The sequence below is a fragment of the Eucyclogobius newberryi genome, unplaced genomic scaffold (genome assembly GCF_026437365.1).
Source record: "Eucyclogobius newberryi isolate DKJ021-1_F unplaced genomic scaffold, fEucNew1.0.hap1 SCAF_13, whole genome shotgun sequence".
NCBI lineage: Eukaryota > Metazoa > Chordata > Actinopteri > Gobiiformes > Gobiidae > Eucyclogobius > Eucyclogobius newberryi.
Genome location: NW_027315757.1, coordinates 29,815,788 through 29,954,885, shown reverse-complemented (window position 1 = coordinate 29,954,885; position 139,098 = coordinate 29,815,788). Strand labels below are relative to the sequence as shown.

Here is a 139,098-nt window from a genome sequence, read left to right as displayed (position 1 = left end):
GAAGTTCTGTAATGAATCCGAGTTCCTGATGGTTGTGGGAGTGAGCAGATCTGACAGTGCGGATGGAGCAGGTCGGTGAGATCAGGAGAGGCCACGTTATGGACCTGTAGGTGATGAGGAGAACCTTGTATTGGGTGCGGTATTGAATGGGGAGCCAGTGGAGATATTTGAGGACGGGGGGTGGATGTATTCTCTGGAGTGGAAGAGTTCTGAATGTATTGCAGATTCTGGAGGTGGTTGGATGGGAGACCAGATAAGAGGCTATTGCAGTAGTCGAGTCTGCAGGTGATAAATGTGTGGATAAGGATTCCTGCTGTAGGTTGTGAGAGAGAGGGCGGAGACGGGCGATGTCGCGGCGGTGGAAAAATGATGTTTCGGTGATATGGTTTGTGTAGGATTTAAATGAGAGGGTGGGGTCCATGAAGATACAGAGATTGCGTACGGAGGGGGGAGGGGGTGACATCGTGGCCGTCCATGATGAGGGAGAAGTCCTGAGCTGAAGGGAGGAAAGAGTTGGGTTCCGGTGATGAGAAGTTCTGTTTTTTTTGCTGTTGAGTTTGAAAACATTGCGGTACATCCGTGTTTTTATGTCAGTTAGGCAGTTTGTGATGGTGGAGACGATGATGGGGTGATGGGTTTTGTAGTTGTAAACCTGTGTGTCGTCGGCATAATAGTGCAAGTGGAGTCCATGGTGACGGACGATGTGGCCAAGAGAATAAACAGTAATGATGATAATAGTATAGAATAAATAAAACTGTAGCAAGGAACCAATGCAGTAAGATTTCCAAATGTAGTAGATCAGAAAATACAGATACCAGATGTAATGAAGTAAAACTGTAAAATATCTGATACAGTACCTTTTCCTTTTTACTTTCCACCACTGATTTTGGTAAATGTATGATATACAAAGTGATTGGGTAAGGAAATACAGATATACAAATACAAACATGAATAAAGGAGCATTGAATTGTGGGAAGGAATCTACATTGACACTATATATATTCAAAAAGTATTCTGATTATTTATTGGTTGATGAAAAAAGGCTATGCAATGAACAATAGGATTTTTTAATCAAACACGCTGTGCTTTATCTTGCTTGCAGCGTCTTGTAATCTTTTCTTGCACTGGAATCACAATGCCAAATCTCACTCTGCTATTTACACATGAATTCAAGTAGCAGTAAAATGACATGTTACAAAGTACAAAGCCCCAGATCACAAAGAGAAAGAGCAGAGTGCATTTAGAAGAGAGCGTGGCCATATTAAAACCACAAGCATCAGGATGTGCATCTCACCTCAGCACAACCACATCACATGTACTCTGTGTCAGCACGCCGACAAACAAAGGCTTTAGACGCACACAAACACACAGCAGTCCATTAAAACTGCTCCAACACCAGGGTTTTGTGTGCCATAGTTGTGCTGGTACTGCCATGGTTGGGCCTGTTGTGACAGTGTGAGTGGTGTTAACACTTAAGAGACTGGAAAGGGCTGCGATCACACATAATCTGGTGTAACTGTGCCGTAGTGAGAGACGGGGTTTGTTCTTTTTATATGCTTGCTTTTTTTTTTTTATAATGGCAGCAAGGCAGAGTTGTTTATTACTATGAGTGTTTTTTGTACATTGTATATTTTTGAGTAGATATTTATACCTGTACTTGTAATTTAGTATTAATTTGCCATATAATTGTAATTTGTTACTTTTGAAATCATAGGAGTTACTCACAACCACACACAGGCACTCAATGATGGCCAGAACTCTCATTTATCAAGTCTAATTTATCACGGTTTGTACAAAAGATTGATCGAACATTATACGGTACTAAATCTGTATTACAAAGTAGGGTAACGTGTAACATGGAATAGTGCTTTCTTTCCATGCGCACTTTGAGTACATTGAGTAATTGAGTACAAATATTCAATGTAATGCATGTAATGCATAAAAATTGGAAACTCTAAATTGGCCCTATGGACAGGTGTTGAAAATTAGCATATTCTGCTATAACACTTCAAACATTGCATCTGGTTCGTCCAATGTAAATTAAATAATTAAATAAATAAATACATATTTTAGAAGAAACATCTACAACTGTTGAACTAGATTATTCTAATTACATGTATTGATATGAATTTATGTTATAAACCTCAACAATAATAAAAGTACTAAGCAGAACCCCCCATCACACAATCACATTTCACACACAGAGTAACAGAATGCGTTGCTACTTGCCGACCCTATATATATATTTCACCCCCACCGCTGTCAGTTTTCTTCACAGTGTTTGATTCCAACTGAGTAGACCTTAAAAAATGTAGGCAGAAGACACCGACAGGACAAACTGTCGCTCTCCTGTGCGTAAACAAAAACAAGCTCCAAATCTACATTACAAAAGACACGTCCAGTGGTCACCTGGTCTTACAAAACAACACATCATCTTTTCTCTTATACCTTTGCCCGAATGCCATGTTGTTCAAACTCTGGGGCTGCTTAGTGTCTGCACCCCTATGAAAATGTCTATTGTCCCAGCCTTGTTGAATAATTTATGTTTGGAAGTTGTACTTTTATAGTATGGAATAATAGCGCACATAATTACATCCGCATCCTTTGGGCGCTCCAGCTCATTTAATAAAACTGCTTTTGTGGCTGGGAGATGGAGCATAGGAAGAATAGCCTTGTTTATGCATCTGGGCAGAGGGAAAGTGCAGTGACAATGGAAAAACACATTGCTGGTGTATATGCAGAATTTGTTATATGAAAGAAAAGCTGCATTGTGGTATGTAAATGAGATATGTTTGTGTTCATCTTGCATGTAAATTGTTTTTTGATTAAGCAAAAAATTATACAAAAACAACATTTACTATGGCAATGACAAGGAAAGATGTGCATAACAATTATTTATGTACATATTTGTATTGCATAGAAAACAGTAATGAATACATGTTTCAATGAGATGAAATTAGAGGCCTACTTGCTACTTTAAATATATAATGTGCTCAAACATTCCCCACAAATACTTTATAGATAAATTCTCAAATAATTTCAGCTACAATTGTCCCACATTTATCCATAATCTACGGGACTAAACAAAAGTGTCATTATCCCTATTCCATAAAATCAACAAAGTGCCGATGTATCTTCCTTGGCCTTGAAAATTACCATTATAAAAATGTCATTAAAGTCAAATTGTACTTTGGATTCAAAAGATTATTGCATTGGGAATTAAAAGATAGAATATACAGCACAGTGTTAGATGTGTTTAAATCACAAATAATGAAACAAATGTGGTTTCATAAAAAGTATAATTCCATATTTTTTTTACAAAAATTGACTAAAACAAAAGATTGTTTTTTGATTTTTATTATTATTATTTTTGATTTTTTAGATTTTTTCTTTCTTTCTTTGTTTCTTTAGCAATAAAATTCCACAGAATGACATGAAACTTATATACACCGGTATCTCCATGGAGAATGTTCTGGAGTATGGTTTTAACTTTCTACATCCATGGAATTATGCAGGCAACTTTCCACCTACAGAAAGTTACATCCTGTGCTTTTAAGCGCCATAATAAAGATATAAGGTTGTAATAAAGTTGACCAGCCCTGATATGAAACTAACATTACCATTGTCTAAAAGTGTCCCTTTTACTGGCCGCACATGTCTCACAGCAGAAGTCTGACCTCTGGTACTAAACTTGAACCCGAACAAAGCCACAGCTAATGTTGGTGAACAAGCATTGCAGTCCCTTTATACAGACTATTGAATGGCCTCAACAGACGGCTGGTAAACCCCACATAGTAAAACAAACAGATGCTATAAAACAAATGGGGAGGCCCTGTATGTCACATGACCCGTCCTGAATGTATAGATTGAACCGGCTGTGTGAATGATTGCTCGAGTTGTCTTATTGGCAGCAACGTGGAGGAACTGGGTGTAATTAAAGAGTCCCACGGGTGCTCTCAGGTCGCCCTTATGACCGTCACCGATAAACATGAGCAAAACGATCAATGCGCCAGCTCCCATTTCACAATAATAACATGAGATGATTTCAGGGTCGTTCATCGGAAGGATTATTTTTGATTTAACACATTTTGCCCACTGACAAAAATGTCCAAATTAGTTTCCTGTGAGCCTTTGCGCCGGAGAAGTAGTCCATCAGATTGACTTTGATTCCAGTGTTAGCCGCACGTCTCATCCATCTCGCGCTGTCGCCCATTGATGAGGCCTGCGTTTAAGTGACAGTGATACATACACGACATTACACTGACAAAAGGTTGACATAACCTCAGTTTGTCGGCTAAATACTTTATACTTTATATCTCTTTAATGACATCTAGTGGCTGAAGTGAATATCATTGAACCTGTCTCGCAATTGCTTGTTTGCTTGACCTTTTGTTGGAACATACACATTGACTTGTTCCAGTCCTAAGCCTGGACGAATGGAAGGTTTCGCACACTTTACTTGCCAGATCAAAGTTGTAAGTAAAAAGTAAAAAATCATATTTATTTATTCAAAATCTTCTTAGACCAAGTTTATCGGAATACGTTACAAAATACCTTTTAATGCAGATATTCAATATTCTGTAACTTAATACATTTTCAAAGTATTCTTTCCATCGCTGGTAATAGCAGATAAATAGATAAATACTTTTGAAACCCACTTAGAGGAAATACAGGTGTCAAGTACAACACAATCATGCCAAGACTCTTACACACATACACATGATAATACTTGATAATAACAATAATACATTATTTTAACGATGCACTTTACATTTCGAGGGAAAGCTGTGTTCAAAATATTACATATAATCTGTGGAAAATTCCTTCCAGGCTAAGCGTTTCCACCCTCCAGAAAGGTTACACAGTGCACTTTTAAACCTCACAAACTTGTCGATGTAACGCAGGTGGGGAAAAATACAGGTCGCTCAAACAGACAATGAAATCTAGGGCAAATAACACAGTTGAAAAGGTTTTTGTTTTTGTTGACCAAGTGCAATGTCACCTGCTTCCTCCCTCCTCTTCACCCTCCTCTTCCTCATGAAGCCTACAGCTCATCCAAAAACTTGTGCTGGGAGGTGTGTGTCTATAAGGATCCCATTAAAATGCACTACACAAAATGAGATTTGGGGAGAGCCCTGTGAAAAACCATGCGTGTAATCACAGCACTTCCCCTCTCTCAGTTTATCTGCCCAGGATAACTCCTATTAATATTCATAGAACAGATTCATGCAGTCTGGTGCAGCCTGTAGCGCACACTTAAACACTACAGTCTCTTGGCTTATTAAGAATCTAAAATATGGATTGTAGGTTTTATGTTGGGAAAGGCGAGACTCGAATCGGGCAAGTGTAGTTCTTAATCTTTTTATTCTTTCAAGCTCAGTTAATGCTTAATTTGCTATTCTTGATGTTTGGAGGCACTAAAGGAAAGGAGGAAGGACGAAGCTGGGACTATGATAGTTAGCGCAGCAAGGGGGCTTATGTTTAGGTTTAATACAAGTCCTTGGAGTTAGCATTTTGTCAATGAATCCTCAGACTGTTTTCTACAACAATAGATCTCTTTTGTAATACTTCAAACTTCAGTGAGACGTTTTAGTTGGAATAAAGGTTAAATCGAATCATTGAAGATGTTGAGGTCGTCTTTTGGCCCGACGAAGCGTGGGTGGTTTGGAAAAGCCGGATTGGTATGGAGAAAAAAGATAGACAGATGTTGAGGTGCAGAGAAGAAGATCAAAAATGATGTTTTGAAAAGGGCATGAAATAAAAGTGATGAAAACTGAAGCAGATGATTTGAAGGATGTATCAGAAAGAAAGATAGTGGCATCCATTTGATGCATCTGAGTAATTTCCCTAAAGTACACCCAATTCAATCAACCGATCGATCCCATTTGACTGTATGTTCCACTGACTTCACTGTGAGAGGACATGTTGTGGTGAAAAAGCATCGTCGGGTCCAGCCGCCGCAGCCGCCTCGCGATACAGTGAGTCAGTGATTGCAGCATGACGAACGCTGCGCTGCGATGACTCACGGCTTAATGACACTCTTAAAGACGTTACATCTACCTGCATGTCCCCGAAGAACAAGCCGCCGCCGACGCAGGGCGCAGTGCAGTTGTTGTGGAGAATGATTGCAGTTCCAACAAAACAGAGTCATTTCCTCCTCTGTGTGTCGTGTGTTTGTGTGTGTGTGACGAGAACAACATGTGGCCAGATGTTCACATGACAACTTCCAGCTGTGTTTACATCCAGTCACTAATCAGACGTTGTACATTCTTTATTTTGCTCTTTTTTTTTAAGAGATTGCCATTTTGTAGAAGTACTTTATTATGGAAAAGGTATATTGTATTGTATTGTGTTATTGTTATTCGAAGCAGTTGTTTATATACCATCAAATGTTAACCTTTAGCGGAAAAATACTTACAGGTAGTTATCATTTATAATTAATTAAACTAGTCACTTTGCGTCATGTTTGATGGGAAAGAAGAAAAGCAATTTAGCGCAAAATGTAATTAATTGTTAGTCATGATTAATATTTGTTTAGTTTGTATTTATCATATTGTATTTGTTTATTTATGTATGTATTTATTATTTATTGTGTATTATTTATTATTTATTTATTCATGTATATATTTATTGTTTATTATTTATTTATTTAATGTATTAATTTAAGGCTTACTATTTTACATGTATTTCTGTTACATGCTGTTTTTCTACCCCAGTGTTTTCCTTCATTTGATACTCTAGCTATTCAGCGTCTCCCTCTGTGCCAGGAGCGGTGGTCAGCTGTGGCTGCTCCGTCCGGGCTCGTGGGCCCCTGGTGGAGGGTTTGCTTCCCTCTGCCTCATCCCTCCCCTGGGCCCTGTGTTCTGTGTCCTGTGACCGCAAGCGACTCTCTGCTCCTCTGATGACATTTCCTCAACTGGTACGTTTGTGAGTGTGCATGTGAGGCTGCGCTGGTGGAAGAATCGGGGTGGTTTGGGGTGTGTTTTTATACATAAAGTTAGATTTTAAAGGGCTTTGATGTTGAAACCGTGAGTCAGAACCAGGCTTTAGTTGATCTGTTAACCCTGTCTGTACAGAAACAGCTGTCTGGTACACTCTCATGCAGTTGTTTCCACACGGTTATCATCAATCGCCACTCATTGTCGCTTAATAATGCACCGTGACAAAGACTCAACTATCTGAAGCTGTGTCAGGCAGTTGTTTTCCCATGATTCTGATTGGAGGAAAACTGATGTTGTGGCAGTTACGTCTCTATTATCTATTACTCAGCAGCAAAATGCATAGTTCATGCCTTTCAGTCATTTTATTCCCTCACTCATCTGTGTTTACAATACACTGCATAATACAAAGGGCCTCTATCTTAACATAAAAAATAAGTACAGGCTCTTTCACTACACCGTTTTTTTGTTTTTTTATACAGCTGAATGAAACAATAGTTGAGCAAATGAGCAAAATGTAATTAAAAGCACAGCTGTAGTGTAACAATTTGCATGTATTGGTTTGATATGTTAAGTCTCGCTTGCTTTGTCCAAGGTGAAAGAAGTAATGCAGCCACTATTATTTATTATTTGGACATAATTATGCAACGCTCGGCCAAAACCTTCCTCCCCTTTGCAGTAGAGATATAAAACGTAGCCTCCCTAGTCAGCGGTCTGTGCAGGTCCCCGTAGTGGCCCTGTTCTCCAGAGCAAACTCTCCGGCGAGCTCAGAACGTCCAGCGACCGTTCCCGTCTCCTCCGCTTCCTCCCCTCGCGCTCCTCTTTCACATGTAAATCAGCCTTTAATCTCCGCCGCTCTAATAGACCGCCATGGCAACGGAGGCAGGCCTAATGAGGCAGAGGCGCAGGTTCAAATCCCCAGCATTCGCACAATCAACAGTTTAAATGCATACGCCCACCGGCTCATGCATGCATACATGAATCTTCATAAACTCACGGGAGAGGGAGACGAGACGGTGGTTTATGAATAACAGGAGCGGTGACCTGACATGAAAATGCACTGAATTAATTATTAAGGTGACAAGAAACAGCAATGCATAGAGTTCAGTGTGGCAAATGGGACAGATTATTAGAGAGTAAACATTACAAAAAATTACCCATTAATAATTCAGGTTTATTCGGTTTATTCGTCGTGTAATACAGGCCTGGTCAATTGTAGGATTGAATCGTTTACTTTCAAACGTGCGCTGAGGATGACACAGGAAACCAACGTGCGTTATGGTGGAGGAGTTCAGTTACAGTAGATGGGCTGGAGGAAGTGTCTGGGGTGGAGGAAGTCTGGGAGTCACTGCTCGGACGTGTGCTCCCACAAGCAAGCTCCAGATGAGGGTGATAATGTGAATGGATGAGAAGTCGACCTAATGTGGACTTCAGAGAGAGTCCAGTTACAGGGCTGACGTAAACATGACGTGTGGTAACGTAGAAAAACACACGTACGTCCAAAAGGCAAGTTTATTTGTAGAGCACATTTCATACACAAGGCAATTCAAAGTGCTTCACACAGCAGGGAAAATGCATTCAAATCACAATAAAATGAACTAATTAAAAACAATTTAAGTCATAAAAGAGAAGAGCGCAAAGAAAAATCCTTTCAGTCAAAACTGTTTTTAGCTTAGATTTGAACATTGTCAGAGTAGAACTGTCTCACATCTTCAGGAAGACAGATTTTAGCTGCATAAAACTGAAACGCAGATTCCCCATGTTTAGTCCTGACTCTGGCACCAGCAAGAGGCCGGTCCATGTTCAGTCCTGACTCTGGCACCAGCAAGAGGCCGGTCCATGTTTAGTCCTGACTCTGGCACCAGCAGGAGGCCGGTCCCTGAGGACACAAAACACTTCTTTAACCTGAATGTTGGGTTCTGAGCATGAACCAGGAACAGGAAAATAAGGAAACGTACAAAGGTTAAAGCTCCCAATTTTGTAATAACACATTTCGAGCCACAAGCCCTTTTACAGACATGAAGAAGGTAAAGCACAATGTACAGTATTTACAATAATAATTCACACTAAACCTTGTAAATATTGTAAAACGCTATGGGTTTTATACATTTCTCAAGTAAACACCTGTAAAACGCCGGCAACTTTGTCTATTTGATCACCGAAAGTATTGAACATTTGCATTTATTTGCTCATCTATTATTAGTTCGAACATCATTTTGTTTATTCGTCGCATGATCCGTCCGACCATCTGGTGTATGTAAATAAAATTGCTTGACATTCAGCTCTTCTGTAGACGTTGGGAAATAGGTCAGTCGCGCAGCCAATAGACAAACGCCTTGACAAATAATCATTCAGCCCTCCTCACGAAGGACAGGACGGGAGGAGAGTCGGTGTCAGCTGGTCCCAGTCAGAAGCCCTCAAAATAACCGCCAATGAATCTGGTCATGTTATGGCGATGAACTAAAGAACAAACAGAATGTGGTCCGATAAATTTGGATTTGTTTTTTTTATTTTCATTCTTTATTTAGTTAATTTGATTGTATTTCTGTTTCTGTCATTTCTTTGTGATTTGAATGCATTTTTCCTGCTGTGTGAAGCACTTTGAATTGCCTTGTGTATGAAATGTGCTCTACAAATAAACTTGCCTTACTTAGAGTCACTGGTCACTGGACTCAGTTATTGCTTTTAAGGGTCAGTTTAAAACCTTTTTATTTAGTCGAGCCTTTTAATTGCTTTTGTTTCACGGACTGATTTGACTGTATATTGTTGTATATGTATTGCTCACTGTAAGATTTTTGTGTTTTTATTGTTTTATTCTGTGTTTTGTGAAGCACTTTGTGACTTCTGTCTGTGAAAGGTGCTATACAAATAAAATTCACTTACTTAGAGGGCTTATTAGCTTTTTATACATATCTTTTTTGTCGAATTTCTATTTAAATATCGCTCCAGTCTTTAATTGTCGGTTCAGTTTCTGTCATTCTTCTTTTTTTGTGTGTGTGATGGTGTTATTTGCATATTCCAAAGGTATCCATTTTGTGTCTTTAAAACGTAGGCGCACGACGATGAAGGCTTTACACTGCAAATCTGAAGTGTCAAACGCTCCTTATTATAGCGTCTACTTGGAGGAGACCTGCTGAAAGATGCACCAAAATGTACACACACACACGCACACACACGTCCAAATGGAGCCTTGAAGAGCACTTTAAATAGCTCTGGAGTGCAGCTCATTTCCATGTGAGTGCCACCGACGTTCACAGTGTCGATAGTCATTTACGGCCATATTAAATCCATTAGTCTAACATCTGTTTTTGAACAGTTCGAAGCTTAAAAAAGAACAACCGTCACACACTCACAACACCATCGAGGCCTCAGACAAACGCAATAGACATTCTGCGAGTCATTTAATTACAATATAAGCATTTTAAAATAATATAGTTTCACAGCTTATTTACTTCTTCAGACGGTGGAGCCGCCCACGCCCAGGCAGTGTGTTTACAGTAGCTGCCTTTGGAATGTAAAATACTCGCTACGCAGTGAACTGAGGCAGTCTGACACAGACATGTGAGACTAAGAGCGGCGGACATTTTTATTACCTGTCAGTGTTTTTGAACCACAGTCAAAAGGCGCGTTGACGTGACGAGGCCGGTGCGATGTGGACGCGGCGGTGGCACAGGGAGGCGGGGATGCTTCACGTACTGTCGAGGCCGCGCACTTGTTGTTGCACAGTCTGGTGGAAAAAGAATGCAAGGATACAATGTCATGCACAAGGGGAACATTGAAAAGAGATGAACGTCGGGTTACGATAGTGTGAGATGTCAAAAAGCAGGTGTTTACAGGCAAATTGCACAACTTTTCTGGCCAATTTGAGATGCATTAGTCACAGTGATGTTAACAAGTACATAAAAGCTGCTGGTTCATGGTTCATGGTGGATATCTCTGGATTTCTGGGCCTAAAAACTGGGATTATAAATCAACAAGAGTAAAGGATTCGCAATTCACAGACGGCTTCAGAGAGCGGAGCCATCATTCAACCCAAACCCTGTAATGAACTCTTCAGGGAGAAGAAGCTTGTTATATTTGTTAGATGTAAGTTATATTTGTTGCATTTTATTCTATTTTAATGGCTTCGTGAGCGTATTGTAGGCATGTGAAAAGAACATGCACAATAAGATAAACTTTAGCCCACATTTTCCATCTTGTATTTGATTCATCTAAGTCATTATTTCATTGATCGAAATAAAACGAACTAAACTCAAAATATGTGGTTGCTGTCAGTTGAAAGGACTTTAAGACGTAAGATTAATATGACTTTAAGTTTAAGGAGCCAATCAAGATAAGAGTCCAAATTTGTGACTCATATTTTTGATGTTTCTTCCAAAAAATCGTCAATCTCTGATAGAGTTATACTGAAATTATGACATCTCCATCTGAAATTATGACATCTCCAAATTCTGGAACTGGAACACAACCGATTTCTTATCTTAATTTACAAGAAGACAGAGATGAATGAGGTCAAATTGGCACACCAGTACATTATTTTAAACATTATAACTGATGATTACAGAAATAGAGATGTGTTCAAAATGAAATGTGTTTTAACTGGGACAAGGAGCGTTTTAGAAAATATAATGTGTTGACTAAATGGTGAGATTGTTTAATCCATATACATTGATAAACTGACTTAAAATGTGCACGGTGTTGTTACGCTGCATTAACAATGTTCAAAGCGTTTACTGGATGAACAACTAGGACAAATAAAGAATATATACTTCTGAATTTCAAAAAAAGTCACATTCTATGATGTTTTAATTCCAAAAAACATCTAGATTTTGAACAATTCTTTGCTTACACAGGACATGCCGCTCTCCAGTCGATCACATGACTCCTCCAGCGAGCCGCCCTCTTCAGAATCTCTTTTTTCCTTGCCTCGTCTCCGGCAGCAGATGTTGACGTGCTCCTACACAACACCTCTGCTTGTAATTATTGCTTGTACAGCCACACAGAGCTAGCACCTCTCGCTGGGCTGTGTATCTGCTGCAGCCTAATTAACAATTAACGGTCATATCCTGGTGAAAACACGACCAGCCGGAGCTCGCGGGAGAATAGACGCTTTAAATAAGTAAAGGACGAATACATTTCCTCCCCGTTTGAAGTCGGGCGTGCGTCAGTGTGTGGTGAAGTGTGGAGACGGTCTGAACATGCACCTTTTGGACTCCTCTGTCATGTTAAGTTTGCCCCTGTTGGCCCTGCACAATTAACACTTCTCTGTTTTATTAGACTCGATGCATAAACCAATGGGTATTTGCAAGAAAACTGGCATTAGCTCATATATTTTGTTCACACTTACACATTGGAGAGATGATGCATGGCTTTTATTTTATTAGAATATGTAATGCAGATCTGCGGCAAAAGGAAGGCATCACGTTCAGACTCGTTGTTCGTGTTTTTCAGCCTCTTAGATGGCATTTTGTTCTGAATTGTCGTTGCCATGGCATCGTTGCTAATTTTTCATCACATGGACAGCGATCATTGTTTCGAATGATGATGAGACCTTTTAAATCATTTTTTATTTTTATTTTGTCTGACTTTTCTGACTTTCTAAAAAGATGAATACATTTTTAACCAAATTAACATTGAAACATGGTGACTGAAGGCTTCTAGTTGGACAATAATTATAAATAAAGTGTATTAATAAATGATGAAAAGCAGAACATTTGTATTCTTTTTAGACATTTTGATTTAATAAGGCCACAGACTTTACGGGCGGCAGTAGCTCAGTGGTAAAGTGCTCGTTGAACTGCCAAACTTCTGATCTGAAGGTTGGCAGTTCGACACCCGCTCAGGTGGAGTGGTCAGATCCACTGGCCCGCAGGTTGGTGGTGCGATTGCAGCTGCCTCATGACTCGCCCCTGGTATCCCTGGTGTGTGAATGTGAGTGTGAGTGACTGGTTCCTTGATGTAAAGCGCCTTGACGGTAGAAAAGCATCAAGGCGTGACCATTTACTTAAAAAAAGCTCTTTTCATGTATGTGTTTTTAGGGAGATGGTGTTTTTCTAGTCACGATTTGTTGATTAATCTCGTTGATTAATCACTGCAGCCTTATAAGTCGACAAGAAGGATAGTATTTCTCCAAATAAACTTTTTGGGATGTTCTTTCTTAATTTTGGCCTAAAAGGGGAAAGATTCAGCAACATTTCTCATCTTACAACAGTTTTCCCTTCTCATTGGTTCACTCAGAGTTGTATCTTATTCCGGCATTTTTGAGTATTCCTGTTTTGTTCTGCATCTGGTACTTTTTTTTTACAGAAAGTCAATGGTTGTATTTCTGTTACTAAGCTGTTTTAGATTAATATTGTAGTTATCAATGAATAAAATATGAAAAATCGACATATGTTTTTGTTCATTACTAAGTACCAGACAAAATGCACACAGCACGTCTCTTTTAAACCCGAATAACTCCCACTCATCACACGTATTTCATGGTACAATTTTGCGATAAAACCAAAATCCAAGTTCAATGCCATACTGTGGAACATAAGCGAGGCCATAACATCACCATGGAGACAAGCGGCACCAAAAAACAAGTGCACCATTATTAAGTATTGCATTTAGTTTCAATTTAAACTCTTCTTCAAATTCATCGTTGTTGTTTAACTGGTCGTTTGAGCCTCGAGGTTCAACATAATTAACAGACTCGGATGAAAAAGCTCGTCTTCAGACACATAAACAGCCACAATTTGTTTATCCTTTTAAAATTAGCATTCCCTGCATCATTTATATTCATTAGTTAGAACATGTCTCAATTATACTTAATTCATAGATGCATTTCATGTATTCCTCCCTTGTAATTATGCACAATGCAATTTGAGTTCATGTCGAGATAAATTTCCAATGAAGCCATTTGATTTGGCTCAGATGAAAAACTGCAGCTGTTAAGTAGCACAAATGTCTCCTGATGGATCACTCCCAGGCAAATCGATGGTGTTTGGACATTTCGGAACGCGTGTGTAAATCAATGGAACTGGCCTCAACAAGAAACAATAAAGCCTTCTGCAGAGGTAATAAAAGAGCAAGGAGCGCAGCATTAATTTATGACCCCCCTGTGTGTGTGTGTGTGGATGAAATATGAGTGAATAATCGCTGCGCTGGAATTCTTCCGGCACAGTCCGGTCGCCAGGTCAGAATGTGAGCGGAGGAATGCGGAACCTGATTGTGTTCTAGGGCGTATAGGGCTTGGTAGGACAAAGTGAGGGAACATACATTAATACAATAGAGTTTCTGTGTGATTTAAAGGTTTCAGACGTGATCAATGATGTAAATAAACATGTCACTGGTTCAATATTCTGAATGATCGAAAGTGAAGAAATCCATAGAAAGGCATGAAAGGAACTGTATACCAGGTTATTTTCATGTAATTTAATCCAATTTGCTTTGTCCCAGTGCGGATATGTTGCCAAAGCAGCTCTGAGGGTCCAAATGAGACCGCTGTGGGTTGTCTGCATCTATTTATAAAGCATTTTCATCAACGCGAACCAGGGAAGTAAAACTGGGTACTTCCTGCTTTGCGGAAAGTAAAACAATTTATAATTAGATGTAAAGAGCACACAATGGACTCATTTTCACACAAATAGATGCTTTTACTGAATATCTGTACTGTAGCATTACAAATTGTACTTTATTTAATGAAAACAGCCTCTTTAATGCAACATTTCAGGCAAAACAATATTATAAGCATGCCAAACACAAGCACGTGACTGACCCTCAACTAGAACAGTTACAAAACGTTAAAATAATGCGTAAGTTGAACTGAGCGGACAATAACAAACAATTATGACGGCTAAAAAAGGAATTTACATGACGTTCAGCGGGTAAGTTAATGACAGTTAATGATTGGTTGTCAAATGTCATTATAGTTTGTGGAATTCTCATGCTTGTAAAATGTCCCTAAATGCTTTGACGTTGTGTCTTTGGGCGGGTGCAGGAAGTGTCAAAAATGTGCAGAAAAGTGGAGGAGGACAGGGAGTCAGTCAACCTCTCCACGGCTTTCACAGATATTTGACCAAAACATTCAAATGTCGACCGGAGCCAAGAATCCGCTCTGTAAGACGCCTTTTCAGGAACGCTGTGTTTAGGCGTGTTGTTTATTAAATGCCTCCAAAATCCACCTCATAAAAAGCGGGTTTACCACAACAATCGCACACATTCTCCACCTTCATGCTATAAACAACCCATCCATCCTCCCCGTAGATTAGCCGCAAATCTGTATAAATAAAGAAACCATTTTGGAATTCTTAAAAAACGGAGGTGTGAAAAGATGCGTCACACAATACGATTTGGAGGTGTGGAAATCTTCCCTCCTTAATCCAGAAATCAGTGCGCTGGAAAGAGGGATTTGGGGCTGTCATTGCTAGGCTCCTTGTTCCCTGGTGTATTATTGGAGCTGCAGAAGAAGAAAAAAGTGGGGGTGAAATGGAGGCAGGAGAGGATGCATCTGTTGGTCGCATCGTAAACAGGTACAGGCTTGTAAAGAAGCAGCATGTGAATTTTGCATGAGGGAGGATGGTGCCATGACTTTATCACATCTCCATCTGTGCGTGGATCTGGATGGTGCGACGGTTGTGAACATAGTGTTAGAAAGGTTGCTTTAGCGGAAGAAAAGCACCTCTTGCTTTTAATCAACCACACATTCAAAACTAGAATCTGTCTGAAAGTCTTTGCCTTCTTACATGCGGTGGATATTATGCCCAATGTACCATCCCTTGCACAGATAAATAATAATAATACTGTGTTTGGATAGAGGTATTTTTATGACGGTAATCCAGAAACTACAAAATATGAAACTACAATGTATGAAGATCCTTTTAGTCTTATTCTTCACCAAATACAGCAGTATATATGCATTTATTCAACCGAAAGGCCAGAGAAAAACTAAATAAGAAAGGATGTTGTGCTGCCCAAAGAACAAACCAGAATACAAAAGGTCAGTCAGGTATTTGTCTCCTTTTGTGTTGGTCCCAATATCCGGTGAATTTGTCCCGAAAGTTCAAAATTAAAGTCTATTTTTTGCCACTTTGTAAATGTATAAAGTCATTTCAGTTCTGTCCCTGATGGTCGGCCCTGTCATCTGCTTTTTAGTTAATGCCTTCTTCTATCCATCAAATGTTTCCATTTTTGGAGTTTTACAACTGAGATACATGTTTTTTAAGTCAATGTACAATAGTTTGTGTTGAAGACAGTTGGCAGTGCCTCATTAATCTCAGTCTAGTGTTTATGAATAATAGTGTAGTCTAGAATACATATGATCGTGATGAGCCATGAGACAAGTGTTTCCCTGTGAATAATGTGACATCATCACATTTTGTCCTTCTCCTACCTCTGAATAAGAACACCTTCATACGCTAATATATTTTTATTACAATTTATATTTTCTTGTGAGATCTGTAGCCATTTAAATCCGTTTTTTGGCAGTTTACTTTATGCAAACACAAAACTGTGAGACAGAATTGTGTATTCCTCAAAATTTGACATTGTTAACATACTTCTTAAAAGATTTTGCTCCATGATTTTGGTGGTCCGTTTTGGCTGTGGAATAAAGCGCTGGAGGGATTCTGGCATGCAGACGCTATGCATAAGACATGAGCTATGTTGGGGAGGTGAGTGGGTCGCAGTGCTATTCATAGACTCTGCTGATAGCAGGTTGACTTGTCAGGGATCGAGAGTGTGCGTGCATATGTGTGTGTGTGTGTGTGTGTGTGTGTGTGTGTGTGTGTGTGTGGTAGGGGATGACAGACAAGAAACAAAGAGAAAAGAGGGGAGGAGGGGGGTCTCACCTGTGGAAGAAGCAGCACATGTAGTGAGCAGTGTTTAAGGGTTAGGGATAAAACATGCGCTGTAATGAGGCAAAGACAGGAGCCTCCTTTCTCCCACACCTGCACCGTCAAACTGACAGCCACTAGTGTGATTTAAGATGACGGCGGTGACAAGGAGCCAGATGAACCAGAAAAAGGAGTTACAAGACTGAAATAATAAGCAAAGACCATTATAAACAAACCTCAAGTAGATAATTCTATTTTTGTGACACGCTTGTGAGGTGAAGTGGCAAGTTTGTTAGTCTCATTCGACTGAGGAGCTGTCATGTTTGCTTAGTATGACTGACTCCAGCTTCTGTTCCGACACTGTATGTGGAAATGTCATGCAGCGGTTTGGGTTTTTTTGTTTGTCATTGAGATTAAGAAGGCTTTTGCAAGAAAAACAAATTATCTTACAGCAATTAAACATGTTGCAATTACAATCAGCATTTTGAAACTAATAGGCAAATTAGTAACAGTAATGTTGTATTAGTTAGACTATAGTTGGTTTAGCTTTAATCAGTTCTGGAAAGAAATAGCTTAGATTAGGTCTAGTCATCAAGTCGTCGTCACTAATGTTTGGTCATTGCATCAAGTTTTGCTTTGAAAATGTACCTTTATAGTCCCTCTATCAGTTTGTCTTTGTCTCCAAGTTAAACCTCCAGCGTTATACTATCTTTCAATATCTTTCAATATTCGAGCGGCTACAAATGCCTTTCAAACGCATCAGTCAGTGAACCATAATGAGAAAGAAGAGCCAGGATACAGCATGAATTGGCCTCTGTACTGCACCCGTCTTTGATCCATTGCTTTATCACAATTTCCGCACTCTGCTCCAAACAGCTTTGTGCCAGCAAAGCCATGCATCCGTGCCAGCGGAAATGGCCACCTGAATTAAGTGAACCGGCTGCATTCCTGCCCTAAAACAAAGCACTTGCTGTTCACAATAATAAAGCCATTTGATCTACTGTGCACTCCGGTGAATACATCAGAGCGAGTGTCTGTCTAGCCCTGGTCACTGGATGTAATTCACCTTATATATACTCACATTTCTTTAATAATAAAAGATTGTGATGTTAGACGTGGGAGAAATATGGTCTCTGGCAGAGTTTTATTTTTTTAGTCCTGGCACACTTTTTTGGTTGAAAAGATACACACAGCACATCACTGAATCCAAAATCAGACCTTCAATTTTGTAAAAAAAAGGTCTATAATTTGGCTATGGTGATTGTTCTACTTTCTTGTTTGTTACAGAATTAGGTTCAGGTCACTTCAAAGTATTTCAATCTGGAAAAATTGGACTGGCACACCTAATGCTCAAGGCACTGGCTGAAAATCAAGGGTCAAAGGGATAAAACCAAAAATTCAGTTTTGAGAATTCATAAATTTAGAATAGTGTGTATACATATTGCAGAGATATCAAATAGCTACAACAAGATGTGTTAAACAGATACGAGTACAAATATGAGTACAATGTGGTATTTCTGCATCTACCGGTACATTTCCAGACTTCTCAGCTGGATTACTGATCTGATCTGATTATCGCCTTCAGGAAATTCAAACTTTAAGATAAGAGAACCTTTATTTGTCCCATGATGGGGAAACTCCAGTGTTACAACGCACGGTTCAAGAACAGCAAGAGACATGCAATCAGCAAAGCCCTTACTGTTGTATTCATGTGCAATTACTGTCATACTCATGCGCAATAATGTCATATTCATATACGCAATAATGTCATATTCATGTGCAATACTCATACGCAATAATGTCATATTCATGTGCAATATTCATACGCAATAATGTCATATTCATGTGCAATACTCATACGCAATAATGTCATATTCATGTGTAATACTCATACGCAATAATGTCATATTCATGTGCAATACTCATACGCAATAATGTCATATTCATGTGCAATATTCATACGCAATAATGTCATATTCATGTGCAATACTCATACGCAATAATGTCATATTCATGTGCATATAACTGCTATAAATAAGAGTGTTTACTTTGCCACTATTATTATTATCATTTTGTCTTACGTTTAATTTAATTTAGTTTAATCAATTTTTTTCTCTCTATTCCTTATTAAGAATATGAGAGGTTCTTTCTATAGGAGTTTTGTTTATAAGAGTTTTTTCTATTAAGAGTGTTTTTTAAAGCTTCCTATAAGTTATCTGTTCTCTTCTTCTGTATCTACTTGCATTGCAACACCGAAATTTCCCCATTGTGTGGACAAATAAAGGCTTATCATATATCAAAAATGAAGGTAAAAAGTATTAAAAAATAGTCTTAAATCCATCCCAGACAGGTAGAGCAAAATGACTGATGTATTATAATACAACAACAAACAAATCAATAAACACACTCACACTGTTCATGTTCGTCTACATATTGACCATCATTATATTTATTTGCTTAACACATGCAATTCCAGCATTTCAACACAGCATTTCCTTATTTTCCTAAACGTTCCAATACGTGACCTCCTCTACAGAAACGTGCCGCCTTCATAACCTGCATGTACACAACCTTTTTGTAGCGTTGTCACATCCGACACACAAAGTCCACACAAAGCTGTTTACCATTGACTAAAGGAGAGAAGTGCTGACGTGACCTCCACTTTGCTCACCCTCTGTAATTGTATAACACCGTCAGCGCCTCGGGGCGGATCCCCTTCTTCCTTTTATGCTTAGCCTATATTTGCCAGTTTCACTTCCTCGCCCCCCTTTCATTTACCCCTCTCTCTCTCTCTCTTTTACACCACGCCTGCCCTGACCCAGACGCTCTGTTCCCCGTCTAATGCTGTTGCCAGATTCCTACGAGGAGGAGGAATGTGCTGGAGAAGGGCCTCCGCTCCACAATTAACATTTCGCCCGCCTGCGCCGCACTCACACATATGCAATCCCTAACGACGGCATACTCACCAAATATACTGCAGGCATTGAAAAAAGAAAAAGAAAAAGAAGCTGTCTCCCGGCGACCGTCAAAATGGGGGTAATTGAATGGAGAGCAAGAGATGTGGGGGAAAAATGCAGGTTAGGTAAATGCAGGTCAGGTTGGTTAAAGCAGAGGATTGGAAGAGAGATGATGGTGGTGACGGGAGAATACGAGCGCAGCGGGGGGGCAGAGGTGCACGCTGGGAGGGACGCTGGGAAGGAAATCCTATAGCGTTAAGGCAAAAATACCTGGCAGTAGAGGTAAAGCAGTGACTAATGTCTATGTGGAATGATAAAATTGGGATGATGTTATTGCAATCCTTCAGAAATGCTATATAATATGCCCGTACATGTCTTTTTTTGGGTTGAAGTATTGCATTAAACGTGGAAAACGGTAAAACAAACCCAAAAAAGTGCCGAAATATTGCATTATTCAATTTATTTGAACCCCTTTTTTTCTTGAACTGTTTATTTTGAATCCTTTCAGTACAATATGCGCAATATTCTTATTTTGCATATCTCCAAAACAGCAATTGTGATACTAGCAATTTGTCTATACATCTCCCACCTCTACGTGTGAGTATTCTCAGTTTAACGCTGATTGAAATTACACTCACAGCAAGATTTCTTCTGCACTTCTAGTTTACCTGTGAGAAACTTCAGATTTACTGGCTAATTAACTTGGCAGGTGTAATGTGACAAAAATAAAGTGTTATATTCTGTCTCACCTGACACCACATCCCCTACTCAATCTATCCATCTATCCATCTATCTATCCATCCATCCATCTATATCTATCTATCTATCCATCTATCAATCTATCTATCTATCTATCCATCTATCAATCTATCAATCTATCTATCTATCCATCTATCCATCTATCCATCTATCCATCTATCTATCCATCTCATCTAAAAAGCAGCAGTAGACAATCTCCTGCATCTACTCCATCTTCATGTAGTAGTAGTAGTAGTAGTAGTAGTAGTAGTAGTAGTAGTAGTAGTAGTAGTAGTCGTGGTAGAAGTAGTTTACCTGTGAGAAACTTCAGATTTACTGGCTAATTAACTTGGCAGGTGTAATGTGACAAAAATAAAGTGTTATATTCTGTCTCACCACATCCCCTACTCAATCTATCCATCTATCCATCTATCAATCAATCTATCTATCTATCTATCCATCTATCAATCTATCTATCTATCTATCTATCTATCCATCTATCAATCTATCTATCTATCTATCCATCTATCAATCTATCAATCTATCTATCTATCTATCTATCCATCTATCAATCTATCTATCTATCTATCTATCCATCTATCAATCTATCTATCTATCTATCCATCTATCAATCTATCTATCTATCTATCTATCCATCTATCAATCTATCCATCTATCCATCTATCTATCTATCTATCTATCCATCTATCCATCTATCCATCTATCAATCTATCTATCTATCTATCCATCTATCAATCTATCTATCTATCTATCTATCCATCTATCCATCTATCAATCTATCCATCTATCCATCTATCTATCTATCTATCTATCCATCTATCCATCTATCCATCTATCCATCTATCTATCTATCTATCTCATCTAAAAAGCAGCAGTAGACAATCTCCTGCATCTACTCCATCTTCATGTAGTAGTAGTAGTAGTAGTAGTAGTAGTAGTAGTAGTAGTAGTAGTAGTAGTAGTAGTAGTAGTAGTAGTAGTAGTAGTAGTAGTCGTGGTAGAAGTAGTTTATTGTGATTCTTTCGTTTCTTCAAATGTCACTGTTTGACAAATCTATCAACTAAATATAATTATATCTTGGCTTTATACCAGCAAAGTCAAATCTGTGAAGGCTTTGAACATATGTCCGATTGTAATGAGGAATATTTATTGTATTATAGGTCAATATTTTATTAATTAGACAAGCAAAACATTCCTGAATATAAGTTGCTAGCTGCATATGCATTTAGATGACAATGTTTTTATTTGTCACGTGTGGAAGTGTGAAAGTGGCAGGCAGTTGAGTAAATGTGATTTAGCTGCAAACCAATTTCTCGACGTGACCAATAAAGTCTCTTGTAATCTACCATTTTAGTCAGAAACACTGCCCTCTGTATTTGGTAATAAAGCATCTCTCTAACATCTTATTTCCCCCAAGATACCAAAACGCACCATCAACAAGCCAACATGTCACCAAGAATCACTGCATTTCTCTAAACATTTGATTTAATATCTATCACCACATGCACCTGAACGCGCCATTGACCTTAATTGGAACGAAGCACGTGCAGCAACAGCCCGACTGGTTACTGCACAGGCTGGGGACAATTTCACACACATTTCTGCAAAAAATATGGCTGACAAAGACACAGCTCCACGGACACTTTTCCAAAAGAGAAGCAGGCTGCGCACTGTCCTCCATTCCCCCAAAGAACGCCCTCCCTTCCTTCTTCTCCTGCACCGCGGCTGCCCCCAGCTCCACACAGCCAGTCTGCATTCGGAGGGGGATGGGTACAGTTCCGAGACGACCGGGGATAGTGATGGAGAAAAAGACCACGGGATGAGGCACGGAAGATGCAGAGAGAGAGAGAGAGAGCGAGAGAGAGAAAGAAAGGAGCGTCGAAGATAGGACGGGAACAAAAGGAAGCAGATGAAAATGGTGCTTGTGTTTGGTGCTGCATTGTGACCCCACCTGCGCGGCGCTGCTCATTGTTAATCCCCCCCGACTGACTCAGCATCGCAGCCGCACATCTGGTCTGTTTGTCATCCCGAACGCACCCTAAAAGAGGAAGAGTGTGCGGAGGAGAATCACGCAGATGCAATATGTAGGGAAAGGATGACATTTTGAATACTGGAGAAATGCACGTAATACATTGAAAACATGCTGAAAATGCTCTCAAAATTGAACTCGGTGTGTTATGGTTGTGAGGCAAGAGCGGCACCTCGCCCGCTGTACCATTGCCACTATGTCTGATGCATATTCATATATTTATTTATTTCACTTGGGAAAATTTATGACATTTGACAGACTAAAATATCCACTGGAATTTGGCTTTTGCATGAAAATCCATCACCATACAAGGAAAACTATAGTCAAGGCATTTGAAAGAAGATGATTGCTATCCTAAAATACCCCAATTCACCCTTAGAGTCATCATTTTCAAGAAATGTAATCCCACTTTGAGTGAGAGGTCAGCAGCCCTCAGTCAAGAGTATTCGACAGTGAGTTAAAGTGAGTTGAGGATGGACATTCTCTTTGTTCTGTTGCACATATAAATCAGAAAAGTGGAACTATAGTTATTACAGGAGCATAACTCAGACAGTGTCACTAAAACACAGTGGTAAATACGTTGTACTTTTTGCCTTGTGTTCATCATAGCACCCTCAATAAATACAAGCCTAATGTTTTGGGCCTGCAGTGTTTTTAGTGAAGAAATAAATCACAGAAAGAGGACAGACTGGCCACACAGCATCGTTCATGTGGATTGGGGGAAATGTATGTGCACATAAGTGAGACAGCTGGAGCCATCAGAGCAAAGCTGCCCAGAGCCAGGACTCTTCAGATGGAGCTGAAATGTGGGCTTTACCGTATCATCTGCCAGTGCGCTGCTGGGAATGAGACGTCACGTTCTCAACAGCCCCACTGCCTTATAAGGTAATTATCTCTCTCTCTCTCTGCTCTCCCTTTCTGTCGCTCGCCCCTCTCGTGGGGGAGGGTTGAGTGGTTTCAATTATGTGCGACAAAGACCAAATTAAGCACCTGGTAATTTCAATATGGCCTCCGTCTGTACATTAAGTTGATAGGATGTGGTTGCGGTGTGGAGGCCGTGTGGTTGCGTGAGGTGTTTGCTGCTTTACAAACAACAAGAGCAACGCAGCAGCTCCTCACAACACTAAAGGACCAACGATAAACAAAGAAACTATCCAAATGTACTTTTCCGGACTGAGCTGCCTGCTCTACAGCACAGGCGGGTTCTCTTTATACAGGCCAGGGCTCAGCAAGGCCCCGATCGATCAGAGGCAGCGCGGAGGGCACATTGAGACTTTACTCTCATTGACTGCTTCACAATCAATAGCAGCTGATTACTGAGCTGCAGCAACCGCCTGGTTATCTGACGCTGCTGCTGCACTCTTCAGTATCACACTTCACTGTTTAACCGGTAGATTCTGTCTCCTCCTCGGCCCTTTTACAGTGCACACCCACACACTGCCGTAGATTATCTCTCTAATGAGCAGTGGCAGGCTGCAGCTGCAGATAAACTGTCATGTGTTTGAAGGAGGTGAGGAAACTTCCTCTAATGTTGGCCAATGGCTCTTTGAAGTCAGACATTATCTGACACTATATTCAAGAGCTGCACTGAAGAAGCAGAGATCCCATTCAGTGTGTGTGAATGTTCAGCGGAGCATGCTTTTTCCATGTCCATGTATGGAGGTGCAGCAGCAGTAAAGGACCAGCGTGTTCCTCACAGTGGGCTCAGCTCTAATCCACTGAGCGGCTGAGGACACAGTGCTGACTCTGCCCTTTCCTCTGGCTTCATAATCCCACAGGCTGCAGGTCTGGGGGAGTAATCCTGGATTAGAGACTCCTTCCCATGGAGTGGCCCTGGGGTCCCCGGTGGGGCCCGCTGCAGTCAGCTGTGCCTGAGGCGCTGCGCCCCTCGTTCCATGAGAGCACATTACAGTCGCTCCAGAAAAATAGGCATACAGCTCTGATTAGGATTGAATTGCATCAAACCTCGCCTTGTCGCCCTAAGGGAGAGCCGCTTACGGCAGATGAAGAATGGTTAAGAGGGATAATGGTGCACGGCCTTGTGATGTTACAAGTGCTTTTCAGCAGAGGTGATAAAGATTTGGATTGGAGCGGCAGGAAGTGAGCCCTCAAAGCAGCACTTTGTCACCAGATGATACACTGTAATTTGTGCATTGTTGCAAATGCCAGCTATTGTGTTAATATATACACCATGTGTGTTCTTCTTAAATGTAAACGCCTAAAGGAACACAGGAGAATATGTCACTGCAAAGTAACCGTTTAAGAAAAAGTTATATTAACACAAATTTCGGGCATAAATCATTAGTTTCATTGTTGACCTTGACAGACTTTGGCCAGAGGTGGTGTTGATGTGAGCACAGAACACCAGTAATCCCTTTACTACCAAATGACACACTCTCCGTGTTCCACACAGAGAAAGTCTCAGTACTTTGGGAGAGTCGTTTTGGCTGGCCAGGCAACCCTGAGCTGACTCGAGTGGGTTATTTACCTACATGAGCGGAGGACAGGGATTTGAACTTGCGTCAGTGCACATGTCCCAGGGCTCGGGCGAAGCACAACAAGAAGGCTTAATGCACAGGCGCATGTGGACACAGCATGGCAACAGGACAACGGTTGTCAAGATGACTCAGAGGTCCAAATTTACATGACAACATTATTTACAGAAGGGCAAACTTGTGGCAACAACTCTGTTTTGTACTCGTACTCAAATAAATCTTTCATGAGATCATGGTCCACACTTCCAGATGCTTTACAATCCACATAGATTTATATAGATGAAGTGTTCTTATGTTGATTCAAGGACAGTGATGCAATCGAGTTAAAGCCCCAAATCCATTCAATTACACTTGTGACAGATTTAAGATTATGCTAACTGATCTTGCGATAGTAAAAGAAAAATAATCTTCTTCATCTATTCATTTTCATCCGAAATCTGTGTATTGCACGGTCAGACATCTTAAGCTGTAAAGTACACAGCCAGTCACTGTGCATCCCTTCACCTCTGTCACCCGGGGGCTCCCTGCACACGCCTCCAGCTATTTTTCACAAAACTTCTCATTTCATTTCAATCTCTTCCTATACCATTGAGTGCACAGCCTCCACCTAAAGCCACCACGAGCTGAACGGACCGGCGATGAGCTCCAGCGACTATTGTCATGATAAGTCAGTCTATTTGCATCCAGGGTGAAAAGATGATCCATTTTAGTCCGACATGAATGGTTAAGAGGCAGCAGAGAATACAAATCACTGACAATATGAAGGCAGCGATGTATGCCGCGATGTATGTTTTCTGTCACACTTGATGATTTAGTATGCGCAGATATTAGACGTGCTACATGCAAATGACTGCGCCGGCGGTAATGTAGCTGAGCTGGTTTCTGTGGCTTTTTTAACATATAGTGAATACTGAGACCAGAGAGGCACACGGCAGAAGAATTTTGTGGATAAATTGAGGGGAAAAAATTATATTCACTGTATCAAACATGAAAAGGCTTTTTTGTCATGTTTTATACTCGCATTTTTGTATTTTCCAATACATTGTTGCATTTATTTATCTTACAAATGGCCCCTCAGTGTGATCCTGATGATTGTATACCCCAAGACCAAATGCCTCTTGAGGAGTTTATACAGTACAGAAAATGCACTGCTATAGTCTAAAGTTCATGCTGAAATATTTCTGCCTTAATACTGAACTCTTAACCAAACCAGCAGCCTGGAGGCCCATATAGAATTAGCATTGAATTAGCAGTCCCTGAGGATTTGGGTTGAATTTAGTTGAATGGAACCAATGCGTGCAAAAGAACCCCTCCACTGATGATTAGCTTTAAATACAACTAATTAAAGAGGGATTTGGCATCTACATTTACAGCATTGTACATAACACATTTATTTTTACCAAAGCACAAGAAATGACTAAGTAAGTGTTTGAATGTTTCAGTTTTCTTATTGGTTTGTTTTTGAAAGGAACATTAATATTGTTATTGGCAGAGAATTTACCCCTGAACTAAAAAACTTGTTTTTGGTTACACAATATATCAATAACATTGTGAGTTACTTTGAGGCGCTCTAAATGAATAATAATGACATAATACTCTTACTCGTACTTCCTTTTCAAACCGTGTCCATGTAAAAAACCTGCCGTGCGTCTCTCTATAACACATTGTGTTGTCATCAGAGACCACAGATTGGGCCATGGACCTCACCCCTGCAAGGCCCATTAACACTTTGGGGGGATTCGACACAGCCCCCTCCATAAACAGCCCAGTCGGAGGTGCGTCCTAATGGGCTCAGCTCATTCCCGACCCGGCCTGCTCCAGGTGTGGAAGCCCGGGCCTGTAATTGATAATTAGGGGGCAATAAGGCAGCGTTCAATGCAGGCCTCACGACAGGAGAGGAGCCAGGCCCCACACTGTCACTCAGCTGGGGGCACGGGGAGGAGGGAGGGGACACGGGGAGGAGGGAGGGGACACGGGGAGGAGGAAGAGGAGGAGGGAGAGGCAGTAATTCAACAAGAGGAATAGAGGAGTGGTTTTAAGCTGTAACACATGTGAGTGACACTCTAATGGTGAATGATGGGGATGCAAAGGACAAAAAGCAGGACAGATTAGGAGGAATCAATGACAGTGCCCTAAAAATACGAATAAATAAGCTTTTTTTTTTTTTTTTTTTGAATAGGAAAGAAAAATACAATATATGTTTGAGGTTGAATATCTTTAATATCTTTATACAGCCTATTCCGTAAACGTTTTGGAGCGTGCAATTCACAAAATGTCCACTGCATAAACTGTCATCTTCAATAGACTGATCAACTTGTTAACATGGAATCACTGGCTGCTGAGAAAATGGCATTACTGTATTTCATCTACTCAGCATTTGAAATAGTCTGGAGCTTCACTGGCAACTGTGGGCGGCTGTCAGAATGAACACAATAGTCGCTCTGTTGTAAGTTTATCCACTGTAAGACAATAAAACCTTCAGTGTTCAGGGGAATTCTCGATAAGGCCCAACAAAACCAATAGTGTCTCAGAAATAATACGTGCCTTGTTTTGCTATTCAAAAATGTTTCGCTTGTATGCACAGAATATTTCTCTGATCAGAAATAAATAGTTTTAACTAAAAATGTATGCACTAGTTCAGAAAAGCTTTAGTGACATTGAACACAGTTGTCTTGGCGCTAAGGTGCAACATAAAACAATTAATGATAGAATAATGATAATTACATAATAATTTGCACATTGTTTGTGAAATTCATGCATGTACGTAAACTGTAACTTAATTTAATTTAACTTTGTTTTGCCACAGTAAAAGTCTATTCTTGTATGGACCAGGCAGATCACTTTGAACAGTCTACTTGTAATAAAGAGATATTGTGTCCTTATGCACCTTTGCAGTAATTTAGTTCATTATAGCCCTAGAAAACTGCATTATCCACTCAAAGGACACAAAGAGGGCAAGGATTTGAGTAATGCGAAGTGTCGTTTTATTCATTTATGTATTTATTGTCATTTTCCCTTTCTTTCCTCTGCAATAGAAAGGCATTAGCCCTTAGAGAAGCTATCAATCAGGCGCTAATGGGCTGTAATTGCTGGCAGGCGCGTCCCCACATCAGAGGCAGCGGGGTCTCTGGACAGCGGCGTAATCGCTGCTACAGTAGAGCAGTGCTTACAGTGAACAAGGCCTTGGGCATAAGATCATTCCTAAGTCATTATCATTATCATGGCTTCAATTAATCTACATGGTTCACTTACAAGAGAATGTCTATAGTCAGAGTCACTTTTGTGGCAAGTGATTTAGGCGCCCTATATGTAACTTTGCTGGTGGAGGGTCGGGTCCGCCTGCTTGTCTCCATGGAGATGTTATTGCTTTCTCTGTCTGGAAAGTTCCACAGCCTGGCATAAAACTTATTTATCTCCATGGAGACGAGGAGGCGATGCCAGCAGGAAAGCTGGAGCAACAGTTTTTGGGGCTTAAATTTGATCATGGGCACAATTTCGTTGCACAAGTGGGTTGTTCTTTTGTAATATTTGAGTTGTAAATGGTAGAATAATTACCATATGACACATTATTGGTTCTCAATATGTACTTAAGTGTTTCATTCTGCCGTTTATTCATTGCAACTTATGTTTCTACCAGTGTTACATAATATTATGTGCTGAAAGGTTCTTAGTAGTGTCAGTGGGATGAAGCGGTTTGACAGGTTTATGATCAGGACTGTGAAGAGGAACCACTCGTCACAAGAAGAATTCTAGGTATTTTTTTACATTAATAAAAACACTTGCAGTTGATTAAATAAATGTATATGTTTAATGCTATACTGTGGAGTATTCCAGGCAAAGCAATAGCATCACCATAGATACCAGAAGATGGCGTAACCCCCACCAGAAAAGTTACATAGTTCAGCTTTAAAGTCTTGAAAATCACAAAAGATTGATTAAAAACTATACACTTGTTAATGTATTTTACTGCAATTTTTAAAAAGCTTTACTTGAATGATTTTTCTGAGCAATTGACTTGTCCTTGGCAGTTTGCTGAATGTCTAGAAGTCTAAAAATGGCAACAACTCTCTTGTAACTTAGAACTGCACAATCATTTTACTTAAACTGATACACCTCACTTCAAATGTAATAATAACTCACATTGTTTTGAATATGGACAAAGAGCAGACTATAGGACTTTAAGCATAAACGCTTTGGATTAGGCTTGAGAAATTTGCATTTTAGAAACATAAACCTGGTATATGAAAACGGGCTGTAGACTTTGTGGTTGACCAATAATAACATGAGTCACAATTTGCCAGGAAATATGTTGCAGCTTCCTCATACACCAGAGGATTTTGTGTTTAGTCAGATGGAAACATGTGACATCTCACCTGTCACTGTCACATAACTATTACAAACAAAAAGAACTTGAATGTTGAGTTTAAGCAAAATGCTGATCAGACGTTTTTCAGCTGTTTGTTCCATTTGTGTAGTCTGTCACCATGACAAATACAGCGTGTTTGAAAGTCCATGTAGCTGTGTAGACCAACAAGAGCGCCATCAAGTTTTATGTGGTTGTTAGGGGTGGGCTGTATAGACAAAAATGTATATCTCAATATTATCCGGATAATGATATCAGAAGATATGTCAATCCAACAGACATGGGTTTAATTATCAGACAAATGTGAAATATCTGTCAAATGAATGACAAAAGTACAGCTATACCACCATATAATATCTGTTTATTAACATCACTTTAAAAATGTTTATTTAGCTCTTTTTGTTGCATTTTTCACTATAAACGTGATATAAATGTATCAACATCTTTCACATTTTGCATATCTTGAAAATACATTCATAATATATCAATTTTGATATACTGCTCAATTCTAATGGCGGTACAAAAGTTGCACAGAACTTTGCATATACACACCGCCTCAAATGTAATCTGCACAGGTCTATCCATCATTCCAGATGGGTCCATGACACCACAAAGCCTCACTTATCTAAAATGGTAGATATTTTACTTATGTCTGATGTGACAAATGGGTTTATGAAACTCGAGCTAAAGCTCTCATGTCAACAGAGCTGTCTGCAAGCTGCACAATATAGTGATTTTGAGGTGTTTTTCACCCAATCGGACACTCTACTTGTGTCCGCTCACTCCACATTTTGTCAACACTTTGTGCTGCAAGTCTGGGTTAATTGCTTCGGTTTCTGCTGACGCAATCTTGTTTTTCTGCTCTCCTTACGTGGGAGCACTCAGCTGCTAATGTTCGGCTTCCACTAAATATACTGTATAGACACTGGGTCTGTTGTCACTCAACTTTCTGGTAAAACTGGTTCAAACCATGATGAAAAAAACCTCCCAAAACAGAAGTCATCGCGTGTTTGCCGTTACCAGTGGTGTTTTGTTGTAAGTCACTGACGGTGGTCAATGTGGGGCTTTGCTGTCGTTTTCCTCGTGGGTTTCTCATTTCCTCTGGGTGCTCCAATTTTCCACATCAACTCAAGTAATGCAAAGACTTCCAGCTAGGTAATCCTGAGCACCAAAACAATCACAGTGGGAATAATTAGAGACCAAGTAATAGTTGAAAACAAAGCTATTCTTAGATGCACAAGTGTTTTTATTAATACAGAGTAAGATTCGACTCAGTACCCAAGTACATTCAGTGGCTGATCCAGTCGTCTGACATAGATTTGTGATGTAGTGAGGATTTCATTCCCTTAAACAAAACTCATACACTTCCAGTAGCCATTTTGGTTTTCACTTTTACTTGCCCACCCTCGATCTCCCAAACTGTGTGGGCTTGGAGGAGGCAGCTGCGCATGATAACTAATGGGAAACGGAGCCGTTATGCATGTCATTTGCAGGGGACGGCTTGCTGAGCGGCAGACCACAGAGAGCAGAGGAGGGAGGGAGGGAAGACTGATTGAAGGTCTTAATGTTACATTTTAGCAGCTATTTCAGATGTTTTCGCCCCCCAAGAGTGTCACTCACAAACTCTCGAAGGGGGAGTCCGTGCGCCGGGGGAACATCTGGGATTTGCAAACCGCACGAGCGTCGCACACATCACTGTACTGTAAATGAAGTCGCAGTGGGAAATGCTTGCTTTGTTTCAGGGTTTTCTCACTGAAGAGACCAAACAGCCAGCTTTTACATCCTTGTTTTCTCCTGCCGGTTTCCTCTCGATGACTAGTATAATTTAGGAGATTGGTCAGAATGAGGGTGGTGTTGTGGGGATGGGGGCCGTGTCTGTTCCTCAACTCATTACCAGATGTTTAAAGGTTGCACCAGTTTACACACACACACACACACACACACACACACACGCGCGCACACACACACACACACACACACACACATACGCAAACTAGTCTTGACTAAAGACAGCAACGGAAAAGCAGAAAAGATACATTCGAGTGAGCCAGTCTTGGTGTTGACAGTGTCTTGTTGACGTCTCTGTACATTTGACAGTGGAATTCTGAAAAATGCAGATGAAAATAACACTGTTGACAATTTTTCACAACCCTGTCCAAACGAAAAAGTAACGCAACACTGTTCGTCTTTGTGTCAAGATAAAAAAAGAAGAAGTGAGTTAAACACTGTTGTTTGGGTGGAGCGAGCAGCACATTCAAATGAGTTTCAGACCGTGAACCCTGATGCCTAAATGCTTCTATTGCTCAAAGGTCTTTTTTCTTGTGTTGAGATATGCAGAGCCCTATCATAGTGTAAACACATTCAAACCTGTTTCACAAACACGCTGTGTCCTCTATACAGAAAACATGCAAGGATAATATATTGCTTACAGAACAGTCATTTATACTTGTCTGTGCCCTCCTGCAACAATCCGAGAGATTAAAGTAGCTCATTTCTCCACAACTTTCCATTATGAAAAGTTGACTCGCTATGAATGAATCTCCATTTTCACTTGACCCTGGTTCAAACCCTCCGCACGAATCCAGCCTTAGACCCTGTTGAAATCCTGAAGACCACTGGAACCGGGCCAACAAACCTCAGTTGGGTTGAGACACACACAACGCCTAGTGATTGTCTGTTCTGTGTCAAACGGAGACGCAGCCTCTTCAACTCTTGGCCTCGCCACTAGAACTGTCCCATGCTCGGATAAGGCCGTGTTCCACATCACACAAAAGAGCTCGTGACAGGATCCCGTTTGAACAGGGAGTCCCAGCATACGCACGCAGTCATGTCTGTTTCCTGAAGGTGAATATGTCCCTGGTTTTCGAGGTCCTCTTGCTGTCCGGAGAGGGCGTGGGGGCGGGGTTGGGCGACTGCAAGGGCGTGGTTGAGGGGGACGGCGAGGAGGGCTGAGGGGTGGACGTGCCGCCATACGGACAGCTCTGGGAGTCGGGATGCTCTCCAGAACACTCCACGGCGGGGATGTAGCGGCTGTCCCACATGCCCGGGCCGCACAGCTTGCACAGGTCATGCAGGCTGCACGGGATCGTGGGGAGGAGGCGGAATTGGTACAGAAGACTGCGAGCCTGGGTGGACAAAAAGGACGCAAATAACAAGACAAGAAAAACAAGACAATGCGTATGCGAGCTAAGCAAGAGACGTTCACATAAATCAAGGAGCTTGACTCGGGAAGATAACAAAAACCCAGGCAAGATCAGCTTTACATTCTTTGTCCTGAAGGTAAAACTGTGGCTCTTGATGCTAACTCTCATGAGCTACGGCGGCTGCATGCTAACATGAACTTGCAGCCTCTGGTCTGGCCCTGTACTAACACGGAATCCATAAACATGAGGGCGCACACAAGCGGCAGTGAAGCATGTCGGCAACGCTCCGCAGCAGCACAAGGCCTCAGTACATCCACTGCTCTGGTGCATGTGCCACTTCCACTGTAATGTACCACTTATCATGTATGTAATGTAGTGTGCTCATGAATACTCCGCGGGAACTATTGGAAATATCTAAAAAGGTCACGTTGGTCTGTTTGTCAGTTCAGCCTGCAGTGGTTAAGTCCAGGCGAGCTGCATCTTTATCCAGTTAAAATTTCATGACTCTAAAAAGAATACATTTTTTAAACAAATAATATCTTGAAGGCAATCTTGTCCATCTACTATAGCCCTCTTTTTTGCCCTGCTGCCGCGGGCCAGAGTGATAGAGCCAGTTAGATCTTTGCTGAATAAACAATAAGCTCGGAGCGCGGCCTGTGCCGTACCTTGCGCAGCACCAGTTCCCCGTTCATGTGCATGGACAGGTTGCTGAAGTGGAGCAACATTTGGTCGGTGGCCAGCTGCTGCTCCGTGACGTCCTCCCCGTAGAGAACAATGATGGCCACACACAGAAACAGGTGGAAGTAGTCCGTCTGCAGACACAGCCAGGTTAAGACAATCGTGCATATTTTTACATATTGCTGGTTGTCAGATTGTAATTGTGTATGATAAAATGGTTTTAATCATGACCTTGTTCCAAGGTTATGTTACACGGGAGAGCAATATTCAAATTACAAATGCAAAACAAGGAACGGGTATGTTCATTTATGTAGTTTGCATGTACAATAAATACAGTCTTCAAAAAATACCTTCATAATTACCACTGTCAATCAATTTTTAGTTTGAGGTTATTTTCATACCTTGACATTATTGCAGTAGCATTTAACAAATACAATAACTATGTTAATTTAAATTGACAAAATTTCTTCCAAAAAGTGAAGTATATATAAATCAAATGATTAAAAAAAAGTACTGCTTTTAAATCTTACAACCCTCCAAACTTTGCTCTGGATTTGTTTTGTAGAATAACACTGCTCTTTATCGACCACAAAATGAAGAGTTAATCAGAAATGTATGAAGTTGGTGACATTTAAGAGTGGATGTGGGTTTCACATTACTACCTGCTCTCAGCACCTGCGGAGCATTAAATAGGAGCAAACAGATGGCACAGAGCAGGACAAGTGACATTTGACTCTGCGACAGCGAGCAGCGAGCAGCGCTGCAGCGCTCAGTGACACCAGAGCACACAACAGCACTAATGAATGAGGGAAAAGAAGGAACATGGGTTTGTAGGTAGAAGAATACACTGTAATGTCTTTGTATTCTTAAAACCTTTCTATTTGTATTTATTTAATCATACTTTTGTATAGCTCTCCATAGTTCTGACCTGTAACTTGGCCTGGTGGCAGGACCTGCTTATGTCCACGGGGATAGATTATTTAAATGCCATTCTGTGGAACATTTCAGGCAAAGCAAGAACATCTCCATGGAGATGGTGGATATAACACACCTTTAAGCAAATGTTGTTCATGTTTTTAATGAATTTGCATAGAAAAGTTTGGTGGCAGAATTTGTCCTTTTTGAACTTCCTTTAAAAGTCATATTGAATTACCTCAAGCAGGTCACTTATACATTTTCGAACTGATCGTTAAGTTCATCAGCAAAACGAGCAAAAAGAGAACTGGTATTTGACAGATGAAGTTGTGCATGCAGGAGAACATTTGTCTCTCTTGTCTCGGACCTGGTAGTGCGCCCAGCAGGCCTCCCACATGCGCAGAGCCTCGGTGTCGGGGAACTCTCTCTTGAAGCAGAGCAGGATCCAGCGATGGCAGAAGAGCAGCTGCAGCCCGTCCTCCCCCAGACGGGTCAGGTGCTGGTGCAGCCGGGGCAGCATGAGGCGGAGCAGCTCACGCAGATACATCTACAGGGGTCAAAACATGGACACCAATACTTCTGCTGTATTTGGATATCAAGAAAGTGTTGGGCTGATTCTGTTTTCAGATTCAAACCTCTTTTGTTAATGAGTGTGTGTCAGAAATGCATGGACAATAGTGTACGTGGTGGTATTTTGAAAAAGTCCCAGACATGAGTGCAGGTATTAAAAACATTACTCAAGGAAAAGTAAAAGCATAAAGAACAATGTCTACTTGAGTAAAAGTATTGAATTACCCTTTTTAAATGTACTTTTAGAGATATTAAAGCGTCAAATGTAGCAACCTTGATAAATCATTGTGCAGATTTTTGGTTGATTTCTTTATTTCTTTTCTTAACTATTTTAATTTATTTATTTTGTTTGCTCAATACTGATACTTTGACTCATCAGCTTCAGGTAAATCAACATAAATGTGCTTAAAATAAACCCCTCAACTATTTCAGCAGGTCTCAAACTGTATTAAAAAAGTTCTTGTAGTTTCATGTTCAATAAAAAGTACAGACTGCTCTCAAATGTACTAAAGTAAAAGTAGAAAGTATCCACTGTACTCAAGTAAAATACAGTACATTTTTTTAAACTTAAGTACTTCATAGGAGTACAGTTGATGAACATTCACCACGAAAATATCCAAGAACCTAAAGATCTATAAATCATCTTTACAAAAAAAACAAAAACATTTTCCAATCAAAATAAAGATGTCACGTGACCAGATTAAAAGATTACAAAAGTCCAGATTGCGTAATTCCTTACTATTTACGCAGTTCAAATGCAAATGTGATTTTTACATTTTCTTATCGGACGATGAATCTGAGGAGTACAAGCATCAATATTTGATTGAAGATCGAAATATGAAGTGTTAAATTAGTCAAACAATCTCAGGAATGTCAGAGCATGTTTTCATACTTCTAACACTATAGGGTTATCAAGTTTTATACAGAAAAAAACAAGATATATAGTTGTTTGCAGAAAAGATAAAGCTAAAGTCTCTCCCTTATCAATTTGCTTATTGTGACTACTCATATTGTGATTTCGATTCAATTGTGACAAATCCTGTGACAAAGGACTGTTTTGTTTTTTGTATATGTTCTGAATAATCCATAGTCCTACCAGCTGCCTCTCCATGTCCTCATCGCGCGGCGAGCTGATGAAGATGGTGTTCTCCATGAGGCCCACGAAGCACCAGAAGGTATCGCTTTCATCCTGGATTTCACTGAGCAGCGGGGCCACCAGGTCAGACATGCCTTGGCAGTAGCCCATGTCGGGATTAAACACGGCATAGTTGAGCAGAATGCGCCTGCAGCAAGATCAACACAACATATTACATCTCAGCTCAGATCACATCTCCTAATACCAAATGGGTAAAAGGTGTAATAACTTTTTTCTTCTTCTTCTAGAGGCTGAATTTATTGACATGTGGTTTGTGATGGAGGAGCTCAGCCAAACCGCACAAAAGTCAGATCCCACACAAAAAACTATGAACAATCTGACATGTGTTTCAGTGAGGCTGGTAAAAAAAAACTTTAAAAAAATCCAGACGAGCTTAGGCAGTTGCTATGCCAACTTCTGCGGTAACCAGGGAGCTAATTAATCATTTTCCAGTTTTTTTTTAATTTGAAAATGCCCTTGGCTGGCAGTAGTTTTTAAATGTATTATTTCTTAACCGATAAGACGGTAAGGGGCAGCGTTAGGCGGGCAGTCATACGTTCTCATGTTGCATACTGTTGTTGTGTCCTTGGGCAAGACACTTCACCCATCTTGCCTGTGTGTGAGTATGTTTGTGTGCTCTGTGAGGGAGGGGCTGTAGATAAGAGGTGGGCAATACCATATTTTCTGGACTATAAGTGGCACCAGCCAAAAAAAAGAAAAGAAAAGAAGAAAAAAACATATATAAGTCGCACTGGAGTATGAAATGCGGTTGCAAGTGTGAAAATAACAAATAATATCACATATAAGTCGCTCCGGAGTATGAAATGCGGTTGCAAGTGTGAAAATAACAAATAATATCACAGATAAGTCGCTCCGGAGTATGAGTATAAGTATAAATATAAGTATAAGTCTCACCCCGGCCAAAACTATGAAAAAAGATATTCACAATTTGGCATTATATCTCGCTTATATCAAAAAATGCTACAAAAAGAGCTGATAATACATAAAATTATGGGTATTAAGTAATATTTCAGCACTTTTGAAATAATTTTTTACAGACATTTCACATTTTGTCTGATAATTACATCTAACTAAGACGTTTGAAGACATGTTTTAAGACTTTTCTGTTGGATTGAAATAATATCATCTGACTATCGTTATCAGGATACTCCGATATTATTTTTTGTCCATATCGCCCACCCCTACTGCAGATACAAATTGTGAGCCACATTTTCAAAGCTTTCCCCAGGGAGTGGCTACTTATCAAATGCAGTGAATCAATAATGCATGAAATTATAGAAAAAAAAAACTTGTCTTGAAAATTGCTCTAAAAAAATGAATGCATTATTAATACTATTATTTATGATATTACAGTATGGCCGAAGCAGGTGGTCTTACTGATATTTGTAATTGTCCTGCATCACTCTCTCTCTCTCTCAAGCCCGACACGCTGCAAAGCTTTGATAAGAAGTTGAAATCTGGTGCCCAGAAAGCTGAATATCTTTGGGATTCTCGGCGTTCACATCTGCCTGGCTGATAGGAAACAGATAAAACACGAGCAGCAGCACTCTCCTCCCCTCCCCCAGACAGAAGACATAATACCTCGACAAACATAAGGAGCCTCCACGAGACACTAAACCAATATGCTATTTAAATCCTCTGCTCCTCGTTTAGAAAAACCATTAACTCTGAGTATGCATCAAAAAAAGTGCTCAGATGGCTTAGTCAGAGTCAATAAAGCATGAAACTCATTTGCAGCTCCCCCCGGGGTTCAGAATATGAAATGAATAGGTGCGCCGGCGCGTCGGCCCGGGGAAGGAGCGATAAGTACGGACCATGTCAAGAAGACGGCGGAGGAGAGTTACCGAAGGGAAAGTGATGGGCTAACCTCATGATCTCCACGTTGGGGTTGTTCTCTCCCTGGAAGAACTGGTTGCTGCGATCCGTTCTGACCACGTCTTTGTCCACGGTGAACTGGACCTTCCTCCAAAATGCGCTGTGCTCTTCGGGGCTCATGGACAACCTTCAAAAAACAGCAACAGGTTCAAACATTTTGTCGTGAATAGAGTGACGCAGAGAAGATGAGATGGCGGATTCTATAATGATTTTGCCATAAATTAATAGTAGTTTCTGATCATTTAGAAAGTGATTTGTAAAATAATTTGTCTGTTATCAGTCTTGGATCGTTTCTGGATTAAGAAAAACGAATATTTCTATCTTTTTACTGTCTTGTAATCACTTAAATACATACACAAACACAAATAAATACACATTTTTAAAGCATTGACAGCTGTTAATGAGACAAAAAGACAGCCAAACCCAGCAAAAAACAATAAAATATCAGCAAACTAAAATACTAGATATTAAATACTAATATGTGCCCTCTTGAATGTACCATTTCACACAAAAGCTTAGCTCCAAACACTGCAGAGGTGAATAAGCAGTGAAATAAAACCAGTTTCAACCCAAAAATGCTCCACCAGGAATAATACAATGACCATAAAACATGAATCTATTGCTACGAGTGCTACAGTATAGTGTCAATATTAGCGACCGTCGGTGTGTGCTGCTAATGTGGCGTTCTTCTAACAAGCTGAGGGGATTTAATTAACAGTGTTTGTTTTCCGTGCTGCTCCACCAGGAATTCTGAGTGCACACCTGATGCAACGCTGTGCAACTGTTTAGTTTCAGACGCTGTGGTCACATTCGACTTCAGCTTTCACCTGGATTGCCTAACGTTTGGCAGGAATCGTTAGCTTCTACAGCCTTTCTTTAAGCAAAAGTGGAGATTGTTTGGTCTGGATCACAGACAGGACGTGGACTCACGCCATGTTCCATTTCACACCAAAAGCCCTTAGAAAATGCAAGGAAATAATTAACTGTGATTTCCTTTTACTGCTCCATTTAATTTCAGTCATAAAATTCGGATTAAAAAAAGACAGGGAAATGGTCAGTCCAAAGATATTATATGCCCGCTTTGATTTTTTTCAAAGATTTTCTTATTTTGAAAGTGTGTAATAATATTGACTTTTATGCAATTGCTATTAAAACTAAATCAGCAGGTATAGGCTAGCACTCTTGCCTCACCAACCTTAAGGTGTCTATTTTTCCCCAGTTTTTTTTTCATTTTAGTGAAGTTTATATATTTTACTTGCCTAGAGCTGGGTTGAAAAAATCGATTTCCCAATTTTTAATCAATTCACATATTAATGACCGATTATCGATTCATACGTCCAAAGATCAATTTAAAATAATAATAATTTAAAAAATATATGTATATATATTTCTTTTTTAAAAATGCTCAACGTTTACATTTTATACTTCCAGTTTCAGTACTGGCAGTGTGAGAGCAGTTTTAAAATAAAAATGCTTTTGGTAGCAACCGCTTTTGGGTGAATTCATAATTATTTTCAAGCATAATACTAATGCACTGGTTAGTGTCCCAGTAGAATCCACTGTTGCAGATGTCGTCACCTCAATGATGTCCTCCATTTATTGTCCTGAATTATCTTTCTTGAAGGTAGATTGGCCCTTAACCTTTTCATCAGTCTTCCAGCCATCAGTAACTACCAATACTTGTAAGATTTGCTGTTTAATATTGATATAATACAAGTTTTAATATGTTGCTTCTCTACACAGTCACGAAGTGAAGGAAACGGTTCAAATATATTTTTCATTTTTAATAACATTAACCCCCGGATCGAATCGAAATCGGAAATCAGATCGAAATCGGAGCGAATCGGATGGAATCTGAGAAATTTGAATCGAAACCCAGCTCTATACTTGCCGTTACCTAGCGAACGTACTGCAAACAAGGGCCAAAATCCATATGAATTACACAATAGTTATGATTTGACGAATAATAATACCTGATAACACCTTTATTTAGTTAAATTATAGTTTAGATTGGTAGTTTCAGTTGTGTTTCAACAGTCTCTGCTTTTTCAAAGTAACTAGAGAATTCAGCATTACTTCCTGTCATTTTTGATTTTGCATTGTTTGCTTTCACAAACTGCAACATAACTGACGTAAAAGTATGATAAATATATACTGCATGGACTAACCCACCAAACACAGTGATAATTAAAACAACATGAAACGCTGTCGTATGCACTTTAATGACACAATGCCATTTATGTGGGCCTGGGACCAGCACAAAGAGTAGTTTGACAGCTCTTGAGCGTTAAGGCAATTCAACAAACCACAATAAACAACCAAGAAAGTTCAAACACGATGTAAAAACCAAAGCACTCTGACCAGGACCCAAAAATACATCTTCCACTTTACTCAGATGTTACATTTTAATATCCCTTGCTGCTTTTTTTTTTAACCATCGTGACGTCAAAGGCAACGATACGCCGTTACAGAACAGGGGAAACTGGCGCAGACACGTACGCTCGCTCCTAATGATCAACTAGTGGCCCCGGAGGCTGCTCTTGTCAAACGGCTTTAGCGGAATCTGCAGAACAGGCTCTCTAATTACTCCACTCCAACAACACCTTATGATGGACTGTAAATGTTAATAGGCCATGGAGGAGAAACCTGTCCAATTATCATCTTCATTACGAAGGGGAAGCCACGACATTTGGCAATACGTGGACGGTCCGGTGCTTGTGAGGCTGGACGCTTGTGTCTGCGTCTCTGTGCGTCTCTGTGCGTCTCTGTGCGTCTCTGTGCGTCTCTGTGCGTCTCTGTGCGTCTCTGTGCGTCTCTGTGCGTCTCTGTGCGCGTCTCTGTGCGCGTCTCTGTGCGCGTCTCTGTGCGCGTCTCTGTGCGCGTCTCTGTGCGCGTCTCTGCGCGTCTCTCTGTGCGTCTCTCTGTGCGTCTCTGTGCGTCTCTGTGCGTCTCTCTGTGCGCGTCTCTGTGCGCGTCTCTGTGCGCGTCTCTGTGCGCGTCTCTGTGCGCGTCTCTGTGCGCGTCTCTGTGCGCGTCTCTGTGCGCGTCTCTGTGCGCGTCTCTGTGCGCGTCTCTGTGCGTCTCTCTGTGCGTCTCTCTGTGCGTCTCTCTGTGCGTGTCTGTGCGTGTCTCTGTGCGTGTGTCTGTTTCTGTGTGTGTGTCTGTGTCTGTTTCTGTGTGTGTGTCTGTGTCTGTGTGTGTGTCTCTGTGCGCGTGTCTGTGTGTGTGTCTGTGTCTGTGTGCGTGTCTGTGTGCGCGTCTGTGTGTGTGTCTGTGTCCATAAAAAGCTTTCAACTGGTTCAAAATGCAGCAGCAAGATTACTAACAGGAACAAAAAGAAGAGAGCACATTACGCCAGTGCTGAAGTCTCTTCACTGGCTCCCCGTCGAGTCCAGAATCAAATTCAAAATTCTACTCTTGACCTACAAAGCCATAAATGACATGGCCCCATCCTACCTCAAAGATGCTATAGAACCATATCATCCAAACAGAGCTCTTCGCTCTCAGAATGCTGGCCTTCTGGTGGTGCCAAGAGTCTCTAAAAGTACTGTAGGAGGTAGAGCGTTTAGCTACCAAGCTCCTGTGTTATGGAATCAGCTCCCGACCCATGTTAAATATGCTGACACAGTCTCTTCATTTAAGTCCAGGCTTAAAACGTTCCTCTTCGAAATCGCTTATGGTCAGAGTAGTTAGGAACAGAAAGATAAACCCACAGCTTCAGCTACGCTGCCCTAGGAGTAACTGTGCTGGGGGAAGTATGACAGCTTGAGCACTATCCTCTTCTTCTTCTGACTACTTATGCTATCAAACAATATTTATTTTTTGATTCCACTTGCAAACTGTTCACCGCCTTCTTTTCTTTCTCTCACTCCTGAGGACCTGTGGACCCAGATGCCCCTCCCCTGGTGAAGTGGTCCCTGCCCTGTGTGGACGGTCCCTCATCTGCCTGAAGAGTGGCTCCAGTTCGCCTCAGTCGGTCCCTCATCTGCCTGAAGAGTGGGTCCAGCTCGCCTCCGACGGTCCCTCATCTGCCTGAAGAGTGGGTCCAGCTCGCCTCCGACGGTCCCTCATCTGCCTGAAGAGTGGGTCCAGCTCGCCTCCGACGGTCCCTCTTCTGCCTGAAGAGTGGGTCCAGCTCGCCTCCGACGGTCCCTCTTCTGCCTGAAGAGTGGGTCCAGCTCGACTCAGACGGTCCCTCTTCTGCCTGAAGAGTGGGTCCAGCTCGACTCAGACGGTCCCTCTTCTGCCTGAAGAGTGGGTCCAGCTCGACTCAGACGGTCCCTCATCTGCCTGAAGAGTGGGTCCAGCTCGACTCAGACGGTCCCTCATCTGCCTGAAGAGTGGGTCCAGCTCGACTCAGACGGTCCCTCTTCTGCCTGAAGAGTGGGTCCAGCTCCAGTCTCCTCGTGTCCGTCTGTCCGTCTGTGAGAGTCGGATCTCTCCTTCACTGGAACTCCTCCAGGTTTCTACGCTTTTTTCCCAAAGAGGTTTTTTTTGTAGTTTTTCCTGGCCGAGAAGGAGAGTCTAAGGACAGAGGACCCTGGGACATCGTCCCTCGCCACCACAGACATTGTCTGACTTCATCGCCACCACAGACATTGTCTGACTCCATCGCCACCACAGACATTGTTGATTCATTTCTCCCTGTGGCCCTCAGAGGCAACTGTTGTTGTGATTTTGGGCCTTACAAAAATAAATTGATTTGATTTGATTTGTGTGTGTCTGTGTGTGTGTCTGTGTGTGTGTCTCTGTGTGTGTCTGTCTGTGTCTGTGTGTGTGTCTGTGTGTGTGTCTGTGTGTGTCTGTGTGTCTGTGTGTGCGTCTCTGTGTGTGTCTGTCTGTGTCTGTGTCTGTGTGTGTGTCTGTGTGTGTCTGTGTGTCTGTGTGTGCGTCTCTGTGTGTGTCTGTCTGTGTCTGTGTGTGTGTCTGTGTGTGTCTGTGTGTCTGTGTGTGCGTCTCTGTGTGTGTCTGTCTGTGTCTGTGTGTGTGTCTGTGTGTGTGTCTGTGTGTCTGTGTGTGCGTCTCTGTGTGTGTCTGTCTGTGTCTGTGTGTGTGTCTGTGTGTGTCTGTGTGTCTGTGTGTCGTCAGCGCATACCGTTGCACCGCCTCTCCTTTCTGACACGTCTATATGATCTGATAAGCGCTGACATGCTTTCTCTCCGGAGACCTTTTATTTCACGCCCGGCACCTCCCCTTAACACTTCGCTGATTGTGCCTATTGATTGCTCTGCGCTGGTTGATGAGAGAAGCCACAATACGCTCACATATGGTTTTATGTCTGAGTGAGTGGGCATTTGGCAGGGAGCGGGGAAAGGCCATGTGACCGTTTCACAGAGCACGGATCACCGCTGAGCCACTGTCGGGAACTTAAACGTGTAATTGATTTCCCCCGTTATTGTCGGACACGCGCCGATTTAGTGCAGGAAAGCTCGTGACTGAGCAGGTCAGGTCGTTCCTTTTTAAAGTTAAAGTAAAGTGACACATCGTTCTTCTTCTTTAACAACTCAAGCTGCTTATGGTTCATTTCTGGAGTTTCAAACCAACCTTATCCATTGTAAACACATTGTGAAGCCTAATAAAGCTATATGTATTCTCTATTGTTTCTACATTGCATTTGTGTTTTTCTTGTCATTTCCTGTAGTAAATTCAGGGCTGACAATATGGGGGAGAACATTTTTTCCTTATCTAAAATATACAAATATGTCTTTGAATAATGAAGTGCATGACTCTAGTAGAACCGCAACGTAAATAGATGAATGCTTTTCATTCCAGTGCCATTTAATATAAACAAAAATGCAATTTATTCCTCTAAATTCTGACCTCTGCTTCAAACTCGTGATTTTTACTACTACAAGATAGAAGAAAAGCTCAAAACTGATCTTAAAATGTACAGGACGGTAATCGAATGTATATTAAATTCGACAAAAAGACACGCCCTGTTCATCATTTCATTGATTTAAAAGGGGCACTGGCAAAACCTCTTGAAAATGAATAGGATCTTGCACAAAACATTCTATGTATGCAGAGAAATACGACCAAACTGCCTCTTCCTGAGCGAAAATACAGATTTAACTGTCCATTCGCTCCCAAATCTGCAGATAACTCACTCCATGTTCTCTCCTTCCTGCTGTGGTCCAAAGAAATCCCTATAATCCTAATAAAACAATTTATCGACTCAGAAAACTAACACAGTCGACCTATTAAATCAACTCAACAACTAAAAGACTAAAGAATTGTCATGAATTGCCCAGCCCCAAGTGCGTGCCTCTAGTTTTCTGCTTTTACCATGTCTAATATCTGCACTGTATCATCTGTACAGTATAAAAATAACTTCTTCACCTCCTCTGCTGGATGTCTTGGTAGTGCGCTCGTTTCTGCAGCCTCCAGGCCTCCCTCTCCTCGGAGCTGGAGTCATAGCTGTAGTAGTGCAGCAGGAAGGGCCACACCTCTCCGCGGATCGACGGGTCAATCCCTCCGAAGAAGATGGCCTGGTGAAGAGGGAGGAGGAGGTTATCCAGCGTGGCGCCAAGACGGGCGTAAACACAGCGAGGCCGAGCGTACGAGGCGTGGAGAATATGCCGTGTGGGGAGAAGATAACGTTTCGACTTTCATTTCTCAGGAAAAGGCTTGATGTTCTAAACCGATTTCCATTAAAAACACCTTTTTTTAAGACAACAGATTATAATTTTCAACAAAAAACGAATGACTCTTTCTTTAATATCACCTTTTTCTGATATTTTCTAAAACTAATCAGAAAAATGTCCCGTTTGTGATTTTGTTTTTCTCAGTATTGTTTCTTGACTCTAGTTTTGACACTAGTTTCAGTTTCTGCGTTTCGATACTTTTGACAGTCTTATCTCGATTATTTAAATACAAACTTGACTTGTTACTTTTTGCAGGTGCCACAGTTGAAAGACACGGAGCGTTTCAAACTCTTATTTAAAGTGGCAGAGTCTGCAAAGTGCTGCAAAAGCAAACACGGCCCGAGCGTATGTGCGTGTCCGGCAGAAAGAGCCCTCCTGTTTTCACGCTCCTCTGTGTTTACTGCGAAAACAGCTTGGTCACAGTCGAACTGCCACTCCGTCGGTTTAGGAGGACGACGAAGCAACTGTTGAGTCCATACCAGAGTAAAGAAATGAGTCACAAGGAAAGACACAACCAAACATGAAACCATTTACTGGACAAGGTGCTGATTAAGAATGAGAGTTTGCAACACTGAGGTGTGATTCTGGTTGGAAAATAAATAGACTCTGAAGTGCTCAATTGTTCAGGTGGAACTATCAATGAAGAATTTAAAATAATTACTGAAAACAATAGTATGTAGGAATTATGACAGATTCTAGTCTAAAAAAGACAAAAAAGATGCATGTTATTTGAAAATCTACAAGGAAATATTTTTTATTATTTATTTATTTATTTATATGCATACAACTGATGAGAATAGTGTGTTTATTTTTTCATTATTATTATTATTATTATTATTATTATTATTATTATTATTATTATTATTATTATTATTATCATCATCATCGTCTTACGCAAGCTGTTTTTTTTATTTTATTCTATATATTTTTATTTATTATATTTATATTTTTACCTGCGTTGCAACAATGAAATTTTCCCATGTGTAGACAATAAAGGAATGTCTTATCTTATTTAATATGGACATAGCATTGGACGAACCAGATGCAATGTTTTAAGTGTTTTAAGTGCAAAATAAGCTCATTTTCAACCCCTGTCCATAGGAGGCTTTTAAAATTAAAACAAAATGTACAAACTATATACAATACATTTCGTTTTATACATCACCATGTGCTCAGTTCTGTCCTGATTTCAGCCACAGTTTCAAACACCTAATAAAAGGTGCTCATGTCAGTCTGCACTACTGTGTACTACTTATACTGTACATATCATATACATTGTAAGATAAATAGTTTTGCTTCAGAACAATACAACTCTTCTAAATAGAACAATCACTTTACCCAGCTCATTTCCTTAGAACATCAATCTGAGGGAAACGCGGTTTGTCAAATATTTGTAAGTCAGATGACGCATAACTAATCGCAACTCGAGTCTCTTTTTCTTCCACTTGAATACTGCTGACAATCATGTACGAGCGCCACACAAAAACACTCTCAACACAATCCTCAGAGACCGCCGGTACCTTTCTCAGTTTGTACTCCTCCTCGATTTGTCCGCTGTGGTTGAGGTGACGCAACCACGTGGTGACGTCCAGCCGTCGGTAGAGCTTCTCCTCCGGGTGCGTCTCCGCTGACGGCAGGGTGGGCCTCTGGATGGAAAACTGCATGCAAGACTTTTCATCAGAAACCTAGGATTGAAATAAGGAACAGAAAAACTCCAGAAATAATGTTGTTGTTGTTTATTTTATTGTGCATGTGAAAAGCAGGCGAGAGCAGGACCTGGTCTCGGATTTGGGTTTCTCGACAGCACTTCCACTGTTGAAAGATCTCCGCCAGCTTGTCCAGACCAGCGTGATGGAAATGGAGGATCTTATACTGGCTCTCGCGGCTGGCGATCACCAACTGACCGCTGGTACAGGCTTCATCGCTACGACAACGTGATCAAATATTAATAAAACATGAAATCAATTATTCATCACGTTTATTTATGGGAGTTCAAAGAGTCACTAAGCAATAATATACAAATATTCTTTAATATACAATTATATCTTGTGCTTTATGCAATTTACTAATGTTCATTATATGCAGCACATTAGTTAAAAGCCTGCAACTACACACAAAACAAACTTGAAAAAACATAAAAATATTCTTTAGTTTTATGCTTTTAGAAGCGGACAATTTTGACAAAAATGTATATCTTGATATTTCTTTGGGTGTATTCTAATAACAATATCAAAATATAGCCGCAAGCGGCAATGATCGGCCCTCGCCACGCCGCCGCCACACCGCCGCCACGCCGCAAGAGGAGGGGGCGCTAACGCGCCCCAATTGTCCTTTTATCACGCCTACTGCTGAATCTGTGACGCTGTCACATGTTCTCCCCTTTGTTTTACCATCAAAAAGCAATTTTATTTTGAATTCTTGGCAAAATGTGCGGCTTTGCCGCACAGACACCGTGACTCTTTGAATGAAAATGTGGATAACTTTTGATGGTCCTGAAGATGAGTCTCACCAAATTTCAGGTTAATAGGGCTGACGCCCTGGGAGGAGTTTGTGAAAGTCTAAAGTGTAAACATGTTCTGGCCCCATTGGAATAACATGGGAGGTTTCGGTCATCGTTACGGCAACGCCATAACAATTATGACATGGGTCTCATTGACTTTTTTGATGGGGATGCTAAAATTGAGTTGTGTGTCAAATTTCATATAATTTCGCAAAACTAAACATTTAACCTCCATATAAAATCTGTAGGGAGCGCTGTGGCGCCAAATGAATTTATTTCACTTCAAGTAGGTTTAGGGCAAAGAGTTTAACAACTGATTCTAATTTGACGCAATTCGGACTTTATCTGCGCAAACGGCAGAAATTTTAAATATGGGAGATTTCTGAAATTTTAGTTACAGTTTGCGGCTTCGCCGCACAGAGACCGTGAGAGGTATCAATGTAATTTGGATAACTTTTGATGTCCCACTCCTCAGTAGCATTTTCACCAAATTTCAGCTTTTTAGGGCCAACGCCCTGGGAGGAGTTCGTAAAAGTACGACGTTTGGAAAAACTCCGAAGTCATGTTTAGCCATTTTTGAAGCAATATGGCCGACATTTGGTTCGGGGGACGGCGTTGCCGTAATAATATTTTTTACTTCTCTTGTCACCATCTACCTCTGCGCCAAATTTCATGATTCTACGATCAGATTTTTTTTGGGTCATTTCCCATCTCTCAATGCATTTTTGGAACATTTGGTGGCGCTGACGCGCCAATTTTTTTTATTTTAGAAAAGGGAAATAGCCAGAATGTAGAGAGGCACGATTTTTAGAGGTGTGCAAATTTTTGTGACTTTTCGTCAATGTTCACTGGGTGAAAAATAGGGGGGTTGGTCCCGAGAAGAAGAAAGAAAGAAAGAAAGAAAGAAAGAAAGAATAATATTCCGATGCGAAAACAATGTTTCCCATTTTTCAAATATCATAAACTATACATTTTCGGAAAGCGCTCGCGCTTTCCTACCTCATGGTGTGGGTCCCTGGTCACTGACGGGTACTTTCGATAATTTTGAGTGGGCTCCGCCCACTTTGTGTTTTTGGCCCTCTATACAGTAATAATGTTCAATTTTTGCATTACATGCTTATATGCACGGAACATGCAAGAGATGGGGAACGTATTCGTGAGCTACTTAGCGCAAATGAGTGCTTTATATGGGGATGACGACCGCTTCAAGTGCTCGTTTAGTGCGAACTTTTGCACGGGCTTCGCCCGTTTACAACGGTAATGTTCCATTTTCCTACAACTAATTAGTATGCACGGGGCGTGCATGAGTGGAGGAGTGCGTTAGTGAGTGTTTGGAAGTGGGCGAGCGCTTCGCGCTCGATTTCGTGCGCACTACGTGCGCACTTTCGCAGCCGTGCTTCGCACGGCCTTACGAGATTAATAGGCCTCTCGCCAGCTTGTGGCGCTCGGGCCTAATAATATTATGTCAATCCGACCAAAATTTGTTAAAACATGTCTGTAAACGTATTAGTTGAGATTTAATTGTTAAAAAAAAATATATATTTTGCATATCTTCAAAACAACATTTACGATATGATCTAAATTCCGATATATTGCCCACCTCTAAGTATTCAGTTCAAAATACTTAAGTATGACTCGTATAACAGGAATAACCCAATTAAATGTAAAAAATAAAGGCTAAGGAATACTGCTGAATACACAATAACTGCAGTTCAATTGTCCAATCAGCGCAGACTTCACATCACATGACCTTTGAATGACCTCTGGACTTGTGCCTGACCTGAAGAACAGCCTGAGTGACCTCATGTGACCCAGGTCCACCCTGAAGACGCCGCACAACTGCTCCAATGCCAGGACCTTCTGTTGCTCCTCCCACCGCACAGCTTGCGATTGGCTGCTGCTGTCAGAGGGGGCGTGGCTATCCAGGCTGGAGGTGGAGCTTATGGACTGCGCCATGGATTCTTCGCACAACTCCCTGGGGGAAAAAGAAACAACTTTTGAAAAAGCGTGTGTGTACACAGGGGTTAATGATTGGAGCTGTGTTAGGTTTCAGAAGCAGAGCAAAGGTTTATGGGACTGACGCAGTGACTGACATCAGACAAATGGAAACATGACATTCAGACTTTATGTGAAAAATGGGACTTAAATGTAGGACGTTTTATGCCGAATTTAATTTTTATCTATGTTTTGTCATATTGTGACATTATTTTTTATCATTTTTGTTTTGTTCTCTGGTTGTGTTCTTTGTTTTATGTTTGTGTATGTCAAGAATTGAGAAAAAAATAAATTACTGATTAGTAAAAAAAAGATATTAAAACAGTCAAAATACAGGTTTTTTCATTTAAAAAAAAAAATCTAATAATAATACAAAAAAAAAGTAATAATAAATGTTGATTGAAATATAAAAGAAAATAAATCCATCTTTAGAGCCAAAGAACAACAAAAAAGGAACATCTTGGGTGAAATTCCATTGACAATATAAAGATGATATTATGGCCTCAGAATGTGCTTGTAAATGTTGTGGTTGAATTTCAATTTTGCCAAGGAGTGGTCGAATTCCAGACTCTTCTGCACCCAACAGAAAGTAGGAGGGACTGGCTTGTTTGCATTATATATATATATTCAATCATCTTTGCAAATCAATCAGCGACAAGTAAAACAACACATTACCGTTACTGAATAAACCTTTGAATTGCAAACGCTCCCGGGTACAACTATGAGAAATACCTCAGTCTGCCTGAACACAAACACACACAGTGGGAATCCATGTCCCGACTCCTCATCCTTCTGTAATGTCATATATTCACAGTTTGGCTCTAGCCTGTTGTTTTGCATCTCGGTATGACCCTCGCCAAGGCGCGGGGAATGAGAGGAATGCACGGAGGCTTCTGAGGACGCACACACTCCAGAGAAAGCCGTGCGCACACAAATCATACTGTCCAATTTCCCTTGTCATTCCCTCATGGCCGACGTGTTGTTCCCGGCACTGAAACTTGAGCTGGGGTTCCTCTATTACAAACGAGACGCACAGCACACCATGCACAGCCCGGGCAGCAGCAGAGAAAGGCCAAAGTATGTGCGAAGTACAAATACGGCAACTATAATAGACACGGTATACGATAGTAAGAGCTACACACACTCAAAACACACTGGGCCGTGGATAATGACCATAATGCACTCTTCAACACGTCTCGGGCCGGGCTAATGCTGAGAAACAGGCCAGCACTAAAACATGTTAAGCCCGTAGACATTCGAGAGCCCGGATAAATAAATGCATTTGTTACACATTAGGGTTGTAATGTTCTGCAGATTATATGTAGTATATGTAGTTTCCACTTAAAAAAATTGAATACATGAGAAACAAAGTGGCGTTTAGAAGACAGGTTTAATCTGTAACAGGCCAGAATCAATCAAGTCTGGCTAATCATTTCCCTGTTAGCAGATGGGAAAATAACAAGGCTGATCAATCCAAGCTGCACTTCCCTCTGCTATCAAGTGATTTACAGCGCACTGTCTCATGTATCATGCCACAAACCAGACAGTGGATTACGAGAAGACTGGCAACAAGCTCTGCAATCAGAGTCCAGCCTATTAAAATGAAGAGCCCACTGTATATGTTTTCACAATGTCCCTGATCTCTATATCAAATGTTAACAAGGACTTTTTAATCCATATTAAATATATCAACCTATAAAGAGATCAACCGTAGAATGAAGTAAATGCAGTAGGGGTAATAAATAGGCAAAGGAAATGTTAAAAGTTAAGAGAATTGCCATAGTGCAATTGAAGTATTATAATACATATTAGTATAGTAATATATAGTATATAGTACATATAGTATAATACGGACTTAACCATGTGAATTACCGTCATATTCATGTGCAATTACTGTCGTACTCACATGCAATAATGTCACATTCATGTGCATAAAAACTGAGTGTTTGTTTTACCATTATTATTAGTATTATCTTGTTGCGCTAGATGTTTTTATTTTATTTTATCTTTCCCCTCCATTCCTTATTAGGAAATGAGAGGTTTTGTCCTTAGGAGTTTTTGTTTATAAGAGTTTTGTTTATAAGAGTTCTTCTATTAAGAGTGTTTTTTAAACTTCCTAGTTATCTGTCCTTTTCCTCTGTATCTACCTGCGTTGCAACAATGAAATTTCCCCATGTGTGAACAATAAAGGAACATCTTATCTTACTAGTAGTTATAACCATAGTAGTGTATCCATGGTTTAAATCACCTGTTATATGCAACCTTTTGAGGACTTTCTCCCATTCAAAAGAATAATATTTAGTTTGAAATTGCAAATCGCTATGGCAACTTTCATAATTTCTCATACGTTAATTCTGAGACTATTGAACAGCAGCTGATCGTACAAGCGTCCTCAGCGTACAGTGTGAAACATGTCAACAGCTTTATGCCTCCTGCACATGATGAGGGACATGTAAACAGGCTGTTGTGATAGTCGGGCTGCTCTGGCCCAGTGTGTCCCATCGTGTCCCATCAGGTCCCATCAGACTGAAGTGAGATCAAACTGCCCCCGGGCCCTTCACAACACCTCTACACAGGAGGCCCTGCCCTGGGGACGCCGCTGCCCTGGGGACGCCGCTGCCAGGACTCCCTGTGAACCGCCACCAAGAACAACTTCTCTCCCAGGACTCTCAGGCCTTTCTGCTAATCCCTAAGGAGAGCATTACAGGAGAGTGGAGAAGGTGGCGTGAGAAGTGAGGACGTTTGCATAGCGGTCAAGCATTTCTAGGAGTAAGAAACATAACAGTACTCTATTATGTATTTTAGTTATTAACGACAACATTTGTAGATGGTAATTTTTTTCATTGTAAACAGCAGTATTGACCAATTGAAATTGTTTTGGAAAGTTGTTTGGAAAGTGGCTACATGACATTTTTCAACACTACATGCATGGAACCTGAATTTTAAGTGCAAATAGTTATTGAGCAGTGGGCGGCAATAGGGGACAGGTGAAAACAGAAGTTTGCTGAGCACCTCAAATGTAGGACAGTACAGGATTACTCAAACATGCATGAACCAATCAAAATGCAACTCTGAGTAAACTATTGATGAGGAAACTGTTGTAACATGGTTGAAAAGGTCAGAAAAGTGGATTTTACATAATATGCCGACAGTGGTGCCTGTGGAACATGGGACAATAGACCTGAAATGCCCCACTAAAGATTTATACAGTGTTACCAGTTTATGATTATTTATTTCTATGATCCCATTAGCAGAGCTTAACATCATGCATGTCATTATTAAAGTCATGAGTGGTACCTGCGGCCTCTGTGTCGTGCATTCCAGCCATTTAAAGATAGTCAAAAGCAATGTAATAACCACGGTGCGCACTGCAGAGCATGTTGTTATTTTACAGGACTTTTTAGAACTTACTGAGCTGTGCTAGTGTTGGCTCTTGTCTTAAGTGCCTTATGCAACCAACTGTTGAAAAATACCTTTATGAATAAAAGAAAGAGTAGACTTTTTGTTACATTAATCAGAAACAAATACTGAGCAAACCCACAAGCCAAGGCAGTGACAGTGGTTAAAGCACAGATTTCTCTCCCGTCATCCTCCTCGCTCTCCTGCCCCCCTTTCATCTTGTGCTGCTCTCCCAAACGCAGCGGTTTCTGTCTGAATGATTCCAAGTGACATGTTTCCAGTTCCTGGCCCCTTAACAGTGTCAATTAAAGCAAGGCACAGAGAAAGAGAGATTGAGTGGGTTCCAGGGTTTGGCTGCTGTGGCGCTCTCTTCAGTGCCCTAATCCGGAGAGCTGACATTCAGCCCAGCACAACAACCCCGGGAGCACAGGGAATCAAAGGGCTTCACACAGACTTTAGGAAGAGAAGGGGGAGAGATATTTGAGGGGTGGGCCACACCAAAAAGAAACAATATTGAAAGAAAAGAGTGATCAAGAGGAAGAGATGCAAAGTAAGGTAGAGGACAGGCAGAAAGAAGTGGACGGAAGCTATGGTGAGGAGACCACACAAAGGACGTGTCTGAGTGCCAGAAGACTGAAGTGCCAAAAGTGAATGAGTATCAGAGCAGCAGAGGAGGACAGCGGAAAGGTTAGAAGCTGTGAAGCAGCGAGCGCTGCCAAGTCCCATACTGACTGTACTTACAGGACTAGCCTCTCACACTCTCACAGACACAGCCTCAACATTCTGGGCAGCAGATCAGGATCGCTGTGCAACCGCGAGGGGAATCGTAAAGTCAAACGACTGCGGCACCATCACTGTCCAGATGGCTCCTCTGATTAGGGAACAATCTGGAGCCAGTGAGGTTTGTACGATTTCAAAAAATATTTCAGACCATCTGTGACTAAATATAACAATAAGAGTGGATCCATGTAAATAATTATCATAAAATGGTATAACGAGAGAACATCCTCTTCTCTGGTTTACCTGCTCACTCTAGAGCATAAAGACACTATGGGCTTTCTCAGCAAGACAGATCTAAAATTTGCTTATTTGTGACTCCACCTTGTGGAAAAAGATGAGATTGCAGGAAAAAAAAATGAAAACAAATGTACCTTACAGGCAAAGAATTCAATATTTTCCTATTTGTACAACCCTAAACAGACAAGTGAAATAATGGCACTTTTTGCCTTCATACAAGTCCGTGCTAATCTATATAATTTACATAAAACATGTGGTCCACTTCTAATTAATTTCACCAACTAAATTAACTAGAGCTAGATCTAGAGACACCATTGTAGAACTATAAAATAAACTGAACCATGGAACCTCCAGTCAACCATTACTGTCAAAATATATATATATATTTTTGGGCCATTCCACCTTGTCAATGTTAAAGCTCATCTAATCTAAGCAGGGTGGGGTTTGGTAAGTGCGTGGATGGGAGCGAGGCAGCAGTGGCTCTAAAATTGTTGTGTCCTTAGGCAAGACACTATGCACTATGGTATGAATATGGTGTGTGAGTGATTGCTGGTGCAGCTGAAGCTGCTGGTGCAGTTTAGCAGCTTTCGTCAGTCGGCACCAGGGCAGCTATGGCTACAGAAGCAATTTACTTAAATTAATTGAATTTAAGTATTGGATAGCCAAGAATAATTGATTGAATTAATAATGCACACAACTGTAAAGCCTTTTTTATTATTAATAATATTGATATTGATATTAATAGTAGTAATAATAATAATAATAATAATAATAATAATAATAATAATGTAACATTTTGAGGATAAATAATTGGAGTTAAAAAAGCCCAAATGCAAAGAAAAAGAGAGATAATTAGGACACTTTTGCACTGACCTGCTCTCGCTGTCTAAAAAGACAGAGTTGCTGCTCTCACAGAGAGCCTCACTGACTGGAGACAAGCAGAACGGAGAGGAAAAAGTGTCCGAGTCTGAGCCCATGGTACTGTCCCGACTCACTTCATCCGAGAGCTCACAGGAGCCCTCATCCCCCTCTTCACCAGCAGAGGGCAGCTCTGCTCCAGTCTCCACCACTACACTGCCCTCTGCTGAGGTACTGCTGCTTAAGACCCTCTCCTCCTCCTCTTCCTCTGGAGCTGCAGGAGGCCGACAGTGATGCCTGTGGGACACAGATTCATACAGTGACATACAGTTTATGTTTGTTACTATGATCCCCATTAGCAGAGCTTAACAGCCAGCTACACTTCCTGGAGTCCTTTAATAATAACATCATGCATGTTATTATTAAGGCCATAGTATTCTTAATAAATCCCATGTGGTCAAACAGTGAGTGGTACCTGCGGCCTCTGCGGCGTGCATTCCGGCGCACTGGAGAGCTCTCTGGAGTGATGTAGCGCATGGCCTCCTCGTCCTGGCGCTGGATTCTGGAGTTGGGCACCCAGGTTAAAATCAGGGTGGTGCCCAGACATTCATCCTTCTCCACGTGGACACACAGATAACCTGCAGAGAACTATACATTTTAACATCTCCGCAGTTTTTATGTCCCTTAAAAATAATTTTGAAATGTGAACGATTGTTTATTTTGGCTCTCCATTAGCCCATTGCCCGGGCTACTCTTCCTGGGGTCCACATATTAAAAAGATCAGTTTTGTAAGAAAAGCAGCAGTGGTATTGTTGCCTTCTTGGGCCAACATACTGTACGTACCTGGGTGGTGCTCTGCCAGGCCAGGCAGAGGTTCAGCTGGATGAACACAGACATTATTTTTGGAGAAAATGATCTCCCCATCCAGACCTGAGCGTAAGGATGCACCCCATGCACTCGGGTTAAAGGTCAGGAGGTCGGAGGCCTTGGAGGAGGCACGCCGCAGGAGCCGACCCAAAGACATCTCCTCAGGTCCTGACAGACTGGGCCCATCCTAAACAACAAGAGCAAGAACAGGTCAATGAGGTCAAGTTGTGGCTTTAAAATAACTGTATATTGTTCACATGTAACATGCTTCAGGGTGTGTGTCCACTGCCTTGTCCTTACTGCTCTGCTCCTGTGGCTCTGCTCCCTCTCCCTCCTTGTTCAGCATTTCTTGTTCCACACCGTCTCGACAAAGTACACACCTGCTTATCCCCATTTGCGTACAGCTCATTTATAAGTCACACCTTGTGTACACTCACAAGACAAACAGTAATACTGTGAGAAATTCCTGGCTGTTATCAGTAGTCACCAGATGTCATCGGCATCAGAAATGTGCAGGAAGAAAGATATAAAAGTTTGAAGGTAACAAACCCCAGAGCAATTAGGACTTAAAGATCAACAACTCATTTTATTGTAGAGGTTTGTAGCTTTATTTAACAAATCCGCCACATCATGGTTTCTAAGTGATTGTTGAATTTGTATTTTAGTCTTATTGGCTAAGCATTTTCCCCACTCAATCCATGGAATTCTCCCTCCTTTTTCCTCACAGGACATGTTTATCTCGGCCTGATTAAACAGCACCCCACTTCCTGCTGCCACATTTCAAACAGTCTGCTGGCACTGGGAGCAGCCCCTTTTAGTCTTCATCCTTTACACATGTCAAAGATTATCATTACACACAAGCCATTAACCTATTTAACTTTATGATATACGGATATATAAGTGGTGAAGATTTTGAGACATCCGGCATTAATAAAGTCCAGTTGCCTATAGCTTTATTTTTGCTGGATTTATGTGAATATGGAGAATGTGTGTAGCCAACTTAACAGAAGTAACTACTGCCCAAGGACTGGTGGATATTTCAGTCTGGAGTAACTGCAGAGCTAATATATATATATATATATATATATATATATATATATATATATATATATATATATATATATATATATAATATATTCTACTGCCTCAGTGCTCACACATATTATAGACATGATAGAACACATCATCTAAAGTATAATGTAATGTTAAATATCATCAGTGCCTTTAGCTCTGACCTGTGGAATACTTCACATTTTCCAGGAGCAGAACTACACCACGAAACTTCAACAAGAGCAGCAACATCCTTGTGCTAGTAAGAAAATAAAAATACATAGGAGCCAAATAAAGTTGAGTGTTTTGAGAGAAGCCGAAATGCCAAAGGCTGAAGCGGGTCACTTCTGTGACAAAGTGTAACAGTTTTCAACTGGAGGCAACTCAATCAAAACATCAAGATCTTTCTGATGATGATAGTGGTTAACTTGAAAGTCACAAATTATATTAGAAGATGGACTCATATTCTAGGCCTTGAGTCATTAGTATTCACTTGTCTCTTAGGCCACATTATTGTGCCCTGGTCCTGCTCAGACAGGCCTGCAGAGTGAACTTGAGTCGAACAGCCAGCCATGGTTGGTATTCAGAGCACTTCAGATTAACGCGATGGGCCTGGCCTTTATGATAATGGAGAGATCTGGTGGCGAGGACACATTTCAGTGGCAGGTTGAGGCGTGCCATGTCTGTCTCTATCAGCTCCATCGTCCTGAGGACAGAGGAGGACAGACTTTCACGGTCCCACCACATTTCATTCATTTGTCCAACAGAACCATTTAAGTGTTTACTCCCACCCGGAGACCATAACCCCTTCTGCTGTAATATTAGCCTAGTATTTTAGTTTAGCATCTTTCTGCACTGCCCTGTTTCGATGACTATGTGTAACTTTAAAATTAAGCCTATTTCCCCTGAATATACAGAGAAAAGAAGACATCAGTGCATCTGTCCTTTCTAATAATGAGATATACACCTGCCCCAGCACGAGACATGAGCGTGTGTCCGAACAGCTTTCACCTTCAGTCCCGCAGCAGCCACAGCCCGCACAGCACATCCAGCTCAGCCGCGGACCCGCGCCACGTCCCGGCGGCACATCCCCGCGTGTCAGCGCGGTTCAGAAGCTCTGAAAGATCAAGGGTCTTGTTTGTGATCGGTGTTTTCCGTCAGGGATGCCAAATGTTTGATTGTTGAAATCCATGTGATGTACGAAGAGTAAAAAGCACATCCGACTCGTATTTTCAAAGTAAAACGTGTTGAATTTTACTGAAGTGGATGGTCGACAACCCATCTTTTATTCTGAAAATATCTATACTACAAGAGAATTGTGTGTTTGAAGCTTTACAATATAATAATACTATTAACAAACAATACTAGATTATAAACAAATAGACATGTTGATTTATGTATATCAACCAGCCTTTAGCCTGGGTGAGTAATACAGATAAATAATTGAAATAACAGTGTGTATGTTTTATTTAAGAATATTTAAATAAACAGTTTTTGTGCAGCATCAGAATAAATTCAAATATAATTAAAAAGAAAGTCTTCAGTACCCCATGAGTCAAAGTGCCCACTGAACTGTGAAAACCTTTGACATGGGCAGAGTCAACTTGTTCACGGTTAATACCTGTAGAAAGAAGATATTCCAGTAAGAAAAGTGACATATTGTAATGATGAATACAGAGGTCCATAGCATGAACAGCCTGCTCATAGATATGTGAAGTGACACCTCTTACCTTTGTGTCACTGCGATAGGTAAAATCTCTGACTTTCTCCCCATTGGCAAGAACATACCGAGGGGCGGAGGGTACACCTAAAACACGCAGCCCTCCCAGCACCAATCCATCCAGGCCCCCATTTAGGGTCACAGGGTCACTCACAATCTGTGCCTTTGGATGAGGTACAATTACAACTTTTCACTGACTCATATAAAAACCCATTAATACATGATCATACCTGCCCTGCAATGAAAATGACATAACTATAATTTGTTTTCTCAAAGGTGTCGAGACTTTCTCCATCATCCCAAAACAGGTCCCCCCATGCATATCCTCCTGTGGACAACGCGACTGTCAGAAAGAAAGGATTGGTGCGAGATTCCGAGGTTGTTAAAGTGGGCTCCTTGTAAAAACAAAAAATATTCACATTAATAGTTAATAAGTGTTAGATTTAGAACATAAAATATATTTTCTCTCTTACCTGCTGAGGTAGTATGTGTCCCTCTCTTACATGAACATTTATGGTATCCAGTGGGGCTGAAAGGAGCAAATACTGACCCTTGCTGTAAAAAGGCTGGCCCTAAAGCAAACAGATGAATCACTCATCAACCAAAACATGTGATTATTATAGGGGAAGTTTATAACAGACTTTCTCTTCATTAAAACGTCTTCCTAGTTTGACCTCAAAGAAGACAGAGAATAACAAAGGCAGAGAACTTCCAAAAATGCAGCTCATGCCATGTGCATGTTCTTAGACCCAACCAGTTAGTTCTGATTGGTCTCAGGACAGTGCAATGCTTAAAAATTGTCTAAAAAGGTCACAGCTTTCAAATGAACTTAAATAAATAACAATGGGATGGACTTTAAATCACTATTATAATACACTTTTAATCAATTAGTGTACTAAAATGTTTATTGACAAAATAAATGATGATATGGGGCATCATGGTGTGAAACTATGCATGCAATACATACTTACATCCTGCAGGCTGTACCAAGTGCCAAAGGGGAGGTAAGCAGGAAACTCTGTGATTCCTTGTTCTAGGATTGGGCTGATGAGAAGTGCACTGCCCCACAAGAACTGTCGGTCAATAGCCCGACAATTTGGGTCGGAGGGAAATCTTGAAGAAGGGGAAAGTGGGTATGAAAGATATAATGTTACATATTACTGCACTACAAGTGACACATACTCAACAAAGAGTGGTCTGGCCACAGTCTCAGCAGAGGTGTGTGCGTGATGAAAAAGTGTGTAGAGGAATGGAAGAAGGGAGTAGCGCAGGTTTAGAGCTTTCCGCATGGCTGCTTGGGCTTCCTTTCCAAATACATATGGCTCCTGGGGCTAGAGACAGATACGCATGAAAACACAAAACAAAGAGCTCTGGTTATCACTATTTATAAAACATGATAGAATGGACTGTTTTTTAAAGCCAACTGTTTACAGGCAAAAAAACAAAACTTGGACATAACATGATGTACCAAGACGTATAATAAAAAGTAAATAAACATTGAAGGCCGTATGACTTTATCTGGTGTATTTATACCTGCTGTACATATACATTATAGTTTTACATCAATCGAGTGGCTATTTGCGGAGAAAAGTTGAAAAATCTCATTCCAGTCAAAGTTTATGCAGAATTTACACAAATAAACAACTTTTTTGACTCTCTTAACATTAATTCAACTAAATAAAGATTCTCTAAATAAAGATAAATTGACATTAGATGATTTTTTGCAGTGTTTGCTGGGTATTTCATCAATTACAAACAGAAGGTGAAAATACAAACGTGTAAAATTTCTATTCTGGGATACTTTTAAATTTTTTTTTAGAAAAATCTAAATATATCTATCTTAACTGCATTTTAGTTCCATGAGTAGTCCAACCTGTCAGAGGCACTTTAAAGCTGTAAGGACTAAGGATGTCTGATGTCAAATATATTAAATTTTACCATGTCAAAACAAGTCATGTATTTTTATTTGATGGTCTTACATAAAAAGTTGTACATTTGTTAGTGGACACATACTCTGTTTTGCCTGTCATTGTGGTTCCTCATGAATGGATAAAAGGCCCCGAGCTGCATCCACCGCACACATAACTCTTCTGTAGTGTTGCCTTCAAACCCACACACGTCGGCCCCCACGAGAGGAACCCCGTACACACCAAACATCAGGACGGCTGCATGGGAACAGATCAAAAAATTAGTTTCTACCCATTTCCTAAAATGTGACAACAGTTTGTACACGTTCATGTCCTCACAAGTGATTGAGTGTCTGAGATGATCCCAGTCACTTGTGACATCACCAGTCCACACTCCAGAAAAACGTCCGATCCCGGGGTAGGAGGAGCGAGACAACACAAAGGGTCGCTTGCTCTGAATATTCATAAGCGCCCTAAAGTATAAAACAATGAACCTTTTTAATTATTGGCAAATGTCTAATCATAGAGTAAAACAATGTTGTACGTGTTGCATACTTGTGAGTGGCATATGCTTCTGTAAGTCCATACATATTATGTAGGTTGTAGTGAGTAGACAGGCGTTGCCGAGCCGACATACAAAGTGTTTTTGCATTTAACTGGCCGCCAACAACTGCTGTAGGGTGGGAAATTAATATGAGTAGTATAATATGTGTACTATGTGCATGTACAAAAGTAAGCGCTGTATGACAATAGACAAAGCACAAATAACTACTCACGAGGAGTATAGGGTGGATTCTCCACGTCAGTGTCAGGACAGCCCTCCACTGAGCCCTGCACAAAACTGGAGGGTTCGTTCATGTCCTGGGTGGAGCAGAGAGGTTTTCACATCAATCACTCACCGGTACGTCTTTGAAGCGGACTGCCTTAATGTTCACAAATATTAAACTATTATCGAGGCACTGCAAACTGTCTTCAACATTGATTCCGTTTGATTTTAAACGTTTACGTATTTAGGACATAAAACAGCAACAATGGAAATGATTGATGCTTTAAGCTGATATCTGTCATTCAAGTTCACAGACATGATCATAAAAAATCTGCAGGTCCAGATCAACTTGGGCCCCAGTTCTTAAAAGCCGCTGCTGATTTCATAGCAGAACTAATCACATATTTTGTATATTTTGAACCCAAGTCTCTCTTCTAATATAATCCCTAAAGATTAGAAAACAGCTCAAGTTCTCCCTTTATTTAAAGTCCCATCAAACATGAATAACTGTCGACCAATTTCAAAGCTTTCAACCCTAAGCAAAGCGTGCTCATGCGTTAATGTACAAATAAAACACTTTATTATTGAAAACAAAATTCTAAGCAACTTTCAATCTGGTTTTAGAAGCGGCCATCACTCAATCACTGCAGCCGCGCTTGTAGTAAATGACATAAAGGATGTGCTTGATAACAAACAACATGTGGCAGCCTTCTATGTGGATCTTTCAAAAGCGTTTGTACCCAGTGTGTTCTAGCAGAGAGCCACAAATCTGAATCTCTTAACATAGTAACAGGTGTCTCTGTAATCAACTATGGCGATATGTATGTGCCCTCATCTACTCTACATACACTGTACACTGTGTATACATCACTACAGTTTATCACGAAATCTAAGTCACCAGTGCACTCTTTAGGACTTAGATGGTTGGATATCCGTGTCAACGTGTAGAAAACATTGTTACATACCTGTATTCATTTACAAGCTATTCTGAGGAAACGCCCAAAATATCTCAGTGACCTCGTCACTGTTAGCTCTAGTCGCCCCTCATCCCAACTACATTTCAACATCTCTCACGGCCTTACAGAGCTGGGAAAATCTGATTGTTCCTACTCTGCACCTTAGTCTTGGAATAACCTACAAAAAGACCTTAAATTGGAAGCTGTAGTGTTGCTTGCTAATTTCAAGAGAATTATTAACTTGTGTTGATTGATAGAGCAACTGAGAGACAACTTCCTGGTTGAATAAACAAATTAAATTAAATATTATATATGATGATGACTTACAATCCAAAGGCCATCCACAGGCACCATTGAAAGAAAGTCACGAATGCAGTCCTCCCACCATTGTCTCGTCTCAGGACTAGTGAAGTCAGGAAAGGCAGTTGGCCCGGGCCACACCTAATTGATCAAAAACAAATATGAAAACCGACATATAACTTTTAAAAAGCGTAAAAAGGCTTAAACCAATAACCTTTCCAATGAGGATATTGCCAGTAGCATTTTTAATAAACACATCTCTTTTTATTCCATCATCGTATGGAGGGTATGAGCCAGGAGGGCTGGTTGTACTGATACCGGGATCCTGTTCAAAATGTAAAATAAACTGTCACAAAAATGGATACTAATGCTGCCATCTAGTGGTGTAATTCAGAAAAAAAATTATACATCACCAGAATGAGGACATATTTCAAGCCTCTTTCATGAAAGTCCTGCACCATCTCTGGAAGGTCACCAAACCGCAAGGGGTCAAAGGTGAAGATCCTGCGATCATCTGCATAGTCTAGGTCATTCCACTGTACATCCTGCAAAAACAAAACATACCTCATGCATGTTTAAATAATTGTAAATGTTTGAGGATTGTCACATTATTGGACATAGGACAGTGGGTGCTGTATTTACCATGGGTAAATTGGCATCATGCATGTGTTGTGCCACTCGTCGGGTCGTATTACTTGTTGTGTATCCCCAACGACAAAGGTGAAAGCCCAGAGCCCAGTAAGGGGGCATCATTGGGTAACCTTGAAATATTTACACATACACAAATGGACAGATATATAATATGTACACATTTTTTGTGGAACAATACGAATCATCTTTTTTCTCTAGCTTGCTTCGGTTAGATTGCTGTTTTATTAACAATGATGAACAAACACAAAATGATGGTCAAATACAAATATGGCACATTAATTATCACAATGTATGTTTTGTAGTTTGCGTTAAGAGCAGATTTAGGTCATTATTTCTTAAAGCCATTGGTCTGTTTGTTTTTGACTTGTTTTGCCATACCAATTACTTGCAGGTACTGGCGAATAACACTCTCTGGATCAGGTCCCAAGAACACATACAGGTCCAGGATTCCCCCGAGAGCAACCCACGTAAGAGCAGGAGTGGGCTGCAGTATCACCTCTACAACATAAAATAACGTATAACATTTAGGAATGCAATATTCCCATGTTTATACATCTTAGAATCTAAAATCTATCTTTTTTTTTAATTTTACCAACTGCATTGCTGTTTAGCAGGAAAACTCCATGTGCAAACCCATCTCCTTCTTGGACTATATAAAAGGGATGAGAACCATAGAGGTTTGCATCAGCCTGGAAACACAAAAACACAAGATGATTTGGGCGCTGGCTTAGGTGAAAGGTGACTTTGTTTTACTTCTATCAGATGATATATCCAACATACACGGGGTTTAGTGTCTTGGTTCCACAGTGTTACAGACGTCCAGTTAATGTCCAGACTTAAGGAAGTGTAATGTTCTCCAAGGCCAGACACAAAGGAGGAAGCCAGTGTTGTTGACAGCTGAATGTACTGATCCGCGAATAAAAGAGGAGCCACAGTTGTGTTCATGCTTGAAGAGAACCACGGAATAGAACAGAAAAACACAGCAGGAAATTCAACATGATTATGGCTTCAGTGAGTAGCATCATTTTGTAAAAGACAAGAGATAAAATACTCACATCACTCTCTCATTTGATTTACGAAGTAGTGTGAATCCAAAAGGCCAGTGTTGAAACTGAATGGAGTAAAGAGCATCTTGTGGGCCTGTTCTGCCCCGAGGAGCCCGTTGTTTCCCTGGCAACTTGACCTCATACCTTTGAGATGAAGCGTCTTTCACCTCACAATAAACATTAAACATTTCAACTCATCCAACAGTGTTTTTTTTTCCACATAATCATGAATCATTCACTGTTATTGCAACCCAACTTACAGTGAGGTGAAAGTATTCTGCACTCTCCTCCACAACCTCCATATGAAGAGTGTCTATGTCTTTGGGAAGGTGTGATGCTTTGGCAAGGGTCAGAGTGGCTTCTTGTCCTTTCTCGCTGGGCGTGAGGGGGCCCATGACGTAGCCGGGATGCGCGGGGGGGAAGTAGCACCAGGGTGGTCCCGGGACAGCCGACAGGGGGGCAAAGCAGCACCCCCTGTCCTCACACTCTGTCCGGCTGACAACTTTATCCCTGGCACAGTCAAAGCGACGCTCCAGAGCCATGGCACATTTGTCGTTTGTAGAAAAATGACGTGACATGTCTTCTGTTTCTAATTCTGTTCTAATATTTGTCATTGTTGTGTAGTTCTGGATGTGATCATATCTCAATCTGTCGCTGTAGGTAGCAACCATTGTAAATAAATTGACATAAGCATAAATTTGTAGATAAAAAGCAGTGGTTGAGCCTGGAACATGCATATGTCGCGTTATATCCATGTTTAATAATGCAATGTACCCTGATAATTAAATTAAACACGTGAAAAAGACCAGCTCCATGGTCATAAATATCCTTTGTTTTTAGCTGAAGTTAGCAGTTAGCCACATTAGCCATCCACAAGTTTTTGTCTGCAGTGTTACTTTAATCTGTTTTATTTAACAGTTACAGCTAATCGTTACGTACCGGTGTGTCATAGAGAAACATTCCTCATTTACAATAAAGATTAAGTTAATTCAGAGGAAGAGCAACGAGCTAAAGGCTAAAAGTTATGTTAAAGGTCAAGTAAGGTAAGCACAAGAGGACACATTTCCTCATGCGCTCATTCCGACCTGTTGAGGATAAACACAGCAAAGATGAAGCAGTCTTTTGTGTAAACTTCAAACTAGCAAAGTCTTGTTGCCATAATTGACATTGGCGTCTGTTACTTGGTCTAATATGGGCCTAGTTGTAGATGAATATACATTAAAATAGCCTAATGCACACACAATTTATCTTCCAAATCTTAATGAAAAATAATAACAAACGTATTGAGACAAACATGTATTAAATAGAAAAGTTATAAATGTTTAATGTGCAAATCATTCATTTATGCAACAGGATTCTGGCCTCTGATAAAACCACATACTCATCGACTTCAAATTGATATCTACACAATCTTTGGAACGGTCCATTTCTGAGCTTGATTAACAAATTACAAGCCACTAGCAGCACAAGTTGGAACATTGAGCAAGTTAATAAAAAAGCTGTCTACAGCACAATGATTTAGGGAAAAAAAAGAAAAAAGGCACAACGGCCACATAAAATTACCAATGATCCAATTATCCAATTATGAATCAGTTTATAAAAAATATACAACTGTGCATTGAACACAACAACAAATACTGTACAAGATTGCACATTAAAACTATCAAAACATCTCAACAACATCCACATTTCTTACAAAAACGCCATTTAAGATAAATACCATTTCGGACGTAAAATGAAATATTCACTTAATAGCCCTGTTCCAAGACAACCCAAGCAGATGACCATGGCAAAGCTTGTGGACGGTTTGCCAGGAAACCTAGCGAGCCGAAGGCACTTTGTGAAAGGTAAGAGCTGCTTCATCCAGTGCATCCCAGGCACTGCAGGCCTGGTCCTCATCAGCAAAGCAACATTCCCTTTGAGTCCAGTTAAGGCAACGTTTGTGTCTGAGCTGGGTCCGGCAAACTTGGTCCCAATGAGACGAGCGTATGATCCAGTGGAGAAGGTTGAGTCAGTGACAGACTGCTCTGTTGTTCCAACAAAATTGAAGGACATTGTGTCTGATTAATCGGGTCTACTTGCTGCACTGTTTCAAATGGCAACATCTGTGATGAAGACACCGGTGTAAGCGCAGACATTTCACAGGACTGCGGTGGTGGTGGCAAAGGTTCTTGCTGTTGTGTAGATGTTTCTGATGGTGTTTGCCGTTGGCATTGGTCATTTTGTTTCTGTGCGTCTTTGAAAACATGCTGAATAAAAGTTTGTGGAAGCTGCATTTTTGGAGAGTAGTAAGGCAGAAAAGGCCTCTCTGTTACACAGGTCCGCATTGCAAGGTATGTGTGTATGAGTAAATGAGGAAAACGGGATGTGAAATATGACACAAAGTCATCAGGGATTGAGCCAAGAGTTTCTTGGACGTCAAAGGGAAGTTCTCTGTAGTGGTGTTTCTGTGGAAAGAGAAACACTTCAATAACATGGAAACAAAGGGAAAACGAGTCTTCAAAACCAGTTATACCTTATTTCTCATTGCACGCATTAGGTCTCGAACAGAACCACCTTTGTAGGAACGAAATTTCCTCAAATCTACAAGAAATAAAATAAATTAAATCTGACTGTATAAGGCTTGAGGTTTATCCTATTTATGCAAACAGTTGTCAATAGTCATACCCGTTTGCAATGGTACAGTAATGTGCTCTCTCCAATCGCCCTTGACAACAGCTCTTCCACCTCTTTCCAGCTGTCTAACAATTGGTCCGTCCAGCGGTTCCTTTTCAATTCTATCACTAACATCCTAAAATAGGAAATACATGAAGCTCTCTTTCTGAATTATGTGGCAAAATATTAAATCCATACATACTTGGAAGAACTGCAACTCCTTCTCCAAGGTCCAAAAGAAAGGGTGCTTAAGGATGCACTCGGCAGAAAGCCTCTTATTGGGCTCCATACTCAACATTTGCTCAATCAGATCTCTGGCTATAATGTCCTCTGGTGAAAAGTCAGAAGCAGCTCAATAGTACCATGTACTTAACAATGTTTAAAACCTATCAAAAGCTTTTGAATATTCAGAGAAGCATTCTCACCATGTTTGTCAATTTGTAGGTGCTCCAGACTGTATTTACCGAGTAGAATGTTGGCTTGCCTCTGTATAGATTTACCAAAAGGATGGCTGCCTTGGGACACCACATAATAAAAGACGCAGCCAGCAGAGAAAATATCCACTGCACACGTCTAGTGAGAACATAAAGAAGCCAGTGTCATCAACTGTCTACGTACATGTGTTTTTGTTGCTTGTATTTCGACTGTTTGTTGCTTACAGGGTTATCTTTGCAGTCTTCACTAAGAACTTCAGGTGCAATCCATCCCTCAGTGCCAGGGACCCCAGACCTTCTGCTGAAGCTGTGTCGGCCCACGGCCAGCTTTTTACACAGGCCAAAGTCTGAAATCATGGCCTTGACACGACCATGAGCATTTGGCATTGAAACTAAGATATTGTGAGGCTTCAGATCCCTGTGGACTATAAAAGAATTATAGTATACAGTACATTGCAAGAGCCACAATGGTGTTTAGTGCATCTTTAAATACCTATGTTGAGAGAGTGAAGGTGAGCAAGTCCAGACATGGTCTGCTGCAGGAGCATGACCGGTTCAAGTCCGTGGCGGTCAAAGTCTTTCCTCTCCACATACTAGACAAACACAACTAAATTATAACAAAACTAAAAAGAAACTCGACAGCTCTATTACAGTACACAGACAAGTTAAGTGTAACATGAATACAGATTTGAAATACTTTGTACCTCTTGAAGAGAAGCAGCACACAACTCAATGGCAATATACTGGAACTGCCGATCTCTCTCTGTACAGAAGTAGCGGATCACATTTGGATGCTCATCAGACTCTCTGAGAAGCTGAACTTCTCTGTCTGCAAAGCTGAAGCACTCCGGGAGGATTCTCTTCACCGCCACAGGCCTATTGTCAAACTGACCCCTTTGTGCAAGAACAACACATGATTAGATGTGATTTGGATTGACAATCATTTAAACAAACAATAATAAATGAACAAACCTGTACACAATAGTTCCTTCAGCACCGTGACCTAGAACCTCTTTAGGATGGAAAGTTATGTTGCCCACTCTTACTATGCTTGTTTCCTCTGGATGAGAAAGAAAAGCTGTTTTAGTAAATAATTTAAAGTACAGAGCAAAAGATGCAGTCAATCGTTCGTTTTTACCTCCATCTTCATGTTCATTGGCCGAGCTTCCGATCTCAGACATGGACATGTTGGAGTGGTTGGAGGCCCGGGGCGTGATGTTAGGGCTGCTGTGTTCAGAGCCCTCTGAGCGAATATGGGCCACGTCCAGATAGTCCGTGTCAGGAGCCAGGGCCAGTCCCAGATCTGTGACGGGGAAGGGCTGCTGCCTCTGGAGCAGCTCAAGTCTCTCCTCCATCTGCCTCTGAAATTCCTGGTGCTGGAGCTGCTGCTGCTTCTGCACACTCTACAGCGAGAGAGACGGTTCAAGTCATCACATACGCTATGAACTGAACAGACATGTACGGTGCATGTCACATTTACCTTTGGATAGGTAATGACAAAAGCCACCCAGCCTGCCAAGAGGAAGGTGGAGAAGATGATTGTGGCCATGTCTTTGAGTATAGAGTCCACTGGGGCCTCGGGCTTCACTGAGCGAACTGTTGCTCCGGGTTCTTGTATTGAAGTTTCAGGTGGAGGTGGTGGAGTTTTACCAGGATTATTTCCACTTTCATTCACCTTCTGCATGAGAGAGAACATGGCAAAAGAATAAGAAAACAAGTACACAAGAAAAGTAGTTCACAATATTCACAGCTTCACCTCATCTAATTTCTTGTCGGTTGTAGGTGGGATGACATTGCCTTGATTACGAGGGAAGCTGTCTGGAAATTTCTCTAGAATCTTGGAGTGAGCTTCAGGAGGGGTTTCGTGGTGACCTAGAAACAAGTTTAAGAATACATTTTATTTACCGTATACATATATACAGAGGACAGTATTGCACACAAAGTGTTAGAGCTGTCTATTCAGAGTAACAGAAGTATTTCTAACCTATCAAAAGTAGGTAGTTCCTCATAAAGTTCATACGATTTCGCTCTCGAAACGCAGCATTAAACTTGACGTTAGTGCTTGGTGTGATGACACATTCCTTGTCCTCTTTAGTTTCCTGGCTGTCTGGTCCCTCCAGCAATGGAAAGGTTCTCCCACGAGGCTGCACAAAGACACCAGCAAACATTACAACATTATATACACAAGAATGTGCCAGTCCAAGAGAAGAGGGTTTTAGGAAATAAACAAATAGAATGTAATATAATAATGAATAATGCGCAGCCATTACAAAGTTTTGACACGTGAAAGACACAGTTTAGAAAATGTAACGTGACCCTGATTTCTTTGGATTTTATACAACTATTACCGTATTTTTTCATAGTTCATAGTTTCATAGACCTATACTTAAATATAGGTCTATGAAACCTATAGGTATGTTCTATTATACTTATACTCATACTCCGGAGCGACTTATATGTGATATTATTTGTTATTTTCACACTTGCAACCGCATTTCATACTCCAGTGAAACTTATATTTGTTTTCTTTCTTCTATATTATACACATTTTGTTGGCAGGTGCGACTTATACTCCGGTGCGACTTATACTCCGAAAAATACGGTAATTTGAATATGAACCCATTTTTTTCTTTCATGACAAAAAACGGTGCAGTGGCTTGAAAACATGTTCATTTTTTGACTTACCACCACAGTCATGCCGTCGTGCACCAGAGAAGAGGAGGCATAGAGACTGGTGGAATATTTGCCCACATATAATGTGGCCCTGAGACAGAAAAAACATTTTGACAAAGCACAAAATATTATTCTAAAATATATCATAACCCAAACAAAATATGGCGCTCACAATTACATTTACCAAAACAAATGAATATGAAATGACAATAAAGGAAGTAACAGGAGAAGAAAGGAGAAACGTCTTACATAAATTTGTTTTTGGGCTTCTGCTCTTTGGGGAATGGATACTTCCATTGGGTGATGCGGCCGACATCTCCCGACATGAAGGTGAGATATCGCAGGGTTTCTACGGCGACATTTGTGTGGGGTACTTTCCGAAGTCCCTCGCGCTGCCAGATGTACATGGCCACCACTGGCGAGTTGTAGTTCTGGACCCATTGAACATCTCCGGTATCACTGTCCACAGTCACCACAAGGCCATCACCGTTTGATACAAAATGGGCCATTTCTGCAAACCAAGAAAGGAATCATTAGAGCAGAAATCGATCGCAATTATTACACTTTGAAAAATATTGTGTTTGTTAGTGTTTCACTATAATTCACTATATAAAAATGCAAATTTAACAGCACTCAACCATTGGATCAGTTTAATAGGGATACTTTTTCAACACACTCAGTAACAAATCTTACAATATTTATTTATAGTTATAGTTCTTTTCAAGAGTATTTGATACAAATATTATGTGTTGAAATTGAAAAATGAAATGAATTACTCCGTGGTGACTTACTGTACTTTGTGTCATCATCAGGCAGCGTTGAAGCGTAATCAGAGTAAGTAGCATTCCATCGCAGCTCTCTGCTTTTGGTGTCATACATGGTAATGGTATACTCTACAGAAGAAGAAGAACAATAATTTATACAGCTGTAAAATGGTTGGAATGCTTTAAAATGTGGAGTTATAATGAAATCTGGAACAAATGCTTTTGGGTTACACAGTGAGCGAATACTTGACACCACTGACTCCAGGGCTTAAGTCATTGTCTGCAGTAACTTTCACATACAAAATAGTGGGGGAAGCCATGGCCAACGATACATACGCCTCTAACATACCTCTGACAGGTGGTCAGAGGTTCATCCAAACAGTATTTTAGACTGGCAGAGATAATCTTTTCACTAAGCTCGTTAGAATGTTAGAAGCGAAAAGGCCTCAGCATTTTGATCTGCCCTGGTTAGTATTTATCCGGATGCATTGTACCAGGTTGTAGCTCAAGTACTAATTTCCACCTAAAGTCCCTGGGCAGGCTGATGTTACCAAGTCCCACTGAGGGGAAGAGCCTGTTGTACATGTTTTTAGTGGTAGAGGAAACCAGAGTACCCAGAGTAAACCTACGCAGGCACAGGAAGAACATGCAAACTTCACACAGAAAGGCCCCAGCGGGAATCGATTCCAGGACCTTCTTGCTGCGCGACCGATTAATTAATCAATCTGGCTATAATAAGTGTAATTGGTCCACTGTAACACTAGAAAAATAATGGCTTTACTGTTCTAATAAATTGTTGCCAGATGAAAAAAAATCTTCAACTACCGGTAGTTACTTCTTAGTAACACACATTCAAGTTAATAAAGTGTTCAACCTAAATGGGTGCTGCAGCGGGCTGAGCTTTATATGCACCTGTGCGTCCAAAGTAGAGTAAAGATGATGATGGACAAAACATCTCAGCGAAGGAGGAAGTCAGGGTCTGCTGCTTTTCCCCAGTCAAAAGGTCCACCACATACCACAAGTCCTGCTTCTTACCTGCAAAGACACAGTCCAGTTATTGCAATGGCTAATTTTCAACAGTATCCGTCTGGACCATTTCAAAGGACTGTAGTCTCAAGTTTGCAAAACATTTGTTTTGTTTTAAAAAAGATAAATGGGGTATATATAAAGGGCTTGAGATATGAACAGAAGATATACAATGTTACCAGTAAAGAATGGCAGATACGTCAATACTTACACATACATATATGACAACTTAAAGATAAAGGTTTTTGTAATTTTTGTTTATACAAGAATTACATTGGCCAGTTTAATAGTGCTTATTTTATGTTAATATCGGTAGTTCATTGGCACTGATGTACACATAAGATGATACATACCCATATAAAGAACTCCATCTGAGCTGCGACATGGAGAGGCTTGGACCAACTCGGGTATAGTGAATGGCAATTTCTAAAAAAAACAACAACAAAAACATTACATTACACTGTATAACAGGATAAATAGTATGTGGGTGAATAAAATGAGTGGATATAGGATATAGTGGATATGATATAAAAACACTCTCAATAGAAGAGATCTTCTATTGAGAGTGTTTTTCAAACTTCCTACAAGTTATCTGTTCTTTTCCGCTGTATCTACCTGCGTTACAACAATGAAATTTCCCCATGTGTGGACAATAAAGGATTATCTTATCTTATAGAGATTAGTAATGTTCTTTTTTTAAGCAAAGTGGAACTTTTTTTTATAAAGTTAGTTCCTCTTACAGTGAGCCCTTCGTTGTTCTTTCCTCCAAGTGAATACAAACTGCCATCATTTGGGTCCGGCAAAAAGGCGGGCCTGGAAAAAAGACAATACACCTCAGGAGGAATTTGTAACAATTAGACTTAACAAGACTAACAGGTTTTACTGGTCCAATGACTTTCCTAACCGACATTTGCATTGGACATGGACTTACTCTGCAACGTGTGTGGGGACCTGAAGAACTGGATCTGTGAGGAGAAAAAGTGAGAATGTCAATTTTTTTTAAATAAAATGTGAAATATCTGCAGCCATTATTAGCCATCATGCTAGACATTTAATACTATAATTCCAGCCCAGTGCTGAAACAGAAGTCTAACCAAATCTCCACAGGTCCAACGCAAACACACTCCACCCGGTGTTGTGAACTCAGAGGGCGTGGACCAGATGGTGCTGATCTCTAATCATAGCCGAGGGGGGTCATCAATAGCCTAGAGCTGAGTGCAGGATTACTGAAAGGTGGGTAACTGTCAACGTTCGTTGTAAGACTATTTCTTGCTGTAATACCAACAATATAATTAACCCAGTGGGTGGATACTCAGGAACACCTTTGCCACGAACACAAGAGAACACCTTTGCCACGAACACAAGAGAACACCTTTGCCACGAACACAAGAGAAGACAATAGAACACATAGTCGTGTCTGAGTGATTTCAGCTCAGCCCTCCTTGTGTGGCTGTTGAACTGGAACAAAACAGCAGGTGTGTGCAAAGCCAGGCCCAGAACTGCTCAAATGAATATGCAATAAATCTTCCAGAAAAAACAGATTAAGCGGAGGAAGCAGCCTGTGCCTATTAATTTGATTTAAATATTAATCAGATCAGAATCAGAAAAGGTTTTAAATGGACAAACAAAGTGTAGTTGTTTAATAAGTATTATTTCTGAAGAAATGTCACAGCCTTGAGGTTGTACTGAACCAAGCTGGTTTAGTCGTGGTTTAGTAAAACATTGAACCATTATCATGGATTGATATAGCCTTACAGCCAAGATAAGTTCTGACATTCCAGTTATACACTGCTATACATCTGTGCAAAGAGCTGATCTGAAGCGAGGTCAGGTTTGTTTTTGTTAATGCCACAGTGACCCAGACCTGTCCTAAAATCTTTCAACTATGTCCAAGACAATGTTTGTGGCAGATAAAAGACTTGCTTTGAGCTCATGCCGAGAAGAGTAAACAAACTAAAAAAAATGAGAAAACGTGTTCCAGTTTGCATTTATGGACACTGTGCATAAAAGGACTCAGAGCCTGCGATATGACAGGCGAGCTGCCTACCCTCGCCCCCTCTGTCCATGTTGTGTGTTAATCATTAAGTTAATCATTACCAAGTTTCCATGTCTAAGCATAGTGCTTGATCAGCAACAGTGTAATCAAGCGTAAATGCACCACTACATCAATGATAATAATACAATACAATAGTATGTACCTTCTTTTAGAGTCCACTTGATAGAACCCGACTTCTTGCTAACTGCATGGAGGTTTCCATCCAGTGTGGATACGAAGAGCAGACTCTCAGGAAGGGAAACGGTGCTGGCATTGCAAAAAAATACCTTCCAAACACACACACACATATAACCAGATTAAAGTAAATTAATGTTATTGAGTGTGTTACAGTTTACAAAGAAAAATGTCTTTTTAACCCATCTATGTTAGTCTACTCCGCTTATTAAATTTACTTGATTTCCATGTTGTTTGTGAGCCTGAGCCTCGACAGCAAGTATTCTGTCTAAAAAGAGCTTAATCTGGCAGACTTTGTTAATCAAGCTTGGTCCTGACCAAACTTACTGTGAGTGGACAGTGCAATACATACTGATATGACAACTTGGCAAACATTACACCAACAAATGACATCCTGAGTCTTTGAACACTCTCATGCTTTGGTCTAAAATAAATCCTCATTGTAGCTGCAGGACCACATGAATATTGAAGTGAGTACTCTCTTAAGGGCCCTGGGGCCAACACAAAACTACCAAATGTACCATGAATGGAGTTAATGGACACATGTCTAATTGCTTATGGGCTTTATAGCAGTTATTATTCAGTGCTCTTAGGAGACACTAAACCACTTATGTTGGAGGGACAAATGCAACCATCATAAAGAACCACATCTGGGTCTTTCTTCTGATTACTTACAAATGCATCGACAATGCCCAGGGTCAGAAGGAAAGTATTTATTCCAAAAGCTACAAAGTGTGCTGTGGACAGGAACACAAAATGTTTCTTGTACTTTCATCTAGCTTTTGAAACAATATATGAGGATAGCAAAATGGTAACAGTCAAATTACCTGAAACCTTTTTTTTACTTTGCCAAGAAAAATGAAACTGGTGTTCAGATCACCACTGCTCTCAGAAACACGCCAGCACCTGTTACAGTTCCCATCAATAAACTGCACATGCACCACACAAGCGAGCCACAGCAAAAAAAACAACAACTATTATATCAGTATTAGATTAGCACATCTCCCTCGTCTTATTCCCCTCTCTAATTTTCTACATTGAAATGTTTAAGCAGTTGCGCAAGTGTGTTGCACAACAGGACAGAACTGGGAGAAACCAAAATCCGGGTACATTTTGAGCTTGGTGTCTTTTTAAAAGTTTGGTGAACTAAAAACAACAAACTGTAAAAATGAACTATGAAAATCAGGCAGACAGAGGATTGTTACTTCAATCTGTCAATTCCCTGGTTTAAATTAGTGGGCTTTTGATACATGAGCATCAAAAGTATTTTCTCATACCAACATTGGCCAGCTTGAAGTAGAGGCCGGAAGGTCTGTTCGCAACAATAATATCACAGGAACCACACATCGGGTCTTGTTGTAGGAAGTGTGATGCCGTCTAGTCATGAGCAATATGTTGCAACATCAATTAATGCAACTTACTGTTGTATTTCATAAAGGTTTAAGGCTATATCACAATAAAGTCTTGCCATGTGTGAAATAAATACACTGTGACTGTAACTATTTTATCTGCCTGCAAGTCCTACAGCAGCAGAGGTGTATGCTGTGCCCCCATCCTGATATAGTATTAGATAATAGTATACAGAGATAATAGTAGTATACAGACAAAACATAGGGACATTGCACAATAAATGTACTGCACAGACCAGAGATAGCTACAAGCCCATTTTAATCTGTAGTCCCTGGGCAGTGGCAAAGCGACAGCAGGTTCACAGCCAGATAAAAAAGTACTTTATACTTAGATGTTGTTGTTTTTTTTACTATAAATTGAATTAAAACCATTTAATTTTGCTTCTAACATCTCTACTCTCAGCTCATGGAATATTTTGAAGCCAGTGTATAGCTAATGGTTAGTCAATTACTAAATAAGATGATGATTATTTGGGGAAACTGCAGGTGAAATTGGTCTGTTGCTTCATTCAGAAAGATGTCACATGTTGGGCCTGATTCATGCACATTTCAAACTCCCATTCTCTCATTGTGATAAGTTGCAGATCACATTTTCACTCAGGCATGTTATAAACGAACATGTGTTTTGCTTACACTGGAGTCACACTGTGTGGTCAACTCAAGCTTCTCATTTGCACTAGCAGACAAAAACCACGGGAGATAATAAGGGATTAAACGGATAATTTAATCTGCATGTTAGCCACTTCAGCCTTTGTGACAATTAATATTAAATATGAAAATCTAGTCATCCAATTCAGACATTTGGTATTGGACTTATGAGTTTAGTCTAGAAATGAAGTCACACCATTCAATGTGTCTGTATGCAAACAGAGGTATTATTCAATAGAAACAACACAGCAGTCTTCATCTTCAGAGCAGTCAAATCTTAAGGTTTTGAATACTATGTCACAAAGTATTGGCGTTTCTAAAGGTGGCGAGTAAACGTAAACAAAGCTGATTTTATCTTGAATTCAATTATGTATTTTAAAACATAAAAAATAACCATGCACTTTTTATCGACAGACAGACGTTCAAATAATTAGATGTTTCACGTAAAACAGTGTGTTTTTGAGCTAAAATACTTTAGCAACACTAGCTTGTACATCCAGGCGAGTGTGCCACGGCGGCAGCGTAGCGCATTTGGGGGATTGTAATTAGACAATGCACAAGAGACAATAAAGCTAAAACCCCCAAACAAACTTCCTAGTGATCCTTCTCACCTTGTTTTGTGGGAATCCAAAGCAGCAAAGCAATGCCAAAATGCACCACACTAGGGCCCGACTGTTAATCGTCCAGTCCATGTTTTCTGCTCTGACGCCGGGGACAGGCTATTGTTATTGTTGGCTACATAGAAAGCTTCAGCTCGACAAACTTACAAATATTCACCAAATGTTTGAACAGTGCAACAATTGAGCAGAAAAACGCTCTACATTGCGTTTGTGTAAATTCTTCCTGAAATGAAAGCCGTGGGGGTTGGACTTTGGGATAGAGAGGACCACACAGCGGAGGAGGGGGGGAGACGCACAGGCGGAAACAGCCAATCAGAGGACAGCTGCCGCACCGGAAATACTAAAACCACATCCGGGTCACTGTCGGGACTGGCAGCATGGATCTGACTGGCAGTCAGTCTGCAAAGCACGCCCGGTCCTTTCAGTAGAAGAGATATGCACAGTGATGGCTTTAGTGCATTTGCTTTATTAAGTCTTTTGAGTTTTAATATTGCACGTTATATTTTGAATTACGTTGCTTGATCTCTATTTTTATTTTTTTAGTCATATTTTCTTATCTTTCGTTAGCTTTAGGCCTAGTAGTAACCACGTGTGTAGGCCTTGCATACGCACACATTTTCAGGTACGTTATTTTTGTTTTGTATTTAAACAGCAGTGTGTTTCATCTTTACATTTGTTCCGTTCTCTGGTGTGAAATGTAGTGATGAAGACTGAGTGATGATATAAGTGCGTTAGACTTCTGATGTTCAAATGAAGTCATCCTTTAAAATCTGACTTGTACAGTTCAAAGGAGGGTTACGTTGGCCGATTTGTCATGAGTTAAATTAAAGATTCTATGTGTTTGCAGGATTGGCTTCACCGCATTCAGACCAACAGAACGGTAAGCATTAAAATGACAAAGAAGAGAGATAAGAATGGGTTTTTGTGATGATCCTTTATGCGTTAGACTTCTGATGTTAGACTGAAGACAAACCAATCTGAAGAACCCACTAAACATTAGATTTTTTTTGTTGTGCGTTCTGTATTAAAATGTTTTTTCTTTCTCTGCAGCTATTCTTGTTGCATTCTGAGACTTCGTTCAGTGTAAAATAAAAATAAACGTTTCCTGGATAAACCCTGAATTTTGTTGTGATGTTTAATTATGATTATACCACCATGTACTGTAATTTGGAGAATACTAGCTTGTGAAGTAGGCCGTACTATTTTCAAGCAAAAGTTTTTATTGATCCACAATGATCAACTAACATTTTGTGACATCACTGAACACAACAGTAATGACAGTATTTTAAGCACTGCAAAAACACCAAAAAAGGGAAACAAATGGAGCATTTGACAAAAAGTAATGGCACAGAATGCATCCACTTCATTCTCAAAACCTGACGGCTCACTATGAGGGAATGTTGGAATTATTTAAAGGCACTTTCTGCCTCATTTCACAATACATCTTAAAACAAAACATATTTTCACATTTTAAAAGCGGCTGGATGTCTTGGCAGACTGGAATAGGCTGTCCTATTAAAGTTTGTAGGCGACAATACAAAGTACAGAGCGAACACAAATACTAACTGCATTCATTAGCTGGATGATTGCTTACATAAATAATATGGCTGATATCCAGTTAAATGAAAACATCCATGTAAGTCTCCTGATGTGATCAAACACCTGTACAGTTCATCTGTTACAAAGAAACAGTGCATCAACTATTGGTCATTCAAGTCCTAGTACGTCTTGTAGTTCTTTCAGTTCAATTGATTGATTGCTTGTTTGCCACCACATACTGTACACACAATACAACAGAAATGCTTTGGTAACAAAAAAACATTACTTTGACTCAAAATAAAAGGTCAAAAAGCACAAATTCCGTAGGTAAGTTTCTTTCCTTTTTTACATTCATCTATAGGCATTGAGCTGTAGTGTTGGTAGAGACATTTATACAACCCTTTAAGCCAGTTTAAGTACAACCTTGAACCTATTCTAAGCACAGCCTGAACGTAAGATGGACACAGTGTCAATATTTTTTGCATACATGACACCTGTAGTGTTGAAATCCCTGCTAGATGATCATTCACAACATTGGGACCAAATTACTATAGAATGCAGACGGTAACATTAATATATATCAATCAAATAAATTACCTCTAAACTGTCAAAAAAGAAAATGTTTAATGGATATGATTAAACATGATGGCTATTTGGTGATCCTATTCAGTGATATCCATGTCTTAGTTTTGGATTTTTTCAAATCACTAAATTATTATACTTTCAGTTTAAGAGCTTTAAAGGCAGCCACTGGCAATTGGACAAAAATGAAAAATACGGAAAGAGACCATTGGGACGACCTTTAGCTGCTGATGGGCCAGGTACTAGTTGTACTGTATATTCAGTCATATTGCCATGATAGTGGTTTACATGTCCTGTTTACATTACGTTTCTAACTCAGAGACCTCAGATTCAGACAATTCTGGGTCCTTCAAGGCCTCGTTTGTCACAGTCACCAGGTTGATATTTGAACGCGTGTCCATCGCTGAGTGCATTAATGGGAGCCACACGTCGTCCATGTTTGGCATCACAAAGATTTTCTGCAGGATGAAAAGACAATGTCAAACTCAGTTATCGTTACGAAAAAACATGGTCAGATGTAGCAATAGAATCAATGACACTAGTGAAACAATCTTCAGTCAAGTGTGAACCTCAATCAAAACAAAAATCCAAAATGAAGGTGTGTGGTAGGACAGTTTACTATTTAAATGGGCATGAATACAGTTATTAGAATCCCACCTGAAGCTTCATACTGTATTGGTGATGGAGGATGTGTAGAACATTGAATGATTAACGACAAAAAATAATTTACCTGAAACTCCTGATTTAGTTTTTTCTCAATCCAGTCAGTTACATGCCCTAAAGTAACTTCTCTTTCACCCAGTTTAGGTCGTGCTTTGAGTTCCAGGTGAGGTGGAGTCCGGAAACCATACCTGACCCAAGAGAAAAAACTGAATTAAAATAGTTTGTTATGTAGTTTGTCACGTTCATGGTGGCAGATTTGTAACTTAATGTAAAATAAATGTTCATATAGGCTTAGATAATAGCAACTACCTTGACGTTGTTAAGATAAGATAAGATAAGCCTTTATTTGTCCACACAATTGGGACATTTCAGTGTTGCAATGCAATTAGGTACAGAAGTAAAAGAACAGATAACTTATAGAAAGCTTAAAAAAAAAAAAACTTAATAGAAAAGCTCTTATAAACAAAACTCTTATAGACAAATCCTTATATTCTTAATAGGCAATAGCAATTAAAAAATAAGATAATAATAGTGGCAAAAGTAAACACTCTTATTTACAGCAGTTATATGGACGGAGAATATTGCACATGTCAATCGTAATGATTTACAGAGTATTACACATGAATATGACATTGCATATGAATATGGGTTAGGGTTATGAAACCAACTGTCTGCATTGCATTTACAATTATAACTCTAACTTTATTTAACCACCAGAGGGAGCACTGGCAAACTGCATATACTAGTGAACAGCGTCTAAGTTGGAAAATATTGGTTCTTAAGAGATAAAAGTACCATATTCTATCTGTGGGAGGGGGTGGGATGTTGACAGCCAAAGTCCCCTTGCACTCTTGCACTTCCACAGTGAGCAGCAGAGGCGTATTAGACACCTCCTCCATCTTCTTCTTGATGAATTCTGTTTCTGTAGCTTTCTGGAAATATTTAGACTTGGCGATTTTGTCCACAAAGCGCATGATCTTACTCGGCCGGTGCCCTCCCACGTAGCTGCAATGAAAAAAGAAGGAGGGGAGGCAAGAAATGAGTCAGGTTCATAATTAATTCATACTAGCATCTCCTGCCTCTCAGCACCCACTCAAAGATGCTGTGTGATGGCGTTATAGCAACAGTAAGCACTAGACATGTGCAGATAAATGGGTGGTGTAAATGTAGTGGCCAGAACAGCATGCGCCATTACACAGATTCTCTTCATTTTTGGTTTTAAATTGTGTTAAGCTCACCCCTCGGCTCCAGGTAAAATTGTTTTGTCACTAAGCAACTCGGGTGGCTCCTCCTCATCTGATGAGCCAGCACTTGAGGATTCCTCATCACTGTCCGCTAAACAGTAGGTCCGGGGCCTGGACCTGTCAAGCAAAGATCTACTTTACATACAGCAGCAAGCACACATTCTCAGTTTGTTTGTTTTTTTCCACCTTGCATTCCTTAAATGTATATGTTTTATTTATACTATTTAATATTGTTTATGATAAATTATCCAGGCAACTGGGCAGATATCTGCGTCTTTTCCCAAACTCACCATTGAATGTGTAAATCCACAGGGGTTTGCATTTAGAGAGAAGATTGGCGGAGGAAGAAAAGGGGCAAAAGAACCAGCAAAATAGGGATGTATGAATAACACGAATACTAATATGACTATCTCAGCCTTTGTAAAAGTAAAAACAGACTTTAAATTTTACACATGGATTTCATTAATTTCTTAACTTAGATCTGTGACTCACCATTCTTTGCCTTGCTCTCCAAGCCCCTCGCCCTCCTTTCCCAGGCGAGCAAGGTTCATCTTGGTTTCTAACGTCATAAGGAAGGACCCTGTGTAATTGATCTCCAAATCAAACCACAAACCTAAAGACAAAATTCAAATATAGTAAGTATTAAAAGAATATGTACAATATTACACAGACACAAACAAATGTTTTCAAGACGTTTGCCCAGTGAACTCCCAGTCCACACTTAATATAAAAATAGAATGTAATTTTTAGGTTGGTGTGGCAATGTAGTGTAATGACACTGTAACTTTCAATTAGAAGGTAAACATTTTATAGTCAGTTATTAATCAATAGTATATTATTAGATGATCAAACATCGTCATCAGTGCATGATGATTTAACTTTAACTTTAACCATCTATGGCCATGTTCTTCAGAGCTCGACAAAAGGTATTACTCAGATACTAATTATGTGCTTGGATCCAGTGACAGAGCGTTATGAGTAAATGTGTGTGGGTGTACTTTTACAGACGCATCACACTCTCTGCTGGGGACAGTGGCTGCCGGGGGAAACAGAAATATGTCAACAAAGATGTCCCTCCTCCATAACTGCTCTAGCAAAATTTGGTCTCAATCCTGTGTTTGTACTGTAATTGCAAGATGGGATCAGCAGATGGAGATTTATGCCACTGGATATGGCTTTTTTAAACTAATTTACTTTCATTATATTAAGTAATTATTTGTAATTACTGTAATTATGGTAACTGAGCATGATATTTTGAGGGAAGAGACTCGAGGGTGGACAAAGTCATTTTAAAAGTTCAAAACAAAGAAGATGCATTTGTGAATGAATGCAGTGGAGCAGCTCTACCTTGGTGGTCCACAGACGGTTTGGAGGCCATGAGGATCTTTGGGATGGAACAGCCCATGTCTAGTTCAGTCAGAGTCAGCTCATTCATAACGTAGGGCAGCTGAAAAAAGAAGAAACACATCAAAGCAAACCACATTGTTTCTTAGCTGAGTCTTAACTTGTACTTTTACTCACTCGGATCTTACTGAGCTTCATTTGGATCTTTTTTGAGACAACGTCAGCCCAATACTTCTCACCAAGAAAGTCCCAGAAGATCCTCCCCAGAAAAGCGTTGACCCAGGCCTCTGGCTCTGCAGGGCCTTCTGAGATCCTTGGTTCCTGAAGCCAAACAAACAAGTTAATTACTAAAATGTTGAAATGAGGGATTTCTGTCTCTGAAAAAGGTCTGAGGTAGTTTTGGGGCTGATGTGACGGATAACAGATAATGGTATTAAAACAGATCATTTGTTTGATTATCTATTAGTGTGATTATTCCAATTAGTTCAATGCTATCTACTACTGCTTACTATAAGCCAAGGTTGCATAGATTTGCTTTACTTTTTTCTATTGTAATCATAATTTTGTATGGAATTTGATGAAACACCTTTAAAAAAGCACTGATGCATGAAACTGAAAATAAATAACAGAATGTTTATAATAGGCTAAAAACGCAGTTGTTTGTGTTGTTCTTTAAATAAAGTATATTCCACAATAATGATTCACAGAATTAGATTCAAATACAATATAATCACTAGCTATAACCACCCAAAGATCATCCTCAGTATGCAAATATCAATGCTAACGTGCACGCCCATTGTGTTTTACGTCTTGCCTTTCTAGCTGCTTTGGGGCTGCCCTCAGGGCTGTTCCCAGAGCTGTCTTTGCCAGTGGGACTTCTGGGCGGAGCTTGTGTGGTGACATATTTGGCCATGTAGACATTATAGTCTAAGAGCATCTTTTGTTTGGCCCCGGTGGAAGGACAGGGCAGTGAAGTGGTGATGGTGGGCGGAGGGTCTTTGCTTCTCCCTTGGATCTGGGACACCTCTTCGAGACTTCCCCGACTGCTGCTCCGGCTCTCTGCCTCCAGGCACACGGACATCTGAGGACTGCCGCTGCGGCTGTGGACAGGCAGGAAGGCTATGGGGGGACAAGATCACAATAATACTACTTACTTTCTTTGGTAAATATTCAAAAGGTAATCACATCACACACAACATTGTAATACATTAAAAAACAAAATGGCAATATGTACATAATATTAAAATTATGGTTTTGGAGATACACATAATAAAATAAAAATGAGTATATACTCTATATATTAAGAAAACTATTAAAAAGTTGCAAGAAGAGCTTATTTAAAGTTGTAACAGTATAATATTGGTATAAAAGGGTATAAAGTTATATTTCTGCAAGTCTCTGTTGTCATTTTACAATACTTTCACATTTGTGAGATACTTGAATGTCAAGCAAGGCGTCTATTTACACATTTTAGACAATTTGATGGATCGCAAATATGATATGATCAGATTATAGTTTTTGGGATAATCCAAAATACACAAATATTGCTTTGTATCTATTTTAGCTTCCCCTCTTAGCTTCCACACACATACGCAGGCCGACATACTTAGATACAGACGTTTATGCTCAGCCACAGTGTTAGCATCGCTTTAGTATTCTTCACAACGCTGACCTTTATAAAACATCCTTTCTATGTCTTTAAGAATAGCGCTATTATCATTGTCATAATAACAGCTGTATCTGCAAAACTGCTTATGCTCCGTCTCTTCTGTAATAAATACACCCCTGAGTAATCTCTTTCATCCTCTACGAGTGTATAGCAACCTTTCCTTTTCAATAGGCCTTATCCTCGGCGGTTTACATCCGAAAGGGCCAGTGCTGCCTCTCTATGTGAGAGTAATCCTGCTGACCCATTCACGCACCCCGCCTTTCATTCACTCTGAGGATTGACCTTGACTAAGATGGGGTTTACACACAAATCTAACCAAGCAAGAAGGTTCATGGGAAATGAGGCATGCACTAAAGAGGTACAATTTACAGAAAAGGGTGGATTAAAAATAAACATATAATGGTATTACAAATTTGAGGGACGATGCAGACTGTGAGCATTTACCTTCTTACCACAGGATAGACGGTTCAAATCGTCTCTAAAGTGCATCCAAATTGGTACACAATATTGGTTAACGGGGAAAAAGGAAATCTTGACTAAACTGGATTTAAGACAAGCCCAAACCAGCGTTTAAACCAGAACAAAAGCAAGACAAAACCTAGAAATAAACTGGACCAAACTAAATTAGAAGCCTATATTTCTGTATGTTATGTTACTGTATTTTATTGATTTCCCTCTTAGTTCACAAATTGTTAAATATATTGTTTGAAAGTATAAATGTGAGAGTGTATAACGTCTCAGTCTCACCACTCTTACTGACTGCCGGCAGACGAGATTCCGATTTCACCCGCGATGCCAGCAGAAATCTCCGAAACCATTCCTCCTTTTCCCGCCCGGTCCTCCCGAACAGGTAGATGGTCAAATCCCCTCCTCCTGAAGCGCGTCGTTTGAGCTCATCTGCTGATCCTTCCACTTTCTCACATCTGTCCACCTTTTCCACCTTCTCGCCGAGTCCTGTGGCTCTGTCCTCCGCAGCGTCCGCCCTCTCCCCCTGCGCCTTGGACAGGAAGTCGTCCTGTTTGCCCAGCTCGATGCAGATGGGATACTTTTTATTCCACACTCTCTTTCTCGCCAGACTCTGGGGCATCAGGTAGATCTGTAAAATATAAATCCACATTCAGCAGATGAGGACTCTAACTATAAGAGAATATATAGTATTTACAGCCAACTTTGTATGGTTATGGCACCTCTCATAAATGATGAGAGGTGTTGATATCATACATTAATATGTGTGTGTTCAATATACATGAATTGTGCCACGCTCCCTAGTGTCATCAATATGTTTCTGCTTCCTGTAATTTTCCAGAACAAACAGTAAATCATTTATATTTACAGGTATTATCCCACCAAATAAATTCAATATGTGAAAATCATAAAAACTCTTAATACGAACTTTAATGCAAGCTAAATTTTTCCTCAGTTTAGTTCAGAGCCTTTCTGCCACCAGCTTGTCTCTTCTTTGCCTTGAATGTTTAACAGTATGGCATTAAACATATCTATCTCCATGGAGACAAGCACATGGCACCGGCCCACACTTACAGGACAATTAAATAAATGTAAGATGAATAAATTGAATGCCCTACTGTGGAGTATCCCAGGCAAAACAATGACATCTCCATGGAGACAATAAGCAGACCCTCTACAGCCCTTTTACACAGTGCACATTTAATCATAAGAAAGGTGGAAATCTCCATATGTTTAAAAGCCTCTCAATAAACACAACTTACAACATATGAACTAATCAAATGTGTAACTAAACGATTCCGACGCCTCGAGTTTGCATTTAGCACAGTGACATATGGACCTGCAGCTGTGTGCACACGACCAGTAGAGATATTAATACGACCAGTAGAGATATTAATGCTCTGTTTATACACAACCCGCTGCCTCTGTCAAAATGAGTCGTTCTCACACTGACCTTTCAGCAAACATACTCCAAAGGCAAAGGCAGATAGGAGGAGACATGTGCTTGATGTCGCAGCAATTTAAGCTCAAGTGAACTATAACATACAAAGGGTTATGGCCCGCAGGCGCAAGCAGCAAAGCATCAAAATTGCCAGATGAAAACTCACTCTGCTGTTGGTCAGGTCATAAATCTTTTGGCTGACATAAGTGACGTCCGGTTTGGGTTCGTTGTGGGTGGCACGGCGGGAGATGTTGCGGTTTGGTTTGGACAGGCGCAGCACGGAGCCCTCCAGACGCACGTACACAGAGTGGGTGAGCGTGGCGTGGTACATCTCGGGATCATAGTTCGTGATCTCGTTCATCCAGCCCTAGGAAAGAGGAGGGGGACACTGTCAATAGTATTATATGCAAGATTTAATTAAACATTTTCTATTTTCCCATTTTATAGTGACAAAACTGCTGCGTCCTCTCCATATGCTCCTCTTATTGCAGTAGTGAAGTAACAATAGAGATAAACATAGGCTGCTTAATAGCTTCGCTGTTGCTCTTCTCTCCCCACGAGGCATTATACAAGGCTATAATCTGCTGCTTTATTGGTCTCAATGAGCAAAGGCAGTTCAGATGCAACATGAGTTTGTGCAAAGAATACAATACAAGGTTGTTAGGATGATGTAATTGCACAAGTTCTGTATCATTGAGGCATTAAATATGTTCCTCACATTGTATATGTGTGTCTTTGGAGGCTAAAAGAACAAGCTACTTTTACACTTTCGGCCTTGGCTTACGCTGCATCTGTCATTTTAATGGGGGGATTCAAGGGACAAATCAGTGATGTTATATTTGTTTAATTGTATAGCACTACATTCAAATAACTCAGTATTTCCAATGTATTTTTCTGGATGAATATATTGGTATTATGCTCGTTAGTTACCTCAACACTGGCTAGTCCCTGAAATGCCATGAAACTACTGGTATTTGAAATTCCATGGTAAAAAATAGTAGGAAATGATGCTCTTCATAGTCATTCCTTTTTTTTTTAACATATACAGCATTTGAAACATTGACTCCTTTGCTCATCTCATTCTCACCTTGAATATTCCAGGTTCCTTTATGTCCAGCTGAGCCACATTCCAGTTGTCTAGCCTTCGTCTGCCTCTCCTCGTCCCGGAAGAGATCGAGATCCGAGGCGCAGACAGCCACAATACCAGGAGGGCCAGCATAAACCCCGCCATCACCCCGTGTATCACAGAGTACATGTACGCGGGCAAAGGCAGGATTAAATACCAGTATACTAATTGTGTTAAGAGAATGAGCCCTGTCACTGGAATAGATTCTACTTCATATGTTTCCTCTTCCTCTAATTCCCACTCAGACAGTCCAGCCACAGTTTCGGGGTGCCTGCAAAGTGTCTGACTGCCATCGGGCGTTTCCGTATCTGTACATATGTCAAAGTCCTCGCTGTACAGCTCACAAAAATCTTCGTCTTCCTGTCGGGCCACAAGTGCCGACATGGAGCAGCGGCCAAGAGTCAGAGAGGGCGATTTGGACAACGGGATTGTCGGTAAGGACGGAAAGGAAAAAAAGACAGACTCTGGTGGTTTTCCAATGGGGGTTTCTTCATCCTCCTCCTCCTCAGCCTCGGCGCTCTCCTCTTTGATGCTGTAGCTGCTGTTTGCGTCAGAGTGCCCGTTCACCGCTCCCGCCCCGCTGAGTTCAGACGCGCTGGACGAAAGGGATTTGCCCCGATGACCCGACGCCCCGCCGCCCGCGCCCATCCCGCCGCTCTCATCGCCTATGATCTTACTGAAAAGCTGCATGGGATCCGACATCACCTCTGATAGCCTCCGTTTGGTGTCTTCGATTTTGGCTTCCACCTCCTGCACCTTGAAAAATGACCTGCCGTCGGGCGACATGATGGGAGAAGAGGGGGCTGTTTTGGAGTCGCCCCTCGATTGGGTGACAACGACCGGCGTGGTGGACATGCGCGGTTGGGAGAACTGTTTGAAAAGCTGCATGTTGCGGGGCGGCGGTCGCGACGGGGCATGTTGGTAAGAATGCGAGCCTTCCGGATCCTTTGAAGCGTCCGTGCTCAGAGATTTGACGAAGGATTTCATCAAGTGGCGATGGCGGACGTGGGTGGGCGCGACTGTAGTGGGCACGGGCGGTGGTTCTCGGGATTCAACTTCATTGGACAAGGACCGCACTAAGCTCAGGAAAGGTTTGGAAGAGGAGAGTGGAGTCGTTTTACAAGGAGACGATGTGTGAGAGCTAGTGGAAAGGCTAACCAGGGGTCTTTCAGAGGGCCAAGACGAGCTGGCGTTTGCGACTGTGGGGTTTTGGTGTGGCTGGGATGAAGTAATAGTCATGGCTGCTGAAGAGGATGAAGATGGTTCTTCTGCTAATGGCTCGAACAGTAGCTCTTCCCTGGTCTCCTGCCCCGATGCCTTTGGGAGATACAGCTCCTCCTCTTCGTCATCCTCCTCCTTCCCCAGTGCAGAGAAGTGGATGGTGATGGTGTCCCGCGAGTGAGAGCGTTGGACCTGGAGCTTAGGACCAGGGATCTGACGCTGGGGTAGGGTGTCCCCATGTTGGCCAGGCCCCCTACCGCTGCTGCCCTGAGCGCTCATCACCGGCCTGCACAGGGCTCACAGCTCACTGTAAACAAACAAACAAACAAACAAACAAAGAGAAATGCAGTCAGTTATCATGCATGTTTCATATAAATATACTCGATACTGGACCTTCAATGGACAAAAATGTATGAAAAATCTAAATCTCAACTCAATCTATTTAGAAGTAAACTGTATGAACTGTATAAATAAGAATAAATTGTCTTAAAAACAATCCAACACTAAGCCAGCACTAACTTCGGATGTTGTTGCCTTTGTGGAGTTTTGCAATATAGTATTTTAGACTGTAGCAGGTCTGTGTGTGACTGTAGCAGGTCTGTGTGTGTGACTGTAGCAGGTCTGTGTGTGACTGTAGCAGGTCTGTGTGTGACTGTAGCAGGTCTGTGTGTGTGACTGTAGCAGGTCTGTGTGTGTGACTGTAGCAGGTCTGTGTGTGACTGTGGCAGGTCTGTGTGTGTGACTGTAGCAGGTCTGTGTGTGACTGTAGCAGGTCTGTGTGTGTGACTGTAGCAGGTCTGTGTGTGACTGTAGCAGGTCTGTGTGTGACTGTAGCAGGTCTGTGTGTGTGACTGTAGCAGGCCTGTGTGTGTGACTGTAGCAGGTCTGTGTGTGACTGTAGCAGGTCTGTGTGACTGTAGCAGGTCTGTGTGTGTGGCTGTAGCAGGTCTGTGTGTGGCTGTAGCAGGTCTGTGTGTGTGACTGTAGCATGTCTGTGTGTGACTGTAGCAGGTCTGTGTGTGACTGTAGCAGGTCTGTGTGTATGGCTGTAGCAGGTCTGTGTGTGTGACTGTAGCAGGTCTGTGTGTGACTGTAGCAGGTCTGTGTGTGTGACTGTAGCAGGTCTGTGTGTGACTGTAGCAGGTCTGTGTGTGTGACTGTAGCAGGTCTGTGTGTGACTGTAGCAGGTCTGTGTGTGTGACTGTAGCAGGTATGTGTGTGTGACTGTAGCAGGTCTGTGTGTGACTGTAGCAGGTCTGTGTGTGTGACTGTAGCAGGTCTGTGTGTGTGTGACTGTAGCAGGTCTGTGTGTGACTGTAGCAGGTCTGTGTGTGTGACTGTAGCAGGTCTGTGTGTGACTGTAGCAGGTCTGTGTGTGACTGTAGCAGGTCTGTGTGTGTGTGACTGTAGCAGGTCTGTGTGTGTGACTGTAGCAGGTCTGTGTGTGTGACTGTAGCAGGTCTGTGTGTGTGACTGTAGCAGGTCTGTATGTGTGACTGTAGCAGGTCTGTGTGTGACTGTAGCAGGTCTGTGTGTGTGACTGTAGCAGGTCTGTGTGTGCGACTGTAGCAGGTCTGTGTGTGACTGTAGCAGGCCTGTGTGTGACTGTAGCAGGTCTGTGTGTGACTGTAGCAGGTCTGTGTGTGTGACTGTAGCAGGTCTGTATGTGTGACTGTAGCAAGTCTGTGTGTGTGTGTGTGACTGTAGCAGGTCTGTGTGTGACTGTAGCAGGTCTGTGTGTGTGACTGTAGCAGGTCTGTGTGTGACTGTAGCAGGTATGTGTGTGTGACTGTAGCAGGTCTGTGTGTGTGACTGTAGCAAGTCTGTGTGTGTGACTGTAGCAGGTCTGTGTGTGTGACTGTAGCAGGTCTGTGTGTGACTGTAGCAGGTCTGTGTGTGTGACTGTAGCAGGTCTGTGTGTGACTGTAGCAGGTCTGTGTGTGACTGTAGCAGGTCTGTGTGTGTGACTGTAGCAGGTCTGTGTGTGACTGTAGCAGGTCTGTGTGTGACTGTAGCAGGTCTGTGTGTGACTGTAGCAGGTCTGTGTGTGTGACTGTAGCAGGTCTGTGTGTGTGACTGTAGCAGGTCTGTGTGTGTGACTGTAGCAGGTCTGTGTGTGTGACTGTAGCAGGTCTGTGTGTGACTGTAGCAGGTCTGTGTGTGACTGTAGCAGGTCTGTGTGTGTGACTGTAGCAGGTCTGTGTGTGACAGTAGCAGGTCTGTGTGTGACTGTAGCAGGTCTGTGTGTGTGACTGTAGCAAGTCTGTGTGTGTGTGTGAGACTGTAGCAGGTCTGTGTGTGACTGTAGCAGGTCTGTGTGTGACTGTAGCAGGTCTGTGTGTGACTGTAGGCCCTGGAACTGAGACGGCTGAGGATATAGTCAAAAGGAAAAGGCATTTCCAAGCTTTGTTTGGTCACTTATAGCATAAATATCGATACAAATATAATATAGAATTATAAACATGACCTAAACCACTCTCTTCTAAAGGCACTGCTTAATGGTTCGATTGTAGACCATAAACAAGTGATCTATATCTATATCATATTCACAATTTTACTGTGTGTGTTACAACAGTGGAATAGATAATAATATACATTGAAAAACTCATCACATCAATTTATTAAAGCCGCAATTAATCCCATTAACTCGTTCATAATTATTTTCAGTAACAAAGCATTGCAGCTTTACAATATTTGGATAACTACAGTGGAAGTAGCTGCGCTCAGTGGCTTCACAGACAAAGGCTTCTTTTATATTCTATGTCAAAAATGGAACGAAGCCCATTCCTCATGAACTTCCCTCGACCATAGCTTTGTGTTGTTACTGGGTTATTGTCCCTGTTTATTCTTCCACATCCCATAAAGCGCATCATCCTCACTTACCACTATCATAAAGACATGCACACAAACGCGCTGCTCAAAATTGCCTCTGATGGATGGAGGGTGGAGGGATGCATCGCGCTTATTTCTGGTGATTGCGTGCCTCAGAAACGCCTTAGGGGCCCCAGGCTGGCACATCGGGAGAAGGACAAACAGTATTTGACTTTCCCAGGCAGGCCATTTACAGTGCTTGTATCATTCCGGCTACGTGTGGCGTGTAAATTTGTCATGGCCGCAGTAGGGGAACGGCAAATTCAATAAAAGCGAGAAATTTAATAGAAAAAAGATAAAGAAAGAAGAAGCGCAATGGGAGAGTCCATGCAGAGGCTGAAGAGTTTGAAGTGATGCTAATTAGCTGAGCACTGCTACGTGTTGCACATAAGCAATCGGAGGGATTTCAATATTTCCTGTCTCCAGAATTGTCAAAAGTATCAAAACGCTGATACTTATTGTTACTAAACCTAGTATCTGCAGGCTACTAATTCAATCATTTTGATACTAAACAAAATTAGATTAACAAGACAAAGACCACATGGTAAAAAAGTAATATTATTTTGGCTTGAAAATGACGCTATTGCCTAAAAATAGTGTGTTTTATTTTGTTGTACTGTATCATTTCCTTCAGTTGTCTTTACCCTGCTCACTGTAAAAAGGCATGTCTTTTATGTATTTGGGAATTATAAAAAACTGTAATGAAATAAAATGCCAGATTGATTCATTTAATGCCAGATGATAGAACATTCCAGAAAAACGCCATACGGTCTCCATGGATACAAGCAGGAGGTGGCCACTAGAAGAGTTAATTTGCAGCTTTAATCAAGATCGAGATCAAGGAATTGATATCAAAAGCCATTTGTTTTTTATCTTGTTATGACAAAAATAAAACAAAAATAAAAAACCCTAATCTCAAGCCAGATCTGTTCCACTATAACCTCCGAAAATGTAAATCACTGACCACTTGCAGGTGTTTTATTCAAAATCACAAAGAAAACAGGACAGTGTTTGTATAAAACAGCATCTGCTCAGGAGTTCATGATGTTCTAAGGTTGCTGACAGACAGAGCGTTTCCAAAGGCAGTGTTTCCGTAGACGAGGACAGACAGCGAACTGGCACAGAGGCAGCACATCCAATTAATCAAAGTGAGCTGCGGCCTCTAATCAGCCCAGACAAGTGTCAGGGAGACAGACGACAAGAGACCAAGTCAGCATCGGACCGAGAAAAACGGACAATATTATCACAATGAATCCAGTCCAAGAACTCACGTTTAGTCCCGGAGCTGCTGCAATGACGCAACAAGAAAAAACACCTTCACCTTGACCCAGATCTTGTCAGAGAGAAGGTTCATAAACAAAGCAGGTTGTAAAGATTATTATACTATTATTCATATTTTAGTACGTTGGTCCATACACAAGATGCGGGTTTAGATTTTCATACAGTGTTTTTCAGTTGTTTCTGTGCAGTAAATGTTATAATTATGATAAAGATTCAGTTCTTTCTAATTGTAAATCATTATGATTTATGTCACAATATAATCGTAATAATGACAAAATGCGTTATTTTTATCGGTTAAACCCTTCTACTTAATTTCAAGTGTGTCTCAAAATATTTATCAATCAATATTTCCATAAATGGCACTGTAAATTTAGAACAGAAAATGTATTGCTGGGTTTCAGATGACATCACAATATTCTTTAGGCCAATAGTATTTTATCTGGCAGTTTTTGACACATTTACACAATTTCGTAAAACTGTAAAACTCCCAAACCTGAGAAATAATAATGTGAGGAAGAAACTGTTTTTTGGTATTTGTGAATAAATTATGTTGTTTTTTTTCTCAGAATAATGGTAACCCTGTTTTATTGATTATGATGAACAAATTACTATTGACAATCCTGTGTATTTTTCACACAAAATAAACATTGAATTGAAAATTGAGGAAAAATTGGGAAATTAAAATGTTATAGTGTTTTGTGTCATATTTTTTGCAGGAGCCACAGCTGATGGACAGATGCAGCGGCAGATTCCATATGTGCCGACGTGCTTCTGACAGGCTCCAGCTGCAGAGATGGATGGGCCCTTACACTGTCACTCCCTCAGATTAATACACTCACTGAGGCTTGTCATCTGCACTGTCCTGGATGTGTAAAGCTGGACTGAAACTGTTAAATAAATGTCTTTTACACTACGTACTTGAACTAGATTTATTGTCCTTCAAACCCATAAAAGCGATGACAACAGTTCTGTCCGTTTGGAGAGATTTTTACATGATCCAGTTCAGTTGTGTTGAATGCAGCTCCGTGATTATCAGACACATGCCACTGTTTTACAACTCTACTTATAGTCCAGGCAAAGTAACTCATTTTTTTTTTTGCATAAATAATTTCTATGAGGTGTCAGAACAACCTAAGAAAACAACCTAAGAAATCCTAGTTGAGGAATTATGTTAAATTCTCATCAATCTGAGATGTGTGCCAATAAGGCGAGGCAACAATACACACCAATGGGGCTATTTTTTTCCTTTACTCCAATAAAAATGAAACTTTACGCAATGAAAGTACCCATGAAAAGTAAAAAAAATTGTATTACAAGTTCCTTTGAAAATACATTTTGATATGCAAATGAGCTATACACAAATCGAATATGCTCAAAATACAGCTTATTTTTTCCTTTACTCCTGCCACAATAAAACTTTACACAATGAAAGTATACATGAAAAGTAAAACATTTTGTATGAGAAGTTTCTTTTGAAATTAATTTTATTATGCACATGAGCTCCACACTTATTGAATATATCCTAATTTGCATATGCAGAAACACCATGCATACTATGACTACCCTCCTACAGACCAGACCCCATCATGGTCCGTGAATAACAGGTTTAACCCATTTCTGGGATTCAAATTCACAACACTGCGGATCCATGGGCAGCACATGTAGCCACAAAGAAAGAGGTGGAGCTTCTCACTTCAATGGTCAATAGACCCGCCTCTGTTATTAAGTTGTTTTAGATCAATATCGTGGTTTACAATGACCAAAATGTAAAACGATGATCTGCTTATGTTACAGTTCAATACTAAGTACCTGATAAAAGCATAATATGTCTTCATTAGAGGGAATATAAATGGACAAGTAATATAATGATCTTCTTGCCATATAAATAAAAGCACTCATTGTTCTTGGTTCCAGACAAAACATTTCTTAAAGGGCCTGTCATTTTGAGCCGTGAATGAGGAACATGTTGAATTGAAGTGTTAGCCCCACTTATTTTTAGCCCCTTCCCTCAATCTGATGTTGATGTTTAATATTCTCTGTCCTTGGTATAGTTCTCATCCAATAAAATTCCTTTTCATAAATGTACAGGCAAAGATCTCAGCAACAAACCTGTGTTTTCCTTTAAACCTTTCAAGAAACTATAGCTAAATGTTTTTTTACCTCGTCCTACATAGATATTTTCATGCAAAACGCCCAGTGCTGATCTTGATAATTTCTTTGTTCTTAGTTAAATTTGAATGCCCTACTAAACTCTTTAAATAAGACTAAACCACACACATGTCACTAAACCACATACATCAGCAGGGGCACAAATGCACAAACACGCAGCACTGGACAGCAGAGAAAAAGAAAATAAAGTAATAACTCACTCACTTCACACAGTATACAAACAAAATAACGGATAAGCCTTATTTGTAGGTGACAGTGTCCTTTTGGTAATTACTGTCAAGGCAGCTCTGACCCAAACGGAGAGGAAGTCACGCAAAGGACGTCCAAAAATAACTCTCTCAAGGTGTTGGTCTCATATCAGCGTTCTGGACACTCGGTGGGAGAGAAGCGATTAAACAAGCGTGGCCAATACAGAAAAAGGCCGTCATTGTTTACGCATGGCGGCTCTTTTCACACTCAAACATATCAACATTAACATTGACAAATAGGAACATATGTAAAGAATGCATCAGTTATTTCATTTTTTTTCTGCAACCGGTGGACAAATCAGTCCCTGGAAAACATAAAAGGGAAAATGGTGCATTCTTCCAGGTATCACTGGTGGATGCTGGATCTAAATTTGTCAGCTGATGAAAGTACTGGTCGCCATGACAACGGTGAAGCGTGCATATTGTTCTGCTGCACTTCTTAAACTGTTTGAGTGGTTTGAGTGGCAGCTTGTCCAACCTTGAGCAGTTTGGTGTGTGCAATATACGTTTAGTTATTTATTCTTTTGTAATTGTAATAAAGTCAGGCTTGCTTTTTCTACCAGTCCAATGTTTTCTAGAGGTGTTTGCACTCTCCAGCTTCCACTCTGCTGCGCTGCCTAAGCTGTCGAAAATGTAATAAATGTCGTAGTTTGGAATAAAAAATGAAAAGTTGTGTTTTTGTTTGAATACCGACTTAACCATGTGCAATTACTGTCATATTCATGTGCAATTACTGTCATACTCACAAGCAATTAAGGCCATATTCATGTGCATATAACTGATGTAAATAAGAGTGTTTACTTACCATTAGTATTAGTATTATTTAGTCTTATGCTAGCTATTTTTAATTTACTTTATTTTATTTTTATCTTTTTATTTTATTTTATTTATTTTCCTCCATTCCCTATTAAGATATGAGAGGAGTTTTGTTAATATGAGTTTTTTGTCTTGTTTATAAGAGTTCTTCTATTAAGTGTGAGGTTTTTTTCAAACTTCCTATAAGTCATCTGTCCTTTTCCCCTGTATCTACTGCGTTGTAACACCAATATTTCCCCATGTGTGGACAATAAAGGAATATCTAATCTTATCTTATCTTATGATGTTGGAGAAATCAAGTACTGTATTCTTAAACTATGACTTGGATCAATTTCTAACGTTTATTCTGTATAATGCAGTCAACAATTCAAAAAAGTTCTTCATGAGATATAACTTTATCACTATATTTGTGTTTGATACGCCTGATAGTGAATGGTCCGATGTGACTGCGCAGCTCGAAAGGAAGAAAAGCACAAAAGCAAAAATGAGCGGCTCCTCACGATATCAACGATCTAAAATCTGCGTTAAAGCTGCCAGACACACAAACAGCTCCAGGGTTTAGTATTAGTCATAATCCTCCCAATTACAAGATGAACAGAGTGATGTGGAAGCAGACAAACATGTCAGTGTGTTTAAGCACTGGGCAACAAACAGCAGCAATCCACAGCCAGCAAGACATGTAGAGCGGCTTTAAAACCACAGAAAAAAACCCTTCCTACATAATTTCAAGTGTTTCTATGTCTTATGTTGCTACATCTGGCAAGTAAGTAACACAACAGTAACATATTGCCCATTAATGGCACAGCATGTAACTAAGATACAGATTTCTGGGCTTGAGTTACTAATACACTGCCTGTCCCAAAAAAAAAGAGCGAACACACACACTAATATTTCTTTGGACCTCTTTTAGCTTTGATTACAGCACATATTCCACATATTCCACATATTCACTGTGGCAGAGTTTCAAAAAGCTTCTGCAATATTAAACGATTTATTTCAATTGCATTATTTTTCACAAACTGATCTCAAAGGGGTTCAGATCTGTAGTAGATTAACCTCTGCTTCTCCTTAGAACTATCTTCTATCCCTACATGAATGCATTGGGTACACTTGTGTACTTTTGTTTTAGTCTTTTAGGCAAATCAATAAGCATTTACTCCCACCCAATTATTTGTTTTTTGCATTCCAGAAGCAAGTCATTGGAGCTAAAGGTGAACTTTGTAACTTTATAATGGTACTGCTTTGATGGACATGTTATTGCTGTGCCTGTAATGTAACAAGGTTTGTGTAAGTCTCTCAATCCTTTATGAAACAATCACTCTAATGACTTCATACAAACCCATTACATTTCTTGACTTTTCAGAGGGAAGCAGCTGCCACTGTTCTGTGTCTGCCCAATCTGTCTGTCCCATCTCGTCAGGACTTCCTCCCTGCTCTTTAACGTCCACTTCCTGTTTTGTGAGATAAGCGCATAGGGAGGAAAGTGCCACCCCGCAACATACTTTCTGCTGAGTTGAAAAGAAACACGCTGAACGAAATGAAAGGGCCATGGTTTGTCGGTTAAGATGTGTGACTTGTGCATAGTCTGATGACAAAGACAAGGCAAGGATGATTCTGTAATGCACTGTATGGGGACAATCTCATGATCTGCCTATGGGGCCATTCAAAACAAAGGAGACCATGGCAGCAAAACAAGCCCAAATCAATTTAAAATGTTAAATATGCTATGTAATTAATATCAGGATGGCGGAAATAAGGAGTATTAGCTGCAGAAATCAACATCAACAGTCTTGGCTGAAGCGGCGAGCTGCTGCTGACTAACAGATGTCTGCCCAGAAACTATAAATGTACTTGTGTGTATTTAAATTTGGGATTAACTTGAATTCAGCCTGAAAATGTGGCCAGCTGCTGAACATAAATATGAGCCAAGTGCACGACACTTTGAGCCACGTTTCTGTGGTTCACTTTGTCTCTTGTGATAAAGAGCCGTCCAGCCCCTTATTATCAACACACAATTGCTTTGTCAGAGAGTCCAGCTGCCACTGTTTGCCTTCACCCTGGCAGCAGTTTGACTATTTAGACTGTATTCTCTTCAGTGCCCACAAAACAAAGATTTATATGAAGCAATCTTAGGAAAATTAGCTTTAAAATCTCAGTAAATCAACTAAAAATTCTTGCACCAACCTCACAGAAGCAGAGGAGGGAGAGCCTATACCTACCTTGATATTTTAGAGACATTCAATCTTCTCCTGCAGCACGGCCGGCTCAGACACAGGCCCCGCACAGCCATGGATCATGAGGCAGCTGACATGCCTGGGAATAAAACATAGTGGGGGGGGAAATATGTCAGAGGCAAGACACGGGGCTGACTCATCTCTCCAAAGCAAATGCACTTTTAGCCCAAAGGACATTAAGGAAAGCACCAGTAACCAGTCCCACGTGAATAAACCAACCCCTTCAAAACAAGTTCAGATGAGGACAGCCAGGAAATAGGTACACATTATATAATAGATGGAACAAACTGGGCCTGATCTCTGAATAAAAGGGCCTTATGAAGTGACTTGGACATCAGGGTACAGCTGATCGATGTCTCATGATCTCAGACACTGGAGGAGGGAGGGCTCCACACAGACCTGAACAACACTAACAGGGCAGCATGTTTGGATTAAACTAGATGTGACAGTGCATTTGGTCCAATCAAAAGGGAATGCAGTAGATTTATGTTGTGGACAGAGAGTACGTGCAACACAGAGACGTTTCAAACTCATAGGATTCAGCTTCTGCAGACAAACACGACACTGATGCTTCCAACAGCACACCATTCTTTGTCACGCTCACATTTTATAAGGCGATAATCCCAGTTCATTCATAACATGGCCTCGGTTTCTGCTTAACACACACACACACACACACACAATATCTACCTTTGTCTTACCTTTTAGCCGTCCATCGCATCATCTGTGAGCGGGACACGGCGCAGCATCCTTAAATCTGAGTCCAGGGATGAGGTTTCACCGTGAGGGCCAGCGAGAGGAGAGCGGGGTCCGGTCCGCGGGATGCGAGGTGGAGGCGCGGTGTGTGGACGCGCCGCTGCTGCACTGTGAGCGGCCGGGGACCAGTGCTCCTCCGTGATTGGGGCTGCTGGGCGCCACTCCCCCTCCTCACGGCTCTCAAAAGGCTGTTTACACTCGCACGGGCTGATTCATATTTGATTGTGTTGCAGCAGTGTCAGTGTCAGTTGCGTCATGGCGTTGCAGTGTGTCAAAAGACGCGGGTTTCCCCTCCGCGGACAGACGGTGGAGGAGCCTCCACCCCGCGCCCTCCTGTGAGACGTGTTCCTCTGGTGTAGAGAAACAATGAGTATTCATCCACAATTATTGCTTCACCCAGAGACACACATAAACACGGTGTAATGAGTATTAAAAACGTTACAGCAGTTTGTCTCAGCTTTCTTATTGTTTGACTCTGCTGACATCTAGTGGTCAGACGCTGTAATGTCACCTGAACCTGGCCCAGCTTTTCATGCGCTCATCGTTCATGTGTCACAACAACAACAACAACAACAACAACAACTGCATATTTTGATTTGATTTATTTGCCATAAAGTGCATGAGCATGTAATACATAAACATAACATAAACAAAATAAATGGTTGTAAACAAATATATATATATATATATATATATATATATATATATATATATATATATATATATATATATATATATATATATAATCACATGTAAATACAATTTAAAAAGCCAGGGTAACACAAAAAAGCGCAAGCACTTATTTCCATTGTGGTCCTTGTATAATAAAATAAAAAGGAAATGTTAATAAAATACATGTTAAAAAACATGTCAATAAAATACATACAAGTTTGATTCCTGGCTATTTAGACATTCAAATAAAAGGGTTTTGACCAGAGATTTAAAATGAGACTTATTTTGAGCATTCTGTACATGACTAGATAACTGATTCCAGGCTTTTATTCCAGTATATAAAAAAAGTGGATTTACCAAACGATTTTACATGTGGGATCTGAAGAATCGTTTGGCAAATCCACTTTTGTACATAATTAATGTACAAATGATTCAACGTCATGTTTTGATGGACTGGTTCATGAAATTCTTAATGTCACAGTGACCTTTCATCGTTGAGCCTTGAAGCTGCCGAATTAGGCAAGGCAAGTTTATTTGTAGAGCACATTTCATACACAAGGCAATTCAAAGTGCTTCACACAGCAGGAAAAATGCATTCAAATCACAAAGAAATGACAGAAACAGAAATAAAAAATACCTAGCCAAATCCAACTTTATGGGACCACATTGGCAGCATTCCAGACACTCCTCCCCATATTTATTTGACATTGCAGCATGATAGGTGTCTCCGGGATGGTCACATCACTTTTAGATTGATTTCTTCCCATATCTGCGCTTTCTAAACTTCTTGACTTGATTTACCAGTGTGCGATGCGTTGATAAACACTACCACCTGGTGGACACTTTATGCACATGCTCCGACGAGAAGACTTTTCTTTATTTTGTCTTAATATGTGTTTGATTCTGACCCTGTGGTTTAAGAAGCCTGTAAAAGATGCACCTAAAACCAACAAAAAGGGTGACGTTACTGACTATGCACAACACTGATTTAGAGGTGGAAAATAGCTCCCTCTACCTCTTGAAATGTATTTAGCAGCGTGATCACATCAAAGCCCTGAGGAACCCCCGCTGCTAAACTCAAAGAGCAGACGAGTCCATCTGTAATAACCATCCCTTTATGAAGTCTATAAACCCTCTCCTCACCAGATCAGTGCGCAGGCTAATAACTGGAAAAGCAGAGCCCCACGCCACCTCCTTTGAACTTGACTGTATGTAAATTACATGCATGTCTCTAGGAAAGAGTAAAAAAAAAATCTATGTATTTCCTACACGTGTGTGCCTTTGAGTGACCTCCCTCTAATCCTGTCACAGCAGGGCGCCACATGAAAGCCACACTCTGCCTAAAATGTACAAGAGATGACAACCCAACCAGGAAAAACCTCTTCTACACAGTGGATTGGATTTTAACGTCTTAAAATATTTACTTATATGATTGATAATGTCCATGATACAACATGAATGTGTAGACGAGGGCGTTGTCCCGAGGGGCTGGGGTCATGAAAGGGCCAACAATTCACTAAAGGGTCAACAACGCAACAGTCAAATCAGGGAAAGTTGGAACCCTGTGCATTAAAACTGAGAATAACTAGTCGCCAAATTACTAAATTAATACACGATTTGTATAAAAAATAAAAACATACAAAAATAATAATAATAATAAATATAGCCGCAAGCGGCAATGATCGGCCCTCGCCACGCCACCGCCACACCGCCGCCACGCCGCAAGAGGAGGGGGCGCTAACGCGCCCCAATTGTCCTTTTATCACGCCTACTGCTGAATCTGTGACGCTGTCACATGTTCTCCCCTTTGTTTTACCATCAAAAAGCAATTTTATTTTGAATTCTTGGCAAAATGTGCGGCTTTGCCGCACAGACACCGTGACTCTTTGAATGAAAATGTGGATAACTTTTGATGGTCCTGAAGATGAGTCTCACCAAATTTCAGGTTAATAGGGCTGACGCCCTGGGAGGAGTTTGTGAAAGTCTAAAGTGTAAACATGTTCTGGCCCCATTGGAATAACATGGGAGGTTTCGGTCATCGTTACGGCAACGCCATAACAATTATGACATGGGTCTCATTGACTTTTTTGATGGGGATGCTAAAATTGAGTTGTGTGTCAAATTTCATATAATTTCGCAAAACTAAACATTTAACCTCCATATAAAATCTGTAGGGGGCGCTGTGGCGCCAAATGAATTTATTTCACTTCAAGTAGGTTTAGGGCAAAGAGTTTAACAACTGATTCTAATTTGACGCAATTCGGACTTTATCTGCGCAAACGGCAGAAATTTTAAATATGGGAGATTTCTGAAATTTTAGTTACAGTTTGCGGCTTCGCCGCACAGAGACCGTGAGAGGTATCAATGTAATTTGGATAACTTTTGATGTCCCACTCCTCAGTAGCATTTTCACCAAATTTCAGCTTTTTAGGGCCAACGCCCTGGGAGGAGTTCGTAAAAGTACGACGTTTGGAAAGACTCCGAAGTCATGTTTAGCCATTTTTGAAGCAATATGGCCGACATTTGGTTCGGGGGACGGCGTTGCCGTAATAATATTTTTTACTTCTCTTGTCACCATCTACCTCTGCGCCAAATTTCATGATTCTACGATCAGATTTTTTTTGGGTCATTTCCCATCTCTCAATGCATTTTTGGTACATTTGGTGGCGCTGACGCGCCAATTTTTTTTATTTTAGAAAAGGGAAATAGCCAGAATGTAGAGAGGCACGATTTTTAGAGGTGTGCAAATTTTTGTGACTTTTCGTCAATGTTCACTGGGTGAAAAATAGGGGGGTTGGTCCCGAGAAGAAGAAGAAGAAGAAAGAAAGAAAGAAAGAAAGAAAGAATAATATTCCGATGCGAAAACAATGTTTCCCATTTTTCAAATATCATAAACTATACATTTTCGGAAAGCGCTCGCGCTTTCCTACCTCATGGTGTGGGTCCCTGGTCACTGACGGGTACTTTCGATAATTTTGAGTGGGCTCCGCCCACTTTGTGTTTTTGGCCCTCTATACAGTAATAATGTTCAATTTTTGCATTACATGCTTATATGCACGGAACATGCAAGAGATGGGGAACGTATTCGTGAGCTACTTAGCGCAAATGAGTGCTTTATATGGGGATGACGACCGCTTCGCGGTCGTCATCCCAATGTAAAGTGCTCGTTTAGTGCGAACCTTTGCACGGGCTTCGCCCGTTTACAACGGTAATGTTCCATTTTCCTACAACTAATTAGTATGCACGGGGCGTGCATGAGTGGAGGAGTGCGTTAGTGAGTGTTTGGAAGTGGGCGAGCGCTTCGCGCTCGATTTCGTGCGCACTACGTGCGCACTTTCGCAGCCGTGCTTCGCACGGCCTTACGAGATTAATAGGCCTCTCGCCAGCTTGTGGCGCTCGGGCCTAATAATAATGTATATAGACATACAGTATACAGATAATACAGCCTCTTGTGTGATCAGGAACATCTGAGACATGCAAAATAATTCATGTGGACAGCGCGGACATTCTGGATCATTTTCACATGACTTACTTTACATGATACATTGTAAAAGTCGGAGTTGTGCACTGTGATGTCAGTTTGTTTTTGTTGTTGATGAAATACATATTGCAAGCTTGTATAGGCCAGTTGAGGCGTGGTGATTCTAAAAGAGGTTCAGGCCAGGCAGAGGAGCATATTTCCATGTGAACTCTCCTGCTTTAGAATAAACGTCAGCGCTACAACAAAAGTTATTCGCACATCACAACAGCACAACTTTCTGATGAGATCCACGCGGAAGTGCCTCTCATCTTAAAAAGGAAAAGAATAAAGTTTATTCACTTTGAAAATCTGTTTGAAGTTCTCTGCCAGTCAGAGTTCAAATAACACTAAAACATGTGCATGGCATTAAGTGGCTGATTTGTATTAAACTAAAGAAAAGCGGGCGGATGGAGGGATGAAAGGAGGTCAGCGAGGGGAGAACTTTCTGGAGCTGCTCAGGCCCAAATCCTCCAGATCCTTTGTCACATAAAGAAGACACTGCTTCTTTGGGCTGATACTTTGAACTCACATGGGAGGTGTTCACATCGAAAACATAATAATGACTTTTTGGGGGTTTTGGCATGGACTCTTTTTGGAGTGTGGCAGTGCTGTCTGACATAACAAGTGTTCAAACCCAATTTCATAAGCATTTTGATAACTTTTTTATCTTTATTTTCCTCTCTAATAATTGCTTATCAGTTACCGGGTGTAATTCATATGTGCAGCGTGGGAATACAGCCAAGTCCATTTACGTGAGACAGAAACCTCATCCAAAGTGTTGTCTCTGTGAACTTGAGCATTACGAGTTATTCAGTGCATCACAGCAACAGATCCAAAGGTCCTTGACCCCACAACTGTTTGTTCACACACTCCATCATGCTGCAGCTCTCATTAACAGTGGCCGGACTGTTGTGGCTGGGGCACAGGCGCTGGATGCCTCCCAACCCACTGTGTACTCTTCTTGGCTCAGAGCTCAGGTCCCAGTGGTGCATACAGTTTGAGAGGAGCAGACGCTTTTTCCCATGTGTAAAGAGGACCTCCAGCAGAGCGCCTTCAGCACTCTGTATTCACAGTCTGGGCTTTGGACTCACTTGTAAAGCCAGGCCCTGGGAGGCTCCCACCTCCGCTCTGATCCACTCAGGTCCAGCGCCACAGAGGAGGCTGTCCTGCCAGCTCTTTTATTCCAGCGAGCACACACCAAGGCCCGGCCAAAGCCAGACTGACAGTCCCCCGTCGCCTCCAGAGCCCGGGTCTCATTTCCCACTGCAGCCGCCCACTGCTCTTCTCAGCTTTTCAATCTCCAGTGCAATTAGACAGAGATCCTTCCTTTTGTGGCCGGTCCGCAGCGGTAGAAAAGCCGGAGGATGAGAACAGAAGAAGGAGGGCCACGTTGTTGTAGTTGTTGGTGGAGCTCGGGCCTAGCCAGGAGCCACTTGTGAAGCTCTGGGTATTAGGACTCACATGGTTTGTTTGGAAAGACTTCTCCAGGGGCCAAAGTGGGATTACGTTGCAGATTGCAAGTTCCCATGGAAGGGGCCTGTACCAGTGAGGGCTGTAGTGGGTGGGTTTCAGGTTGGGGGCCATAGAAGAGGTCTTTATGAGTTTGGGGTCTGGCTGAATGGAAAGGGCCAACTCCCAGCATGCTAGCTCTCCATATTAGATGGACACAGAGAGGCCATTGAAGTTCCCCAGACATCCCCCTTTATTTCTGCTCCTTTCTCTCACTCAGTCCCGGCTCTTGAAGGCTTAACTGTTCGCCGCTCATAAAAGAGTACAAGGAAGTTCTGAGTGCCAATATCACGGACATAATTCTATGGTATGGTGAAAATACTCACTTTGATTTTAAGTCAATAGACTATCAATAACCAGCAACTGAAACATGGATTGAAAAATATTTAAGAAATAGTTCTAGCTAAATTCTACCAAACTGATTTTTAGTTATTGCATATTTCTGCAAAGACATGAGTTTAGAAAGCTTTTTTTGAAGCACTACATAAAATACATCCACTATCATTGAAACATTTTGCAATTGTAAAACAAAGAATCTTCAGAATTATGATTTTGAGCTTGATCAAAATTCGAGTGAAATAGTAAAATAGTACTATTATTTTGTGTTGAAAATGTCAATCTATTGTCTAAAACCTTGAAACAAAGAGCCTTTATTATTAGTGTGGCATCAAAATCAGTATCGAGAATTTATTTAGAATTTATTTAGAAATTTTAGTGTCATGGCAACACTAGAATCTTACTTACTTACTGTTATTATTCATTCTTTCATGTTGCACCAGAGCAAGTTCCTAGTTTGTGACATTTGTTCACTGACAATAATACTTTTTCCTGATTCTGATTCGGAAGTCAGCTTCTTTGAATCCACAGAGAAGACAACAAATGTAAAAAGTGCATATCTTAATTCTTTCCATTAAACATCAACAGAGCAATCACATTTTGCGAGTCAAACCGTCCTTCCTTCAGCGTCCTTCGTTGCTTTCCAGATGTCACTTGGCCCCTCTTGCCCTTCAAAGTCTCCTGTCACCTATAAGCGGCCCCCGCCCCTCACCACCCTATCCGTCTTTGTCTGCCTCCCTCTCCCCAGACGCCTCCAGCCGAACCCCTTTGAGCCACACCGCCGCGACGCATAAATACATAAATCTACTGCCAGTGTACATGTGTGTGGCACGTATGGGGAACGGGACCGGCAACCCCACAGGAAGAACTCTTTCATGTGTCCCAGGATCACAGGCGCGCCGTGTTTACGGAGCATCCAGACGGACTCTCCTCGGACCCCCGCCCTGTCCCTCCCCACCCCCGGGCCCCTCAACCTGTCACCCCTCACTGGGACGAGGCGATGGGAATGAAGGGTGGGATGGTGCCAGCGCCGGTCTGTGATCTGCCCGGGACACGACGACGAGAGTTCAAAGGTCAAAGTGGCTATAAACATGTCGGTTGACCTGGAGTAATGCGGTTCCATTTTAACAAGGGTCTTTGATTTAAGACGGACCGGTGTCAATGTCGTCTCTTGTTTTGTCGAGAGAAATGGTTGCTCGGTTCGTTTGTTAGTCTGAGAAAAATATATGGTTGGGTTTGATTTTTGTTGGGAGTTGAGAGCGTTGGGTCAAAGAAAACAATTTTGGTTGACTTTGATGTTAGTTCATGCAGAAAAGATCGTGGCTAAACTAGGACTACATTTAGAAGTAATCCTGGACTCGACCAAGACTAAACCTGGACCAAACCAAGTCTACAATCTGCACTAAAGTGGGCTCAAACCAGCACCCAACAAGTGTGAACGCACCTTACAGTCCAGTTATCTGTTTAAAAGTGTTACGCAAACAGGTTAAAGGTGCACTATGTAACCCTTCTGTGGTCCGCCATCTGCTTGTCTGCGTGAGAATGTTCCACAGTTTGGCAATAAAACCTTTGCTTTAATCAAATTCTCTGTGTTTAAAACAGTTGCATTGTCACTATGAGCGGGGTCACGGCTCCATAGATCTGACTTATAACTTGTCTGCTTGTCTGCATGGAGAATTAAGTTTGATGCGGAACATTCCAGGGAAAGAGTCTTTTCATTGTTGATTTGACAGAATAGTTGATACACCGGACAAATATGTTTTATTATTTCCTCAAATGTGACGTAAATGTGCCGTTGTGTGATCGGTATCGGCAATTATCGGTTATCGGCCACGGTAAGATATAATATTGGTTCAAATCTGGCTGGGGTTCACACCTATAAGGAACTGTCTTTTTCAGCTTGATTACTGTTATTTCATCTTTTTAAAGATTTTTTCCGTTTCCATTCCTTTCTCATGACACAAAAATCCCCAAACATGCCATATATTGCAGCATTTGTTTTAGTTAACCGCACTGTGCCAGTTTCTCACAAGATCAGAGACTTCTGAGACTATGTTTGTAGATACTCAGGGGGAAGCGAAGAACTTTTCATCCTCCAACAACTTATTTAGCACAGACTCGGTTAACGACACATTTAGGAAAACTGTTAAATTATGTTGCCTTTTTTTTTGTCTTTTGCTTGAGCTCTTCTGGCATTTTGAATCTTTTAACTCGTTTAAATCTTTCAGTAACAATCTGTTGATGTTTTTCACCTCTAAATGTGTAAAAAGATAGGAAAGAACAGAAAGGCAAACACAACAAAGCCTGCAGGGGAGGCCTTTTATCTCGCTGTGTTAAATCGGGAGCGAATAGTCAGGAAGATTCTGAGGCCCCGGAAAAGCAAAAGAAGATAAATCCACCAAACGTGCTCATGCAGTCGCTCACTTGCCCGCTCGCTTCTGCACACACAAACAAAAACAAATCAACATCGAAAATACTTTGGCTCTTTTTAGCCGTTCACTTCAAAAACCGTCGTCAGGCCTCTAATGGGGGGCGAGTTCAAAGCCGCACTAGACTCCCGCTGCTCTGCTGAGATGGCGGAACAACACTTTGGTCCCTCTTTCTAGCCTTTCTGTTTGTTTATCCACTGCTTTTGCTCTCTTTCCCTGCTTCAATCCATCCCCCCGCTCTTTTATTCCGAGAGAAGCCTTTACTTTATTTAGCAGCGTTTGGTTCGTCTCTGTGTGATTCTGATTCCGCCATTTGCCGCTCCAAACGCTCCTCGAATTGTGTTTGTTCTTCTTCCATCTCCGTCCATCTTCACTCTTACACGAATCTGACGGACATCGAGCGGCGGGCGGCGGTGCGGGTCGCCGTGTCCGGCTTCGAGTGCGCTCACCCTGGAAACGAAAAGAGAAGAGCCTTGAGCGTAACCCTCGAAAGACGACTGGTCGCCGCCGGTTGCTCAGCGTCGCCCTGCGGGAAATTGTCCCCGGATCAAAACTCCTTTGCCTTTTTTCTAGTCTTTTCCTTTTCTGTTTCAAAGATGGCACTTCCACAAATGTTTAACTCCAGCTATCTTCTCATTAAGAGGTCTTCAAAGGATTCCATTGATGTAAAAGCATCCATTTGAATTTGTAATCACCCTTTGCTGTGCGGCGCCGGCTGCTGTGCTCAGCGTAATTTCTCCTGGATTTTCTGATAGCCGCCTCAAAGAGCTAACAACCCGTTTTTTTTCTCCCCTCGCTATGAAGTCGGATAAAGTAAAAAGACTTTATCGAAACTTTTAGAAGCTGGGAGGTGCGTATTTGCGAAGCCCTTAGGTGTGTTTATATATGCTGACAAAGAAAGTAAGAATATATAGACGAGCTATGGAAGCCTGCCGACAATGCGCGGTGCAGATGATAAGCGCGGTGAGAAAGTCACTAGAGCTGGATAAGGTTTGTTTGAAGATTAAAAGTTTCGTCAGCACCATAGGACAGGCTATTTTCATGAAAGGCGCTGCAGTGGACTTGAAAATGGTTTGTCTATAAGGGAGACCTTTAACAGATATAGACTTTATGGGGGTTTTAATATTCCACTTTCCCACAGACACACTTTTTTCCATGTGATTAACTTAAAAAGAATACCAAATTTGTACTTGGGAACGACCTGAGCGAGCGTTTCCCTCTGACTTTCTGTGACTGTTGATGTGAAGCTTCAGTGTCACATTCTGAGCTTCAAGAGAAAGTCACTTACGGAAGAGCTTTTGTACATTTTGACCTAAATTAATCCATACATTTCCTGTTTATGTCTGGGGCTGACTATCAAGCTTTGCACAAATAGCTTTTGACAAACTGCTTACTTTTTTATTTTTAAATTAGATAAACAGACAGAGAGAACTGGTGCTACCTATGGCCAGGTAGCGACTTAGCTTGAGTTGATTTCAGTCTGGATTTAGCTCCTGTTTTACCTGTTATTTATGCTCCATATTATATAGTAAATCTCACCAATGATAAATATATTTCAAGGATCACATGACACAGGCAGTACTATTTACATTAGGGGGGCCTTTGTTGTAGCCATTTAGATTGAATTTGCCATCTATGGGTTTCAGAAGAAATGAGGACAGTTGCCATGGCAATTTACAATTCAAATCATTTTGTCACTGGCATTTTATGTCTCAAAGCTCTAGTTTTAACTAAACAACTTGTTTCTAAAGCTAACCCTAATCCTAACTCTAATTTTACCCTGATTGTGAAATGACATATTGTCTGAAATAATAATAATAATATTTGCAAAATTGTTTTTTGAAAAACTATAGAATTCTGGCATTCATGTCCAAAAGGCTCCAGTCTTAACATTAATTCTAACCTAATTAATGATTCCTAATCATAAATCTGATTGCAACCCAAATCTTCACCTAAATATGATAAATATATGATTTGTAATATAATATGATAGAAAGATTAGCCAAGTTCCGCCCCAGGATAACTCGAACTGTCAGTGAGTCCCATCTTCTGAATGAACTGTCATCTAAATGTCTAAATCTCTGTTCTCTGCACGTTAATGATCAAATATGAGCAGTCTGAGGACGATAATGGCAGATCAGTGTCTTCCTCCTTTGCCTTGCTCACTCACAGATGTCGACTGGAGACCCTGGACCTCCCATGACTGACTGAAGACAGATCCTAACCTTAACCCTGCACTCATTTACAAAACCTTCATCCAAACACTATATTTAACCGTTTTATCTGAATCTTAAACCATGCCATTTGATATTAATCTGATATTAAAGGATTTACATCATCGTGTTAACCCTGTGACGAGCTGGCCCCTGCCCCGCCTAAGGCCCAAAGTCACTGGGATAGGCTCCAGTCACCCTCGACCCCAAATGAGAACGAGCGGTAGAAAATGAATGAACATCATAGAAACCTGCATGAATTGAGTGTGCACAGATTTGACTCCCCACAATGTGATAAATACTGGCCCACACATTCTTAAAACATTCTGTGAAGTGTTCTCTGTCATCTGGGTGCCTTTACTCAGCCACATCACAAAGTGTCTGCTGCTCTCCTCCAGTATTGTTTTCCACTTTGTGCCCTGTGTTGTGGCCTCTTTGCTCTTTCTGCTGAATATAACACAGGTCTGAGAGACAGATGGAGTCAAATACAGTCGGCAACACAAAACAAGTCAAATGTTTTATGTTTCTAGATGCTTCTGTTCTAGACAATGTGAGGTCTGTTTGTTCTTGTCAGTCACATTGCATGATAAGAGAACGGTGCTCCATTGACAAATCTTGATCAGATCTATGGTGTTGTGGTAGAGATACTTTCTAATTAGTTTGTCTGCTTGGTATGACAGCATTTTGGCAGCGCATTATTGTTCCTGGAATATAGTTTGAAGTATTTTACATGTCTTATTATTGTAATAACCAGACTATACTATATATTATTACTTGTATTGTGCAAGTAGAAGTTTTACAAATACTGTAAAAAAACGTTGGCCTCAGTGGAAAATCTTTTATCATTCGTTTTACAATCTACCACTATCACGTTGTATTTTATTGTGAAAATATAGTATGAAGGCCATTTTCTTTTTAAACTAAAGGAGTTTTACACATTGCACTTTGCACTGTTGTAACTGGCCCCGCCCCCTCGCTCCGGCCCCTGAAAGAAAGCACATGTTGAGTATTGTGTGTTTTTGACGCTTTCTGTGTCAACATTGAGTTCCAGTAGTTCCGTTGGGGTTTGTGGGGTACAGGAACCACACTACACCGGTAAAGTCCTTTCACACACTGAGCTTTGAAGACAAGTTTCACACGAGGAGTGGAGCAGCTTTTCGGTGGCTTGGATCTACAGCGCCGCCCGCCCAGGTCCTGCTCACTTTGTTGTCCTCGCAGCGGGCACCTGCATTCCTCGCATAGCTGTCTCCAGAGTTTCAAGAACAGCATGCTATCTCCTCGGCTGCCACTCAAACCTGTGCTGCTCGGAGATGGAAGGAAGGAACATGGAGTGTAATGAAAGTGACGGAAAGAACGGGCTTTCGGCGAGGATAATGAAACAGAATGTGATAGTGTAGAGTGGTTAAGATGTACTTTATGGTTAAAGATACACTACGTTTTCGGTGGAGGGTCTGACACCTCCTGTTATGTTAGTGCTTTGCCTGGAATGTTCCTCAGTATCCCTCCTGGAATGAGTTTGATGTATTCTTGTCCTCTAGCTGAATCTGATTGATCTCAAATGAAAAGGCTGTATCTGATTCTCATACAAATGTACAGTATGTGAATTCTCCAGCAGGGAATAAAGACACATCTTCTCACTGAACTGTACTCACTGCTCCTAATGTTACAGCTTAACTATTTGTACTGTAAAATCCTCCTTATTCTTAACTTAATATTGTGTTGGTTGCATTGGTACACTTTTCAAAGACTGGTTTATAAAAGCGCGACTACAAAGACAATTTTCTTTGCAGAATGTGATACTGAGCATTGCACTCATTTCTTTAATAAAGGTGTTATTTAGACAAGTAACCGTAATAAAGGTCATCTGGAGGTTTTTTTTGGAGTAAATAGTGAATTCTTCCACTTTTATCATATTTTCTACAGTCCTCTCCGGTCACTTTTGGTCACTGGGGCCAATGTTTCCCGGATTTGTGGTCACATGATGACCTTTTATCCTCTCAACAAACAACACACTTGATTCATTGCGTGGGTGTAGTTAGAGAATTATCCTTAGTCATTTTCTCTCTTTCATTTGAATCATAAAATGTTACATTTTTTTAAACCAAAATCACACAAATCTGTCACAGTTTCTGAGATAAGTTGCTTCACAGTTCTGGGAAATGTGAAAAGAGGAGTTCAGGCTGAAAACAAGCCAAAGCAGCAACAGTCAGCCGTGGTTAAAAAAAAAGTGAAACTCTTTGAAGACGGAGCGAGTGCTGGTGATGAAGATGGATTAGTACATGATATACAGCCCAGTCCGATGTGTTTGCATGTCTCCGCTGCCTGTGAGCCTGATGTAAAACACAAGCTCTACAGGCACAAAGCAGCGGCGGTGGAGCCAGTTGTTGTGAAAGTCATTTTCAAAACAAATCCATAACAAACTTCTAAAAGTCGTGCTCTGCGGTTACAACACGCACTGATTCCTGTCTCTGTTTACCCCACATCTCCATCTGTGCACACTTTTTCTTTCAAGAATCCCAACGTTTCTCAATTCCTCCCTGGCTGGACCATTTTGATCCCGAACACAGAACGTATAATGTGACGTCGTATTGTGGCTAAATGAGTTCTCCTGAAGATGTGTTTGCATTTTTGCCTCATTCATTCATTGACTTTCATCCAGACATCAAGGTAGATTCCTAACAAGCGTGTTATTTAGACAGTGAAGCCAGCCTGGACCTGGAGACTGTGTGTTATGTCTGTATCCGGGGGGCTGCAACTGCATAATGCCCCCAAGGCTCAACTCATAATGTAACCTCAGATCCCTTACGTTTATTCTTCTATGAAAATACGGTGCTATGGAAGAGCTTTCTCTACGACGTATACAGTATATGACACACGGGTAAATGTAATATGTACTAGGAATAATTCATTTGACGGATAATCGTGACAAAGACTGTGTTCCGTCAGATTCAGCTCCATTCATGCTCCAGTGAACTGAAAGAAGGAAAGCAGGAAGTGTGCTCCTGAAAGCACTGGGATTATCTAAGATGTGGTTGTTTTCACCATGAGAGCGTGTTTGTGTTTTGTCTGTGTTGCTTGTGAGAGGTATGTTGGCTGTGGATTGTATTTGTAAAACCCGGTGTAACTGATTTTTACACCACAAAACTTGAAGCAGGTTTGTAAATCTGCGTTTAACATTTCCCTGTCTCTCACGAACCCTTTGGCACATCGTTAATAATCACATTCAGCCAATCAGAGCACTCCTTTCGGCACTTGCTTCTGGATTGACTTACTTCAAATTTACCACTTTACCCTACAACACTTTCTCAGATCAGGAGAACATTTGGTTGGCCGGGTCACAGTGTATACAATGTTTTTCTGTCCTCTGGTTTCTTGCTTGTTTACTTTGACATTATTAGTTACTCGACAACCTCCATCTTTGTTTGACACAGACGGACCATGCATTTCTCTGATTGGCCTATCCACCTGTAAATCACGCCCCTTTGGAACTCTGAGCGATAAGACCGACGTCCAGAACACACTGTATGTCTTTGTATAGGAAACGACTGTTCATACTTGAACCTCAACTACTATATTTACAGTTCCAGTTTACAACATTATGGGTGGATTGTTAAAACATCTTCACGATAAAAATCAATCAAGAATCTAGATTTTCAATTTTGTCAACATCACTTGTAGTCTGTGTAATCCCTCATTCATCCAGGAGTGTTTTGACTCTCATCTGATGGAGTCATCTCATCTGATGGAGTCATTCTCCATCAGTCAGATTGAGAATGTCCAGATGATACAACTGAATTTTCTACAACATCGCTTGTAATTTGGCAGATTGCTCCAGATAGAACTGTGTATTCCTGCTCCCGTTGACACATGGCACCAGCAGCGTGCTTAGAACAGGCTGTTATGGACTGTCATTTTATGCCAAAGATAAAATGAATCACACGGACTGGACCAGGCAGTTATCATTGGGATTCACCAGACACATGCTCACATTATGAACCTCAACCACACTTCCCCTCTGTCACAGCAGCATCGCTCTATTTTAAGTACAGTGGCTGATGATGAGGCTCACACACGTTTTATGCCGAGTGCTCAGGGCTGGAGAAGCCGAGCGTACGCAAAATAAAAGCGGTGTGACAGCAGGAAAAAAGGGAGGCACAGGTATTGTTTGGAGTGGAGCCTGCTGTTTGTGCAATGGATTCAGAAGTTTGCTCCAAAGTAGCTCGGCTCCTGAGGGAGACACATGCACGGCATTTCAAAATCAGCTACTTATAGTATGTAAATACATCAGATCCTCAATGTGAGAAGCTGTAAAACTGCATAAACCTGAACCAATACAAGCTAAAACTAGGTCCCAGTGTGCACCTCTTCTGTCCTTTATAAAACAACCAAAACATTATAGAGCACCTGCATCCACATGACTACATTTGTAGAGGAAGAAACTACAGTAATGACGTATATAATAATACATCTTAAAAACTAATCAGAATAAACATTAGCGAGAGTTTAGATCACATAGATTGCGCCCTTAATTTGCAAAACTGATTTACTTTCCATCTTCAGATCTTCAGCAGGCACAATGTGATAAACACATGAAAATCAGTGGTTTAACTTAAGTTTGAGATTCAACTGTGCAAACGTGTCTCTCGTCTCTATTCTGCCTCACTTAAGTCATAGATTATTAATGATCAGAATCACAAATACAGCTTAATCAAGATTTTGAATTGTCATGAGACGATGGTTAATTCATTAAACACTACACGGATCATCACAAGAGTCTGTTACAAAAATCCTGGCGTGCAAAGACAATCCACAATCTATGAAACTCAGATAAAGTTTGATAATTGCAGCTGACACTGTTAAGTTTCGATGCAAATTCCCCGCCGCCATCACTGTCACTGTGGAGTTTGGTGGTGCATGCTGGGAAAGTGTGACATGTGCAGGAGGAATAAAAACCTCCATCGTGTCACAGAGGGCATTCGGATCAAAACCATGACAAACCGTGCAGCAATATGGCCACAGGATTTAGTCATAGCAGGATATTTGATTGGTTTGACAATATCACCCACCCTCAATTCCCCAATTCACTAAATTAATTGCTGGATTTTATAACCAAACCAAAAAGAGTAAATTTAGTGAACATATGTCATTCTCATGGTGATGTTGTGACTTATTTTGATCAATAAAATTCAGCATCTGCTTCTATTGTGGCTTATTTGTGCCTTTAAACGTGAGCCATCCACTTGACCACACTTGTAAATTCTCCACACGAGCTGCAAAGAGAGTATTGGTACATTTCCCTGCCTTTAAACTCGTGTCGCAACAGTCTCATCAATCTGAAATGAAAGGCAGATGATGGCATGAATGCTTAATACTTGTGAAAGTGAATTGGGTTTTGTGGGGGAGATTTTTGATTGCGCACAGCCCATCGCAGCGGCTCTGGCTAAAGCCTCCATATGGGGATTAGGCAAGCTTTGTTAACATGATGTCAAGCAAACTTCAAAACAACCCCCATCCCCCCGCTCTGCCCAGCATCCTCCCTCAAACCTCCTCTCACTTCACAAACACCGTCCATGGCCCACGCCTGAATGAATAAGATGCATTTTGTGTTTCTGTATCATAACTGTAGCTCAATCCATGGGTTTGTTGCTGCGGATAATCTCTGATAATTAAAAAAAAAGTATGTATTAGACCTAAGTATCTCACTAAATATTTAGCTAGGGTAAATAAAGTTAAGTGAGCATAAAATAAAACACAAACAACAGTAAAAAAGGATGATGAATACATTACACAGAGGACGGGACACGTGTTAACGCCCTTTACCATATAGAGACTCAGACAAATACAAGAAAAGCATGAAATGTACAAACTTTACGAACTTTACATATATTTTGTGTGAAAATATGATCAAATTATAATAAGAAATGTATTCTTGGGGAAAAAAAAACAAACAAAGAACATTTTGAATATAAATACATACATAAATAAATACATAAATACATACATAAATAAATAATAATAATTCCAAAATTAAGTGAACAATTTTTTGATAAATAAATTATAGGCAATTAAGGATGATTATATAAAAGAAAATATAGTGTAGTGTCTCTTTAATTCTCACATGAAAGCCCATTCATCCTTTAAACCCGACATGTGTGCGTTTGTCTTGTGAGTTGGCTAATTAAGACGTGGTGTAAGAGACCCGCTGACCCCTGACGCGCTGGATTGTGAATGCCCCTCTGCGCTGCTGGGTGTCTCTCTGGGCAGGCCCTCATAGAAAGTACTACACAGGCCCAGTGTAACCTTGGCCCGCTTTGTGTTCCCGGGTCCTGCATCAAAGACCTGGAGCGGGACATTAGCATTTTTAATCAGCTGCCAGGGGCCCGTCCTGGATGGAGATGCAAGAGGACTTTTATCAAATGTGATTTACAAATGCCCCACAATGAAAAGGACACTATTGGATGTTCGGTACAGACGGAATAAAACACACAAAACTAACAAGTTACTTAAACTCAAAGCAGTTACTTCAGATCTCGACAGATTTGGAGTTTCCGAGACCGGCTCCTCAGATCGAAAATTATGTTGAAATGGCATGATTTATAATACATTCTCCAGATGACTACATTTGAAACTATTTCTTGTCTCAACAGATGTTACTTTCAAATACTTTGCTTAGATCAAATTAGTAAATGATGACTGTATTTACAACAGCTGAATTGTGTTAACTTTTAGGATAGATATGTCAATTAACAAACTCCATTTAGAAGTGGTAACATACTTAGGCAGACACTGAACAACAAAGTGCAGATTTGACATAATTAAACTTGCATCTCGATGTAAGTTCTTGATGAATCCCATTAATGACAAGCGCCTCTTGTGCCGCTGCCTTTGAAGAGCCATTAGACAAAGCTTGATTAAAAAACAAAGGCTGAGATTGGCTGCTCTGCAAAGACTTCCTTTCTTACCCCGACTCATTTGAAGTGGTTCTGCGGTCTCAAAACAAGCACATATGTTTCTCAGGCTGCACTCAGACTTCACTGTGAGAGGCTCTGGATGGATTTGTCAAAATAAGCAACTTTTATTTTCTTCATTTTTCCATTTTGACTGAATAAAATGTTCTTTTCCCATGGTGCAAGACACATAGTCGTCTTTTAATGCGTCACTGATATAATTCCTGATTCAATATATGTTCTTTACACTATACTACTTCAAAAGGTGGGCCCATCGGCGTGACCTTGGACTGAGTTTGTTCCTCCACCTGGGCTTTTGTACTTTATTCAGAATCAGAATCAGAATCAGAATCAGAATCAGAATCAGAATCAGAATCAGAATCAGAATAAGGTTTATTGCCATTTGTCAACGAACAGGATTCACGAACATAGGAACTTGTCCTGGCGGTTCGGTGCAACGCAAACATCAAACAATGAACAAAAAAGTCCCAAATTTGAGTTAAATTAGCTTCAGCTTTGAAAGTGGTTTATGAACTCGAGCAAATCAGACCATCCAGAACCAGCTTTACTCCACGTATATTATATTATAATCAAAGAAAAATCTGATATTCCTCTGCGCAGAGCTTGTTATCACTTATAATCTGAATAAATCAGCCATCAGCTTCAGAAAGAATCCGCCCTTGTGGACCAAAGGGTTCAGAACAGAAACAGCTTCAGATTGAGTTGGGGCTCATTTTAGTTGAGAAGGGCTTGACTGCAGCTAACGGGCAGCGCCATGTTGACTGCAGCTCCACCAGCTCTACATGCGGTTTGGTTTAATACTCAACTATACATGCGTTCGCGGTGACGTCATACAGCCGGGACCTCCCCATCGCGGCCATTTTAAAAGGGGCACGCGATATATAAAAACCAACACGACTGCATCCTTTTCTACGGCATAATGAGCTATGAATACTTTGATTCTTTAGACGATAACGGCAAACTAAGGCACACGACAAAGCTCTCATTCCTTGGTCTGACAACAGAGCAATGTCCTAACAGAACGCAGGTTTTTGGCTTTTTGGCCTCATATTTCCTGGAATTCGTGTGTAGAAGACGTGCTGTTGTGCCCCTTTCAAAATGGCCCGGAAAAGTTCCCGGATGTGCGAACGCATGTATTGACCCCTAACACAAAACCTTAACCTCATCCACCTTAAGCATGTAGCTATCATGAATCCATACATTATGATTTGCCACTGGATGTGACGGCGTGGAGCTCCACTCTCTCCGGCGTCTGCAGCTGGACTCTCTTGTTTTAGTCAGGCGTTTGGGGAAAATTGGCCCTCATGGTAATTGTTAAATGAGATCAGATTCTCTGTAGGTGTGACGCCGCAAACAAATTAACAACATTTTCCATTGTTCAGAAGGTGTGTGTAGGCCTACTGTGTGCATTAGAATGATACAGTCAAGCTATCACATATTCAGTCCGGCTTTTCTGCTCTAAATGAAGAGTAAACGCTCTTAAAACAGCCAGTCTGGGTAATAAAAATGCCTTCATTGATCAAAATGGTTAGTTAGCATACCTTCATTGGATTGAACTGGCCTCCAAACATACAATTAAACCACATCTGCACTGCAAAATTCTATTCCATCCGATTTATTTGTATAGATTTTTGTGTAACACCCAAAATCCCAACAGCACAAGACGAAAATTATGAACAGTTATGTTTTGTAACATTTCGTTGCGTATGTTTCACTCGCTCGACACATTTCCAACTTGAGGCCAAAATACTGTTTTCTCCCAAATCTCTGGAAACGAATAAATAAAACGCTCGCTCGAACTTCCCTCTCCGTCTGATCATGGGGAAAGTAGCATCGGGGGCAAACATATGCCACTCGCTCCGTGTGACGAGCACATTAAATCTTCATCGCAGGAGAAGATCTTTATTGGCAGCTGTGGTATTGACACCGTTCCAGCAAATGCTAGAGGACAAAACAATGGCAGTGATAAAGAAAAGAGAAGCAGGTTCATTAACATCAACAAGAATCCATTAATGGCAGCGGCACAACAGGAAACAAGAAGTTGAATCAGAGGGACATGACCAGTTGGTTCGACTTTGATGTTGTCTTCTGTTGAGTGGGATTCTTTGTATGGAAGAATATTATTGGAGCAGGAGGGTTTGGTTTACACCACTTACATGTGCTGCAAGGTCTTGACGTATATGGTTTCTCATCATTAGTTAGGCCTTGTTGTCCGTGTTGTGTAATAATGTCGAATTTGGTTTGTATGGTAGCCTATGATGGTTTAATAAAGGCTAAACTTATACATAAATAATAATAATTGTGATGGTTTTGGAATTGTTTTAGGAGAAATGGCGAGGGATCAACCTTTACACCCATCAAAGATCAAAACAAGGAAGATAGGTCCGAAACTATTTGAAATGACTTAACATGAACTTTCAATAATTGCTCTTTATTCCGATGTTCACAAATGGTGAGAATGTCAGCCCATAGATACACCGCCGACAAACATCCAGACTTAACATCGCTCTTCTATCTCTTCTTGGCTCCTAGAACTAAGAAAATAAATGAAAATAATACAAATCGAATCCTGAAACACAAAAAGAGCTTTCAAACCAGCCAATCTTGCATCTTTTCCCTTCTAAAAAAGACCTAACAGCACCTTATCACCCGCCGTTGAAACAAAGACGCCTGTTTATGTTCTTTGCTTTCTTCTTTTTTTGTGGTTCCTATCTCGCTCCCACGTCCACACGCCCATGCACCGCGGCCTTCCTTTGACATCCAGATAGGGACATTTTGTTTGAAGTGACTCATCAAAGCGGGGATTGGACAGTGACAGGAGCGTTCCCGCCATGTTCCTCTGGGTCCCCCGCTGCTCACCGAGCGAACGCACAGTCAGGAGCCGGGAGGTGACCACTGGAAACTTTTCATTTGATCAACTGATAGGGGCATGGCTGCTTTCAAAAACAGAGATCAAGAATACGGAGTTGGCAGGATGCATATGAGGAGAGAGGTCCCCCGATGCGCTTGGCTTCGGCGGGTCCAATATAAAGACGCTAAAGGAGCTAAAGGTGTGTTGATGTGCGTGTGTAGTGCAGATGATGGAAAGATGAGAAGTGCGCAGCAGTGTCCGGATCGAGGTACTTTAAAAGACACTGCTGTCGACTGATAAGACGAGTCACACCAAGAGGATCATGGGAACCAGAGAAAGAAAATAAACAGTGAAGCCATATAAATGCCATTCAAATGAGCTACTTCAAAGGCGCAATAACGTTCTGCTGTTGTCATAAGGTTTGAAAGTTGCCAGCTACAATAACAACAAAAACATAACAGGCATATTAGTTTATGAAGAGGTTTGTCTGTCTTATCTAATGTAGGGATGAAGTGCAATGGTAGGATTGAGCTAAAACACAAGGCTTAAATTGATTTATTCAACTGTATAAACAATCTGTTGTGCTTTAACACCATGATACGAAAATTAATCAAGTCAACTTTAGTTAATTTGTTCCACTAAAATGGTCACAAATACAAATACACTTTTGGATTTGATTTGAATCCAAAAAGGCCAGACATGGAGGTGACAGTGGCTCAGTTGGTAGCGTATTTGTCCACTAATCTGAAGGTTGGCAGTTCAAATCCTTAACTATACATAATGTAACTTTTCTGGTGAGGGATCTGCCACCTGTGTGTTTCCATGGAGATCCTATTATGGACTATATGGTCCATATAAGACTTTAAACTTAGCTTTTATTGCCTAAAAAACATGCAGTCTTCAAAGAGGGGACCCATCTCCACTGCTCTGACCTTTATACTTCTAGGCAAAGCATTAACATCTCCATGGAGACAAGCAGGTGGGGGACCATTGTGCACCTGTATCTTTCAACCCTAACCCTAACCCTAATTCCGGAGGTTGCTTTGGGCGCTGCCATCCAGCATCATCCTCCTTCCGGTTCTATTAGTTAGCATAGTGCTGCCGACCTCGAGGGAAAACAAGTTCTACACAAACTAAAAGGCCGTTTTCGGGACATCCAGGCAATTGGTGCATTGATGACTTGTTGGTCACATGAACATGGGACATGTTTTAGTGGAGAGACTTTTCCCTTATTCTCCACTTCGTGAACTGAGTTCCGGAAGTGCAAATACAATCCTTGGCAACAAGAGGCAAAAGTGGGTGGGGTGGAACAAGGTTTGCTTGGAAACATCAATGACAGTTGGTCCACACCTTCCCCACTGCTGGAGTTAATTTGGCCAGTATGATTGCTCATACTGACAGCAGAGATGCTGTGGCAGGCAGAGCATCTGCAACTTTAGTTAGCTAAAGAGTGTTGAAATGACTGCAGAGTCTAAGCTGCAGTTCAAAGCCTATCAGTGTTTGAATCTTAACAAGAAGGAAAAAAGGCCTGTGCACATAGGGAGGGAGGGCAGAGCCGAGCTTAGATCTTCAACCTCTGTGTGCTCACATGCACACAAAGTCACGGCTCAGGCAAACATATGCAGCGACATCAAAACGCTAACATTAAAGGGCACACAGACAATCACATCAAGACGCACAGCAAGAGCCACAAGAGTGCTGACACACAAACAGCTCCAAAGCAAACATACGCACACACCCAGAGCCATGTGCGAGCGGTCCAGCAGCTGTGGGAGGTCACACAGACATGACAGTGGTGCTATCAGGCCAGCATTAAGGCCTGCCGCTTTAAACACAACCTTTTGAAGTCACACCAAAGTCAGACACTGGGATCTCTCATCTCCCATCTCCCTTTTAACACCGCAGTGCCAACATTTCATTCTGCCCTCTTTTCATGCTCCCCGCTTTGAATTCTGCCTTTTAAAAAGACTAATTTTAACTTCTTCAAGGCTAGAAAAACAGGCAAAGGCGTGTCGTTAGGATTCTTCTGCCTGACGTGCTTCTCTTTGGCATTCAAAGGTAGCCAGGGTCCACAAAGTAGTGCTGTCCCTGTGATGTTGCTGCCAAATAGAGCATTGTGTCTCTGACACGTCTTGCGCATTAGCTTTTATCTGGAGGCTAATACATGTTAAAATGACTCCATTAATGCATGCATATTGTGAATTATCTTGTTACCGAAGCGTCACAAAGAATAGACGCTCTGCATCCATCGTGTCCCTTGGGCCACTTGTAATGTATCATATTAAGTGTGTCACTCCAGTTCATTGTGGTTTGCCATTGGCATTTCCAGCTCTGCAGAGAAGCAGTGTACAGATTACTGTCTTTCATGAGCGAGCAGTTGATACTAATTTGTTCTGGAAGCAACTAAGCTAACTTGTACCACATGTCCATGACGTCACCGAGCCGCCATTGACCTACACACATGTGTTGCAATGCCTCAACCACACATCCTGAATCCTGAGCTAGGATTGATTTATAATAAAACATAATTAAAACATCAAAAAGCTTGGTCTCCTCGAAGGGTTTTGTGATGTCATTCTAACACGTCTTCGTGTTGATTTCCACAGTTTGGGGTGGCGTCTTTTGGTTGGTATGATGGGATAAAAAGCAAAAATATGATTTGGAAATACTTCAGAACCGTGATTCTTTTTGTATCATTCGTTGCAGTATGTTTAATATTTATAGTAGTAACAATTTCTGCCTGCCAATACACTCTTCGTTGGACAAACTCCCCTCAAATGTTTCTCTGCTCATGAAGGGGGAACAAAAACAAATTCAGTTTTATCTTAATGAAGTGTATGATGCATTATTGTCCTCCTGTAATTTGACATGGAAATCCCTGGTAAACAAAGATGAAGAAGGTGATGACAGGCCGAGTGTGGGGACTTGTAAACCCATCGTCACTGCTCTGGCCCAGGGCAAACGCAGCTGTTTGGTTTGGGGTTGGAACAGCATCTTGTGCCTCCTCGGGCCCGGACACACAGCTCCCCTCTGTAGCTGACCCAGGCTAATTTTTGTGTTAGCTCCACTCAGTGTGTTAGTGTGGAGCAGATCAAACACACGACTAAACTCTGGTTTGTTTACTCCGCTCTGACCCACACCCAGCCAGGGACGAGCGAGCGCCTGTGCTTTTTCCACTTTTTTGGCTTTTCATCTGGATCACAGACACGTCCTCCCTCCTCTGCCCTCTCTGCCCCTCAAAAGTTTAGTTTCAACAAACACACTTCCTTTTTTAACATTTCTTCGTACCGGGTTTAAATAACAAACCAATTTAGAGTTTTCTTTTGATTCCTAGATTTCCTTTAAGATAAATATACTGCAAATGTATTCAGTTTAATGTGTTACAAAAATGTCAAACAATAAAACAAAAAGGGTTATACCAGTAAGAGGAGTCAAAGTGCCAACCTTTTTGTACATATTTTTTAAGTGACATTTATTTTTCAGCAGGCTAAATTTTCATATACTTTTAAAAGCAGTTGTGACAGTTGTGATGGTGCATTAAAAATATCACCTTTACTGGAGCTCTGGGTGATGACCAAAAGGATGCAGGGTGGCTGGGCGCCGCCTCATGTCACACGGATGGAGCTCATACTAGAGCTGCTGCTCCTCCACTGAGGTGGTTCTTGCTTCTGTTCCGGTGCCTCCTGGATGCTTCCCTGGAGAGGTGTTTTTAACATCTAGGGTGAAGTCCTGGCTGGCCTGGGAATGCTGAAAGGGCTTATATGGCGTGCATGTGTGTGGCCCTGGACATGTGTACGCATGGGGATGTTTTGCCTTCGCTCTGTCACTACATAAAGGATCCCCCAAAGTCCTAATTTACTGTAAACTTGTAGTTGCCTGCAAAATTTTTTACTGTGTCAAACAGCTTGTTTCAGATAACAATAAAGGACATTTTTCAAGAGATTACATAACAGTTCAGCAAATTTGTGCTGATCATTCCCAATAAAAACACTTTATAGCCACATTTTAGTGTTTTGGAGGGTGTTATCATGTAAAACAGCTCATTACCCAGAAGGTTTTGCAGTTACATAGTGTGTGTTGTATCTCACGGAGGAGAGTCTGTGGTGTAACTTGATTTGACACATTGGAGTGGTTTCAAAGAGCCTCCGGGGATCTGACTAATAGCCTATAATACCATTTAGTGGCAACCTCCAGAAATGTTATAGAATGGGAAGGATTCATCTTGTTTACCATAGCAACAAGGTTTCATGGAAGATTATGTAAGTTCTAGCAAGCATATCTTTCCTTGATAAGACGTTTTGATCGCACATGCAGCTTGTGCGCCAGAGCAGCTTTTCTCACATGCAGTGCCCAAACAAGAAACACATGTATACAGCCCAGCTTCCTCAACTCCACTTCCCCTCTCTCCGCCCCATCTTCATGCTACACGCTCTCCCCAAGCTCTCACCCTGGGAAAAAAAGCTTAAAGATTCAAAAACACATGTGGTTAGCCATAAAACTGCACGTGGACTCTGAGTACCCCAACCCCCTCGACACAGACCTACAAGGTGCTGGAAAGTCCTACACAGGCCCAGACAATAGAGCCAGAGGAAGCCACATCAGGCAACAATCTGAGCTGTCTGTAGTGGCAGAAGAAAACAAAGAGGTTTTGGGGGGCTGGATGGGACAATGGTGACAGTCAGAAAGAAAGGTGACTGCAGGCTATACCATTCCAGGACAGGCGCAGAACAATACCCTGTCCTGTGGCGTGGTGGGGCGGCGCTGAGGTGAAATCTAAGACAAACGTAAACACCAAAGGAGGACAATGGTGCGCGCTCGCTTTACAAAAGATGTGTTTCCTTGCGCTGCGGGGAGGTAGCACCCAGAATACCCTGTACGTCCCGGGACATGATCATAACTCACGTCCTGAGCGGGCCTTTTAGCGGAGCGCCTCCTCACACTGGTGTCCCACTCCGGTGGCAGATAGGTTTTCAGGCCCTCAATGTGCAAAAGCTGTGTCTTCTCCATTTCCTAAAGCGTTTGTGAGACACATAATCTTTTCAGTTTCTTCTGAGGTGGGGAATATAATGCCTTTCTTCTGGCAGGGGAAAAAAAGACAGATTTGTTCCAGCTTTCAAATGTTTTGAGGCCAGTGCTACAAAAGAAGTTCAACTTGTCTGAACTGTTACTTTTCATTTAATTACAGTTTTTTTTTGGTTTGGATCGTAAGCTTATGTATTTTTTTTACACAGAACAACAAATAGTCTTGATAGAGTGGATATTATTTATTGAATTTGGCGATTAAAAATATTTTGTTTTCAACCATCTGACCTGCTGGATCATGTTTGCACTGCCTGTATTTCTGCACTTGGCTGAATTCGATACATAAACCTAAACTCTTTTTGATGGGTATGTTTTGGTTCCTCTGGCTGAACATCTAAACAGAAGCTCGGAGTGAAAGTCATGTGATCATTCTGATGGTTGGGGGGCTCAGCTAGCACCGCGGCGCCTGGCCCACATCCAGACATGGGCCCCTGGTTGACCACAGTCCCGGGGCTGTCTGGGGTGATGCTGGTGTGGAACAAGCGCTATGGCTGATCCAGGTTTGAAATGATGGGGTACCAGACCCAAAATTGAGGGTCCCACTCGCTCATATCCTTCTCTGGTAGGATGATTGAAATGTGTGTATTATGATGGAGGTTGAGGTTGCGGTGGCTCTGAGTGTTTCTCATGGTCTGGTAGCAGAGACAACTATATACATTTTTACTTCCTTCCAAAAATCCTATGGTCCCCAGACTGGAGCAGCTGATTTGACATAAGCTTTGAACCAGATGCCTTTCCCCGAAGCCCTTTAATTTGACCTGTTTTAAAAGCAGAATCACTTCCACGGGGTTCACAGAGATTAAACATTTGCACCGTAGCAATAGAAATTAACAGAATCAAAAGTAAAGTCTCCTGATTATCTTTTGAATGGTGAAAAGGGCTCAAAATGTCATCTGTAAACAGGAAGTTGAAACCTATGAATAGACAGAACATTATTTCTTCAGTACACACTGCAAAACATTCACTACGTGCTGTACAAATCTGTCCATGAAAAAGCAGTTTATTCATGGGGTTTCCTTTTTATAGGTACCATTTATTTGCCCTTTAAAATACAGAATATATTTTTATAGTTATTTTATCCAGATTTATTTTATATTTTATTCGATTCTCTTGCTGTCCTTGAACCGTGCGTTGAAGTCCTATAAATTCCCCATTGAGAGACAAAGAAAACTTCTCTTATCTTAATATTTTGAACTATTAATTGCTATGGCCAGGGTGCAATATTTTTCATCACTTGCTCAGTCAGGGATATAGACAATGACATACGAAGAGGTGGTCCAGTTCATTTCCTTCAATATTTAGTATTATAACCCAGCAATAAGACAGTTTACTTACAGATTGAAGGAGAAGGGTGTATTTCTAGCCACAGCAAACGTAGAAGAGGAAAAAATTTATCACTTTTTTGAACATTTTAAGATCTAGTATTGTACTGATCTTTTTTTTTTACATTTTTAAAACCAATTAACTGTGACATGTGATCATTGCCCTTTTCACAGCCTGTCATTCTTCTTTAAACCTTAAAATATCCCAAAGCTTAAAGCCCACCCACCAAAGCTGTGACCTGCTGAATAGAAGGTTTGAGTGGCTAACCCTGTGCTCTCTTCTCAAAGTTGACCTGACTGAAATGGCCCTCGACACAAAAGGCGAGATCCCGGGCCTTCTGACAGAGGAGCGCTGCTGAGTGAGAGCCTCTTAGTTCTGAAGGGTGCAGAGGATGGCCTTCAAGTGTATGCACTGACCTTTGCTGATGAAAGCCCCCAAAATGGTATTTTAACAATATCGTGATGCCCTTTCAATATGAAAGGCAGCATAGGCGACGCTCTTGGCCAATAGGAACTTAAAAGCAGACGGGGTGAGGGGGACCAGAGGCAGATCACGGTGGAAGAGCAAAGGAGAGAAGCTATAGCACATTTAAATTCAATGTTTTATGTCCTAATGTAGACTTTTAAATGAAATAATGACAAGTGAAGGTTGAGCGGATTGGTCCAGCCACACGTTCAGATGAAATGGAGCTCAACAGGGACTATGCTATATACTGAAACTTAAATTGAATGAGTATGAACATTTTGGAGTCCACTGCAGATCTCCATATGTGATACAGAACGTTGTACTTTCTGCCCTACACCACAGAAGGGCAAGTCAAAGCAAAGGTGCTAAAGGTGCATTACATAGTGTCTGCATTCTTCACTGCAGCAGGATGTGCGCCCAGGGGAGAGACAGTTTGTGTGGAGGGTAATTGGGTCTGAGCAAAGACCACAGAACAGTTCATCAAGTGCCACGGGAGGCCAAACGGTTGACTGTGTAGTCGAGTTCACTTGTAACACGAATTTGCCAAATGTCTCATTAACACACACTTACAGTCCACAGTTTGCTCCTCTTACGCCAAAACATGCACAGGCTCTGGTGGCCAAATTAATGCTGCATGTTTTAATTTCCATCAGGGAGTAAATTAAAAGCTGATAATGGATGCAAATCTGGCAGAAATTCAGTGCAGGATCCACTGAGCGGCACACCACAGCGGGGCGTGTGCAGCATCAAGCTTGTTCTGCTACCAATTAGCACAGAGAAATCACACAAACGACAGGAAGTCATTAACTAATTTGAAAAATAGAACATTTTAATAAAGGCTACATCTCTTCATAATTACAATAATTAAAGTACCGAGGCATATTTTCAACTGAGCTCTATAGAACGCATAATTTACAGTTTACAAGTGGAGCCAAGGAAGCCATGAAAATATTATAAAACATATAATGAACAAGATGCTGAAGGCATAAAGTATCTTTTCAACATTAGGACCCTTGGAAAAATCAAGGGAGTAACAAGACCCTGAAAACTGGGTAACACACGGCAAAAATCCATGTAAGCACAGTACTGTACTTGTATCACTGTCACAACAGTGCACACACACACAACCACGCACACACGCAAACACATACACATACATACGCACACATACGGGACACTTAGAGCTTCTGTTGGGAAATAACTGTGTAAACATTTTGGGGACTCCTCTTTTCGTAGGCTTTTTGTGCAACACCTGCGAGACCACTGAAACCAAAGGCACTAATATGTGACCAATGAAGGCTATCTCTGAGGATTCCCAGAGCTGATTCAAATGTAAGAGCATTTTTGTTCCATTTCCATTACAATCAGGGCCCTTCAGAACATGTGGGAACTGCAGTAGTATATATATATGATAATTCACCTCTTAAACGTTATACTGTGAGTCTCAAACAGAAGCTTTTCCAGAGGTATGAAGCTTACAAAGTGGGAAACGAACACCATCTCCAAGCAGCTTGTCCACAGAAGGTCAAAAGGGGTAGTTTCCAATAAATAGAAATAAAATCCATTACACAGCAAAACAATGATCACCATACGATGTGCATGTACATAGACGTGGGGCACAGATGGGGCAGATGTGTTCAACTGCCTCGAGTCTTTTAAGAGTGGTCATTCACCTCATTCAGTCTCTTTGTGATGATTTAGTCCTGTTCAGAGTTCTTGATCTCCTCTTAGAAATGTCCGGTAATCTCAGTCCAACGACACGGTTAAAATGGTTTGAGAAGTACGTCCACAGCGTAGTAACTGTCCACGGCTTCAGTCCATCCGTTCCACTTTTCCTAAGATCTTTCCTTCGTACATGGGCAGCGGAGAGCAGTCGTCCGATACCTCTTCAAAAACGGCACCGCACTCGAACTCGTCACTGGCCTTTTTGAAGTAGTACCTGGAATATAAAAAGGAAAACATCTCCGTCAATGTTTGCGGACAATATACTTTTCACAAACATTGGAACGTTGCGATAGGATTTTTTCACTTTTTTGTTCTTGCGTTTCACATCCAAACGACAAACATGGGTCACAACTTGAAAATACATTTATAGATTGAATGGCAGCATAATTTTGGGGGATGTGATGCCCTCTGAAATAACTTATGTGTCCCTGTGTCTGCATTTCTGAAATCCATGCCAATCTGCCAAAGTTCAGGACATAAAAAAGCTCAAATAAAAATGTTTTCCCCAAATGTTTTTTGGTATTCTGGTGAATTTGTTGATATTTGGTTTTCCCAGTTGACCTTGGGAGTTCTGGTTGTAACTACAGCAAACCTGCTCCCAGCTTCTCGTCAGCCATGACTTCATTGGGCCATTAATGCCCCCCCTCCCCATCCTCATTTTAGAGGAAGAGAAAGCAGCGGGGGTGATCTGGTTTAGGGGTTCCAGAATCCACTCATTAACTATGTAATGGAAAATGTTTGCTCCATGTGTGGGGCGGCTGGTATGCATGTGTGTTTGTGTGTTGGGAATACTTTGTTTTTAACGAGACGGAAGGCTGACAAACTCAAACATGCAATTCTTATAAAACTGGAGTCTTTAAAATGAAGCAACGGTGCCTGTGTGCTCCAATCAGAACAAGGGTGCGACTAATAAAACGCAGCTGCATGAAGGATTCAGGAAAGCTTCAGCAGCTCAGAGATGTACAGGGAGTATTTAAGGCGAACATCCTGGTGTCAAGGAGGAAGATACTTATACTAAAAGGCTTCCCAAAGTCATGCTCTTTTCTGCTGAGAGACAGACAGACGGAGCGAGCCTGAATTTCCACTGGAACATGTTTTATGTGGCTAGATCTGTTTTTTCCCCTTTGCTGCTCCCCTCTCTCCCTTCGCTCTGACATCTGGCACCAATATCGTCTGGCAGGGCCCAGCAGTACTGTTCTTTGTTGAACCGCTGCCATGTTGAAATGACCCAACTCCACACATTCTCTGGCTGCTATTAAAGAGCGGCTCCAAAAATGTGGATGGTATGACACAGGAGCGGAGACAGCAGCCGAGAGCCAGAGATGACGGTTTGAAGAGGGGGGGGGGGAGTTGTGAACAACTCCTGCTAAGTGCTGGTCACATGTGCTGAAGCTAAAGTAGTGCACATCTGGACAGGAAGAGTCAGTGAAATCATACTTTAAACCTGTAATTACTAACACAATACGCACAATAACACATGTTTAACCTGCAGAGGCGACGCTAAAAGGTTTGATCTTTGGGCGGTTATGCCCACCACTGAGGACAATCCCAGTCAGACCTCACACTGGAGCTGTGGCCTCAGTCAGAGGCTGTGCTGTGACAAACGAGCGGATCTGGCATTTAACAGTCTGCCTTTCAGAAATATCCATAAAATGATTACAACATGTGTAAACAGAGTGCGTGTGCGCCGCTGGGCCATGGTTTGTGTGTGTGTGTGTGTGTGTGTGTGCGCGCGTGTGCGTGCAATGCAGGGAGAGCGCCTGATAGCATCAGTCAAGAATTTGCACGCTGGCCATTTGTGAGAGTCTTTGTTGGTCAAAATGAAAGGGGCCGGGGCTTCAAAGCCATGTGTATTAAGTGTGCCTTAGCATGGAAATCAATACCAGATGGGACCCAAATCGCTGCAGTTCAAACTCTTCCACTCACACCCCCCCTCTCCTCTTGTCCTTTCCTTTTCATGCTGGGCTTTAGCACACACACTCACAAGAGCGCACAGTGTGGACTGCACACAAACACACACAAGAGCCAACAGTGTGGACTGCACACAGACACAAACACTCATAAGTGCTCCACGTAGGCCTCATAAAACCAGGAACTCTGCTTAAGCGCTTGAGGTCACAAGGAGTGTCAGCGACGGGCTAATTCCTCGTTTCAAGATCAAACGTTCTGGGATAATGCAGAGATCTATGGATTTTTATTGAATTTCTATGAAAAATATTTAACATAGTCCAATAACAGCAAACATAATCCTCAGTGCTCACCTGTAGTTGCCCTTCTTACGGAGCTGCTCCTTAAAGTGCCCTAGGGTCAAACTGTGGGTCTTCATGGTCCTGCGATAAGGGATCTCCTCCCCACAGAAGAAGTACGTCACCACCGTCTCCCCACTACTGCACACTGCGTGGTTTCCTACTGCCTTCTTATGCTCCTTCATCCTGTAACAACACAAGACACTTATTAGAGGATGTGGCACACCATCAGGGCACATTGTTTGATGACAACTCAAGGGTGAATGAGCTACAAGTGTACAGAGACAGAATTAAAAATACAGTGGAAAATGAGAGCAATCTGAAGGGCCATAGTGTTATCAATTCCCCTTCGGTGATATCCAAGGCTTTGTAGGCCCATTTCAGAGAGCTCTCCCCGCGCTGCCAGCTCAGTGAAGGGCAGCCAATAAAAATGATACATATAGATGAATATATGAAAGCCATGGCTCGGGTAGGTGGCGGCGACTACACGCTCCACACAAGCGGCAAGTGGACAGGGGTGAATTCTACTTCTATACAGAACAAAAGGTCCGTGGACTAAAGGGTTAGAGGGAGGCGACATGGAAAAAGAGTTAAAAGGTAGAAGTACACTGGCAGGTGGAGGCTATGGCTGAGAAGAGGAAGAGGAGCAGAGAGGAGGAGGGGACAGGGAGGCATCGTACTCTTCTGATTGGACGCTTGCGAGCAGGCAAGCCGGCGAGTTGGCTTGAGGTTGCGGGTTCGATGCCCCGCTCTGGACAGGCACAAGATGGCTCTTTTCACGTGGGACGCTGGACAACAAATGCCTGGGGAAAAAAGAGAGAATAGTTAGTATCTTTGCAGCAGATAATCGACTAAGCAAATAATGTAGGCAAATGTAGCTAGTGTTACCTCGGCTTGGTGGGCTTTGTGGAGACCTCCTCTAGTCTGCGACAGGCCTCCTCCAGCTGAGCCAGGGTGTTGGGTGGGGGCAGCGGGGGCATGGCGGGGTCTTGGATGAACGGTTGTGCTGGTTGGTGGCTTCGGAGATGACCACAGCTTCCGCCGCCGCCCCATATGTGAGTCTGGGTAGATGAGCTCCCGAATGACTTTTTGGTGGTTTGGCTACTGAAAATGAACACCAAATGTCAGAAAAGAATCATGTCTTAGTTCTAAATCTTAAAAGGAGAGATATTATGCTTTTTCAGGTACTTGGTATTTAACTATAAGCAGATTATACTTTTACATTTTGTTCCTCGTTAACTGCAATACTGATCTAAAACGGATCAGTAATGGAAACAGGTGCATTGACTTCCTATTCAAAACTGCAGAACTGATACGCCCCGCCTCGTTATAGAGCCATTTCACTGTAACAAGCATTGTCATTTACATGTTTTTGATTTGTTTTTTAAAGTGGCTATGCGTCACTCAACTGTCAAAGTTCAGGAATGTGGGCGGGAATAAGGGGTAGGTGAAAGCAGACATTTTCTAAGCACTCAAGCCTCAGTTGCAGGTCATTACAGGATTACTTAAACATACTCAAAATACAACTGTGTATACCAATGATGAGTAAATGCCTTTGTAACAAGGTGAAAAGCTCATTAAATTTGATCTAGCATAATATGCCCCCTTTTTAAAAGTCAAACTTTGTTTTTACCTAGACTTGTGCCTGCTTTGGCGTTTACTCTCTAAAATCCACTGCAGCACATTTTGGGCTGGGTCGGCTGTGTCGCTGGGCAGCTGCAGACCCTCACACTCCTCTGAACACCTCTCTGAAGACCCTTCCTCTGCCCCGGACCGGCACAGACACCTGGACAGAGAACTGGACCTCCTGGAAGCAAAGACAAGACGCAGGGACGTTAAAGCCACGAAACGGAGATCCACACATTTAACTCAACACACTAAAAAGCCAAAATGAACTTACCCAATGGCGTTGTCGATGGAAACGGCACCACACATCTCTCGTCCCAAGCTGCGACTGCGTTGGTACGGCGGCCCGGGCTGGCACTCTGAGCTGGAGCACAGGCGGTGCACCCGGAGCGCCGCCTCCCTCTCGATCTGCTCTTTGCTCTTGGTGCTGGCGTGGTGATGGATGTAGTGGTGGTGGATGTGCTTGGTGCTCTGCCGACTGATCACGGTTCGGTTGGGCCCCAGGGAGACGGTGACGGACCCGTGCTCCAGAGTCGACACGGGGGTCCCGGAGCGCACCAGGCCCTTCAGTGCCAGTGCGAGGGGCCGGTGCTCGGGGGAGGAGGAGCGGGGAGAGTGACGGGCCACGGCGGGCGATTGGCAGCCGGGACTTTTCAGGACACGGGATAAGTGCTCGTCGAGTATGGCCTGGGGGTCTTCGTCCGAGGAGCCGGATAAGATGGACAATTGGTGATGAGAGAGCTGGGGAGAGCTTCCTAAAATCTCCGCCTCTTCTCGTTCATCCTCCTATAAAACAAAGGCTATTTGTCAAACTGAAACATGAAAAGCGAAAGATACGTTTTTTTTTAGTCCCTACAAACCTCTTGGATTTGCTGTAGCCTTTCCTCTCCTCGGTCCTGCTCCCGCTTCAGGCTCTCCAACCGGGCAATCAGCTGCTCTGCAAATTTAGCTGGCTGCAACGGGACGACTTCTTTTGGGGGACGCAGAGTACGCTACGGGACGAAAGGATACATATCAAAATGTGTGCTTTGGAAGGGACTTTACAGTACAGCTAATTTCACTGATCTTTGTCTAACGTAAGAGATCTTTTTGGTGGATGTGCGATTTTCATTTCCTGTAACTTTCTTGTCACCATTTCCACAAACACTCCGGTAAAGCAAACGGGCTCCTGGGACGGCACTAATTGGAAAATACTTTTTGGACGTACTGGCGGGCGCGGCGAGGGGTGGCGAGCTTGGTGCGCGGACACATCACGCCGGGGCGCTGCTGGTCGCCACTGCCATCATCAGTGCGCCTCTTTAAAGTTGGCGCACTTCAAAGACTTCCTCGTCAAATATCAAACACTCGGCGGGGGGGAGCGGGTGGCAGAGGGAAGGACGGAGCGATTGATAGACAGAGGCACGGGCTTTACATGTAGGAATAAAAGAGGAGTATGGACAGGGGGTGCAAGGCGGCTCCATGGAAGACGGCGAGGGGGATTAGAAATATGGGAGTTCAGATCCAGAGATGTGGACGCACAGGAGGCAAATGAAAAGAAGAGGTTTGTCGGAGAAAGATAACGCTGCCCAAAATAGATCAGAAAGGTTGAGGCTAATTTACCCCCTGTATCGTCACACACTGGGCTTCTCATACACCGATACTAGCATTTATGTGTGCACTTATCGCACAGTATTAGCATCTGTGTACCACCCTCTCTCGAAATCTGCTTCTTATTCCTTTGTAGTGGGATGAAGGAGGGGGAAAAAAAGAAAACGCCTGCTTTGATGAAAGCGTCTACACCATGGAATAGGCAACAACAGCCAAAAATCAGGCACAAAATTTTTTGAAAATACTGCCACATAAATGATCGGGAATTGAGCAGTGCATCTTGTAGTCGACTGAAGAACTACAACATGGACTGATTACTCAACTAAATCACCAAAGGCTTAAAAGACCTTGCATCTCATTTTCTGAAAGTCCTTAAATCAATCTGTTTCTTGTATATCAAACAATAATTAGGACTTTCATATTTTCGACAAAGTAAGCAAGGCTTGAGCTGACCAAATACAAGCTCACATGAGAGATTCTGCTCATATTGGGGGATGGGAGGGGCTGGGGAAAAAAGGGCCAGCTCAGTTGGAAGTTGTCACTTCCTTGTGCGTCTGCTCCATTCAGCCTCGGATCAAAGCAATGTGTGTATGTGCAAAGTATCGGAGTATCTTTGTGGGTTTTTTTCCGAATTCAGAGCCCGTGGGATAAAGCTGCAGAGATCTTCCTCATCTCTCCTATTTTCCATATTTACAGCATCGGTGGGGAAGAAACACCCCGGCGTGCTGGGAGCTCTGCGGCGATAAACAGCTTAGAGACCGCCACGTCTCCTGCAGACTTCAAGGAACCCTAATGGGGGCGGAGGTGACACCAAAGGTAGAATAGGGCCCTGTTTGAATGTGTGTGTACCAGCCAGAGTTGAAGGCTGGCTCTTTTGACGCTGCTCTTTAGATCGTTGCTGGTGTTGTTGAATTGAGAATGCCGAACACACTTTGTGCAAACCTATTCATAGAACCCAGAGAGACCCGGAGCAGAGGGTGGTATGGAAATTGCACTGTGGGGCCCAGGTTGAAAAGACTTGTGAGCGGCGAAGTGCGCTTGTGTACGTACAGGAAAGACAGGCAGAGACACTCGGCTGTTCATCCTCATGTTTCGCTGCATCTCTCGCTGTAGCTGCTTTTTGGAGCCCAGTTTGTATGGAGGGATGCCGTCTCTGAAAGGGAGAGGCAGAGCTTAAGTGACATTGACAGGCTGAATTCTGGGAGAAAAGACAATATTAGGGCGAAAACAACAAGTTATGTAAACAGGAAGGTATGCAGCGAGAGCAAGTTTGAATCTTCACACTAGGGTAGAGCTTTTTACTAAAAATAGAAAAGTAGATTGTTTAAAAATCGGCCAAATGTGATACTATATGCTCCTTTCTTCAGATTGCAGAGGCCTCGTCTTGCAAACTGCACCACTTGACACCATAAACCATGTCTTGTTTTCCCCTATGTGACCTAACCTAACTGCGGAGCACTTTTCCACTTTTGCTTTGAAATGCCACAGTCATGCGCATACGCAACCCCCCCCTCCCAATTTTCATTTGGCAAGCAGTGCCGCAGCCAGCCTCAGATCTCCGCACATCAAAAGGCTGGTTTGTAAGATAAGGTAATGTTTGAAGTCTGCGCAGCTGCATTCCCCAGCGTCCAAGCAAATCCATAAATAAGATATAAGCGACCCGCCCTCCTCCTCTTCTCCCGCTCGCAACACTTTCTTTCTCTTCCCACCCAAATGCTTCATCCTAGTTACTTCTTCTATTCTTTTTTTAAATCCAAAACAAGCCTATATTTTTCGTTTATAACTATGTTTTACTGACCTACAGAAAGATATCGTTATCAAGGCTGAAGCGGACAGGAAACGGCGAGCCTTTGTTACAGAGCAGAGCAAAGTGCAACGGGATAGTACAGATGAATTCCCAAACTCTTTGAAGCCTTAGAGATAGGCTACTTTAAGAGACTCCCTGCTGTAAAAGGATTTACAGCCGTGCTATTTTGCTGTAATTATGACCGTCGTATACGCGTAGGATGGTGCCATAAAGTCAGCATTAAGTAGATGACATCAAGCTTAATTGGACTTGTATCTTTTGGGATAAGATCGAAAAGTACCGTAATATTCTGGTCCTAAAAAGTTGCTGACCTGACGCTGGCCTTGAGCACAATGGCTTCACGGCTGTGTCACTTACTCATATGATTACACCAAGCAGGCCTTTAGAGAAACTAGGCCTTTAGCACGTAGCACAGAGATAAGCTGTGCTGCACTGCTGATTGTATTCCACTGTGGGCAATCAACAACCTGCTTCATATGGCAAGAGTATTAGTCACGTTCAGGACCATTTTCTGATCACACATTACTATTAAAGTCATTTGAACCTTTTTCTGCTTAAAGTTTAATGTAATATTCTGTAATTCAGTGCCATTTCAAGAAACTCTATGATGCTCAAACACAGGTAAACTTTTACCCAAGCTCTCCACGTATTGGTCAGGCTCAATCATGCTCTGAGTGAGTGACAGGCAGATTTAGGCAATCAGTTTGGTGTGAACTTTCAGAAGAAGCAGATCGCTTTAACTACCTGCCAAGACTGTAATTGTACTTTTTCTGCATGAATCAAGATCGGACAAAAACATGACATTTTTAATGTAGGTTCATATTCTTTCACTCCAACTACTATTTATTGTCGTACATAGGGTTATTTATTGCATCATTGTAATCAAAGCCACTCATTGTTTTGTAGGCTGGTAGTTTTACTCTACGTGCACAACTTTTGCGTTTCTGTATTCATTTTACTTCATCTTCTATATATTAATTCAACCTTTATTTCAATGATCTAGTAAAATTATTAGATTTAAGTACATTTTTATATCAGGTATCCAGATTTTTTACTCTACAGTTGTATTCTTCTACCTTTCCTGTACTGCAACGCTGCCATTTTTCCATTTTGGGACACATAAAGGTGATTTCATCTTATTCCCACTTCCACAACAGCATTCCACTTTTGTCATAAACGACTTACATGCTGCCATCGGTCAGCGACATGGAGTCGTCCGTCAGCGCGTCACTGGACACCTCGCTGTCGTTGGTGCTGCAGACGGGAGCGAACGAGCCCCCGTGGCCCTCACTCCTGTAGGATCTATGAAGGTTACGACAACACAGCCCGGGATTAATGCACGGATCACAGACGGCGTCCAACAGGTGGCGGCTGTGAACATCATGTCGAGATTTGGACCGGGCGAGTTTTCATTCAGCGAGAGACAAAAACGCCACTCGGGGCCGTGTGATCAAAGTGGGGAATGTGCTCGTGTGACCTTGACTCCCATGAATTATTCTAATCAGCTCTTGGCTCTAAGCAAACACTACTTCAGCTGTTTGCCTACAATACGTGCGGGAAGTTCGACATATCGGTGTTGTGATATCGAAGGGGTTTTTCCTAGATGTATCGTATAAGTGGCTGATGTAAATTGCATGTCTTTCCCCTCTTCTTTTTGGTGTGTGTCCTGCCTCTGTGTGTGTGTAGTGCGCACACGCCGTAAGAGCCACAACTACTGGTCCTGGTGGGGAAACGGAGAAGATCGAGGCAGCATGACTAAAGCTGGAGGCCCCATGCTCGCGGCTGACCTTCACAGAGTCAGGTATTCAACACAGCTGGCCTCGCATTCCTGCTCCTGCCTTGCGTTTATCCCTTTGCCCCTCCCTCTTCTTCATTTCGCTCTCTTTCTTCCCCTCAGTGTTTCTTTTCCCCGCACTTTCGCTCCAGAAGCATGCCTCCTAGTCTCAGAGTTTTCAAAAGCAGCAGAAGATAAAAGTGGAGGAGGCGGGGGGAGCGCAGCAAAGGAGAGAATCAGAGGAGAATTGACGCAAACAAGAAGAAAAAAAGAAAAGAGGGAAGTAGAGAGAGGGAGAGAGAGTGGGTAGGGGTGCTGCTGTTGGTTCTGAGCTGAGGCGGCTGCCGCTGTTCAGGTTCAGGGTTTGTTTTCTTCTCCAAAACAAAGTTAAATGAGAAGAGGTGAGGACAGCGGAGCGGAAGAGACTGAAATGAGTTCCACATGTTTTGAATGACTTTGGTGACAATGGGAGGCACCGGGGATCTATTTCAAAGCAACCATTTTCCCAGGTTGGCCACCAAGCTGCACTTTAAAGAGACACATGTTTTCAACTCTGCTGTCCACAGGTAACTGGCACAAGGCCAACGCTGCTCTGAGCATGACTCTAGTGCCCTGTAACAGCGCTGCAGCTCTGAGACTGATGCACACATGTTTAGGATACAGCTAAAACTTGTCCTCGTGATGTGGCAGAAATATTCACACTCTGAATCTGCACGTCATGATCAATTATCCTTGATCAAACTACGGAGCTATAAGTGAGTCACACTCAAGGAAAGATGACTCTAGCAGAGCAACTGTATATGAGGTTGAACTATAACATGCTTTCACAAACACAGAAGAAGAAGCAGTCTTACCTGTAGCTCTTCTCCATCACCTCCACGGCCCTCAGGGACATGGGGGCCCGCTGCACGCTGGTGGTTAGTCCAATGAGGGCTTTAGTTTTGAAGCTGCAGCTCCACTCCTCCGTGGACATGTAGCCACACACTGCCTTGAGGTCGGCCAGGCCGTTGGCACTGACGTGAGCGGGGTTCTCTCCCCCAGTCCTCACATACTCCAGGTAAATGTCCGAGGTGAGGAACAGCTGGTAGACACGCTCTTCCATGTTGCTCTGAATCTCCGTCTGAGCTTGGTCAAACATGGCAGAGTCGATGTGCTGCTTCTTGATATAATCCCTTATAAAGATTTTTGTAGCAGGCTTGAGCTGTTTGGCAACAATGCTGTCATTTTCTATGTAGCGCTTGTAAATAGCTTTGGCCACTCTCTGAGTTTTGGAATCTTTGAGGTCCATTTGCCTGAAGCCATTGCAGGCAAACCAAAAGTCTAAAGTATCAACACACTGCTCCTGCTCCAGGAATGTCCTGAACAGGAGAGCACCGTCCTGGTCTCCAAGGAGAGAGTGCAAAGATTTAGTCCAGCGAGCGAGCGGTGAGTCTGGGGAGGCACTCCCCTCTGGCTCCCCAAGACCATCCTCGTTCCTCCTGGAGGAGCTCGGAGAGCCCAGCAAAGCTGATTTAGGAGATTCCAAAGGTTTCATTATTGTTGGTTTGGTGGGGTAGCAGGGCGCATCGCCCTCCCCCCCAGGCACTGGGGGTCGAGGAGCATCTTCTCGGAAACTACTGGAGAGCTGGTCCACAAGCGCCCGGCTCATGGCTCTGAAGACAGCAGCAGTGAGAGGCTCCTCTGAGCTCCTACTGTAATCTGCTCACTCTCTTATGTCAGCAGGGCGCTTCTCTCAGCTGCCCGTCTCCTCTCTGAAACACAAAGTATTGATCTAATCAAAACGAGATCCGCCCCAACTTCAAAGAGCCACAGACACAGCAAGAGTCTTTTCAGAGCCTTTAATGACTTTCACACAAAAAAACACAGCAGCCTGGAGTCAAAGCAGAGATGTGTATGCACCAAACAGCAGCACTTTACACTTGAACTGGAGCTGGACTGAGAACTGCACTTCACTCAGCAGAAAAGCTCAACAATCTAGTCACTACCATTCAAACTGCCATTCAGAGCTGGGACATTACGTGTTCAAAGGTTCATTGTAAATCACTGCTGATGTCAGAATCATAATCTGTCCTATATGCACAACCTGCTTAAGCTTTTCAGAGCAGAGCGCCTCATTCACAGCCAAGTCACACACAAATCAGAGCCACACGTAGCTACCTGTAGAACCCTGCTCTGGGACAATGTAAACGTGACCAGCAGCAGCTCCATGAAGTCAGCCAGCTAAAGTTCTAAGAGTCTAGTCTAAGTCAGACAATCAGAACTCTCTGTGGATCTGACTCAGAAATGCTGCAGAACTGGAACATTGCAGACTTCCACAAAACTCAGAAATCTTATACAAAAATGCCAAAGAAATCCTAGTCCAGTGAAACATGTTACTGTGGAAAAGTGGTCAAACATGCACATGTGTAAACATGAAGCCACAATAACTTGCACACAGCCAAATATATAGGTTTCTAAAATGCGTTAAAGTATTTACAGTCGCATTGGAGGCTAAAAAAACACACACTCACATTTAAGCTCGTGTGGGGGGAGAACGTTCAGCAAAAGAAACTAAAAACACACAATTTACCTCTAAAACTCTGCGATCAAACAGCAAAAAAGGACGCGCAGAGCAGATCTGTGAGCAATCTGAAGCGTTTTGCGACTGAAAAACTGCTAAAACACCAGCATTACAGCCGGAGCAACACTTCAAAGGCGGAGAGTGGAGCACATCAAAGGCGGCTCCACAACCAGGAGGAGGAGGGGGGGGGGACCAGAGTGGAGGAGACACACGGCACTCTTCTCCCAACTTACCATCGATCTGCGACTTCTAAACACACACTCCGGGCGCCTTTATCCACAAAACGCGCACATAATCCGCCGCCGATCGCGTCCACGGTGAAGATAAAGTCCTGCTCCGGGTTTGGGCAAAGTAGATGCGCGGTGACAGGGAAAAACGCAGCCGAGAGAGAGGTTCGTGGAGGTGGGGAGAGAGAGAAAAACTGCCTCCTCCCTTCTGCCGTCTCCTCCCAGCGGTTTCAGGCTGCCATGCTGCACGGCGGTTCTCTCCTGCAGGCGACTCCGACACCGACTGAACGGAGCGGCTCGAGCAGCGCACTTCAAAGCGACGGAGCCAACTGCCGGGGTCCCGGAAGCTGCATAAAACACAATTGCGGCGTGCGCGCGGCGGGGGGGGGAAATCAAAATAAATCAAAAACGACAATCCGACACTGAGAATCACAGACGACGATGTGTTTTAGAGTGTTCTGAGTGGTTGTTGGATTTTTTTGCGTGGTGTTTGTGCTTGTTTTCCAGCCCCCGAACGCGAAGTTGCCGCTGTGGCTGCGAGGACCTTATCAAAGACTGGGGATCTTGAGCCGACTCCCCGAGGCTTTTTTGGGGGGGTTTGTCAGAAGTAACTGATCCGCCGCCCCCAAAAGCGTTATCGCCGCAATCCCCACTGTTGCTACATCAAACTTTAGAAAGACA

The 139,098-nt window shown here is 41.6% G+C and overlaps 6 protein-coding genes across 11 annotated transcripts in view; all 6 read right to left on the bottom strand.

Moving 5' to 3' along the window:
• Nucleotides 1-30,581: 30,581 nt before the first annotated feature.
• tbc1d16 (TBC1 domain family, member 16) lies at nt 30,582-55,156 on the bottom strand. 4 transcript variants are annotated; one of them, XM_072443393.1, is made up of 12 exons: nt 54,950-55,156; nt 54,582-54,744; nt 54,122-54,403; nt 48,618-48,812; nt 46,114-46,261; nt 45,858-46,022; nt 44,033-44,181; nt 37,686-37,820; nt 35,759-35,945; nt 34,460-34,639; nt 33,165-33,311; nt 30,582-32,481 (listed from the first exon to the last, which is right to left on the bottom strand). In XM_072443393.1, exons 1-12 carry the CDS (start codon nt 55,128-55,130, stop codon nt 32,182-32,184), a joined length of 2,232 nt encoding a protein of 743 aa, XP_072299494.1. In that variant the 5' UTR covers nt 55,131-55,156; the 3' UTR covers nt 30,582-32,181. The 4 variants fall into 4 exon arrangements, with proteins under 4 accessions (XP_072299494.1, XP_072299495.1, XP_072299496.1 ...); XM_072443394.1 differs by having other exon boundaries at nt 45,858-45,995; XM_072443395.1 differs by lacking the exons at nt 54,122-54,403; nt 54,582-54,744; nt 54,950-55,156 and adding an exon at nt 52,973-52,991.
• A 2,354-nt stretch (nt 55,157-57,510) lies between these two features.
• Nucleotides 57,511-64,079, bottom strand: gaa (alpha glucosidase). The gene is made up of 19 exons (XM_072443387.1): nt 63,630-64,079; nt 63,379-63,536; nt 63,104-63,269; nt 62,916-63,012; nt 62,702-62,821; nt 62,315-62,433; nt 62,086-62,217; nt 61,887-61,997; nt 61,700-61,813; nt 60,427-60,511; nt 60,206-60,323; nt 59,990-60,123; nt 59,757-59,908; nt 58,926-59,074; nt 58,715-58,856; nt 58,217-58,315; nt 57,974-58,138; nt 57,754-57,906; nt 57,511-57,644 (listed from the first exon to the last, which is right to left on the bottom strand). The coding sequence occupies exons 1-19, from the start codon at nt 64,038-64,040 to the stop codon at nt 57,579-57,581; spliced, it is 2,691 nt and encodes an 896-aa protein (XP_072299488.1). The 5' UTR covers nt 64,041-64,079; the 3' UTR covers nt 57,511-57,578.
• Nucleotides 64,080-65,025: 946 nt separating this feature from the next.
• Nucleotides 65,026-76,072, bottom strand: ern1 (endoplasmic reticulum to nucleus signaling 1). Its single transcript, XM_072443403.1, has 22 exons — nt 75,820-76,072; nt 73,120-73,243; nt 71,853-71,886; nt 71,662-71,734; nt 71,275-71,347; nt 70,808-70,930; nt 69,923-70,024; nt 69,381-69,642; nt 69,144-69,222; nt 68,443-68,602; nt 68,215-68,330; nt 67,939-68,136; nt 67,597-67,861; nt 67,431-67,518; nt 67,163-67,352; nt 66,952-67,051; nt 66,684-66,883; nt 66,450-66,597; nt 66,227-66,354; nt 66,037-66,160; nt 65,885-65,952; nt 65,026-65,816 (listed from the first exon to the last, which is right to left on the bottom strand). Exons 1-22 carry the CDS (start codon nt 75,898-75,900, stop codon nt 65,298-65,300), a joined length of 3,255 nt encoding a protein of 1,084 aa, XP_072299504.1. The 5' UTR covers nt 75,901-76,072; the 3' UTR covers nt 65,026-65,297.
• Nucleotides 76,073-77,028: 956 nt separating this feature from the next.
• tex2 (testis expressed 2) lies at nt 77,029-96,844 on the bottom strand. Its single transcript, XM_072443373.1, has 12 exons — nt 96,727-96,844; nt 85,863-87,429; nt 84,942-85,142; nt 83,617-83,965; nt 82,015-82,319; nt 81,378-81,521; nt 81,204-81,303; nt 80,349-80,469; nt 79,851-79,973; nt 79,408-79,617; nt 78,680-78,800; nt 77,029-78,407 (listed from the first exon to the last, which is right to left on the bottom strand). Exons 2-12 carry the CDS (start codon nt 87,399-87,401, stop codon nt 78,252-78,254), a joined length of 3,369 nt encoding a protein of 1,122 aa, XP_072299474.1. The 5' UTR covers nt 87,402-87,429; nt 96,727-96,844; the 3' UTR covers nt 77,029-78,251.
• A 28,829-nt stretch (nt 96,845-125,673) lies between these two features.
• axin2 (axin 2 (conductin, axil)) lies at nt 125,674-137,278 on the bottom strand. 3 transcript variants are annotated; one of them, XM_072443369.1, is made up of 10 exons: nt 136,485-137,278; nt 135,042-135,158; nt 133,100-133,202; nt 131,323-131,454; nt 130,737-131,248; nt 130,470-130,643; nt 129,725-129,940; nt 129,517-129,639; nt 128,852-129,022; nt 125,674-126,804 (listed from the first exon to the last, which is right to left on the bottom strand). In XM_072443369.1, the coding sequence occupies exons 1-10, from the start codon at nt 137,276-137,278 to the stop codon at nt 126,678-126,680; spliced, it is 2,469 nt and encodes an 822-aa protein (XP_072299470.1). In that variant the 3' UTR covers nt 125,674-126,677. The 3 variants fall into 3 exon arrangements, with proteins under 3 accessions (XP_072299470.1, XP_072299471.1, XP_072299472.1); XM_072443370.1 differs by having other exon boundaries at nt 129,725-129,937; XM_072443371.1 differs by lacking the exon at nt 125,674-126,804 and having other exon boundaries at nt 128,884-129,022; nt 129,444-129,639.
• Nucleotides 137,258-139,098, bottom strand: part of cep112 (centrosomal protein 112) — a 114,346-nt gene continuing 112,505 nt past the window's right edge. The window contains exon 27 of the mRNA XM_072443372.1: nt 137,258-137,381. The gene's annotated coding sequence lies outside the window, so the exon portion shown is untranslated. The remainder of the gene's footprint in view (nt 137,382-139,098) is intronic.

Coding starts and splice junctions, on each gene's coding strand:
- ern1 (XM_072443403.1), bottom strand. CDS start 75,900: ATGGACTGGACGATTAACAGTCGGGCCCTAGTGTGGTGCATTTTGGCA. Junction 68,331..68,442: donor GAACTACCTACTTTTGATAG/GTTAGAAATACT, acceptor ACTTGTTTCTAG/GTCACCACGAAACCCCTCCT. Junction 68,137..68,214: donor CCGACAAGAAATTAGATGAG/GTGAAGCTGTGA, acceptor TCTCTCATGCAG/AAGGTGAATGAAAGTGGAAA.
- tbc1d16 (XM_072443393.1), bottom strand. CDS start 55,130: ATGTCTTTGGGTCGGCTCCTGCGGCGTGCCTCCTCCAAGGCCTCCGAC. Junction 44,182..45,857: donor AGGAGTACAAACTGAGAAAG/GTACCGGCGGTC, acceptor CCTCTTCACCAG/GCCATCTTCTTCGGAGGGAT. Junction 32,482..33,164: donor GGGAACTGGTGCTGCGCAAG/GTACGGCACAGG, acceptor TTGTCCACCCAG/GCTCGCAGTCTTCTGTACCA.
- axin2 (XM_072443369.1), bottom strand. CDS start 137,278: ATGAGCCGGGCGCTTGTGGACCAGCTCTCCAGTAGTTTCCGAGAAGAT. Junction 129,640..129,724: donor ACAAAGCCCACCAAGCCGAG/GTAACACTAGCT, acceptor TTTTTTCCCCAG/GCATTTGTTGTCCAGCGTCC. Junction 129,023..129,516: donor GCAAGCGTCCAATCAGAAGA/GTACGATGCCTC, acceptor GTGTTGTTACAG/GATGAAGGAGCATAAGAAGG.
- tex2 (XM_072443373.1), bottom strand. CDS start 87,401: ATGAGCGCTCAGGGCAGCAGCGGTAGGGGGCCTGGCCAACATGGGGAC. Junction 79,974..80,348: donor GGAGAGCAAGGCAAAGAATG/GTGAGTCACAGA, acceptor TTTGCTTGACAG/GTCCAGGCCCCGGACCTACT. Junction 78,801..79,407: donor CCTCCCACAGATAGAATATG/GTACTTTTATCT, acceptor CTCTTGGGTCAG/GTATGGTTTCCGGACTCCAC.
- gaa (XM_072443387.1), bottom strand. CDS start 64,040: ATGGTTGCTACCTACAGCGACAGATTGAGATATGATCACATCCAGAAC. Junction 63,270..63,378: donor AAATCAAATGAGAGAGTGAT/GTGAGTATTTTA, acceptor GTTCTCTTCAAG/CATGAACACAACTGTGGCTC. Junction 62,822..62,915: donor GCTAAACAGCAATGCAGTTG/GTAAAATTAAAA, acceptor TTTATGTTGTAG/AGGTGATACTGCAGCCCACT.